Source organism: Phocoena phocoena, chromosome 1, assembly GCF_963924675.1.
Source record: "Phocoena phocoena chromosome 1, mPhoPho1.1, whole genome shotgun sequence".
NCBI classification, from domain to species: Eukaryota; Metazoa; Chordata; class Mammalia; order Artiodactyla; family Phocoenidae; genus Phocoena; species Phocoena phocoena.
Genome location: NC_089219.1, coordinates 45,300,133 through 45,403,552, shown reverse-complemented (window position 1 = coordinate 45,403,552; position 103,420 = coordinate 45,300,133). Strand labels below are relative to the sequence as shown.

Here is a 103,420-nt window from a genome sequence, read left to right as displayed (position 1 = left end):
TCTCATCCCCACTGCCACTACACTGCCATCATTAGCCTCCCCTGCCTCCAGCTATTGCCTGGAGTTCATCTAGACCGTGGGCAGACCATGGAGTCTGGACACAGCATGAGGATGAGTAAAAATGTTAGCTTGGACTTGTTTCCAAGTTCTGGGTCCTGAGAATTCTTGCCATGCCGGCCTGAGGACACTCCTTACCTACCCTGCACTGGAGGGGCTGCGAGGATCCCATTTCTGTCCTTTAGGGCCTCTGTCTGGGCAGGCTGACCCTGGCTGCAGGCCCCTCTACTCCATCCCCACACTGCAGTGGAGATCTTCCTGCTGAGGCCCCACCATGGCTCCCCACTGTCCTCAGGATGAAGGTGGAGCTCCTCAACCTTGCCCACAGGCCCTGATGACCAGCTTGCATCACTCTCAGAGTGATGCTTACATCCATTGCTCTACCTGTACCTACTATGCTGCTGATTTTCTTTTCTTTTTTAAATTTAATTTAACTTATTTTTTTATACAGCAGGTTCTTATTAGTCATCAATTTAATACACATCAGTGTATACATGTAAATCCCAATCGCCCAATTTAGCACACCACCCTCGCCACTTTCCCCCCTTGGTGTCCATACGTTTGTTCTCTACATCTGTGCCTCAATTTCTGCCCTGCAAACTGGTTCATCTGTACTATTTCTCTAGGTTCCACATATATGCATTAATATACGGTATTTGTTTTTCTCTTTCTGACTTACTTCACTCTGTATGACAGTCTCTAGATCCATCCACGTCTCTACAAATGACCCAATTTCATTCCTTTTTATGGCTGAGTAATATTCCATTGTATATGTGTACCACAACTTCTTTATCCATTCATGTGTCGATGGGCATTTAGATAGCTTCCATGACCTGGCTATTGTAAATAGTGCTGCAATGAACATTGGGGTGCATGTGTCTTTTTGAATTATGGTTTTCTCTGGGTATATGCTCAATAGTGAGATTGCTGGGTCATATGGTAGTTCTATTTTTAGTTTTTTAAGGAACCTCCATACTGTTCTCCATAGTGGCTGTATCAATTTACATTCCCACCAACAGTGCAAGAGGGTTCCCTTTCCTCCACACCCTCTCCAGTATTTGTTGTTTGTAGATTTTCTGATGATGCCTATTCTAACTGGTGTGAGGTGATACCTCATTGTAGTTTTGATTTGCATTTCTCTAATAATTACTGATGTTGAGCAGCTTTTCACGTGCCTCTTGGCCATCTGTATGTCTTCTTTGCAGAGATGTCTATTTAGGTCTTGTACCCATTTTTTGATTGGGTTGTTTGTGTTTTTAATATTGAACTGCATGAGCTGTTTATATATTTTGGAGATTAATCCTTTGTCCTTTGATTCATTTGCAAATATTTTCTCCCATTCTGAGGGTTGTCTTTTCATCTTGTTTGTAGTTTCCTTTGCTGTGCAAAAGCTTTTAAGTTTCATTAGGTCCCATTTGTTTATTTTTGTTTTTATTTCCATTACTCTAGGAGGTGGATCAAAAAAGAGTGTTCTTCCTATGTTTTCCTCTAAGAGTTTTATAGTTTCTGGTCTTACGTTTAGGTCTTTAATCCATTTTGAGTTTATTTTTGTGTATGGTGTTAGGGAGTATTGTAATTTCATTCTTTTACATGTAGCTGTCCAGTTTCCCAGCACCACTTATTGAAGAGACTGTCTTTTCTCCATTGTATATCCTCGCCTCCTTTGTCATAGATTAGTTGACCATAGGTGCGTGGGCTTGCTGCTGATTTTCTAACTGTGTTCTGTAGAGAAAGAGGATATGTGTGTAATGGTGTGTGTGTGTGTGAGAATGGTGTGTGTGTTGGTGGTATTTATATATGTGATAGTTGTGATGATGGTGTGGTGGTTGGGACGATGGTGTGTGTAGTGGCTGGGACGATGGTGGGGGGAAAGAATAGGGCTTTCAGACCCCTCAAGTCTACTTCAACCAGAGCAGATCCACTTGCATCTGTTTTAATGCATTGGTTTCTCACATGACTTCATTTGTAAGGAGGCTTTTGCAGCTCTGAAAGGCTTATGAAGAATCGCTGCCCTAAGATGACTTGCTGTTCTCTGCTCCTCCTTGCCAAGCGGGTTCCCATCTCTGTGCTTTACCCACGCTCTTCAAAGACCTCCATCTCTGCCTGTAGAAATGCTGCCCTCTCAAATGCCCCTACCTCCAAAAAGCTTTCGGGGCTCAATGGCAGGGACGGGATTGCTCCCTTCTCTGTACACCCTGCTTGGCTCTACCTCCTGTATTCTTGTCTTACTCACATGCCTAGCCTGAGAGCTTACCGCCTCAGTAATCTCCATGCTAATATTCCTTCTTCTCTGCTGACTCCTGCACAGAGATGAACAAAACTTCATCAGGGTTTTCCTTCAGCACAAAGCCTGGGGACCAGGGGGAGATAGACACATAAATGGATGGTACTGTGACATGAGTATCGTATGATGAAGGGGAGCCCAGAGGCCCTGGACCAGGGATCGGTGGAGCAAAAAACGTCTTCCTAGAGAAAATAATCCCCAAGCATAATTTAAAGGATGGCATGTGAGCCTGAAGAAATGGGGAAAAGTGTCCCAGGCAGAAGGAATAGCATGTGCAGGGCACCCAGAGCGTTAGAGAAAATGGTTGGCTTGTGTGACAAACTATAACTAGAATGTGGACTAAAGAATGTGTGTGGCAAGAAGCAGAACATGAGGCCTGAGAAGTGGGTAGGGAGCCGGGTCATAGAGGGCCTTGGCTGCCAAGCTGTGGAGCTGGAACTTAATCTTCAGAACAATGGGGCCTTTGCAGGGAACTGAAAAGATACTGACAAGGTCAGATTTACTTAAATAATTTTTTAAAAAAAAGAATTTTTTTATTGTGGTAAAATACATATAACATAAAATTTACCATCTTAGCCATTTTTTTTTTTGCGGTACGCGGGCCTCTAACTGTTGTGGCCTCTCCCGTTGTGGAGCACAGGCTCCGGACGTGCAGGCTCAGCGGCCATGGCTCACGGGCCCAGCCACTCCGAGGCACGTGGGGTCTTCCCGGACCGGGGCACGAACCCGCGTCCCCTGCATCGGTAGGCGGACTCTCAACCACTGCGCCACCAGGGAAGCCCCATCTTAGCCATTTTTAAGTGTGCGGTTCACGGCATGAAATACGTTCACATTGCTGTGCAGCCATCACCACCATCCATCCCCATAACTCTTTCCATCTTGGAAATCTGAAACTCTGTACCCATTAAACAAGAACTCTCCATTCTCCCCGCCACCCACCCCCCAGCCCCTGGCAACCACTCTTCTGCTTTCTGTCTCTATGGGTTTGACCACTCTAAGCACCTCATATAGGTGGAATCATACAGTATTTGTCTTTTTGTGACTGGCTTATTTCGCTTAGTATAATGTCCTCAAGGTTCATCCATGTTGTAGCATATTGCAGAATTTCCTTCTTTTTGTAAGGCTGAATACTGTACGTATGGACCACATGTTGCTTATCTGTTCACCCTTCTATCGACACGTGGGTCGCTTCTACCTTTTGGCTATTGTGAATCATGTTGCTATGAATATGGGTGTACACATATCTCTTGGAGACCCTGCTTTCAGTCCTTCTGGATATATGCCCAGAAGAAAAATTCCTGGGTCATACGGTAATTCTATTTTTAATTTTCTGAGGAATCACCATATTGTTTTCCACAGCAGCTGTACCGTTTTACATTCCCACCAACAATGCACCATGTTCCAATTTATCTACATCCTTGCCAACACTTGTTATTTTGCTTTTTTGATATTAGCCATCCTAATGTGTGTGAGGAGGTCTTTTAAAAAATAATTTACTGAGGTGAAATTCACATAACATAAAATTAACCACTTTAAAGTGCACAGTTCAGTGACATTTCGTACATTGACACTATTGTGTAACCAACATCCAATTCCAGAACATTTTCATGGCTCCGAAGAAAGACCCCTTACCCACTAAGCCGCTTCTTCCCATCCTTCCTCCCCTCAGCCTCTGGCAACAATCAACCTGCACTCTGTCTTTATGGACTCTTATCTATTCTGGACATTTCATTTATAGAACCATACGATATGAAACCTTTTGTGTCTGCTTTTTTTCCCTTCGCTTAATGGTTTCGAGGTCCATCAGTGCTATAGCATCTATCAATACTTCATTCCTTTTTATGGATGAATACATTCCATTGTAGGTGCAGTCATCCTTTGGTATCTGTGGGGATTGGTTCCAGGACCCCTGTGGATATCAAAATGCACAGACGCTCAAGTCCCTTATATAAAGTGGCCTAGTATTTGCATATAAACTAGGCACGTCTTCCCGTGTACTTTAAGTCATTTCTAGGTTACTTATATTATCTAATCCAATGGACTTAGTTGTAAACACAATGTAAGTACTGTGGAAATAGTTGCCAGCCCTCAACAAATTCAAGCTTTACTTTTTGGAAACTTCTGGGATGTTTTTCCCCCAAATATTTTCGACCCACAGGTGGCTGAATTCACAGATGAAGAACACGCGGATACAGAGGGCCAACTGTATAAACCACAGATTGTTTATCCATTTATCCGCTGATGGGCCTCTGGGCTGTCTGGGTTTACTTTTGATCCCTCTAGCTGTGTCCATGCAATGGTTTGGAGGGGACAAGACTGGATGAGGAAGATGGGCTGGAGGCTGTGTCTGTGATGCAGACCGAGGTCACTGACTGTGAGAAGACAGAAGGGCTGCATTGGTATAGAGGGCAGATGGTTGTAAGATGCTGGAGGGAGGAGTTCAAAACGACTCCCCCGTTCATTGCTCGTGAGACAAGCTATAGGGGAGGAGAACTTTGAGGAGAAGGTCATGAATTTGGTTTGGACCTTGCAGGTTTGAGTTGCTTATGGACCAGATGGAAGTGTCCTCCAAGCAGTGAGAGGTGTGGGCCTGGAGCTCAAGAAGAAGGTCTGGGCAAAAGATTGGAGTCTGACAGTCATCAACCTGTAGCTGAGATTAACAGGAGGGAGTGGGGAGGTAGCAGATGTGGGGAGGCTCAGAACAGGACCCTGAGGGTCCCGTTATACTGTGTGCTCTTGAAGGCAGGTCCTGACCATCTTGCTCACCACTGACTCACCAGGCTGAAGCACAATGACTAACACATAAAAGTAACCACATACATCCTAGCTGAATGAATGAAGGAATCCAAGAAGCCCAAGAGACCCAGGAGGAGAAACCAGAAAAATATGATATTGGAAAAATCGAGAGGAATGTGTTTCAAGGATGAAGTGGTCAGCAGGGCTGATGTTGCAGCCAGCCATCGTTCTGTTACGATCCAGCAGCTTTGACTTATATTTAGGAAGGAGGAGAGCACTGGTGACACAGGCAAGTGACATGGTGAAGGCGAAGGTCAACGCCCAGTGAGCGTGGAGTCAGATTTGCAGCGGTGCAAAGTTGGGGCAATCCCGAGAGCCCTTGCAGGAGAGGTGCTCGGAGTGGAGAGGGTGAGCTGCAACGTCCCATCTGGTCAGCCTAGGCCCTGGTCAGGAAGCCAGGATCTGACTGAGTGACTTGGCTGAGTCCCCTCCCCTCTCAGGCATTTGAACAGCTGCTCCTGGAGAATCTGCAGTGACTCTACTACATCCTCACTAGCTGCACATCCCCCACCCCCCGACTCTCCCCAGGACCCCCTTACTTGTGAATGTGACCCAGGCCCCTTGGCTCTGCATAGGGAAGAGCTCCCTACCTCAGGGAACACTGATGGGTCCCCTGTCTTTAAGTGGCCGTGGGAAGCAGGTAAGTGGAGAAGGCAGAACTAGAAGCTTCTGGATGTTCTGCCAGAGTTTCTAGGAATCCATAATAGTTTTCCTTCTCTTCTCTGAAGCTGAGATTTTTCATAAGCCGCAGGCACATCAGATGGGAAGAGGAAAGGCATCTGGGAGAGGCCGAGAGACCACAGGAGCACCTAAAGTTAGAGGGAGGGCTGGCCTTAAATCCAGATGGCTCACAGGACCCCCACTCCCATCTGCTGCTAGCCCAGAGGTGATGTCCACATCGGTGGTAGGAGTTGAGGGAAGAATGTGGACACCGGGGCTCTGGGTCTGGCTTCTCACTTCCTCACTGAGTGGCTGCGGGCTAGGACTCCTCTGTTCCAGAGCTGTTTCTTGTCTCTACCATGGATTCACTTGACTGTCTAATGCCCTGACATTCTAGGGCTTCAAACTGCCATACAGAGACCAACACAGACACAGCACAGCAGATCGCAGCCAATGAGTGGCGAATACACATCCCAGCTCCCTTGCTCCTTGACTGGGACAACTTTGAGGCACGTTCTACACTATCATCCAGAATCCCTTGGTGGAATCCTTGGTTATCAGAAACTTATTTGATAACATCCTCCACTTCTTTCCCTTCCTTGTCTCACCTTCCAACATGTCTGCAGGTGCTTCCTCTCGTCTCAAATCCTTGTTTCAGGGACAGTTCCTGGGGAAACCCAGCCTCAGACAGTATAATAATGATAATGGTAACTGCCTTTTATTGAACACCTACTATGTACCAGGCTTCATGTATATTGGCTTCATGTGATCCTCCTGACAAACCTTCCAGGTGGACATTATCACCTCTGTGTCACTGTTGAGATGGCTCATGTTCAGAGGGGAGGTGGCCTGACCAAGGACTCTTGGCTGACAAGCTTTCAATCCACAAAGGGGTGAGGGTCCACTCCCTGCACTTGGTAGGACTGGGTGCCAAGGGGCCCAGCCCCAGTGGTTGGTCGCACCCAGAACAAAGGCAGCGTGGGGCACTTTTAAGGCCTGACACAGTCCTCACGGCAGAGGCACCGTGAACAGTGGCAGCAGTGGGTTCCTTCCAAGGGTGTCACTAGTTGAGGATATTGATGAAGATGTAGCCCTGAGCTGCAGAGGAGGAACAGGCAAGTATCTTATGATGACTGCCATCAACAGGCTGTTTTTTGGCTACTCTTGGGGATTCCCAGGAATAGCCGGGGGACCCTCTGAGAAGGGTAAGTTCCCGCTTATGTAGAAGGAGGCTCAAGATCATTGTCCTTTGGACAAAAATGGGACTCCATTTTGTAATCACAGGTCGGTGAAGCCAGGCAATGTTTAGTTTGTGTCTAATACATTCTTTTTTTAAATTTATTTTTATTTATTTTATCCAAACAGAAAGTCACAAAAATTATAGTCATCCTCATCAGTTCCCTCAGTCCCATGTAACTAATCTTTTTTTCATCTTGATCTTTTGTTAGCACTTTTATGAATTCATCAGTTTTCCATTAGAGTTCTGGAAATGCTTATTCATTCAGTTCAGCAGTACAGTCAGTTACCAGTAAACCTGTACTTGTCAGAGTCTTTTCCATGAATTCCTTGAAGATGAAGCCCTTTAATAGGAACATTTTTGCAAAAGTATCAGAGTACACCCAGAACTGTCTGTAAATGACAAAAGACTTAAAAATGACCACGGTTAAAGATTTGATGAAAGTTTATAATAATGCAATTGATAAGGAAATTTAGTTTTTTCTGAGATATACATTTTAAAGTAATAACTAAAATTATGACTTATAACATTATACCAGAACATATAAGATTTTTCGAAATTTCATGTAATGTCTGAAACATTTATATTAACATATTCCCATACAAATAACCCAAAGAAAGTTTAGTATTAGTTGTTTTTTGTTTTTTGTTTTTATACTGCAGGTTCTTATTAGTCATCAATTTTATACACATCAGTGTATACGTGTCAATCCCAATCGTCCAATTCAGCGTCTAATACATCCTTAATGTGTTTGTGTGGACAGAATATGGTCTTTGTTTATGGCAGTCAATGTCTTGCTTTAGGTTTGAGTTTTAAAGCATGGTTCCATATAAAATATTTTGTCATATAAAAAGAAAGCTATTGAGACTTCCCTGGTAAAGCAGTGGTTAAGAATCCGCCTGCCAATGCAAGGGACATAGGCTCCATCCCTGGTCCGGGAGGATCCCACATGCCGTGGAGCAACTAAGCCCGTGTGCCACAACTACTGAGCCTGCGCTTTAGAGCCCACGTGCCACAACTACTGAAGCCTGCGTGCCTAGAGCCTGTGCTCCGCAACAAGAGAAACCACTGCAATGAGAAGCCCGCACGCCACAGCGAAGAGTGGCCCCAGCTCGCCGCAACTAGCGAAAGCCCATGCACAGCAGCGAAGACCCAACGCAGCCAAAAATAAATAAATTAAAAAAGAAAGCTATTTGGGTAATAATGAAGTCATACACTCACGTACAGTAAAATAAGCTCCCTTGACGGTACTCAGGGGCCCACATTAGACTTCACACTGGGCCCATTTTTCCAAGAGGAGCTTGGAAGCCCCCCCCCCCATTTCTGGCCTCAGTTTCCTGATGTGTAACAAGTGAGGCAGCCAAATGAGCCCCAAGCTCTCTGAGGTCCCAGGTTCGATAGGGCCCGTGGCTTTCCTGTGGGGCTGTTTGGCAAATCTAGGCAGGTTCCTGCCCCCCATCTAGCCTAGAAGCAGATCTGTAATTGAGCCTGCAGGGTCACTGTGACAGGCACAGCCTTCAGATCTCAGCTGGGGAAGCGACCCAAGAAGATAAATTGTACTGCGGCTGGCTCTTTCCTGGCTCTGGGGGCAGCCTGGCTCCGGGGTTAACATGGAGAGAAGGGGAGCTGACAAAGCCATTCCCCATGGATGAGACACCCAACAGAGTGGGCGGCACAAGGACCCAGGCCACCGCCGGCTGGGAAGGAGTGGGTGCAGAATGCTCTTCTCCTCAGGGCCCGTGAACAGGGGCACAGGATGGTTTACGCAAAACAGCGATTGGGTCAGAATGAATGCTTTGTCATGGAGTGTTCACACGCCTCTTTCCTCCCCTGGGCTCTGAAGCCAGACACTGTGTGTGAGTCAGCTTGTGCTCAGCACAAGGACAGGGAGAGGATAGGCGTAGCTGAATACCAATAATAGACAATAACAATGATAACTAATGCTGAGTGTTTATTCTGTGCCAGACCCTGTGCTTCTTGTTCTGCATATATTATTTACTCCTCACAACAGTGCCAGAGGTTACCCTCATGAGAATAGTTGAGAACATATAGCACAGAGATGTTAAATAAATTACCCAGCATCACTTAGCTAGTTGGTGGCTGAGCCAGAATTTAAACCCAGGTAGCTTGGCTCCAAGCCTGGGCGCTGGATCCCTCTGCAAAATGGTCCATACAGTAGTGATGATAACAACAGTGATAACTTACTGTGTGGGGCACCCATCACAGGGACTATAGGAGGAATTGATGAAGGATGGCCGGAGTCCCCTAGGCAGCCTGGCAGAGGGAACACTGGATGCAAAGACAAGGGACTGAGAAAGGTCATTGCATGTTTGAGGAACAATGGTACGCTTAGAAGATAACGGGGTGTGCTGAGAGATGCATGCGCTGGGGGAGGGCAGGGCCCAGGTCCAGATGAGCTTTGGTGCCAGGCTAAGGGGCACAGGCTCTCTCCTGTGGGCAAGGGTGGGGCAGAGACATGGCCGGGTGTGAGGACCTCCTCTCACCAGCTCTGTGACCTCAGGCAAGGCACTACCCCTCTTGGAACCTCGGTTTCCTCACCTGTAAACTGGGGGGGATCATTCCTGTAGCATTCTGCCTCTCGGGGCTTGGGCAAGGACTAATAAGACAATAGACCAAAAGGATTTTATAAGCTGTAGCAGATTTGACAGATGCAGGTTGGTGGGAGGGATGAAAAGAAGTGAACAGACAGCAGTTGTGAAAGTAGCCAGCTGTTTTTATCTAGACTACCAGATTGCCTCCAGCTTTTATTGTTATTAAAAGTAACAGCATTTGCATGAGGCTTTGCTACTTGCCTTTTGGCCTTTATCACCTCACTTGAGGATCCTCAGACCTTTTAAGTTAGATGTAATCATTTCCATCTTACAAGTGAAGACACTGAGGCACAGAGAGGTGACGTCACCCGCCCCAGCCAGTGCAGGTCAGGGGCAGAGCTGAGGCACAAGCTGGGGTTAAAGCTGCACAGTTGCGTTTTTCACTGTCTCACCTGGCCTTGCTTATACTGAGCAGCTTGTCAGAGCCGACACTTCCAAAGGGCAAACCAAGGGCCTGAAGGTACAAGGAGGCAGGAAACAGCAAGGACTGATGACTAGAGCTATTCAGGGTTGGAATAATAGGTCAGTAACCTCAAAGGTCTGTGACAGGTCATAATTTGTCATTTTACTGAGGCCCAAATTTGAATTCTTTGCTGCAAGACCAGTAAGTGGGGAAAAGCCTGTCAGTGGGTCCGTCCAGCTGACTGCCCAGTGGACGCTTCTCAGCTCAACTTTCCGGTTTGTTCCTTCTTGTGGGAGGCAGGGTGGCCTGGGGTTGAACGCACACAGGGTTAGAGACAGTCCCAGCTCTGCCACTTGAAGCTGTGTGACTTTGAGTAAGTAGTTTCCTGTCTCTGAACTTGTTTCCTGATATGTAATACAAGGATAATAATACCTACCTCCAAGGGCTGTTGAGAGGACTAAATGAGATAGTAGTAATTGATGGGACTCTCAGGATAATCAAGGAGCTGGGTGGTGCAGTGTGGCCTCTGGGAGGAGAAGTGGGAGACGGGTGCAGAGGAGGGAGGGAGGCTTTCTTCTCCCCATATACTCTTTTGTAATCTCTTGTTTTGTTTTGTTTTAATCATGTGTAGGGGGTTCCTTTTCAAATAAATTAATAGAATTTCAAAAAGTGAGATAATACATATAAAGTACTTAGCACAGTCTTGACATTTAATACTGCATAAATGTTAGCTTTTATAGTTATTATACATGTTAGTATAAAGCAGTTTTTATGAACTCTGTTTCTCTGTGGAAAATGACTCCCTCCCCACCAAAGGTGAAAACCTTGATGGAGCTGAAGAGGAAGAGGCTAAAACCAGGGATGCTTCTTAGCCAGAAAACAGGAGTTTCACGGGGCAAATGCCTGCCTTTGATTGGGCTTCTTGCTGAAGCAGGCGAGGCTGACACCTGGGTACCTGCAGAATCATGGCAGCTTCTCTGGAGGGGGAGGCTGGCCTTGAATGTGTGTCAAACCATCCGTCCACAGGCCTGGGCTTTGCGCCTGTCTCTGCGGCTGGTGGGCGGAGTGACCTTGGGCAAATCAAGGAACCTCTCTGAGCCATCAGATTTTCATTTGACAAATGAGGGCAATGGGACTGGTCTGCCTTGCAGGGCCGTTGGGAGGGTTTTGAGAGAGTTATGTGGTACCTACCATCATCACCTCTTCATCTTTATCATTGTGAGGCATTTGGCCTTCACCCGGGCACAGTGGGGGCCAGTAAAAGGCTTTCCCCCTGGTGCGGTAAGGTTGGATTTTAAGCATTCTTAGAGAGGTTGCTCTGGAGGTCAGTGTGGAGAGGGAACTGGAGGGGGAGAGCGAGGAGGGGACTGAAAAGGATTCTGCTTGTGACCCTCACACCCACCCCATTTGACCTCTCTGAGCAGCACCCCCAGCCATGAACTGGACTCGCCCCGCAGAAGGAGAGTTCTGGAGCATAACTAAGAGAGCTTTTCCCTTATCCGCTTGCCCGGGACAGTATTTATGCTAATCCTATTCCCAGCAAAAGCATCTCACTAATAAAAGCGGCGCCTTGGCTTTGGCCTCCACTCCATCTGTCAGTCTCTATCAAGAGGAGCTCTTCCTGGGTAGCAAGGGCCCTACCGCTGGGCTGCGTGAGCCCTCGTGGGCCAGCCTGGAGGTGCCATTCATTGAGCACATATGTACGGAACCCTGATGGAGGCCAAGCCCTGGGCCAGGTGCAGGGGACCCGGTGGAGAGAAAACAGACAAGGTCGCTGCTCCCATGAAGCGTGCGCTCTGATGGGAGAGGCGAAAACACAAATGAATAAATAAGTGACTAAGGTATGTTCAGATGGGGTTAAATCCCATGAAGAAAAAACTGTGTCAGAGAGTGACCTAACAAGAGGGTGACCAGGGGAGACCTCACTGAGGAGGTGAGTCACCTGGGCCCGTCAGAGTGCGCCAGGCAGAGGGAACAGCAGATGCAAACGCCCCAAGGAAGGGCCACGGTCGGCAAGTTTGAGGGACAGAGACCAGAGCACTGGAGCCAGGGTAGGAGACAAGATGGAGATCCCTGGTGCCACGTGGGACCCTGTAGGCTGTAGTAGGGACTTTGTGTGACGGGAGCCACTGGAGGGCTTTGAGTGGCATGACCTACAGTTTGTTTTAGACATTCATGCTGGCTGCTGGGTGGAGAATCCATTACAGGAGGGACAAGAGTGCCCCCAGGAGACCAGGTAAGAGGCTCTGGCACTGGAGATGGGGGAAGAGTTAGGATCAGGGTTACCTTTTGGAGGTAACAATGTGAATAAGATACAGAGTGTGGCGTACATAGCACAGTGTCTAACATGCAGCAGGAGCTCAGTCCATGACGACTGGGGTTTTGATTATTTTGATTTTCCTCTGCCACACAGCCTCTCCAAAATAATATGCTTTAAAAATCCTGATGTTTGGTTAGCTCAAGTACTGGCCCCGAGGCCCCCAGGACAATGCTCTGGGCATTTTCCCTGGTGGGCTGGCCTCAAATCATGTCCCTGAAAGCCACATGGGCTGCTTTCCTCTGAAGTGAACCTCCCAGGGGCCATGCGATCATTTTCTGGCTCTGAAGCAATCCAACATTTAGTGCTTCCTCAGGGAGACTAGCTCTCTGCATCAGGCGGGAGGGGATACGACTCTTGAACGTAGAGAGATTTACTGACCCAGCACACACTTCAGAAGCAAGAGAAATCCACAGCTGAGGGAGGGTTTGGCTCCAGGCCAGCAAGGGGAGATCCCAGGCAGGACCCAGGCCAGGATCTCCCCTGGTCTTCCAATCACACTCATCCAGGGCATGTGGACTGAGCTCCTGCTCTGTAGCAGACTATGCTGAGGACCCAGAAAGGAACCAGACACAGTCCCTGCCCTGGAGCTCGCCTTAAGGTGGAGGGGGAAACAAATAGTGCCTGATGGTGGTCAATATTAGTGGTGCTCAGTATTTGTTAATTAACAGTTACCCACGCAGTAAGCCCCTGATACTGTACCTATAATTTTATTAAAATTTTATTTATTTATTTTTGCCTGCGTTGGGTCTTCGTTGCTGTGCGCGGGCTTTCTCTAGTTGCGGCGAGCGGGGGCTACTCTTCATTGAGGCGCATGGGCTTCTCATTGCGGTGGCTTCTCTTGTTGTGGACCATGGGCTCTAGGCACACGGGCTTCAGTAGTTGCGGCATGTGGGCTCAGTAGTTGTGGCTCGCGGGCTCTAGAGCGCAGGCTCAGTAGTTGTGGCACACGGGCTTAGTTGCTCCGTGGCATGTGGGATCTTCCCGGACCAGGGCTCAAACCTGTGTCCCCTGCATTGGCAGGTGGATTCTTAACCACTGTACCACCAGGGAAGTCCCCTGTACCTATAATTTTACTTTGGTATTTCCTCATCTCAAAATCTTTAAAGTTCTCCAAGTAGAAACTCCCAGCCCAGAATCCAGGCCCTTCATAGATTGGCCCCCACCTCATTCTCCAGTCTCACTCCATGCCATTCTTCCTCTTCATGCACTTTGCCTCCTGCCACACGACACTTAATATTGTTCCCTGTTCTCTGATCTTTCTCTGGCTTAAGCTACCTTTCCTCGTACCTGGAATACCACTTCTCCCATTCACTACCTGGTAAACTCCTATACACCTATCAAAGCCCAGCTCCAAAATTAGCATCTTGGCAAAGCCTTTTTGATTGGCTCCAGACCAGGCCCCTCCACAGGCACAGTTAGCTCCCTCCCCACGATGCTCCCACAGTCCTCCACTCATCGCTCTAGTATGTCAGATTGCTACAGGTCAATGACTCAGTCCCCACATTGGACTGTGAGCTGTGATAAAGAGCCTTATCCGGTTCACCTCTGTGGCCTGGGGCCCATCACAGGGCCTGGCGTAGAGGAGGGAGATAGTCAATAAGCATTTTTGTTGGGTGATAAGACCATCAGTGTGGCCATGGTTATAGGTGGATAAGAGGAGCAAGCATGAGGCCAAAGAGGCCAGCAGACACCTGCTAGGGCAGGGCCTTGAATGCCAGGCCTTGGGGTGGATTTCAGCCACTGGAGAAAAAGCTGAGGAAGAACAGGAAAACCAAATCCCACTTAGAGAGATGAAAGAGCAAGGAAGGAGAACTATTTGGGATTATGATAGGGGATATAAATATTAATTATGTTTACACAATGTTGTCAAAGGCTATTAGCTCTGGGTCCATTTTCCAACATAAATAAGAGACGATAACCCTTGCCATTAAGAACTTAAGGTCTATTAATAGACAACAAAACACCTGTACACCTATAAACATAAAAAAATCATCCCTTTCTTGGCCTCTGACTCCATCTCATGAAACATTGCCTCATTCAGAAGCGGAAATCAAGTCATGGAGAGTTGCAATAGCTTTGCTTAATGTTGTTAGTTGAACAGCAACAAGCCAATGACTATTTTACTCAAAGTCAGTCATGAAGTGCTTTGGAGGAAAAAAGTCTCACCAGTCATAGAATTTATTTTTCACACAGCATCATTGTTTATATGTTTTCTGCATTTAAAAAAAATACAATACAGGAGTTGATATCCACTGTGAAAAAAAGTCAGATTGGATTACAAGCCAAACTATAAAGTCCATACTCATATGAAATAAATAATAAATAGGGGAGAATTCCAAATAATATAAGTAGATACTCCACCCTCCCCCAGGAGGTGGAGTTTAATTCCCACCACCTTTGAGTAGAGTCTGGACTCAGTGACTTGCCTCTAGAGTATGGAAAGGGTAAAATAGAAAACTTCACAGGGGAGAGACCTGGCAAACTCCACCTCAACCAAGCAGTCAAGGTTAACATCACCAGTGATAAAGTCTGAGGATATCATGTACCCCCGGAAGTGACGTGACGAGAAGGGCACCTCACCTCTGTGGTATTCTTCCCCCAAATGCATAACCCCAGTTTAGTCATGAGGAAATCATCAGACAAAACCAAATTTAGGAACATTCTACAAAATACCTGGCCGGCCCTGCTCAAAACTGTCAAGGTCATGGGAAACAAGGAGAGACTGAGACACTGTCATGGAGTGGGGGAGACTGGAGCGGCATCATGACTAAACGCAACTCAAGCTTGGACTGACTCCTGGAACAGAGACAGGACATGAGGGGAAAAACTGGCGACGTCCGAATGAAGTCTGGAGTTTAGTTAACAGTAATGTATAAATAGTGGATTTTTAATGTTGACAAATGCACTACATTAATGTATGATGTTAACAATAGGGGAAACTGGGTGACAGCAGATAGGAACTCCCTGTGCTATCTTTGCAACCTTTTGTAAGTCTAAAATTATCCCCGAATAAAATTTTTTTTAAAAAAATCAGTAAGGAGAGAGCAAGTCCCGCCCCCCCCCCACCCAGACCAGCCCCACTCCATTCAAAGCCTCTCCCTAATTAGGGTATATAGCTGTATACATCTTTATCTTTTTTCTCTTTTTTTTCAATATATTCCTATAGAAATAGTTTTTTTCCCTTTATATAGACGCATCATACTGTACATATTATTCTATAACTTCCCTTTGGCACGTAACAATATGTCTCAGTGGTGTCTTCATGTCGGTACTTACAGACTTGTGCTGTCATAATATAGTAGCCACTGGCCACAAGTGGACACTGAGTGCTTGAACATGTACAGATCTTCCTTGACTAACGATGGGGTTGCTTCCTGATAAAAATACACCTAACCTACCGAACATCAGAGCTTAGCCTGGCCTACCTTAAACGTGCTTAGAACACTGACATGAGCCTACAGCTGGGCAAAATCACCTCACACAGAGCCTATTTTATAATGAAGTATTGAAGAGCTCATGTAATTTATTGAATACTACACTGAAAGTGAAAAACAGAACGGTTGTCTGGGTACTGAATGGTTGTAAGTGTATTGGTTGTTCACCCTCGTGGTCGTGTGGCTGACTGGGAGCTGCGGCTGCCGCCCAGCATCGCAAGAGAGGACCCACCGCACATAACCAGCCTGGGAAAAGATCAAAATTCAAGCTTCGGAGTACGTATAGCTTTCATACCATCTTAAAGTCGTAAAATCTTAAGTCAGCCAGTTGTAAGTAGGAGACCATCTGCAGGTAGCCCAAACTGAGATGTGCTCTAAGTGTAAAATGCACATCAGATCTCAAAGACTTGGTACCAAAATAAGAATGTAAACTATCTCATTAATAATTTTTACTTTGATTACATGTTGAAGTGATGATATTTTGGGTGTATAGGGCTCAAAATCTATTATTGATTTCATCTGTTCCTTTTTACATTTTTAAAGTGGCTCCTGGAAAAATTTAAATTACCTATGTGGCTCACATTATATTTCTATTGTACAATGTTGTTACATAGATCTAAACTCATTCTTTTTATGTGCTGTATAGTATTCCAAAATCTGCATGTACCACAATTTATTTAACCATTCTTCTTTTTTTTTGTTGAATTTTTGAATTTCATTTTATTTATTTTTTTATACAGCAGGTTCTTATTAGTCACCTATTTTATACACATCAGTGTATACATGTCAATCCTAATCTCCCAGTTCATCACACCACCAACACCACCCCCGCCGCTTTCCCCCCTTGGTGTCCATACATTTTTTCTCTACTTCTGTGTCTCAATTTCTGCTCTGCAAGCCAGTTCATCTGTACCATTTTCTAGGTTCCACATATGTGCGTTAATATATGATATTTGTTTTTCTCTTTCTGACTTACTTCACTCTGTATGACAGTCTCTAGATCCATCCACGTCTCTACAAATGACCCAATTTCAGTCCTTTTTATGGCTGAGTAATATTCCATTATTATAATATACCACATCTTCTTTATCCATTTGTCTGTCGATGGGCATTTAGGTTGCTTCCATGACCTGGTTATTGTAAATAGTGCTGCAATGAACATTGGGGTGCATGTGTCTTTTTGAATTATGGTTTTCTCTGGGTATATGCCCAGTAGTGGGATTGCTGGGTCATATGGTAATTCTATTTTTAGGTTTTTTTAAAAAATTTATTTATTTAGTTTTGGCTGTGTTGGGTCTTCGTTTCTGTGCAAGGGCTTTCTCTAGTTGCGGCGAGCGGGGGCCACCCTTCATCACGGCGCGCAGGCCTCTCACTGTCATGGCCTCTCATTGCGGAGCACAGGCTCCAGACGCGCAGGCTCAGTAGCTATGGCTCACGGGCCTAGTTGCTCCGCGGCATGTGGGATCCTCCCAGACCAGAGCTCGAACCCATGTCCCCTGCATTGGCAGGCAGATTCTCAACCACTGCGCCACCAGGGAAGCCCCTATTTTTAGTTTTTTAAGGAACCTCCATACTGTTCTCCATAGTGGCTGTATCAATTTACATTCCCACCAACAGTGCAAGAGGGTTCCCTTTCCTCCACACCCTCTCCAGCATTTGTTGTTTGTAGATTTTCTGATGATGCCCATTCTAACTGGTGTGGGGTGATACCTCATTGTAGTTTTGATTTGCTTTTCTCTAATAATTACTGATGTTGAGCAGCTTTTCACATGCCTCTTGGCCATCTGTATGTCTTCTTTGGAGAAATGTCTATTTAGGTCTTGTGCCCATTTTTTGATTGGGTTGTTTGTGTTTTTAATATTGAACTGCATGAGCTGTTTATATATTTTGGAGATTAATCCTTTGTCCTTTGATTCATTTGCAAATATTTTCTCCCATTCTGAGGGTTGTCTTTTCATCTTGTTTGTAGTTTCCTTTGCTGTGCAAAAGCTTTTAAGTTTCATTAGGTCCCATTTGTTTATTTTTGTTTTTATTTCCATTACTCTAGGAGGTGGATCAAAAAAGATCTTGCTGTGATTTATATCAAAGAGTGTTCCTCCTTAGTTTTCCTTTAAGAGTTTTATAGTGTCTGATCTTACATTTAGGTCTCTAATCCATTTTGAGGTTATTTTTGTGTATGGTGTTAGGGAGTGTTCTAATTTCATTCTTTTACATGTAGGTGTCCAGTTTTCCCAGCACCACTTATTGAAGAGACTGTATTTTCCCCATTGTATATCCTTGCCTCCTTTGTCATAGATTAGTTGACCAAAGGTGTGTAGGTTTATCTCTGGGCTTTCTATCTTGCTCCCTTGATCTATATTTCTGTTTTTGTGCCAGTACCATATTGTCTTGATTACTGTAGCTTTGTAGTATAGTCTGAAGTCAGGGAGTCTGATTCTTCCAGCTCCATTTTTTCCCTCAAGACTGCTTTGGCTACTCGGGGTCTTTTGTGTCTCCACACAAATTTTAAGATTTTTTGTGCTAGTTCTGTAAAACATGCCATTGGTAATTTGATAGGGATTGCATTGAATGTGTAGATTGCTTTGGGTAGTATAGTCATTTTCACAATATTGATTCTTCCAATCCAAGAACATGGTATATCTCTCCATCTGTTGGTATCATCTTTAATTTCTTTCATCAGTGTCTTACAGTTTTCTGCATACAAGTCTTTTGTCTCCCTTGGTAGGTTTATTCCTAGGTATTTTAGTCTTTTTGTTGCAATGGTAAATGGGAGTGTTTCCTTAATTTCACTTTCAGATTTTTCATCGTTAGTATATAAGAATGCAAGAGATTTCTGTGCATTAATTTTGTATCGTGCAACTTTACCAAATTCATTGATTAGCTCTAGTAGTTTTCCAGTGGCATCTTTAGGATTCTCTATGTATAGTATCATGTCATCTGCAAACAGTGACAGTTTTACTTCTTGTTTTCCAATTTGATTCCTTTTATTTCTTTTTCTTCTCTGATTGCCATGGCTAGGACTTCCAAAACTATGTTGAATAATACTGGAGAGACTGGACATCCTTGTCTTTTTCCTGATCTTAGAGGAAATGCTTTCAGTTTTTTTTTTTTTTTGCGGTACGCGGGCCTCTCACTGTTGTGGCCTCTCCTGTTGCAGAGCACAGGCTCCAGATGCGCAGGCTCAGCGGCCATGGCTCACCGGCCCAGCCACTCCGCAGCATGTGGGATCTTCCCAGACCAGGGCACGAACTCGTGTCCCCTGCATCAGCAGGCGGACTCCCAACCACTGCGCCACCAGGGAAGCCCTGCTTTCAGTTTTTCACCAATGAGAATGATGTTTGCTGTGGGTTTGTCATATATGGCCTTTATTATATTGCGGTAGGTTCCCTCTATGCCTACTTTCTGGAGAGTTTTTATCATAAATGGGTGTTGAATTTTGTCAAAAGTTTTTCTGCATCTATTGAGATGATCATATGGTTTTTATTCTTCAATTTGTTAATATGGTGTATCACATTGATTGATTTGCATATATTGAAGAATCCTTGCATCCCTGGGATAAATCCCACTTGATCATGGTGTATGATCCTTTTAATGTGTTGTTGGATTCTGTTTGCTAGTGTTTTGTTGAGGATTTTTGCATCTATATTCATCAGTGATATTGGTCTGTAATTTTCTTTTTTTGTAGTATCTTTGTCTGGTTTTGGTATCAGGGTGATGGTGCCCTCGTAGAATGAGTTTGGGAGTGTTCCTTCCTCTGTAATTTTTTGGAAGAGTTTGAGAAGGATGGGTGTTAGCTCTTCTCTAAATGTTTGATAGAATTCACCTGTGAAGCCATCTGGTCCTGGACTTTTGTTTGTTGGAAGATTTTTAATCACAGTCTCAATTTCAGTGCTTGTGATTGGTCTGTTCATATTTTCTCTTTCTTCCTGGTTCAACCTTGGAAGGTTATACTTTTCTAAGAATTTGTCCATTTCTTCCAGGTTGTCCATTTTATTGGCATAGAGTCGCTTGTAGTAGTCTCTTAGGATGTTTTGTATTTCTGCAGTGTCCATTGTAACTTCTTTTTCATTTCTAATTTTATTGATTTGAGTCCTCTCCCTCTTTTTCTTGATGAGTCTGGCTAATGGTTTGTCAATTTTGTTTATCTTCTCAAAGAACCAGCTTTTAGTTTTATTGATCCTTGCTATTGTTTTCTTTGTTTCTATTTCATTTATTTCTGCTCTGATCTTTATGATTTCTTTCCTTCTGCTAACTTTGGGTTTTCTTTGTTCTTCTTTCTCTAGCTCCTTTAGGTGTAAGGTTAGATTGCTTATTTGAGAATTTTCTTGTTTCTTGAGGTAGGCTTGTGTAGCTATAAACTTCCCTCTTAGAACTGCTTTTGCCGCATCCCATAGTTTTGGATCGCCATGTTTTCATTGTCATTTGTCTCAAGGTATTTTTTGATTTCCTCTTTGATTTCTTCAGTGATCTCTTGGTTATTTAGTAACATGTTGTTTAGCCTCCACGTGTTTGTGTTTTTTAAGTTTTTTTCCCTGTAATTGATTTCTAATCTCATACCATTGTGGTCAGAAATGATGCTTGATATGATTTCAATTTTCTTAAATTTACCAAGGCTTGATTTGTGACCCAAGATGTGATCTATCCTGGAGAATGTTCCGTGCACACTTGAGAAGAAAGTGTAATCTGCTGTTTTTGGATGGCATGTCCTATAGATATCTATCAAATCTATCTGGTCTATTGTGTCATTTAAAGCTTCTGTTTCCTTATTAATTTTCTGTTTGGATGATCTGTCCATTGGTGTAAGTGAGGTGTTAAAGTCCCCACTATTATTGTGCTGCTGTCGATTTCCTCTTTTAGAGCTGTTAGCAGTTGTCTTATGTATTGAGGTGCTCCTATGTTGGGTGCATATATATTTATAATTGTTATATCTTGTTCTTGGATTGATCCCTTGATCATTATGTAGTGTCCTTCCTTGTCTCTTGTAACATTCTTTATTTTAAAGTCTATTTTGTCTGATATGAGTATTGCTACTCCAGCTTTCTTTTGATTTCCATTTGCATGGAATATCTTCTTCCATCCCCTCACTTTCAATCTGTATGTGTCCCTAGGTCTGAAGTGGGTTTCTTGTGGACAGCATATATATGAGTCTTGTTTTTGTATCCATTCAGCAAGCCTATGTCTTTTGGTTGGAGCATTTAATCCATTCACATTTAAGGTAATTATCAATATGTATGTTCCTATTACCATTTTCTTAATTGTCTTGGGTTTGTTTTTGTAGGTCCTTTTCTTGTCTTGTGTTTCCCACTTAGAGAGGTTCCTTTAGCATTTGTTGTAGAGCTGGTTTGGTGGTGCTGAATTCTCTTAGCTTTTGCTTGTCCGTAAAACTTTTGATTTCTCCATCGAATCTGAATGAGATCCTTGCTGGGTAGAGTAATCTTGATTGTAGGTTTTCCTCTTTCATCACTTTAAGTATATCCTGCCACTCCCTTCTGGCTTGTAGAGTTTCTTCTGAGAAATCAGCTGTTAACCTTATGGGAGTTCCCTTGTATGTTATTTGTCGTTTTTCCCTTGCTGCTTTCAATAATTTTTCTTTGTCTTTAATTTTTGTCAATTTGATTACTACGTGTCTTGGCATGTTTCTCCTTGGGTTTATCCTGTATGGGACTCTCTGAGCTTCCTGGACTTGGGTGGCTCTTTCCTTTTCCATGTTAGGGATGTTTTCGACTATAATCTCTTCAAATATTTTCTCTGGTCCTTTCTCTCTCTCTTCTCCTTCTGGGACCCCTATAATGTGAATGTTGTTGCATTTAATTTTGTCCCGGAGGTCTCTTAGGCTATCTTCATTTCTTTTCATTCTTTTTTCTTCATTCTGTTCTGCAGCAGTGAATTCCACCATTCTGTCTTCCAGGTCACTTATCCGTTCTTCTGCCTCAGTTATTCTGTTATTGATTCCTTCTAGTGTATTTTTCATTTCAGTTATTGTATTGTTCATCTCTGTTTGTTTGTTCTTTAATTCTTCTAGGTGTTTGTTTTTTAATTCTTCTAGGTCTTTGTTAAACATTTTTTGCATCTTCTTGCTCTTTGCCTCCATTCTTTTTCCGAGGTCCTGGATCGTCTTCACTAACATTATTCTGAATTCTTTTTCTGGAAGGTTGCCTATCTCCACTTCATTTAGTTGTTTTTCTGGGGTTTTGTCGTGTTCCTTCATCTGGTACATAGCCCTCTGCCTTTTCATCTTGTCTGTGTTTCTGTGAATGTGGTTTTTGTTCCACAGGCTGCAGGATTGTAGTTCTTCTTGCTTCTGCTGTCTGCCCTCTGGTGGATGAGGCTGTCTAAGAGGCTTGTGCAAGTTTCCTGATGGGAGGGACTGGTGGTGGGTAGAGCTGGCTGTTGCTCTGGTGGGCAGAGCTCAGTAAAACTTTAATCCGCTTGTCTGCTGATGGGGCAGGCTCGGTCTCCTCCCTGTTTGTTGTTTGGCCTGAGGCGACCCAACACTGGATCCTACCCAGGCTCTTTGGTGGGGCTAATGGCGGACTCTGGGAGGGCTCACGCCGAGCAGTACTTCCCAGAACTTCTGCTGCCAGTGTCCTTGTCGTCACTGTGAGACAGAGCCACCCCCCAACTCTTCAGGAGACCCTCCAACACTAGCAGGTAGGTCTGGTTCGGTCTCTATGGGGTCACTGCTCCTTCCCCTGGGTCCCGATGCACACCTACTTTGTGTGTGCCCTCCAAGAGTGGAATCTCTGTTTCCCCCAGTCCTGTCGAAGTCCTGCAATCAAATCCTGCTAGCCTTCAAAGTCTGATTCTCTCGGAATTCCTCTTCCCGTTGCCAGACCCCCAGGTTGGGAAGCCTGATGTGGGGCTCAGAACCTTCACTCCAGTGGGTGGACTTCTGTGGTATCAGTGTTCTCCAGTTTGTGTCACCCACCCAGCAGTTATGGGATTTGATTTTATTGTGATTGCATCCCTCTTACCATCTCACTGTGGCTTCTCCTTTGTCTTTGGATGTGGGGTATCTTTTCTGGTAAGTTCCCGTGTCTTCCTGTTGATGATTGTTCAGCAGTTAGTTCTAACCTTTCTTTTTCTAATGTATATTTAGCTTGCTCCAAAAATTTTGTTATCACAAACCATGTTGCAATTAAAATCTTTGTACTTGCCTACTCTGTGCACATGTAAGAGCAGGGGCTGGCAAGCTAAGGCCCATGGACCAAATGCAGCCCACTGCCTGCTTTTGCAAATAAAGTTTTATTGGAATACAGCCATTCCCATTCACTTACATACTGTCTATGGCTGCTTTAGCACAACAAGGGCAGAGTTGAGTAGTTGTGACAAGGACCATATGGCCCACAGAGTCTAAGATCTTTATTATCTGTCCTTTTTTAGAAAAGTCTGCTGACGCCTTCTCTAAGAGTTGTTACCAACAACTAGAAGAGACATGTTTCAGGCCCAGTTCCCTAGGGAGGAGTCTCTGAGATGGACATTAGCATACAGGAAGTTATTAGGGGTTGCTCTTGGGTGGTGGAAGGGAAAGGAGCAAGATTAGGCAGAGACCAATAGTAAGACCAGTAGTAGTAAGACCTGGTACAGTAGTTTTGCCACCGCAGTAGTAAGACCTCAGCTGGTGCCACAGAGCTGTGAAGCCCTGGTCCTTCAGAGCTGTGCTGAGTTGGGGCAGTGGAAATAGGCCTTTATAACCCTTAATCAACCTGCCCTGGGGGAGGGGTCTGACCTGGGGTGAGGTAACTCTCTTCAGCTGAGGGAATCCCCCGCTAGCTGCTAGCTGAAGGGGAATGGGTGCATCGGTCGTAGGGTTGGGGGTCTGGGTAGCGTAGAACAGCATCTTCTAGAGCCCACACCTGTGCCATCCAGCCCCACTTCTTCATTTAAGTTCTGGGAGCATCTCTTCCAGGATTCTGGTGGGCCTTTTTTCCTGGGGGAAACTTACAGAGGAAAGTTAGTGGAACAAACTGCAGCCCTCACCACTGTGACTGGTCTTGAGACCACAACTGACACTCATCATCTTCCACTTCTGTTATCCATTCTAGGTTCCCCTCACCCTTCGTTAGCACCTCTTCTGGTCTCAGTGACCTACATGGTGGCATGATACAGACCCTCCGTCCTGAGACGTCTGAGCCTGTGGTCACCTTATCCGTCTCAGGCCATGGACCCTGCACTTGTCTATTTCCTGTAAGTATTGGGCAAGGGAGTACCAAAGGGATTCCAAATGGATCGACTGAGTACCAAAGATATACCTCCCTGCTCTCCAGTGCTTAACAACAGCCTTACCTCCTCTGGATTATCAGGGTTAATTATGCCTGAAAGAATGGTGACTCTACTTTTTGCGTGCTGGTCCCTTGACACCAGGAGCTCAAAATGCCCAGGTGTCAGACACGGCGAAAAGTTCAAGAGTCATCTTGATGTTTCCCCTTGCTGAAGAGTTGCCTCTTTGGGAATCAGGGCCTCTAAACCTGCAGAACCCAGAGCTGCGGGGACAGGAAGCATAGATGCTTCCTGGGAGTGATGGTAAGCAAGAGACCACTCCTGCTTTCATCCCTTAGTTCCTGGACCCATGTATTCTATAATACCTATTGGAGACAAAGCACTGTGTAATGGTCTTTGATTTAGAATATATGCTGCTTCTAGGAGGACGACATCCTGTCCTCACAGAGTATTGTTTCTGAGCTGGTATCTCAGCCGTGCCTTCTACACATAGTTCCAAGCTGGCAGCTTAAGGATAGTGCAGTATGTGAAGGGATGAGTTGCCTCCATGGCCGTGTGCCCACTGCTGTAGAGTCATGCGAGATCCCATGCCAGTAGATTAAACACTCTGTAACCCTTGGAGAGTTACACAGGATGAAGCCCTACAAGCAAAGCAATACCGAGGATATATGTCTATTTCAGTGAAGATGAATCACAGCTCTTTCCAGGGTAGAAGGGGTTTAATATAATCAACTTGTCAAGTGGCTGGTTGTTTTCCTCAAGGGAAGGAAACATATCTGAGATTCAGAGTTGGGTTTTGTAACTGGCAGGTTGAACACTTAGCATCGGCAATAGCTACATGAGTCTTGGTGAGAGGGAACCCATGCTAATGGGCCCATACTTGCCCTTTCTCCATGCCATCATGGTTACTCTGTTTATAGGCACCTCTTTTGCCAGCACTGGGGTGGTCTCAGAGGCTGGCTGATATCGACTGCACATACGTGGTTGTTTAATGCTTCTTCTATGGTATACACTGTCTGGTGGGTGTTAACATGGAATACAATGACCTTCACGCTTGGTGCCCATTTCCATAGGTCCATCCACATGCCTCTACCCCAGGTCTCCTTGTCCCCGGTTTTCCAGTCTTATCCTTCCAGATCCCGAACCAAACAGCCAAACCATTCACTGCTGCCCATGAGATCCAGTAATAGTCTAACCTAGGGTTCCTTTTCTTTCTCCAAAAAGTGGACGACTATTCAAAGCTCTGCCCACTGAAACTATTTTCTCCTTCCCTGTCTTTCAAGGACACCCCTGTGTGGGGCCTGCAGTGCAGCAATGGTCTATTTTTGGCTTGCTCACATGTACTGAGCCGACTCTCTCATGAACAGATTTTGGCTTTTTTTCTCCTCCAGCTGGATATAAGGAGCTCCCCAGACAATCACAGGTGAGCTGAGGAAGACACACTGGTGCAAATGTGGTGGGTGACATAGGTGTCTGGGCCACCTTTTCATGCAGCTACCTTCTGCCCTGTGGCCCTGCTGTGCCCAATCCCACTTGTGCCAGGTCTATCTCATGACAAATTGCTGCTGGCCTTGTCTGACCTTATGACTTGGTGGATCTGAAGGAATCCAGCTCACGCTGAGCAGCTTCGGCTGCGTGGTCAACTTGATGATGCGTGGTCAGATGGTCTGTCTCTACCAAAACCCTGCAGCGAACCAGGCCCCACGGCACGTGGGACCTTAGTTCCCCAACCAGGGATTGAACCCGCGTCCTCTGCATTGGAAGGTGGACTCTTAACCACTGGACCACCAGGGAAGTCCCTGGGAGCTGTGTTGTGAAAAGTGTGTCATTCCTGGCTACAGATGACATGGCCCTGCTCCAGAACCCCAGGGGTCTAGACTATGACTCTCCTACTAGGCCTTGTCATAAACTCCATAGGCATCTTTTCCCACTACAGATACCTCAGACACCATGGGTTCTGCCAGATCATATGGTCCACACAGCAGGGCTACTTGTCTTATAGCCTAGACCTGCTGCTGAGACCTTTCCCACTCTGGGTCCGCATCAAAATGGGCAACCTCTGTGTTATCCAGTATATGGGATGAAGCAGTATTCCCAGGTATGGAAGGAATATGCTGCCTCCAAAACCCAAAGAGGCCTACCAGGCATTGTGCTTCCTTCATAATGGGGGAGTAGATGCAATACTGTCTTTTACTTCGGAAGGAATGTGCCTGGCCTATCCCAGATGACAGGTCCCTAAAAATTTCACTGATATGTCAGGCCCCTGAACCTTCATAGGGTTTTCTCCCACTGTCTGCAATGCATGTGTCTCACTAAGGCTTCTGATACACTCGCTGTTTTTTTCTCATCTGGTCCAATTAGCTGATGTCTTTACACAGTAGATATGTGTGATGTTCTGCAAGATACCTAGGCAGTGCAGGTCTTTCCAGACTAGGTTGTGAGACAGCGGGAGAGTTAACAGTCTTGGAGCAAGACTAAATGTATACTTTTGTCTGTTCCAAGTGAATACGAACTCTGATCTTCCTTTCTGATAGGGAAGGAAAAGAAAAACATTCACTACGTCATTGGCTACATACTATGTACCTGAGAACATGTTAATGTACTCTAGGAAAGATGCCACATCCGCAATTAGAACTACCACTTGGTTGACCTTGCTGTGGTCCACTGTCATCTTTCAGGACCCATCTGATTTTTGTAGGGGCCAGACCAGTGAATTAAATAGAGAGTTAAAGGGAACACTATCCCTGCATCCTTTAGGTCTTTAAAGATGTCATTAATCTTTGCCATTCCCTGATTACCAGTGAGGTTGAGCATCTTCTAATATGTTAATTGGCTTATTTCCTCTTTTTGAATTCATAATTCAGTCTGCCTTTTAAAAAATGGTTTATCTGTCTCCTTCACTAGACTGTGAGCTTCCTGGGGCCAGAGACTGTTTTATTTATCCCTTTGACCCTTGGGCTTGGCACATGAGAACTCAGTAAATATGCCCTGAATCCAAGATTTTTTTCTTATTTTTTTTTGGCCATGCTGTGTGGCTTGTGGAATCTTAGTTTCCCGACCAGAGATTGAACCCGTGCCCTCGGCAATGAAAGCACCGAGTCCTAACCACTGGACCACCAGGGGATTCCCTAAATCAAAGATTTTTAACAAGATGAAAAAGTAGCATTTGATTGGACATCCTGGTCTTCTTGGATCTTGCAACCAACCTCCTTAGCTTATGGGTAAAAGCCTATTCCTGGCAGCAATTGTATCATTTTGGTTGATTTAAAAGAAAATACAAAGTCATCCAATCAAATCATCTCTCTTCTGAAACCAAGGCAGTGTCACTAAACTAATCGAAGCTCCAAAGCCTTGTTTTCTGGATGGACTCCCTTCGATAGCAATAATGGGCAGTAACAAACTAAGCCCTTGGCCCATCTGGCTGTGATAAACGCATCCAAAACACATTACAAATCTCAGGGTGAGGCTCTGAGGCCTAAGGCTGTAGCAAAAGAAAACCAAGGTTGACAAGCACAAGTTTAAAAACCTGATATTCTATAAATGAAAGAAGGCCAGCTGCCTGTTCCTTCACCACTGAACACAGTAAATGCATTATCTCAGCTTTCTGCCATTTTTCAAACTTGGGACTCTCTAATGATATCTGTTTGGTCAACTCTAAACTTCATTTGTCAAAAAAAAAAATCTCTCATTTACTGAATCTCAAGTGTTTCTTTCCTTTGCCTTAAATAGTTGTGTGTTTTTTTCATTACATTTTTTTCTTAAATATCTGTTTATACAGGAACATTTTTATCGTTTTAAAACACACATCTTATTAGGTCCCTCACCTCCTCAGAAACTTCTCATGGCTTCCCATGATCTGAAGGCCAAAGTCCAAACTCTTTCACAAGCCCTCCAGGCTTTTTTTCGTCCCATTTATCTCCATTACTAAGACCCTTATGCTTCGACCACCCATTATATTTGCCTTTACTGAAACAAGCCATGCACTTCACACCTCTGTGCTTTTGCACACATACTGACCCCTCTGCTAAGATCTCATAACTGCCCTTCGAGATGTGGTTCAAACGTTAACTGTGTGAAGACTTTCCTTCCCTTAGAATGGTGTTAATCACTGCTTTCTCCACTTTCTCAACATTTTAAATATCTACAGTAAACACTTAATATGCTATACTGTAATTATTTTCCTACCTGTCTGTCTCCCCACCAAACTAAGAGTTCCTGAAGGGTAGAAATTGTATCTCATTTACTGCAGTTTCCCCAGAGCCAGTCTAGTCCCTGGAACACAGGAGCTGGGCAACAATTTTTTTTTTTTTTGGGCAACATTTTTTTGTTGAGTGAATGAAAATAGACAAGCTCCCTACTCCAAAGACCAGGACCTCCAATTTAACGACCACAAGAAAAGGATCAATAAGCTGCTGGAGCAGATTCTAATGGTATATAGTCTCCCAAATTTCCCCTAGCAACTGAACACATTTAGAAACCTGGCTTCTATGCCTAGGCTTACAGGCAACTCAGAGGTCCCAGGAACTTCTCTCACCTCATTTCACGAGCTGACCCTTTCATTTTTAAGAGGCTGGAACTCAGAGGTGCTTCTTAGTGGGTGGGCAAGCTTGCACGGATGTCTGCAAGCCTCCTTCCCTTCAGCAAGCACTAGAATAGCTCCATTAGTGTTCATGGAAATTCTGCACATGCACCAAGGAGAAAACAGCCACAAATAACATAGTCTGCTTTCCAAATCTCCAAAGCACATCTCTGTAATCATTGTAGTTTCCAACTATCATCACTGAAGCCTTTCAGCCAGAGAGCAATTTGTCTTCAACTTACTCTGGGTTCCTAAGTTAACAGAACCTTTCGGTTGTTTAAAAATGAAGCTTCCCACTTCCGGTCTCTCTCCCTGCTCCAGCTTCTCTTCTACACAGCCCCTTACCCAGAAAACTAAGTGCATAGTTCCTGCATGGAATCAGTCCAAACGCCTTCGCCTAGTGCTCAAAAGGCCCTTCAAATTTGATCCTGGTCATCCAGGGTCTGAAACTTGGGGGACAGGGATGGGCTGAAGATACAAACTGGAGTTGTCATCAGCATGTAAAAGATGCCTGAAACCACGAGAGTGGATGAAATCAACCTGGGAGGCTATATACAGGCAAATAGACCTGTTTTTGTTTTTTTTTTTAACATCTTTATTGGAGTATAATTGCTTTACAATGTTGTGTTAGTTTCTGCTGTATAACAAAGTGTTTGTATAACAAACAATTAATTTTTGGCTGCTATATGTAAATCCCCATATCCCCTCCCTCTTGCGTCTCCCTCCCACCCTCCCTATCCCACCCCTCTAGGGGGTCACAAAGCACTGAGCTGATCTCCCTGTGCCATGCGGCTGCTTCCCACTAGCTATCTGTTTTACATTTGGTAGTGTATATATGTCCATGCCACTTTCTCACTTCATCCCAGCTTACTCTTCCCCCTCCCCATGTCCTCTTTATTCCTGTCCTGCCCCTAGGTTCTTCAGGACCTTTTTTTTTTAGATTCCATATATATGTGTTAGCATACGGTATTTGTTTTTCACTTTCTGACTTACTTCACTCCATATGACAGACTCTAGGTCCATCCACCTCACTACAAATAATTCAATTTCATTTCTTTTTATGGCTAATATTCCATTGTATATATGAGCCACATCTTCTTTATCCATTCATCTGTCGATGGACACTTAGCTTGCTTCCGTGTCCTGGCTGTTGTAAATAGAGCTGCAATGAACATTGTGGTACATGACTCTTTTTGAATTATGGTTTCCTCAGGGTATATGCCCAGTAGTGGGATTGCTGGGTTGTATGGTAGTTCTATCTTTAATTTTTTAAGGAACCTCCATACTGTTTTCCATAGTGGTTGTATCAATGTACATTCCCACCAACAGTGTAGGAGGGTTCCCTTTTCACCACACCCTTTCCAGCATTTATTGTTTCTAGCTTTTTTGATAATGGTTATTCTGACTGGCATGAGGTGATACCTCAATGCAGTTTTTTTTTTTAACATCTTTATTGGAGTATAACTTCTTTACAATGGTGTGTTAGTTTCTGCTTTATAACAAAGTGAATCAGCTATATATATACATATATCTCCATATCTCCTCCCTCTTGTGTCTTCCTCCCTCCCACCCTCCCTATCCCACCCCTCTAGGTGGTCACAAAGCACAGAGCTGATCTCCCTGTGCCATGCAGCTGCTTCCCACTAGCTTTTCTATTTTACGTTTGGTAGTGTGTATATGTCCATGCCACTCTCACTTTGTCACAGCTTACCCTTCCCCCTCCCCGTATCCTCAAGTCCGTTCTCTAGTAGGTCTGCATCTTTATTCCTGTCTTGCCCCTAGGTTCTTCTGACCATTTTTTTTTTTTTTTTAGATTCCATATACATGTGTTAGCATACGGTATTTGTTTTTCTCTTTCTGACTTACTTCACTCTGTATGACAGTCTCTAGGTCCATCCACCTCACTACAAAAAGAAATGGATTAAAGACCTAAATGTAAGGCCAGACACCATCAAACTCTTAGAGGAAAACATAGGCAGAACACTCTATGACATAAATCACAGCAAGATCCTTTTTGACCCACCTCCTAGAGAAATGGTAATAAAAACAAAAATAAACACATGGGCCCTAGTGAAACCGCATTGCAGTTTTGATTTGCATTTCTCTAATGATTAGTGATGTTGAGCATAGACCTGGGTTTTGAATCTTAGATCTTCTATTCACTATCCGTGTGACCTTGAGTAAGTGACTAAACCACTGTTGAGCCTCAATTTTCTCCCCTTTAATTGGGTCTTTTTAAAAATGTCTAGCACAGTGCTGAGCAATCATTATTCCAGCTCCCACAGTCACTAGCAGTGGGAAACTGAACAAGGTACTTCTGCTTGGTGAGCCTCAGGGTCTCATCTGTAGCTCCAGCCAGGTATCCACAAGGCCTCATGGAATGGGTACTCAGCAAATGGTTGCTGAATGAAAGAAGAAATCTAAAGAACTGAAACAATACCTACTAATACAACGAGATGATTCAACAGGATTTTTAAAAATCTATATAAAGATCAATGTAAATGCTAACAAATTATCTTAGAAAAAGTATCTAGCACCTAGAAGGTAGACAATGTTAGTTCCTTTCTTTCTGTCCTTGCTTCTTTTTTTAAAATTTCTCTAAAATAAATCTCTGATAAGCTTAATCCATTAAAAGAACAAAATTATAAACATAAACACACACAAAATCATACAAGTATATTCAACATCATTACATTGGCAGATTTCATCTTGATACACTTTTTTCTTCCCCAGCTCCTATCTCCTCTCATGCCATCTTCTGACTCCCCTCTCCTCCCTAAGGCAGCCAACGGAAATGACCTGATATATATCGTTTCATACATTTCTCCGTGTTCATATAATCCTGTACAAAGACATACATTCATATATAGGATTTTTTTGTTTCCTTTTTATGAAACTGGGTTCTTATTAAAGACATTTCTCTATAAATTTCTTTTTTTTTCACTTAACAATACATCTTGGTCAACCCTTCAGGTCAATGGATACAGCAGTCATTCATTCTTTTTTTTAAATTAATTAATTAATTAATTTTTGGCTGCGTTGGGTCTTCGTTGCTGCGCGCAGTCTTTCTCTAGTTGTGGCGAGCAGGGGCTACTCTTTGTTGCAGTGCGCGGGCTTATTGCAGTGGCTTCTCTTGTTGCAGAGCATGGGCTCTAGGCACGCAGGCTTCAGTAGTTGTGGCACGTGGGCCCAGTTGCTCTGCGGCGTGTGGGATTTTCCTCGGACCAGGGATCGAACCCGTGTCCCCTGCATTGGCAGGTGGATTCTTATCCACTGCGCCACCAGGTAAGTCCCGTTCTTTTTAATGACTACTCATTGTCAGTCTTCCCCACACACAAATAATGCTGCACAAAACATCCTTGTATGTATTACTTTAGGAAAACTTTCTGCTGGGTCAATGTACATATATGTTTAAATATTTGTAAATATCGGCAGATTATTTTCCAAGAAGGGTGTGGTAATTCATATTCCCACCATCAGTGTATAAAAGTGACCATTTCCCCACATCTTCACCAGAAGTTGGCATTTTATTTTTTAACATCTTTATTGGAGTATAATTGCTTTACAATGTTGTGTTAGTTTTTGCTGTATAATAAAGTGAATCAGCTATATGTATACAGATATCTCCATATCCCCTCCCTCTTGCATCTCCCTCCCACCCTCCCTATCCCACCCCTCTAGGTGGCCACTAAGCACCGAGCTGATCTCCCTGTGCTATGCAGCTGCTTCCCACTAGCTATCTATTTTACATTTGGTAGTGTGTATACTATGTCAGTGCTACTCTCTCACTTCGTCCCAGCTTACCCTTCCCCCTCCCTGTGTCCTAACTTAAAATGTTTTCCAGTTTTATCGGTGAAAAATGGCATTGTATTATTGCTTTATTTTGCATTTTCTTGAATATTTTTGAGGTTAAGCATCATTTTTCTTTTATTTAATATTTATTTGGTTGCACCAGGTCTTAGTTGTGGCAGGCAGGCTCCTTAGTTGTGGCTCACTGGCTCCTTAGTTGTGGCATGTGAACTCTTAGTTGCAGCATGCATGTGGGACCTAGTTCTCTGACCAGGGCTTAAACCCAGGCCCCCTGCACTGGGAGAGCAGAGTCTTACCCACTGCGCCACCAGAGAAGTCCCTAAGCATCATTTCTTGTTTATTGGTCATTTGGGGTAAAAATCTGTGATGTATGCAACTTACTGTCAAAAGAGTGTCAGAAAAAAGCTGAGTGTGTGTGTGAGTGTGAGAGAGAGGGTGTCCTTCCTTTTTAATCCATCTCTTCTTTTTCTGAATTTTAAATCTCTCCCCCCCTTTTTTTTTTTTTTTTGGCTGCGCTGCGAGGTTTGCAGGATCTTAGTTCCCCGACCAGGGATCGAACCCAGGCCCCCAGCAGTGGAAGCACAGAGTCCTAACCACTGGACTGCCAGGGAATTCCCTAAATCTCTCCCTTTCTACTGGCTCCTTCTTTTCAGATTACAAACATGCTCCAGTCTCCCCTAACCTAAAAAACTTTCTTTGGGTCTTGCTATTTCCCTCAGATTCCTGTCCAATCATTCTTTATTTTCACCAACTATACTCTTTCTCAACCCAAAACACTTTTCAGTGAACAAGCCATACCTTTGGTTTTAGGGACAAAAAAGCCCCAGTTTATTATTACTTTTTAAAAAAAGCAAATATCACTTACATAATTGTTCAAGCAAGTCTATATACGGGTATTTCATTTGAAAATACATATGTATATAATTTTTCTCCTACAGTAATTCATTTCAAGAGCAATTTCATTATGTATCTTCTACAGAGCCCTAAACCAAGAGAGCCAACATATTCAAATAAACCCCAAGGTGTGGGGATGCTTCAGGACAGTTCCTCATTAGAAGCCTCAGCATGGGGGCTCTGGAGACCAACGCAGGTTTTCCAGGGAGAGCTGAAACGTTCAGATAAGTGAGTTCTGGAAAGAAGGGGTAGTTGGCGGGCTCTGGCAGGCTCACCCCTGGGGTAGAGCAAAGAGTACAGACAGGGGAGTTCTGAGAGGCACTGGAGCTATCTAAACTCAGGGGGATGGAACTGAGTGAGCAGCTGTGGTAATTGAGTTTCAGTTACCTGCAGGGTGGCAAAATAAAGTAGTAACTTCATCTGCCTGACACGGAGGAAGTTTAGAGGTGTCCCTGGCATATTCACAGCGGAATTCGTCACCCTTTCACTGTGTTGGGTGATGGCAACCGTACTGCGCTTCCTAGCGACAGCAAGCGCACATCCTGTTAGGCAGCACCAGCGCACTCCAGCTAATGAAGCACTTCCTGCAGGTCTGTCTCCCAGGGCTCTCTGTATCCTCTGTCTGAAGGAATGGCACCATGGGAAAATTCAGCACCGCCAGCATCAGCCATCGCCCAAACTCAAAAGAGTCTTTGAATGGCAGAGAAAGGCCCATTTTCCTTTCTGCCCAGCCCAGGGTTGGAACCATCCTCAGGTCATTTTTTGTGGGTCTGTACAAACGTGCCGACTGGCAGCGTGCCGTTCTTCACCTGAGCCCGGATTTCAGCTCGATGCTTTAATGTGAAGACCAGGGCTCTCACTGTCCGCCGGTATGGCCCATTAATGAGGCGGGAGCAGAGATGAAACGTTTCCTGTTCAATATTTTCAACCAGTAGGTGATCCATCTGAAAAAACAGCAAAATTATCAAATTAGGGCCTTGCATTGCATAAGGATTAAAAGCAAGAGAGGCTGGAGCACTTTGCTCAGAGGCCTCCATTAATCAACTGAAATTCAAAGACATCTACTTCCTGTCACAAAAGAAACAGGAAGAGCAAATTAATTCCACCCTGGCAATTAAGGAACAAGGCCATGTGCTTTGTGACAGGGACCTCATTCACAACCCCTGCCGGGTGGTAATATTTGCCATTATAACAGGAAACTGGCTTGAACCAAGCAATGGGTTCTGGGCCCTGGGCCCTGTACTTTACCAACCAGGAAACGAAGACCAAGGATAATAAATCAGTATAACAGTTTATACTTTTTTTGTTGTTTGTTTGTTTTTAAAGTGACTTTTAACCCCTTACAGCATTTTAATGAGTTCTGGAAAGAAGAAATGAGTTCTGGATCCTAATATGTGTGTAAAGCAGTTTATAAATCACTTTTCACATTTACTGCTCACAACTCCTATTATCCCATTTTATAGATGAGGAAACAGGTTCAAAGGTAAAGGAATGTTCCAGATCTTACAACTATTAAGAGGCAGAGTTGGGACTCTAACTCGGAGCCCCCAACTCCAACACCCACGTTTCTTCCCTTTCACCATACTCACTGCCCCCTTAACCTTCTGACAGACCAGCTGAGTCTGGAGAGACCTCTGCAGGGTCAGCTAAGCAGAAAGTGGCCTAGAGGATAGGACCTGTGGCAATTCTGGGGTGGTCTGGCTCAGGCCCAAGCCCTCCTGAAGTCACAGGCCTAATGAAAGCAGGACAGGTCTGAGACTTTTGCCCACATGATCTGGATCCAGGCCAGACCGGGTTGCTGGTCAGAGACCCCCTCACTTCATTCCTTTCCAGGTGCATCGCTCACTATTCGCCTCCCTGGTCCTGACCCTGGCCCAGCCTGAACAACCTCAGCTGCTTTTACATACCTCTACGCCCCTGCGCAGGTACACGTTTCCTCAGCAAGGCGCAATTTCCCTAGGAAACTCATTCCTATTTATATGTCAAAGCTTAAGTAAAAAACAAAAAGCAAAAAAGCAAATCCTAGCTTAAAGGACTGAAAGTTCCCCTTGGGGCTGCCACAGTGTCCCGAGCTTCCCTTAGTCATTTTCATAACATATTATAATAATCTATTTTTTTGAGTTTGTCTTCCCTGAGAGTGAGTTCCTTGAAAACAGGAAACAAATTTCTCTCACTTGCTTTTTTCCCTTCAACTCTTTCCCTCCCCACCCTACCACACATTCAAATACTTACTCAGCACTACGTGCCTGGGCTGAGGAAAGAGCAGTGAACAAGGTCAACACAGCTCTTGACTCCACAGAGAGCACGGGTTGGCTGGAGACAGATAGAAGCAGGGACTGCAAGTGTACCGAGGGCTGGGAAAGAGGATATGAGCGAGTTCTGGGGCACAGAGCTAAAGCAAAGGGACCCGACCCAGGAGGGCAGCTCCTGGCCTCAGGAGGGAATGGCATTTGACGTGAGACCTGGAGAATGACAAGGATCAGGCCAGGTGAGGTGGGCACTTGCTTAGTGATGAATTCAGTGAGCTATACATATATCTTTTGTGTGCTTTTCCATATATGTACTATACTTATATTTTATTTTTATTTATTTATTTATTTATTTTTTTTTGCGGTACGCGGGCCTCTCGCTGTTGTGGCCTCTCCCGTTGCGGAGCACAGGCTCCGGACGTGCAGGCTCAGCGGCCATGGCTCACGGGCCCAGCCGCTCCGCGACAGGTGGGATCCTCCTGGACTGGGGCACGAACCCGTGTCCCTGCATCGGCAGGCAGACTCTCAACCACTGTGCCACCAGGGAAGCCCTATACATATATTTTAAAAAGGAAAAGTTTAAGGAAAAAATGCACCAAAATAAAAAAAGGATCACCAGACATTTGATAAGTGTCCTAACAAAAGAGAGAGACCAGCAGACCAAAATGAATATAATAAAGAAAACTGGAAGAAATGAGGACCACGCAGGAAACAGAACAGGACTGAGAGAGAGAGAGAAAGAGAAAGGGAGAGAGAGAATGAATATCCAGGTCCAGACATCTGCCTAGGTGTAACAGACAAAAGGTGTTCAGGGAAGTTTGGGGTCCTGATGACTGACTGATTATCTCCAAGGCTGGTGCTGGAGTGAGTGGACGTGGTGCCATGGCTCTCCAGAACCCAGACTCCTTGAGCTTTTCATGGCCTCCTGGGTGGGCACTGAACTAGCCCCCAGCCTGAGGCAGCCCGGGTACCAGACTACTTTACAAGGCTATAAGGGTGGCTGGCCGTCTGCCCAGCATTTGTCCAGCAACATTTGCAAAAGAGGCTCCTCACCCCAATGAGGGTTCCTCGTCCCAGTGTGAGGATGGTTAGTCACTGACTGTTTAGAGATTCACTTAATACGACAGGCAAGAAAAAAAGCTCTGTTTTTAAATTTTTTCTTTTTTTGAGGGGAGTGGTTGTTAGGGGAAGAAGGGTATGTGTACATTTGCAAAAATAAGTCATGGCCATTCCATCAAACTGTAGTATATATAAAAAAGAACCTTGAGAGTGCCTTGAAATTCACAGAACTGGATACTTATTCATACTTCATTCAGCAAATAGTTACTGAGTCGCTACTCTGAGTATGGTCTGATTAGAGATACCCAAGCAGAAAACACCTGACCCCCTACCCTCTAAGAAGTCACAGCCTAGAAAGGAGAGGCATGTACACAGAAAACCAAGGGGCAGCAGGATAGGTGCTATACCAGCAATGTGATGGGAATAAGAAGCAAGTAGCTAGCAATTCTCATGCATGCTTCTTGTTAAATGAAGGCCAATCGGAATGAAGAAATGAAGAAAAACATTTGTAATATTAAAATGTAAATCATAAGGGAAAATGATTCATCATGCATCCTTGTGTATAACATGTTCATTGAACAAAGTGAAGAATGCCTACCTTATAACTGCCTTTGGATAATCCAAACATACCCAAGTTGAGAGTCCTTCCCAATGGGTCCTAATCTGGTAATTTAGGTAAGCCCTTTTGGGTGAAAGGACCAGAGTCTTACTGAGACTTTGAGAAAAAGGGGTTTTACTATGAGATACATGTGTATGAATGGGAACAAGAATGCTGTAAGAAACCTAGGGATTTATTTACGGACCATATCCTTTCTCTGTGTCTCTCATGATTTGCCTGGTCTCTCTTTCAAATGTTTTTCCTCCTCTCCATTTGCCTTACTATCAATTCTAACTGCCTTATTCTCTCCCCCTATTCTACACATCTCTACCCATAGCTTCTGCTTCCTCATAACTCCTCCAATATATCTTCTGTTTCAAAACTCCCACTGTTGCTTCTTGGTATTTCCCAGTTCAGTTTCCCAGAGACAGAGAATCTGATTTGCCTTCCTTATCTATTTGTACCTGTGAGTTGAGTATGTGTTATTCAGTTGTCCAATCCTGGACAAACTGGCAATTGCTGGGTGAAGATATAAAACACATCCACCCAGAGCGGTCTTTTGTCAAGGATTCTGGACTCAGAAGAAACGCTGCCATAATCAATTAGTGATGTCTGCCACATCTGTTAAGCTCTTTAAAAACAAGGGAAGCAGCTCTTCTTCATGTGTATACCTTAAGTGCAGAACTTCCCACACTGTATTGTGACTATTCGTTTGCCTACTTCCCTCAGAGACTGTGAGCCCCTCCAGGGCTGGTACCATTTTGGATGCACTTCTAAGTTCCCCATGCCTAGTAGCATAGGTACTGGCACATATTAAGTGCTCAGTAAATATCTGTGAAATGAATTTCCTCTTTCCCCATGTATACCTCCCTCCTTTTCTGCTCTTTTAGTAACATCCTATACATAGCATATGAAATATGTTTCTATTTTATATGTATTTTCTAGTTAGCAAAGTCCAACCACTCTTACAAAGGCCAGTTCAAGTGCTGTCTTTTTCATGAAAGCTTCCCAGATTTCCCCATCAGATTTCATTGTTCTGTCCTTTGTGTGTTTATACCACTTGCTAGTAACACTATTTCAGACATATTTCATCCTGCCTCGTATTTAGTCAGTCATTTACAGGCTCTTAGTCAGGAGACAGTAAGCTTTCTTAGGATAAGTACTGCAACTCATTCATGTTTGCATTCTCCTCCGGCACTAGTAGTAGTAGAACTAAACATCTGGTGAACTGAATACCCACTAGAAGCAAACTTTGTATGAGTTTTCCAATAGCATGATTGGATTTGTACATATATACCCACACTCCGTTTTGACCACTTGAATACATTTATTAAAGAGCTGGTCAAAGCCAGAGGTACAGTCTGAGGCCATTAAACAAAGAAAAAACTAACAGTCCCATATGGGGATGTACCCCTGACCTGGATCTCATTAGCACCATCTGACAACCAACTGGGCCAACCAGCCAGTGTTTCATAACTCTTAACGATAACAGGCTCACTTTGAGAATCAGATTCATTTTTTTAAAATGACATAATAGGAAAATGATCACAGGCCGTGAGGTAGGAAGGAGAGTGGATAATGAGGAAGGGGAAGTAAGAGAATGACACCACAGGGGACGTTCATATGAGGAAAGATCTAAAAGACAGGGAAGAACAAAGAAGATCTGGAAGGGAGAAAGTAAAGGGGAATGGAGTGTGGGTCTCAACAATGGAGATTTTATTCATCTATTCCTTTATTCCAAGAACAAGGAAACAATCCATGAATCTGGAAAGCAAGATGTGTAGAGTAATAAAGAGATGCACTTTGGGGCTGTGTGTGTATATTCTTTATCTGTGGCTTTCACTACTAAAGGATAAGACCAAACAAATAACATAGAAACATTATTTTCTATAAAAATGTAATGAGTGGATTTGAAAAAACACATGCTAAGATCAACTTGCAAAAGCTTTTTAGTTATTAGGCCAATAACTTATCCAATGGTTTACTACTGCCTGATATAGTACATTTATGGAGATCTGATGTCTGATTTGAATGCACTCAACATTGGTTACTATCAAAGACCAGATACTGGATTAGATGGTTCACCGATTTGCCCTAATATGAAAATGTTTCAGATGATGATGGGTGCTAAGAGTTAACTTTATGTAAAAAGTGTTTGTATTTATATTTTCTGACATACCAAACTGATAAAAAAATACTATAAAATGTTGTTTATGCAGGGAAAATAGACTGATTTTCTTCGGCCAAGGAAGATGGCTAAGATGCACACTTTTAATTTTTAAAATTTACTCTTTGGGAACAAAACCATTCAACTATGCTTAATCTGATATTTTTTCCAATTACACTGGAAAGCACTAACGAATGTATCACTTTTTAAACTTTGCTTTGTAACACTTGAGTGCTTACCACTTGATGTGCCAGTTAAAGGATAATTAATGGATAAACTAAAAGGATAATTATTATTGAGTTTAATATAGCAGGCAAACTGCTCATTAATCCTTACAAGCAAAGCTTCATTATTATCATTTACTTAAAAAGATACCACAGGGAACTGGTATTTACCACCACATCAACTACATATTATATACCCACACTCTATGTTTCTGCAATAATTTTGGTTTATTTTAAAAATAAACTTCTTTTACAACATCAAATAGCGAGTCTTGTTGGCTAATCGATACTCCAGAAAATTAGACTTACAACCTTCATATTTTTTTTTCTCTCTTCCAAGGGCTTAATATTCATATTAATATTTCCTTGGGAAAAGTTAAGCAAACACAGTATATTAATTCACTGAACCATCAAATAGACATTAAAAATTATAAATATAAGAATAGAAATATATAGAAAAGTATATACAAAATGACACTAGCTGATACTGATCAAGATTAAAAATACAACATAAATGTGAATAATTGTCAATTTTCTGCAACGTTATTTAAATAATCAATAAAAATATCTTACGGAACAGTTGGTACATAATTGGCTCTTAATAAGTCTGGGATAATCATAACTTGCCCAGTATTCATTGAAAGAGCTACAGGGACTTCCCTGGTGGCACAGTGGTTAAGAATCCGCCTGCCGATGCAGGGGACACAGGTTCGAGCCCTGGTCCGGGAAGATCCCACATGCCACGGAGCATGTGGGATCAACTACTGAGCCGGCGCTCTAAAGCCTGCGAGCCACAACTACTGAGCCCACGTGCCACAACTACTGAAGCCTGCGTGCCTAGAGCCCATGCTCCGCAACAAGAGAAGCCACCACAATGAGAAGCCTGTGCACCAAAACGAAGAGTAGCCCCTGCTCACTGCAACTAGAGAAAGCCCGCACACAGCCAAAAATATAAATAAATAAATAAATTTATTAAAAAAAAAAAAAAGAAAGAGCTACAATAATTTACCAAACAGGAAATGCACCAAAATGTTAACAAGACTATGTCTGGATGGTAGGTTCAATGGTGATCTTATTTTTCCTTTCCATATTTTTTCATTTTCTATCATAAGTTTGTATTAAAAAACTCCAAACTTTATTTTTTAAAAGTAAATAATATACCACAAGCCGATTTGCCTTTCTTTTGTGGATACATAACAGAGATAGAAAGGTTAAAATATTTTTTCAGAGAATGCAGTGACAGATCAGGTATTTAAATCAGACTTCTGAATTGCTTCTTTTGTTAATAATATTAAGTTATTCTAAGGATACATTATTAGGGATACCCTGAGAAGAGGAAAAAATATGGATGTTATATGTCTGATTTTTCCAGAATATTAACTAACCTATAAGATTTATTTGATGATGATTAATACTATTGCTAATGAGCAAACATTCTTCTTCCAGCATGTGTACCTCAAACCACTAACACCATTCTAACTGGTGGTCATGAAGATGATAGGGATTGTGCAATTGACTATATACATTAGAACTAAAGGCATGAGTGCTGGCCGAAAATGGAGTACAGTCTTCTCAAAAGACAGCTATGTATTTTGCCATTGATATTCCATAACGGAGTCCAACTCAGAATTTTTGCTTCAGTGGAAAGGGAAAGAATTTTATTTATTTATTTTTATTGAAGTAGAGTTGATTTACAATGCTGTGTTAGTTTCTGGTGTACAGAAAACGGATTCAATTTTATATATTCTTTTTCATATTCTTTTCCATTATGGTTTATTACAGGATATTGAATATAGTTCCCTGTGCTATACGGTAGGACCTTGTTGTTTATTTATTTTGTATATAGTTTTTATCTGCTAATCCCAAACTTCTAATTATCCCTCCCCTAACCCCTTTCCCCTTTGGTAACCATAAGTTTGTTTTCTGTGTCTGTGGGTCTGTTTCTGTTTTGTAAATAAGTTCATTTGTGTCATATTTTGATTCCATATATAAGTGATATCATATGGTATTTGTTAGGGTAAGAATTTTAAATGGGAAGGAACCAACCTTCATTAAGTGACTTCTAACCACCAGGCACTCTCCTATTCTTTTGTATATATGATTCATTTAATCTTTCCAATAATCTTAGGTAGTAGGAATTATAACCTTCATTTCACGGATAAAAAATCAAGTCTATGAAATGTTAAGAGATTTGCCTAAGGTGTCACAACCAGTACATACTAGAGCCAGGGTTTTAATTCATGTCTTGCTAATTCCAAAGCCTGTACTCTTTATACAATACTGTCCCCCAGAACGTTTACAAATCCAGAATCTTTAAAAAAAAAAAAAAGTTAGAATAAAGCCATAGCACTTAAGACTATGAAAATTCATTATGAAAATATGAAGGTCATTTAACCCAGAGTACCTAGTCATCACATTCCAACCAGGACATTACCTCCAATTCCAAGGCTTCTGAGAGTAATTTCTGGGCGTTTTTCCTAAATGTCTCGGTTTTGGAATCACTTCGGACTTCTATAGAAGGTCTATCCTTGTGTTTTTCAATGAAAGTTCTCCACTCAGTGTAAACTTCTCTGGCAAGACAAGCCACTTCTGAATCTGAGTGTTGACGCATCTTGTTCACAGTGTGACCTGGAACAAGAGAACAGAAACCAAAGAAAAGGTTGTTCTGTATTCTTCTGAAAGGTACAGAACTGGAAGGACTAATGTGTGGCACTTAGCAAGTCATTCACATACCTAAGGATGTAAAGGCTCTTGTGCAAATGAAGACCTGTTTCTCAAAGGCTGAGACAACAAGATAATCACTGGGGGAGAATCACTGGGCTAGCCAATGAAATAAGTCATAAAACAGAAGCACGATCAATAGATACTTAAAATGGAACACCTAAGGTACCAACTCCTTAATCCAAAAATTGCAATAAAAGAAATGAATTAAGCATTTATCTTGTCTTTTCAGTACATATTATATTTCAGGACAACCAAACAGTCCTAGTTATTGACAGAATATTCTTTATTCAGCTAATAAGTGTGATAAAATTGACAGAATTTAAAAAATTTTTGTGGCCCATGATGAAATAATTCATTCAGGTGACAATCAACAGTGGATGAAATCAGTCAATGAAAAGTTGACGGGGAAACGTACAATGGAAAAATGAGGTGTCATCATCTCCACCGATCAATCTTAGCATCCCTAAGAGTGGCACTATCAGATAGAGGGAGCACTTCACAGCCCTACCTATGAAGTAGTCTTACACCCTCCTCCCAAGGAAAAGATGAACCATAACCCTAGTAACTAGTCATTCAAAGCTAACCTCCAGTTTATAGAAAATATGAGAGACAGAGGAATAAGTTAAATTACAGCGTAAGAAACAAATCCAGAATGTGGGACATTCTACAGGACAACATTCAATCATCAATGGCACTTTTAAAAAAAGGGAGTAAGGTTATGGATTGCTAAAGATTAAAAGAGTCTTTTGAGTCCAAACTATCAAATGTGATGTGTGATCCAAATCCTGACTGGAATAAACCAATTAAAATATATTTTGATATAAACAAGAAATACGAATATACACTGGTTATTAAATTATATCAAAGAATTATTGTTGATTTTGTTGAGCACGATGATGGCATTGTAGCTATGTAAGAAAAGATCCATATTTTTTAGAGATGCATACTGAAGTATGTAGAGCTGTAATGACAAAAGGTCTGAGATTCTGCTTTAAAATACTTCAGTAACAGCACAAAAACACAAAAAAGGGAAAGATAAAGTGAATGCGACCAAACCTTAATAGTTACTGAATGTAGGTGAAAGGCCTATGGGGGTTTGTACTATTCTCTTTATTTTTGTGAGTATTTGAGATTTTCATAATAAAAATGGAAAAAGAGGAAAGGGTCAAAAAATATCATATGCAAAAGTACTTAGATAAAAATAAACACATAGAAAAGCCAAAGAAATCAAGTAAACATTTAGAATTAAAGTTCAAAAAGTATTAGAATATAAAGTAGGTATACTTTTAAAAACAATCGATAGCTTTTTTATGTCAGCAATAAACAGTCAGTATAATAGGGGGAAAATCATGCTTAAACTAGTAAAAACCATAAACCACTTAGCAACTCATTAACAAGAGGGGGTTGCATGCCCACGTGCTGTTTGTGTATGTGCCTATCTCCTTAATAGCTCTGGAACCACTCTTAAACTCCATCCCCATCACCACTGACCTTGCCTTAGGGCATGTCGCCTCCAGATGACTCCAGCAGCCTGACTGGCCTCTCAGCCAAAGTCTGGAACCCTTAATGCCACCTTCCACACTGCAGCCAGAGTGGCCTTTATTTAACTTTATTCGTTTCTCTTTCAGGGATATTTTTTAAAACGTTAATCTGACCATTACACTCCACCACTTAAATCTTTCAATCCTATATCCAAATTCTTATCTAGTCACACAAGTACCTTCACTATCTGCCACCTTCCCATCTACCTTCTAGCTTCATTTCCAGCTATTACCCCACTGTCATCGATACTCTAGCTACCTGCAGCTCCTAAGACACTTCAATATTTTTCTCACCTCTTTACTTTTGAACATATACTCCAATGAGCATTTTGTCTGCCTGGGATATTCCTTCTTCTCTCTTCATCTGGTTAACTTACATTCTGCCTTTACGACTCAGTTCAGGAGTCCCCTTCTCCAGGAAGTCTTCTTTAATATAATAACCCCCAGTCTTGGCTGGTACCTCTCCTCTGTGCTTCCTTAGCACCCCATGCTCCTGTTCATCACAATAACTATTATAATTAGTTGTAATTATCTGATCAGTTATCTTTCTTGCCCACCAAAGAGAGCTCCTTGAGGGCAAGAGCTGTGACACGTTTATCTTTGGATCTCCAGCAGAAAACAGGGGCAGGAGAGGGGGTCGGGAGAGTGGGTGTTTGGTAAATGTTGGGGAATGAGAAACCCAGATGAGGAAATACATATATTTTTACTAAAATATATAACAGAAAATTTGAATGAAAGGGGAAAATATACCATATTATATGATGGAAAGACCAGTACAGAGATGTCAATATAGAAATTGATTTGTAGATTTAATGTAATTACAATAAAAAATCTTAGTAGGCTGCTTTTATTAGAATACATCCAAATAGCTTTAGACTTATTTTAGAAAAACAAATGGGTAATAGCATAAAATACTCTTATGTATTATGAGGTATAACTAGCCTTATATGCTATTGGAACATATTATAAAGCCACTAAAATTATATGGACTGGCACCAAAACAACAGATGGATAGATCTGTGGAATAAAAAGTGAAGCTCAGGGGACTTCCCTGGTGGTGCAGTGATTAAGAATCCACCTGCCAATGCAGGGGACACGGGTTCAAGCCCTGGTCCAGGAAGATCCCACATGCTGCAGAGCAACTAAGCCCGTGCACCACAACTACTGAGCCGATGTGCCTGCACTGAAGCCTGCACGCCTAGAGCCCGTGCTCTACCAACAAGAGAAGCCACCGCAATGAGAAGCCTGCACACTGCAACAAAGAGCAGTCCCTGATTGCCACAACTAGAGAAAGCCCGTGCGCAGCAACGAAGACCCAACGCGGCCATAATTAATTAATTAAGCTCAGGAACAAACCCTATTATATATAAAAATTAATATATAATAAAAGAGGCATCAATGAACAAAAGGAAATGGAAAAGAATTCAATTTTGGGAAAATGGTCAAAACATTTAGAAAATTTCTCAGATCACACCAACTGCATAGCTCAACACTTGCTTGATTTATTTACTCCTCACATGTCGACTGAAGGCCTACTCTTTGTACTAGATACGCTAGGTACTAGTCATGCAGGGCTGAACAAGAAACTGTCCCTGCTTTAAAGGTTCTGTGAAGAGCATCCTGGAAGTAACTTTGAAGGGAAGACAAGATTCTTTAACTTCTCTCTCTATCCCATTATCTCCCAGGAATTTTTATCTAGTCTTTCTACTGACCAGGGAAAGAAGTACATCAACACTCATCACAAGGAGGAAGGTGAAGGGGAGGCATGCAGAGCCCTCATTAGAAATATCTCAAGGTGCTTCCTAGTTAGCGATGCTTAGTGAGGTGCTTCTGAAACACATGCCACTTAAAGCTGAAGTCACTACTCAACACTTTCCTTTTCTGGCTGGAGTTCTCCATATCCTTGAGATTATTCATTCAGAAAACAATTTTTTGTGCTGTTGGTCACTGTTGTGGATGGTAAAACCACAAAGGTAAATGAGACACTGCAGGACCTCAAAGACCTAAATTCAGGGCATTTTAATACTTTTACAGAGCACCTACTTAATGCCTGGTGCTGAGGATACAGACATGAATGAGACACAGTCCCTGGAATTTAACCTACACTCACCCTGCCAAAGTGTGCAAAGAAGATTTATGTATAAAAATATTCATTACAGTACTGTGTACAGCAGCAAAAAGTTAAATACAAGCTCACCATTAAGGGTGCAATTTGTTAAATGAATTATAGTCCCTTCAAACAATGAATACTTGGCAGCCATTAAAGACTGCAATAAGCGGGCTTCCCTGGTGGCGCAGTGGTTGAGAGTCCGCCTGAAGCTGCAGGGTACATGGGTTCGTGCCCCGGTCCGCGAAGATTCCACATGCCACAGAGCGGCTGGGCCCGTGAACCATGGCTGCTGAGCCTGCGCGTCCGGAGCCTCTGCTCCGCAACGGGAGAGGCCACAGCTGTGAGAGGCCCGCATACCACAAAAAAAAAAAAAACCAGGAAAAAAAGACTGCAATAGCTCTACGTGTAGTAACATGGAAAGATGATTACTTTACTCAGGTTCTCAGAAGAGCATGCACAGTATAAGCCAATATTTATTTTTAAAATTACATTTGTGTGTATATATATATATATATATATATATATATATATATATATATATATAAACAAACACATATATTTGTTTATACACAGAGAAAAAGAGTCTAAAAGAATTTATAATGAAATTATTAACAAGGGTCTCCTCTGAGCAGTGGGACTGTATGTATCTATGCAGTTCAGCTCACAGTCTCATGGGCTGGCTCAACCTGTAAGCAATCCTAACAGCACAGGATATGCTATACCAGAAGTGCATTCAGGTTTCTTTGGAATAGAGATCCTTCCCTTCATGTGTTCCCCACCTTATCCTTTTCTCTCCCCAAGACAGGCATCGTTGATCCACCTTTATATACAAGAAATGAAGATGCACAAGTCCCACAGAGAGTCCTTCTTGTCAAATCCAATGGACCTTTTCCATCGTGACATTACTTGATACCTCTGTGGCATCTGTCACTGCTGCCTTTTTCCTTCTGAAATATTCTCTTCCATTGCTTTTTGAGATATCACCTGTTACTGATTCTCCTCTTCCTTTTCCATCTCTTCTGCTGGCTGTACATGCCTTGCCCAACCTTTAATTACCTGTGAACCCCAGCTGGGACATTGTCCTTGGCCTCTTCTCTTCTTTCATCACCTGTTCTCCCTGAGTAATCTTACCCACTCCTGTGGTCCAACTACCATCTGCAAGAGATGACTCCCAAATACATATCTCTAGCCTAAAGGCTCTCACTGAGCACAATACCCAAATATCCAGTCCCCTACTGGACATCTCTGCCTGCTTATTTTGCAAGCACCTCTAGCTCAACATTTCTAAAATGGAAAATGGAACTCATTATTATCCCCCTCAGTCCCTCCGCCTGTATTTCTTGTCACACATGGCACTAGCATTCACCCATTATTTTAGGCTACTGAACATTTTTTTTAAGATTTTTTTTTTTGATGTGGACCATTTTTAAAGTCTTTATTGACTTTGTTACAATATTGCTTCTGTTTCATGTTTTGGTTTTTTGGCCCCAAGTCATGTGGGATCTTAGCTCCCCCACCAGGGATCAAAGAGGTGGGGGAGCTAATGCACCCCCTGCATTGGAAGACGAAGCCTTAACCACTGGACCGCCAGGGAAGTCCCTAGGTTCCTTAACATTTCTTGCATCTTTTCCTTTTCCTCACGTCCCTCTTTATTCTCCCTGCTGCCCTGATTCAGGTCCTCATCACCTCTCCACAGGTCTACTGCAATGACTTACTAATCAATCTTTGTCCCCAGAGTGGCCTTCTCCAATTCATCCTCTATATTAAAGTCAAATTAACCTTTTAAAAACACAATTTAATCACATCATTCCCTTACCAGAAGCCTTTCAATGGTTCTCTCCTCTGTCCTCAAATTAATTTCTAAGTACAGATTCAAGCCCTCGATGACCTGGAACCTCTTTGGCCATACCTCTCACCATATCTCTCTCTTTCCTTCACCTCCTCAGTCCCAGCCCTCCTACCCCTTTGGCCTCCAGGTGCTAAGTTCTAGCCATAGAAAGCACTTTGCATGTCCTTGATAGGGTCAGGCTGTCTGGCCTTCTTACATTTCTGTACTTAGCTCCCACTGCTCCCTCTGCCTAGAAGGTTTAAATGCCCACTTTTCCCTCTAAACTTGATGTAAACATCTTGGGTGCAGAGCCCCATACCTTACTCCTTACTCCAAGATATATTCCCAGCTCCCAGCATAGTGCCTTACCACAAAACAATCAAGAAATGTTTGCTGAACTGAATCAAACAGTTATATTACAAAGAAAAAAAAGTTTACGTTTGGCTTTCAAATTGGCTTTGTACTAACATTTGAATATGGATGCAGTGGATTGGGAAAATCACACAATTGCAAACAAAATAATGGAACTATACTGTAAAGAATTGAATGAAAAGTTTCTAATTCTTACCCATTGCTAAGAACCCTTCCTGCTTACTACTCCAGATTTTATAGGAATTATATCATTTAATTTTTTATAATTACACAATGAAGTAAATACTATTATATCTCTTTTTACAAAGAAGCTCAGCCAAGCAACTTGCCCAGGGCTTCAGGGCTAGTAAGCATGGAAGCCAGGATCTGAGCACAGCAGCCTGACCCCAGAGCCTGCATACTTAATGGCCCAACACCCTGTCCTTCTCTGTTATTAGGGACTGGCACACAGAGAGTGTCCAATAAAGTTCTGTTAAGATAATGTTGTTCACCTTCTTGATATTCCTAAATCAGAAGAGCCAAAGGGCAGAAGTCTTCGACTCTCGGGCCAGGGCAAAGGAATCACTACTCTTGGCCTGCAGGGGGCAGTACACCTCACAGATACTCCCACAGGAGCCCCACCTGGACTGGTCAGGAGGCTCTCCCAGCACCAGGGAAACCACCCCAAGAAGGGCAGGGGCTATGAGGAGACCTGGGGGATGCAAGCTTTGCAAGCAAGAGGGTGACAGAAGGAAGAGTAACAGCAGGGAAGGTACTGAGTCTGGGGCAGGAAAAGAGGAGAGAGGAGGCCTAGGGAACCCTCTTCTATAAAAAACAAGACAGAATGACAAACTTTAAATGAAAAAGGGAATTTCACGATAACAATAATGACAGTTAGCCACTGCACTGAATGCTTTACATTTAAGTCAATGAATTCTCAGAACAACCCTATGAGGTGCTATAATGATTCCCCGTTTAACAGGTAAAGAACTAAGGAACTAAAAGGTTAAGAAACTTGTGCAGGACATGGCAAGTAAGAAGCAGGGACAAGTTTCAAATGCAGGCAGTTTGGCTGCAGAGCTCAAGTATTAACCCTATACTGTTGCCTCCAGTGATCATACAGTCCTACCTCCTCCTGATCCAGATGGAAAAAATGAGGCTCCATGACCTTTCCCCAAGGTCACAAGTTGGTCAGTAGCTACATCGAGGAAGTTAATGATCTGCAAAAAGTCATTATTTGCTCCATGAAGTTTATGTTAAAGCAAGCAGTGCCACTGGCTGGTCTTATGATCTAGGTCAAGTCCCTTGGGTTTAAGAGTTCGGGGCTTCTGCATCCCAGCACATTAAGACAAATTCCCTGCAGGAAGCGGTCTTTTGCTCATTTAACAAACATTATCAAATACTTAGTAAGTACCAGGCCCTGTGCTAGACTTTGGGATAGAATGTTGAACAAGACACAGCCCTTTACTCAAGGAGCTCCAGGTAGGTCTAAGCACAGGAGAAGACACCTAAACAAAAACAGTGCACCAAAGTGTTACAGGTCCTAAGATAGTATTGAAGGGGGAAACCAAGGGCCAAAAGGACAGAGGAGTCAATTTGGCTGGCAAATGGGCCAGGGAATACCATGAAAGAGGCAATTCTCGTCCAGAGTCTTGACAAGCAGTAGAGTGAATAAGAGCATAGAACCTGAAAGAGCACAGAGTAATTGAAGGGCTGTGGTGGGCAAAATAATAGTCCCCAAAGACATCCATGCCCTAATCCTCAGAACCTCTGAATATGTTACCTTACATGGAAAAAGGGACTTTGCAGATGTGATTCAGGTTAAGGACCCCGAGATGGAGAGATGAGCCTGGATTACCTAGGCGAGCCCAATCTAATCACATGAGTCCTTAAAGGCAGAAGAGACAGAAGAGTGGGTCAGAGAGATGAGGTGTGAAAAGAATTCAACGCACCATTGCCAGCTCTGGAGATGGAGGAAGAGAATCACAAGCCACAGAATGCAGGTGGCTTCTATAAACTGGAAAAGGCAAGGAAACAGATTCTCCCCTAGAGTCTCCAGAAAGGAATGTAGCCCTGCCAACACCCTGATTTTAGCTCACTGAGACCTGTACTGAACTTCTAACCTATAGAAATGTAAGATAATAAATCTGTGCTTTTTAAACCACTAATTTTCTGGCGATTTGTTATGGCACTATTCACAGATAATGAACACAGGAGCTTATCAGCAGTTCAGGATTGCTGAATCTATGGGACAACTTAAGAACAGAAGGCCATTTGAAAGTTCCTTGCCACTAACTTATCCCATGAACTTGGGCAAGTCAAATCACAAACCCATTCATTCACTCACTCACTAACTCATTTATTCATTCAACAAACACTTTTTGCTTCACCAAGATGATCATGTTTCATCTGGGTCTTAAAGGACAAGTAAGAGCTTGCCGTGGACAAAGGTGCATCTTTGGGTTTCAGGAGGTGGCATGACATGGCATAAGTCCACCTTAGCTTTGTCGCTTATTATTTGGTTTCCCGACATGGGGCAAGTTACTTTAAACTCTCTAAGCCTCAGTGTTCTCATTTGTAAAATGAGGAAATCAGTGTTCTCATTTGTAAAATGAAGAAATAATAATATTTACCTTATAGAATTGTTATATGGATCAAATGAAGTCGTAGATGTGAAAGCACTTTGTAAGTACAAGGTTTTTTGCTGTGAATCAATTATAAATGAAAATCAGATCAATATGATGGACTTAAAACTTCTCCCAGAATATTTATACCTACAGTATTGCAGAAGTGGGGCATGCCTGCCTACCAGGTTGAGTGCAAGGTCTAACTCCACTGCCTCATCAGCCATTTACTTAATATCCCCGCCCACTGGTTTCCTTTATAATAAAGGTATTCAGACACAGAGGCCCCATTAGGTGCTAAATCCAAAGGCTTTTGCCCAGCTGGCCCTCAACTTCCCAGACCACTTGAGAACAGTGAGGTTACTCACTTCCCCTGCCTCTCAAAACACTCTCCTTGGGCTTCCCTGGTGGTGCAGTGGTTGAGAGCCAGCCTGCCGATACAGGGGACACGGGTTCGTGCCCCAGTCCGGGAAGATCCCACATGCCACAGAGCGGCTGGGCCCATGAGCCATGGCCGCTGAGCTTGCGCATCCAGAGCCTGTGCTCCGCAACAGGAGAGGCCACGGCAATGAGAGGCCCGCGTACCGCAAAAAAAACAAAACAAAACAAAACAAAAAAACCACTCTCCTCCTTAGCCCGCGTGTCACTGCACAGCCCTGGTTCTCTTCCTCTCTCTAATTACACTCTTGCCTCTTCACCGGCTCCTCTTCCTCTTCCCATTTCCCTGCCACGGATATTCTCCCCAGCTCAATCCTTCAGCCCTTTAATCTTTTCTTTTACTCAGAGAATTCATCCACTTAAGTGATTTTAAGCAAATGCTTCCAGGCGAATGTCTTCCAAATACATATTTTTAGTCTAGTCTCTCATCTGAGCTTCAGTCCTACATCTCCAACTGCCTGCTGGACATTTGCACCTAAAGAGTTTATGTCAGAGCAAACACTGACTAAAATGAAAATACTAGGAGAAAACTCCCATTTGAAGTACACAAGAAAAGGCACTAAATTCTGATTTAAAAGAGGTGAGCTTGAGCAGATGGCAGAACCCATAGAGATGGTCCAGTAAAATTAAGGCACATATGGCTGGGATTCAGGGCACAATGGCAGTCTGCTAACCAAGAAAGAACACTGCCCCAAGAGACCTGGATTCTCATTACATCTCTGGTGCTAACTCACTACATGGCCCTGGATAAGTCACTTCATCTCTCTGAGTCTGAATTTCCTTGTTTATAAACTGAGGTAGCTAAATGGATTTAAACGTTTATGACATTGACATTTATAAAGTTCAGAAACAGAAAACAAAAACTATAAGATCTCAACAGTAAATGGACAAAGAACACAATTCACAAAAAAAGGACAAAGTGCCAATAAGCAAATAGAAAACAATCCATTCTATATAGCAAATGAAAACAAGATGCTATTTTTACCCAGTAAATTAGTAAGATTTTAAGAAAACTGTAGCAATGTAAATTGGAACAGTATTTCTAAGAATCTAAGATTCAGAAATGGATCAGGACAGGAGACGCATACCCAGGAGTTTTCTGAATTAAGGCCTCAGTTAATCTGGAGAAGTGGATGGCCTCTCTGGCTAAGTGCTCTAAAGCAGCAGCCAAAGACTGAGGTCTGAGCTTTCTGGAAAAGTACCTCCTGTGAGAGGACGGGAGACAAAGATGGACGAAACAGAGAAAGGCGAGAAACAGGAATAAAGAAAGCTAGAAAGCGCCATGGAGAAAATCTTGTTTGACCCTGTCATGTTCATTAATTTGATGAACATATCCTGAGCATCTGTTATATGCCACACTAATGCTTGAAATGCATTGGTGAATAAAATATATTGCATGGCCTTGCTGGCATAGAGTTACTGTACAGTAAACAAAAAATAACTCAGTAAATAATTAAATAAGTAATTAAAACTCAGATAAGGGCTTGAAGGAAATAAACATTTAAAAAATAGATAAAGAACTGGCAACAAGTTCAGTATCATTCATATTGACAGAAAAGAGAGTAATCAATGGTCTCAAGTTCACGGTTCTGGGAAGATGAGAACTGAGGTAAGACTACTGGATTTGGATAGAATGAAATCTCTTGTGTCCTTAGAGAGAATAGTGTTTGTGGGAGAAGCCAGCATGGAGATAATTTAATGAAGGAGGGGAAGGGGCAGAAATGGGAGTTGTGATTATTAATCATATTTAAAGGAATTTGGCTATAAAAGGAAGAAGTGAAACGAGGTATCTGGAAAAGATGGCAGACAATTAAAGGAGAAGATTTAAGTGTATCCGAAGGTAGAAAGAAAGAGCCAGTAAAGGGGGTATGGGTGACAACAAAATGAGAGGCATCATGGCATCCTCATCTCCACAGTCAATCCTTACCAAGTCTGGTCCATTCTCCCTGATAAGGTCTCCCTACGAACCTGTCACTCAACAGGTTAGGTTCTTTCGTATTTTAAAAATTATAACTTTCTTCAATTCCACATTCCTTTCTGATATTGCCACCTCTCTCTTTCCTTTCAATACCAAACTTCTTGAAAGAGTTGTCTGTTTTCACAGCTCATTTCCTTACCTCCTCCTCATTCCTCAAGCTTCTGCCCTTAACCTTGCCTTTGAAACTGTCCTTACCAAAATCATTAATGACCTTACTTTGTAAAATCCAACGTGCAATTTTTAGAATTCGCTTCTTTGGCCCTTTGACAACGATGGACACTGCTGACGAATCCCCTCTCAGAAGCCCTCCTTCCCATTCCATGACAGCGTTCTCTCCCATTTCCCTGCTCACACCTTCTCCATTTCCTGTGAGCCTCATATATTGATGTGCTTCAGGATTTGGGACTTGGCTCTTTGCTTTTCCTACATACTCTCCCCAGGCAACTGCCTCAGTTTCTAACTATATGCTGATGATGACTCTCAAGTATATATTTACTGTCCCTCCTTAGCTTTAGCCTTGTACATCCAACATTCTGTTGGACATTTCCTCTTGGATGTCCCACAATAGTGGGACACTAAAGAAACTGCCCAGAATTTTTTGAGAGACAAGGAGACATATGAGCTAAGGGGCATGGAAAATAAAAGATCTAACAAATTTCTAATTGTAGAATGCCAGAACAAATAAATAGAGAGAATAAAGGAGACGTGCTTTTGAAGAGATAATGGTTGTAAAACTTCTACAAATGAACATAAATCTGCAGGTCCAGGAGGTAGAATATATCTAGGTTAAATTAAAAGAAATACATGCTGTGATAGCCTGTCTACAAGATAGCCCCCAATGATCCTCACCTCTTTGTATTCATAACCCCTGTGTAGTTGTCTCCCAACTGTACCCAGGTTGGTCTGTGTGATCAACAGAATATAATAGAAGTGATGGTATGTCACTTCCAAGATTAGATGATAAAAGACACTATGGTTTCCATCTCGGTTATTCTCTCTCGGATCACTTATTTTGGGGAAAGTCAGCCACCATGTCATGAGCAGCCCTATGGGGAGGCCCAGGTGATGAGAAACCGAGGCCTTCTACCAGCAATCCCATAAGTGAGGAGTTAGGAGCAGATCTTCAAGCCCTGGTCAAGCTTTCAGATGACTACAGTCCCAGCCAACAGTTTGACTATAACCTCTTAAGAGATCACGAGCCAGAAGCACCTAGATAAGCAGCTCCTTGATTCCTGACCCTCAGAAAACCTGTGTGAGATAACAGACACTTAAGCTACTAAATTTGGGCATAATTTTTACACAGGGACAGGTAACTAATATGCATGCTAAGACCAAACAGTTTTGAATGGCTTACAAAGAGTCTTCTCCATCTGGTCCAGACTCTGTCTCCAGCTTATTACATTTCAAGTACACAAAACTTCTTTTAGTTTTTGCAGTGTACCATGTTCGCTCCCACCTCCAGCCCTCTGTACAGCTCACGTGATATACCCAGGCCTGACACATTCTTTAACATCTTTTCTACTCCCAACACATATACTCCTTGGGCTAACTCCTCCTCATCATCAGAGCACTCATTGCATTGTATGATAAAGTCTTGTTAAATTGCCTGTCCTTCCATTAGACTGCAGGCTCCAAAAAGGTGGGACAGTATCTGTCTCCTTCATCATTATGCCAGCATAGTTCCTAGCACAAAGAAGGTACTCAGTAAATATTTGTCCCTTACAGCCCACAGGATAGGGACAGGCAGGAGGCTAAAGGTGGAAGAATGTAAACATTCTCAGGCAATGATCCAAATGAATCTTCAGGCTAGCAACTGACCAGGGAACCCGTATATTCCACACAACCTCAGGTTATGGAAAGGCCTGGGATAGGGTCAAGACTCAAAAGTTGGATGGTTTCCAGCTCCTCTTAAGTTATACCCCCTTGTTGTGGTTTCATTAGGATTCTTGAATTGGAATCTCTGAACATCAGACACACCCTTTCTTGAAAGCATATTCACAATGGTACTCAAAGGACAAATAGAAATGATTTTTTTAAAATTGTCATCTGTTCTGTATTTGTAGGACAATTCCAGACTATTATGCTGATATTTAAGATCTGATTGTAAGTGGTATTTGTGGTGTGCCTAAAATGAACATATACATACACATATGTACATGTATACATGTCATAAAATATTAACCACTAGTACCCTCTACTGGTGGAAATACCTTATCTGCTCATATGAATGGTCTTATTGCCCTCTAGTGACCACAACCCATAAAGAGAAAATCTAGCAGCAGATGGGAGACTCTCCTTGGCTATAATGATAGGGTTTTATGTTCTTTAAGCATCTAATTTTCTCAGATTCTGGTTTATATTACAGGGGTGCAACTCTCAAGACTCTTGGGGGAACCTCTGGGGAATTTCACACAGCTCTTGCCAGCTGTTAGCGCCAGTCTGAAGCTGCTTTCTTTCCTGCTTCTCATGAACAAGAGGTCAAGGGGAGGCAGAGAAGGCAATGGCTGCACTGGTGAGGGCAAGAACAGCAGCTGTGAACGACTACCCTGGACTCCCCGGGGACTTGGGAGCAGCTTGAGGAACACATGTTGGCCCTCCCTCGCATATTATTCACAGTTGTGTACTGTACTAAAATGGTAATTCAACGCAGTTCCTGACTTACCTCTTAAAATATCTCCAATGCTGTAATAAATGATGTAGCAACAAATGTTGCTATTATTTTGTTTTTACAAACCATGCTTTGGAAGTTATTTCTACTCAAGATGGAAAAGCCAAGATTTAAGTGAAATGTCGCCTCTTCTATGGAGCCTTTTCTGAATTCCCCAGATGTAAGACTACTCTGTCCTCTGTGCCAGCATATACCTTGTACAGATCAGAATGGTACCATGGACAGTATTTATAGGCTTTTATTTTTAACCTATACTATTTTACTACTCCCATTTGTCTACATGCTTGTTTCTCCACCAAACCCTAAGTTCCTTGAGGTCACAAATCATGTCTTCTTCATTTTTGCACACCCAAGCATCAAGCACACTCAAAACGTTATCCACAGATCATGCTAGTTACAAGTTCATGCAGTAAGTACAGAAACTGAAGCAAGCATTTAAAACTTTGACAAAGTACTTCTACATTTGTTGAGTATAATTTTTTTAAAAAGTAGGGCTTACATTTTGTATATTTTAATTTCATTTTTCTGGTAATTTTTATTATATTTTAAGAGTATTAGTCTGCAACCAATGGAGAATTTTTTAAACAATGATCTCTTACCACAGATAGTTTGAGAAGCACTGATATGATAGATAATGTCTGAGGGAGGGAGGAAAGGAGAAAGAAGGAGATAAAATATAAGCACTTATAAAATTCGGAAGGAACATACCTATCCTTGTTGATTTTAACACTTCCTTGGAGGGTATTTTCTTCTTTAATTCTCGTAAGGCTTCAACTAGATTCTCTTTGGTTTGATCAGGAAGCTCCAACATAGTTTTCCATCTTTTTATGTCTTCTATAACCACAACTCTCTGAGAAAAAGAAAAGTCATTTGGAAAATGGAACATTTTCATTAGAAAGACATCTGCCTTCACCTGAGCTAATGGGGCTCCTATTGACATATGAATTATTGATTATGACCTGAACCAAAGCACAATATATGTGATGGCCCCAAATGATGGGTAATTGCTTAAAAGCAGCTCCTGCTTACTGCAAATCAGGAAGAGGGTTACATCTATTAGGAAAAGTGCAAGTTTTAATCTTACCATGTCAGACACCACTGGGCACTTAGCACTGAGAGGCAGTAAGGAGGGGAAGAAAAGAAAAACGATGCTGAGGTGAATCAACCTTATAGCTCACTTAAGTATCTTAATTCATAGGCAAGGACAGAAAGCAGAGAAGTCATAAAGACATATTTATTTCAACAATAAAAAGCACACTTCAACAGCTCCCTACTTCCTAGATGGTAAAACTCAAACCCTCTCGTTTGAAGAATTTTTTAAAACTTTAAACAAATAAAAAGGTAGAGAATAACTCACTATTTATAATGAAAAAAGTTAACATTTTGCCATTACACATAAAATAATAAAACACTGTAAAGTTCAAGTCTCCTTACACCCTTCACCCTTCATTCCCTTCCTTCCGTTTCTAGAAGAAACCACCATCTTAAAGTTGACACGAATCTTTCCATTAAGTGTAAAATATTAACAATTAAGGAATCTGGGTGAAAGGGATGAGGAAGGTCTTTGTACTGTGTTGCAACTTTTCTGTAGTTTTGAAATTATTTCAACTAAGAATTTTTTTTAAGTAAACTGGGAGACAAAAAAATAAAGTCGCTTTTATAATTGCACAAAAAAATTTTTTTTTCTTGCTTTTATCAACATTACCCTGGGGAGGTAGGCCCGGGTAGGGACTGGGAAGGGGCACAGGGGCCTCTGATAAATGTCCTGTTTCTCGATCTGGATACTGGTGACACAGGTGTGTTCTCTCTGTGAAAATCTGTTAAGACGTACATATTTGTCTACTTTTCTACAAGCATGTGATAGTTCAATAAAAAGCAACCCAAAAAGTCTCAACTCCCTCCCTGGCTGGGGTCTAGCCTAGCTGCCCGTGGTGGGAGAAGGGGATGTCTGGGGACTTCTCTATTTCCCCACCTCTGCTTCTCCTCCTCCCCCATCTGCTTGTTTGCTTTGGTCTTTGGCCCTTCCAGGTTTGAAACTGGGAAAAAAAGAAGCAGTAAGGGAAAGCAAAAGCCTTATTTTTGGTTGTGATGCTACGCTCATCAGGTTTCAGTGCTCTCTAGACTTGGCAGATATTCATGAGATGTTTTTGTGGTTCCGTGGAGAGCTCCCATGGTTGAGATCTCACCTGCAGTTCCCACAACACTAGCAAGGCCTCTTCCAGCCAGCTGCTTAGAGGTCCACCCTAAGTCTCCAGTTTCTGGCAACTGCTTCACCCACTCTCTCTGTAGGGGTCCCACTGCCCTTCCAAGGATCCTTGTGAACTGAGCTCCTTTAATTCAACTCCAGGCCAGTTAGCATTTTCTCCACTACGCCCACATCTTTGCCCTGAAAAACTCTGTGCATAACAGCTTTCCCACAGCAGCCACTTCTCCTTCTTGTGGCATCAGTTGCCACCCTGTTTTTAGACTTTCCCAGGCACAGGTCTGGTCTCTGTGTCCACCAACTCCAGGAACTGAGGTCACGTTCTCCAAGTGAAAATACCATAGCCCTCCCACTTTATCCAAAGGAATTCTATCTCCTCTCTTTCTTTACCTTCAACATTCTTTTTTTTTTTTTTACCTTCAACTTTCTTTATTGCCTAAGGTAGGTGATAGGTTCAGGATTCCAAAACTGGTCTTCATTATCTGCCTTCACAAGTTCTGTATAGATGGTCTAGAATAACATTTGGGAACACCATTTTATAGCTATTCCTTTGTTCTCAGCCTTTAGCTAGCCAAAATTGAGACAGAGCCCTTTTTTATGATCCGTTACAATATAAAATAGTTTCAGTGTTAAATGGTATGACAAATAAATCGATGAAGCCAGGTAAGGGATGTTTTCAGTAGGAAGAAGGTGTAAATATAGTATTCTGCAGCTTGCTTTTTTCACTCAGTATAATTTCTTGATTTATCCATACTGATACGTATAAACCCAGTTGATCTGTTTTAATAGTATTGAATATTATTCCATTATTTTTATATACAATGTCTTAGAATTTTAAAATCTAGTCCCCTAATGGATATTTAGGGACTTTTTCCCCCCTCACATTTTCCCTATTATAAACATTGCTTCAATGAACTCCTGCCTATTATACATTCATATGTCTTCCATCCTTTACTTTCAACTTTTTTCTGGGTCATTATGCTTTAATAGCCTATGGCTGCTTTATTTTGCTCCTCCTCCCCTATCCAATCTGAGAGTTTCTATCTTTTAATAGGCATGTTTAATCCATTTGCATTTATTATGATTACTGATACACTGGACATACTTTCTCTTTGCTTTTTTCTTCTTTTCTTATCTTTTATTTAACAGCCTGAGTTTTCTTTAATCTTGTTTTTTCTTTTATGGTTTGGAAGTTATACATTCTATTTCTATCATTTTAGTGTTTGCCCTTACAATTTTTAAGATACTCAATGAAATCTATACCAGTATCCTCCTCACAAGTCTCTACCTTCTGAAACGCTTATTAGAAATATACATGGTCTCTGCCTGTCCTTCAAGTCTCCTAACTTGTCATATTTCTATTTCTGTGGGATGCATTCTAAGTGATTTCCTCAGATCTAGCTTTCAATTCAGCATTTCTCTCCGTAGCTATGACTTACCTACTTTTAACCTGTTCAATGTGTTTCTTTGTCAACAAATACGCTTTTTCATTGGATAAATTCTGTTTTATCCTCTAAATCTACGTGTTTTCTTTTCATACTATCCTATTCTTATCATTTCTATTACTTTCATTATCCTGTGAACATTTTAAACATATTTAAGGTCTTTTCAGACTGTTATCTCTGCTTCCTGGAGTAGAAATTCTATTATTTACATCTGCCTGCTCATCCTCCCTCCTGGTAATTTATTTTATTGTAGAGTTTTGTAATTTTTGACCATGAATTCATCTTTAATGGAGACTGTTTTCCACAGGAGTCCTGTGTACTCTAGGCTGTGAAGTGTCTTAACAGGGAAATCTCACCTTTGCCTTTGCCAAGGCCTTTGGATTTCCCTGGTTCTGGGCCAGTTTTCATGTTAATTTTTCAGCTTTGCAGATAGCACGAAGTTAAAAATATATATACACACATAGTAATAAGTGTGAGGTTCTAATTTATTATGGTCAACTCTTTTTGAACTCAAACCCTGAGATGATACAATCTTCACGCTGATTCCTTGGACTGGTGGATGGAATTTTTCTAGTTCATTTTTCAAAAGCATAGTAGCCCTGTGTTGACTCCCAGCTTCATGTGGCCTGAAGCCTTATCTGCTGTCCCCATACTGGCCCTAAAACCCCAGCCCCTAAACTCTGTACCTGGTTTGCACGGAACTATATACAAGCATACCCTGTTTTATTGCACTTCACTTTATTGTACTTTGCAGATACTGCATTTTTTTTTTTTTAACAAATTGAAGGTTTGTGGCAACCCTGCAACGAGCAAGTCTACAGATGCTGTTTTTCCAACAGCATTTGCTCACTTTGTGTCTCTGTGTCACATTTTGGTAATTCCTGCAACATTTCAAACTTTTTCCATTATTATTATATTTGTTATGATCTGTGATCAGTGACCTTTGATGTTACTATTGTAATTGTTTTGGGGTGCCACAAACCATGCCCATACAAGACAGCAAACTTAACTGATAAATATTCTGACTGTTACACCAACCAGCCATTTCCCCCTCTCTCTCCCTCTCCTTGGGCCTCCTTGTTCCCTGAGACACAACAATATTGAAATTAAGTCAATTAATAGCCCTACAACGGCCTCTAAATGTTTAAGTGAAAGGAAGAGAAACACGTCTCTCACTTTAAATCAAAAGCTAGAAATGATTAAGCTTAGTGAGGAAGGCATGTTGAAAGCCGAGACAGGCCAAAAGCTAGGCATCTTGCGTCAAATAGTTAGCCAAGTCATAAATGCAAAGGAAAAGTTCCTGAAGGAAATTAAAAGTGCTACTCCAGTGAACACACAAATGATAAGAAAGCAAAACAGCCTTATTGCTTATATGAGAATGTTTTAGTGGTCTGCACAGACCAAACTAACTACATTCCCGGGGAGGGGGGGGTGATGGTGTGATGAATTGGGAGATTGGGATTGACATATATACACTAATATGTATAAAATGGATAACTAATAAGAACCTGCTGTATAAAAAGATAAATAAAATAAAATTCAAAAAAAATAAAGAAGTATAATTGTTATGTTAAGAGAGGAGAGAAATCAGAATCATAAAAAAAACAAAAAAACTAACTACAACATTCCCTTAAGCCAAAGCCTAATCTAGAGCAAGGCCCTAACTCTCTTCAATTCTATGAAGGCTGAGAGAGGTGAGGAAACTGCAGAAGAAAAGTTTAAAGCTAGCAGAGGTTGGTTCATAAGGTTTACGGGAAGAAGCCGTCTCTATAACATACAAGTACAAGGAAGCAGCAAGTGCCTAAGTAAAAGCTGTAGCAAGTAATCCAGAAGATCCATCTAAGATAATCAGTGAAGGTGGCTACACTAAACAACAGATTTTCAATGTAGACAAAACAGCCTCATACTGGAAGACGATGACATCTCGGACTTCAATGCCTGGCTTCAAAGCTTCAAAGGACCGGCTGACGATTTTGTTAGGAGCTAATGCAGCTGGTAACTTGAAGTACAAGCCAATGCTCATTTGCCATTTTGAAAATCCTAGGGCCCTTAATAATTATGCAAAATCTACTCTGCCTGGGCTCTATAAATGTAACAACAAAGCCTAGATGACAGCAAATTTGTTTACAACATGATTTACTGAATATTTTAAGCCCTCTGTCGAGACCTATTACTCCAAAAAAAGATTCCTTTAGAAATATCACTGCTCATTGACAATACACCTGGTCACTCAAGAGCTCTGATGGAGATGTACAACGAGATTAATGTTGTTTTCATGCCTGTTAACACAATATCCATTCTGCTGCAAGGAGTAATTTTGACTCTCAAGTCCTAGAAATACATTTCTAGGATACATGCATCTAGAAATAGATTAGAAATACATTTTGTAAGGCTATAGCTGCCATAGATAGTTGGGTCCTCTGATGGAAAAGTAAATTGAAAATCTTCTGGAAAGAATTCACCGTTCTAGATGCAATTAAGAACATTCATGATTCACAAGAAGTCAAAATATCAACATTAACTGGAGTTTGTAAGAAGCTGATTCCAAACCTCATGGATGACTTTGAGGGGTTCTAGACTTCAGTGGAGGAATTAACAGTAGATGTGGTGGAAAGTGCAAGAGAACTAGAATTAGCAGTGGAGCCTAAGGATATGACTGAATTGCTGCAATCTCATGATTAAACTTTAATAGATAACGAGTTACTTCTTATGGATGAGCAGAGAAAGAGGTTTCTTGAGATGGAATCTACTGCTGGTGAAGATGCTGTGAAGATTGTTGAAATGACAATGAAGGATTACATAAACTTAGTTGATAAAGCAGCAGCAGGGTTTGGTAGGACTGACTTCAATTTTGAAAGAAGTTCTACTGTGAGTAAAATGCTATCAAACAGCACTGCACGCTACAGAGAAATCATTCATGAAAGGAGGGTCAATTGATGCAGCAAACTTCATTGTCGTATTTTAAGAAAATGTCACAGCCACCCCTACCTTCAGCAACCACCACCCTCATTAGTCAGCAGCCATCAACATCGAGGCAAAACCTCCACCAGCAAAAAGATTCCAACTCACTGAAGGCTCAGATGATGGTTAGCATTATTTAGCAATAATTATTCAGCAATTTTTAAATTAAGGTATGTACATTTTTTTAGACATAATGCTATTGTACACTTAACAGATTACAGTATAGTGGAAACGTAGCTTTTATATACATTGGGAACCAAAAAAAAAAAAATCGCATAATTGCAGTGGTCTAGAACGGAACCCGCAATATCTCCAAGGTATGCCTGTTATCTCCAGCTTTGGGTTTGGATTTCCTCTTTCTTCCTGGCACCTGAGTGTTTCTCTTTCTTCTTTTCAAGCTCAGTTCTGTATTGGAGACTTTTTTTTTTTTTTTTTCGTTTTTGGCCGCACCATGCGGCATGCAGGATCTTAGTTCCCCGACCAGGGATGGAACCCACGCCCTCTGTAGTGGAAGAGCAGACTCTTAACTGCTGGACTGCCAGGGAAGTCCCTGTACAGGAGACTTTTTATCGAGCATTTCTACATGGCTGGAATGAGGTTGGGGTTTTCATATCAGATCATTCCAGCATATGGAACTACAGAAGCCTAAGCTCTTTAGTATGGCATAAAAGGTCTTAACAAACATGACTTGGCTCCTGACATCCTTTTCAGCCTCACCGTTGGCTCAACATACATCAAACTATTTGAAGCTGCCTAAACAAACCACAGTATTTCACATCCTCTGCCTCGGATGCTCTTTCTCTGCCTGAACCACATGATAACACCTACTTATTTTGAAAGACTCTTCAAGAATCACCTCCTGTATGAAGCCTTGCTTGCCTCTCTCCAACCGCATCTGACCAAACTCCCTTTTGAGTTTGTAATCTGCACAGGCTTCAATTGCCCCATCTGTACTTTCTGCAAATAGTTATCTACAAGGCTGTCTTCTCCATTAGACTATGAACAACTTGAGGGCCAGAACAATTTCTTACTTGTCTCTCTATCCCCAGTGTGCAGTAGATGTAATTGAACAAAGTTATATCTACCCTCAAGGACTAAGTACAGTACAGTCTTCAGATCTGACATATTAGGGCAAAAATAGAAAAATATAGCAGCCCGTTCCAGAGAATTCCACACACATACAAAGAATGTTTCCCTATTTTTGTCCACATATGGGGCCCCAAACGGATTCTGCAAGTTCTTATCTGAATTATTTAGAGGAAAAAGGGAAGTGGAAATAAAATATGAATGGGGAAGCTATAATGAGTAGTGGAATGGTTACTGCCAGAAAGAAAAGGTGCTCTCCAAAATACCATCTGGTCTTACAGTTGTGGATAGCTGGAATATCAGGTTTGGTAAAACCAATTAAGGAAAATGCTTCGCTCATAAGCAATAAAACGGGCACCATTCCACTGGTGGGGGCAGGGGACAACATATTGGCTAGTCAATCCTACAAAGGGAATATAAAGATTTATAAAGCATTCTTAAGTGCAGAACCTAAAATAATTAGCACCTTTTCAGAATCTTTGCATTTAAAAAAATCTCCTATTGCAACCAACAGAAGAAATCACTTTCCCTTAGGGAGAAAGAAGAGATTAACCAAATTAACCTTTACTATTCAAATGTACACCACATGAGCTTATTGAGTGTCACTTTTATTGAATGTGATAAGGCTATGGCAAAATTACTTGTAATATGCTGATAACAGAAGTACAATGGTCCTAATATTCCAAGATTTTTATACCTCCTCTGCTGGCATTCAGAAACCTCCACTTTTTTTTAGTTCACAGACTGTGGAACCAGATTTTCTAGTTCAAATCCCAGTTCTGCCACTGAAAGCTTCATAACTTTGGACAAGCTACTTAATCTCTCTGTGCCTTAGATTCTTCATCTGTAAAATATAAATGATAAAACCATCCATTTCACAGAACTATTATTAGAATTTAAAGAGTTAATATATGTAAAGCACTTAGCACAATGCCTGGCCCACAGAAATGGGCTCAATAAATGTAAGCAGGAATCATTATTACTATCATCATCATTCTCATCTCTAGTTTTACTACACAGCCTCTTTTTTTCCATACAAGAAAAGAGGGAACTACTTATTAGCTTTTATTGTGTGCCAGGCACAATGCTTAGCCCTTTCAATATGCATTTATTTATTTAGCCCTCATAACAACCCTGCAGGTTAAATATTATTTCTGATGTTACTGATGAGGAAATTGAGGCTTGAATATTCAGCAGATTCTTGTCATTAAAACATGATAGTGGTGTGTGGGAATAGTCACTTGGCAGAACGTGGACCTAGTTAACTCTCTAGAATTCATATTTAACTCAACTTGTTTTTAATTTGCCACTGTATACACGGGAAAGTAAGCATGTGTGCATGCATAAGCGAAAGAGAACAGCAAGTACCACTTACTGAATGGTTGTATGTTGCTACTTCCCTCTACCTAGCCAAATCTTTCCATCTCTTTAAGGTGCTCTGACCACTAAAACAGATGCTGAGCTCTTTTCTCTCTTAACTCTTTTTTTTGTCTGCGTTGGGTGTTTGTTGCTGCATGTGGGCTTTCTCTAGTTGCAGCAAGTGGGGGCTACTCTTTATCGCGGTACGCAGGCTCCTCATTGTGGTGGCTTCTCTTGTTGCGGAGCACGGGCTCTAGGCACGCAGGCTTCAGCGGTTGCAGCACACAGGCTCGGTAGTTGTGGCTCGCGGGCCCTAGAGCGTGCGGGCTTCAGTAGTTGTGGTGCACAGGCTTAGTTGCTCTGTGGCATGTGGGATCTTCCCGGACCAGGGCTCGAACCCATGTCCCCTGTATTGGCAGGTGGGTTCTTTTTCTTTTTAAGGCTCATACTTTTATCTTAAATTTTTCTTATGTTCCCTAAAGTACCTAGCATAGTACTGAGCATAAAGTTGTTTCACAGTAACATTTGTGGAGTAGCTTACTATCCAGACCCAGCAAGGGCATCCCCAAATAATGATTATTGTTTATTCAATAAATTTTTACATACAATGTAGCAGGCACTGTGTTAGGTCTTAAAGCAGAATCAGAACATAAGAGACTGCAGTCCCAGTCCTAACAGTTCATAATAGATTGGGGAAACTACAGGTAATCAGATAATTACAATACAGTAAGGTAAGTGCTACAACAGTTATTTGAACCAAGTGCCAAGAGAGTCTCAAAGAGGGAAAGATTAATACCCCACAAAGGACCCAGGAAGCATTTCATCATTCACTTATTTAACAAATATTTATTGACCACTTAGTATGTGCCAAGCACTGTGACAGGTCCAAGGGTGGAGAGGTAAATGAAATGCCCAAGGTCCCTGTACTCATGAAACAATCTAAGATTCACTTGAGCGGGATGACAAATGGGTAGGAATTCATTCTGTAAAAGATGCAGGAAAGGGGACCAACATCAAGTCAAAACCCTGGAGACATGAAAGAGAATAGCTTAGATAGAGAAGAGCAGGAAATGGGGTGTGGCTGGAATGCATTCCCATGAACGGGGAGCTATGTGAGATGAGGTGAGATGGCACCTCAGACAGAACAGAAGAGAAAGGGTCTCATATGCCATGCCAAGGCTTTTAGAGTTTAATTCACTCGGTCATTCAGCATGCCGCAGGGTGCAGCCAAAAACAAAAACCAAAAAACTAACCATTTCGTCATTCAGAAAAATGCACCATGGTCTTCTATATGCCAAGCCCCATGCCAGCTACTGGGGCCACAAAACCAATAAGACATAGTCTTTCAAGAAGCTGAGAGTGTAGCGGGACACAGTCATGTAAAGAAACACTTATTATGGGCTTCCCTGGTGGTGCAGTGGTTGAGAGTCCGCCTGCCGATGCAGGGGACACGGGTTCGTGCCCCGGTCTGGGAAGATCCCACATGCTGCGGAGCGGCTGGGCCCGTGGGCCATGGCCGCTGAGCCTGCGCGTCCGGAGCCTGTGCTCCACAATGGGAGAGGCCACAGCAGTGAGAGGCCCGCGTACTGCAAAAAAAAAAAAAAAAAGTTCTGATTACAAGAAACACTTATTATACAGCACAAGTAAGTGCGATGGTAGAAGCATGTAAAGATATAGGGATGGCTTAGAGAAGGGAGAGATTAGATTGGCTCTGTATCTGGGGGACAGAGAGTGGTTAGGAAAGACCTTATAGCAGAGGAAACTCTTGACTAGATCATGGGAACAAAGGATTTCATAAAGTAGCTGATAACAGCAAACACTTACATAGTATTTAGTATGTGCCAGGCTCTGTTCCAAGCACTTTAAATACATCGACTCACTCAAACTTCATAACTACCTTATAAAATAGATATTATTATTAATCCCATTTTAAAGATGAGGAAAGACACAGAGAGGTTAACTTGTCCAAGGTCACACAGGTAGTTTAAGTGGCAGAGCCAGGATTTTAACACAGGTAGTTTGGCTTGAGTCTGTTTTCTTAATTACTATACTATATTGCCTCCAAGACAAGAGAAAAAAGCCGTTCAAGGCAAACAGGACAGCATAAGCAAAGGTACAGAGGTATGACAGAACACAACATCTTTGGGAAATTGTGAGTGGTTGACACTGGATGGAATGTAAATAAGAAGAGCAGCAGGGCAAGCAGGTACCAGGTCACAAGAGGGCCTTGGGTACCATGTAAAGAAATGTCTTTATCAAAAGGTAATTTGAAACCACTAAGGGAAGTGGTTTCCTCAGGCAGGGAGGTGACCTGAGTAGATTTTCTTTTTTTTTTTAAAGACTTATTTCTCTGGTGTAAGTGTGGAGGCTGGAATGACAGGGGATGCCAAGGGCACAGAGACAAGTTAACAGACCATGGCACTGATCTAAATTCAAAAATATTTTTTTTTAATAAATTTACTTATTTATTTTTGGCTGAGTTGGGTCTTTGTTGCTGCACAAGGGCTTCCTCTAGTTGAGGCAAGCGGGGGCTACTCTTGGTTGCGGTGCATGGGCTGCTCATTGCTGTGGCTTCTCTTGTTGCGGAACACAGGCTCTAGGTGTGCGGGCTTCAGTAGTTGTGGCTCGCAGGCTCTAGAGCGCAGGCTCAGTAGTTGTGGCGCACAGGCTTAGTTGCTCCGCGACATGCGGGACCTTCCCGGACCAGGGCTCGAACCCATGTCCCCTGCGTTGGCAGGCGCATTCTTAACCACTGCGCCACCAGGGAAGCCCTCAACAAGATTTTGAATTTAAAGTGGGAGACGTTAAGGGCAAAAAAGGATTTTTAGGAGACAGAATTGAAAACTAGATATAAGAGAGAAGAATTAAGGATCATTTCTAAGTTTCTAGTCCCAGTTTCTTGGTATATGGATATAAAATAAATACAGGAGAATAAAAAACAGGTTTGGAAGAAAAACTATTGCATTTAAAGAGAATGTTATTCCATATGCCTATTGTTTATTCTGATTCCATAATCTTCACTTGGCTCATTCTCATCATCACACACAGTGATTCTCAACTGGGGCCCACGTGGCGACACAAAGGGCAGAAGGGTCAGGTGAAGGTATATTAGAATCTGGGTATTTGTATGTGAGTGTACATGTAGTTCAATTACTACCATCCTCTTTTTCTTCCAGACAGTCTGACATCACAATCCTGCCCACCACCATCCCTCACTGAGAATCAATACTGTGTACAGTTATCCACGGATACCCTGACAAACAGTTGAAAACCTTGAATGTGTTCCAGGAAGTCACAAAACTGCAAAACTAGGAGAGATTTTAAAGACCATCTAGAGCTCAGTAGGTCTCAACCAAGGGGTACTTGTAAATATGTAGGGCATTTTTGGTCATCACAATGGGACATTGCTACTGACATTTACTGTCTGAGTGCCAGGGATGTTAAATTTTGTGCAACTCACAGGACAGTTCCAAATGATGAACAATTATCTTGCCCCAAAGGACAACAGTGTTCCTTTGAAGAAACACTGCTATAGGTCAAACACTACCTTTTCTAGATGAGGACAAAGTGAGATCCCAGAGAAGGAAATGACTTACTAAAGATCACACAGCTGCACAGTAGGGCCTAGAACCCAGAGCTTTTGTTTATACTCCCCTTTACTGCTTTCTAATCTGGGTCTGCTAAGCCTGTGGCACATCTAGAAGAGAAATCCAACTGAGTATATCAGTCAAGTACTCAGGAGGCCACCTTGTTATCACAGTCCTTCGTACATTTTCTCTAGCCCCAGATCTCACTCTCACCTTCAGAGAGCTAGTCTAGAGGTGCAAGTTTGGCAGTCAGCAGCATGGGAAGCCTTAAGATGAATAAGATCACCCTGGCCAAACACATAAAATGTGACAAAGCTCTGGGGAGCACAAACATTAGTAGTCTAGTTGAGAAAATAGGAAGCAATAAAGGGAACTGAAAAGAAAAAGTCAGTAATGTAGGAGGAGAGGTTCAAGAAGACAAAGGGAACTAATTACAAACGGTTTTTTGTTTGTTTTTAGTGAAGTAATAATTACCACTAATTGGGTACTTATATCCATTGATTCAGTGTTGGTTGTCTATCCTGTATCTATTCCTTGCTTCTTCCTTGCTAACAGAAATCAGACAGTTTGAGGTTGCAAAGAGTCTATTTTAACAGTCTCTCTTCCAATCTCAGCTGTCGCTGTAAAGGCCATGTGATACGGTTCTGGTCAATAGGATATGAGGGTATGGTATCATCACCCAATCTTACTGAGTTTGTACAGGGAACACAAAACCATATTTGGTACTTTAACATTCCATATAATAGACAAGAAAATTTTGCAAAAGAAGAATAACTTAGGGGGCTTATCCTACCAGCTAGCAAAACATACCACAAAGCCAAAGTAATTAGAAGAGTGTAACGTAGTGCAGGAATTGATAAACAAGGTATGACGGAAACAAACCTGGAGTGGTCAGGAACACTCTGGGGAGGACGCACAGAAATAAGTAATTCATAGGTCTTCTATAGTAGAACTCCTCCAGACCTCTTGGCTATCAAGTCCTTTGCACATTTTCTCCACTCCCAGATCCCCTCTCACCTTCAGAGATTCAATCGTGGCCTGCTTGTAAATCTTTCCTCCAGGAGCTTTCTTCTGAGGACTATTCTGGATTCTGGGTGTTCGAAGGACGAATTTATCCATTGCTAGGGGACTCCAACTACCTTCACGTGTTTGCACCGTGTTCTGCTCAAGAAAGAGGGCAGGTTCTAAAACGTCATCAAAGCTTCTGTGATGTGTGTTCCCTAAAGTGACACAATTGGGTTCTACACACTCTGGAAGCATTCCTGAATTATTAGGACTCTTGGGTGAAATTCACAGAAAGATTTCCTCCTGAAAAAGAAACATCTTCCTAAAAACTGAAAACTGTATACAATGATGGGTCTACTTCCTGAATTAGGAGGTGTCTAGCTTTCAGAAGTGCACACTGTAGAGGGGCTTCCAATACTGGGCCAGGCGTTGAAACTGGTGACTTCTAAAGCCTCTTCCAACTTAGGTTGGGTTGTGGCAGGGTTAGAGTTCCCCCGGGTTCAATGAAGCTGTCTTAATTACCGCACCATAGCCACAACCCCAAGGGTTCCCCTAGTAACCAATAACCAACAACCTCCTCCAGATCTCAGCAGGGTCCTCACAGCAACCAGTCATCTCCAGGAACTACTCCGTGGTCAAAGGACCCTAACCACGACTGTCCTGCTCTGATCCCAGAGCAAAGGGAACCACCACCTTCCTCTGCCCTCAGCACTCAGGAGCCCAGGAAGGGGAAGCCTAACAACGATGTCATGTGAGATGAGACCCACCAGGAATAGCAGCCCTGTCAGCAGCTGGGCCTCTCCAGAACGCACCCTCTGAGGGCCCAAGCCTAGACCTCGGGGGTCAGAACTAAACGACGCTTCCTTCCACTGCTGCAGTTTCTCGTTAGCGGAGGCTCAGCTAGCCGGGAGAACACCAACGGCCGTCAGCGGGGTGGAGGGGGGGGGGTGGGTGTGAACCAAACCATATTCCCCAGAATACACCGCGAAGGGGCGGGCTCGGGCGCACCTAGGGCGGCTGTAGTTCTCCGAGACCAACTTTCCCAACCCACAGTGCGCCTCCCGCCTATGGAGAACCACATGCCCCAGCGTGCCTCGCAAAGCTAAGGAGTCGCTTCGCTCTAGTACTCGCGATGTTTGGACCCACTTCCTCTCGCCAATCTAGAAGTTCGTAGACCTAGAGGTGGGGCGAGAGGCGGCAGTTTCGGGCGGGTCAGGGCGGAGCTGAGAGGACGGCAAAGGCGGAAGCAGCGGCCCGCGGGACTGGGAAGGGGCTGGTCCCGGAAGGAGGAGGAAACCTGAAAAGAAAACAGCAACAAGCTGAGGTGCTGTGACAGAGGCAAACAAGATGGCGGCGGCGAAGGGGAGCCTTTGGGTCAGGGCCCAACTGGGGCTCTCGCCGCTGCTGCTGCTGCTGACTATGGCCCTGACCGGAGGCTTGGGCACCGCTTCGGCTGAAGCTTTTGACTCGGTCTTGGGTGATACGGCGTCTTGTCACCGGGCCTGTCAGTTGACCTACCCCTTGCACACCTACCCCAAGGTAGGGCCCGTCCAAACCGGGCTACAGCCCTTCCGTGGCCTCCCATCTCTCCGCTCTCCCGTACCTCTGTCGGCTCGGGAAGCCTGACTGTTGAATCCACCCTTCAACCGCTGTCTCCCATCTGTGTAACTCCTGTTTTCTTCCCCTAATCTTACCCGCACCGCGCTTCTGCTGTAATTACCGGAAGTTTGTGCCGCACCTATCCTGTAATAGGCTGGGGACACAAAAATAAGCAAGACACGACCCCTTTCCTCTGGGGCCTTGCGGGGCAGCAGGGGAGACGAACACTCGGAGGGGGAGGAGTATCCAGATGATTAATGCGGGGTCCTCACCTTCCAGGGACGGCGGGGGGAGGGGGGCAGTTGCAGATACGCCAGCCCACAAAATGTTAACTCTTAACCCCTGTTCCCTGAGCGCCTCTCTGGGCTGGGACCTTGCAGTCTGTTCCTGGAGTCAAACAAGTAGACAATTCCACCATAGTATGAAATACATCAAGGAGTTGGGAGACGCTTAGGAAGGGCTTTCCGCCTGTGTTGAGTAACTGTACAAGGCGCTCACACTGGGACTGGAATGGCTTAGAGAAAAAGCAGTTAGGTTGCTGCATTCAGAAAACTTACCATTCAGTGCAGCAGAAGACAGAGGGAATAAGTGGAGTGGGAAAGAAATGAGACTGCCCTTAGTAGGGGATCACAACTTATGGACAGAGTAACCCTTCCTCCCCTCCTTGTCCGCCCTCAGGTGCTGCCTTTCCTTTAATTCCATTCCACTAATCGAGTTGTTTTGCAGCTTCTAAAGAACTGTTGACTCAACATCCTAAATTGCGTGGTGACTCCCCCACCCTTCCAAATATATAATTTGAGTATATCATCCTCCCTCCCCCGCCTTTCTTTATGAGAGCTTTTGCTGGTCTTTTTGCCCTTGCTTTTCCTTCATCTTCCCTATGCTGTATGCTTAACTGTGTCGCTAGCCCTCTTTGCTCTCTCAAACTACAAAGTGACAGGTTTAGGATGTTCCTTATTGGCAAGTGCTTTCAAGCTTTTGAAATTCTGAAGTTCTAAATGCTGTCACTGCCTGTATGTTTGTTTACTGCTGGATTTTACATTGCTTGAGGATTATCAGTTTTCAAGAAAAAGTGTGGGAGAGGGGATTATCAAATTTTCAGTCAGAGACAAATATAGCAGTCAAGAGAGAGAAATGAGGAATTCTGACTTCCAGACCTTCAAATCCGTGTGTACTGCTCCTGGATACATTATTTTTTTCTCTTCTTATAAACCTCTCATAAGTAAGAGGATTGTATGAGGAAACTAATATTGATTTGTCCTGGAATTGGGCAGAGACTTATTTTGTATCTTTCTAGTGTTTGGATGTGTTGGTTGTTTTGTTTTGTTTTTTCTGAGATTTTCCTAGCAAATTTGTAGTTATTTGAATACATATGCTGCGAGAATAAACAATTCAAAAGGATAAACATTTCTGGAACCTCTAGGTATTTTTATAATATCCACTACTTTCTAACAATTGATGTGATATCTAAGTGTTTTTTACTTATTCAGTAAAGCTCTTCTCCTCAGGAACTCTAAATCATCTGGCTCCCTGTGTGTCCTGGCCTTAAAATTGATTAACTGTCTACTCTCTGTTAGCCAGTGTGATGGGAGATTTACCTCCATTATCTCCAATTCTCACCCTGCAAAGCTGGGTTTTACAATTGAGGGAATCGAGGCTCTGAAAGATTCAGTGACTTGCCCAAGTTCACATAGCCAGGAAGTAGTGGAGTAATAGGAATTCAGTCCTAAAGCTGGCTGTATTATGCTGCCTTCTATTAATAAAGTTATATTATTACAAATATTTAATTTACTTATTTCACTGATGTCCGTCAGTCCTCCTTCAAATTATTGTGCTTTACAGTTCAGGAAAAAGCAGTGTGTGTTATAAGAAATTAGATGAATTTACAAGGTCCTGTAGCCTCTCTTGGTCTGGTATTTGTGACTGGCAGATAGAACTCTCATTTTAATGACTCTTTTTCAGAATTAATTATTTGTTGCAAGAAAGTAGGATACTTTACTTGTTTGTAAGTAGATACTTAAAATTATTATATTTTACCTTTTAACTTTCTTCAAAAGTATAATTGCTTAACTTGTCTGGGTCCAAATGCAGGAGACATAAGTCATGTTAATAACAAAGATAATTATAGAGCTAGCCTGGTCATTTTTTAACAGTGTGTGGGCTCTGGAACCATACAAACCTGGGTTCCATTCCCAGCTTCACTTTTTTTAAAATAAATTGATTGATTTTTGACTGAGTTGGGTCTTTGTTGCTGCACGTGGGCCTTCTCCAGTTGCGGCTAGTAGGGGCCACACTTCCCTGTGGTGCGCGGGCTTCTCATTGCGGTGGCTTCTCTTGTTGCGGAGCATGGGGTCTAGGCGTGCAGGCTTCCGTAGTTGTGGCACATGGGCTTAGTTGCTCCGTGGCATGTGGGATCTTCCTGGACCAGGGCTCGAACCCGTGTCCCCTGCATTAGCAGGCGGACTCCCAACCACTGCGCACTAGGGAAGACCCCCAGCTTCACTTTTACTATCTGTGCGTCCTTGCTGATTACTTAACTTATCATGACTTCATTTTGTCAACTATAAAAAAACAAAAACAAAAAAAACACCTCACACCTTGCAGAGCAAGTGTGAGGATTAAAGATAGTATACATGGCACTCTTAGCACAGTGCCTAACGCATGGCAATAGATAGTTATTTCCTTTGCCCAATGTCATAAAACCAGTTTGGTACATACAGTATATTAGTAATGCTGAATAAGAGGGAGAATAGTTAGCCTGACTTAGTTCAGGATAAGAATATGCATGTAAAATCTATGAATAGTAGGGTTCCTTCTTTAAGGAGGATTCATTAAGTTTCCTTCTAATTATTTAGCTGGTATTCAGTTTGGTGGGGAGCACCATTTCCTTGTGCTCTAAATTAGGGAAGGTCTATTTTATATAAACTTGCCAGTCACTTTGGATACATAGGGTATGAAATATTATCTAGAACATGAAACACTTACTTGGAATAAGGTTATGATTTTTAATAGCTACCAATTGAGTGCCTGCTCTGTGCCAGGTATCCTATGATACATTAAGTGTTAGCACCATGCCTGGCACATTATGGGTGCTCATGAAATATATTATTAATGTTATGTCTACTTACTAGTATAGCATAATATTAATGACATTGTAGATATAAGATATATAAATAAAATAATAAAGTATAAAATAAAATACTCATCATATTTCAAGATTGGCATATGAGTATTGGTCACTGTTTTACAACTAAGGAGTTGAGGCTGAGAGAGATTAATTCCCTTGCCCAAGGTTGTACAGAATAAGTGGTGAGGCTGAGCTTCTAACCAGGCCTAGTTCCTGAACCTAGGCTCTTTCACCATGCTACAGTCTCTTCTGAAAATGGTACTGGAGGGCTTATTGGATTGGTTTAACACATGAAAACATATCTGAAAATGAAATGGTATGCAGTATAGCTCATACTAATGAGCTCATGCTTCCCCTATGCAATATAAGGAAATATGTGGTGCTCCAAAGACGTAAGAGAATTCTTCCACTGTTTTACAAAGCCTGCAAAAGCTACTCAGGTATGAAATTTATTTTAATTACTAACTCTTTCAATTTCACTGTAACAATAAATGCAGCTAGAACTGAAGTCCAAAAATGCACTACCATCAAAGTTGTATAATAAAACTTGTTTAATATTAGACTGCAGCCATCTCCTCTTAATGGATTGTTGCTGCTACATAAATTTTACTAATCCTGCTGAAAAGAAATGCATACCTTTGTATTCCATTGGTTGCTAACTGGTATATGCACATGCTGTTTCCTTCCTTATTAGGTGCCTGCCAGTTTGTACACAGTGAACTACACAGTAAGTTGAGGGGGCTCCCCCACATGTACTGGTTTGTTTCAAATACTATACATTTAACCAAAGAAAAGCCTGTTGAAGACGTTGTCATTAGTCTTATTAAGCAGTTCACATTTTCCAGAGATGAGTCTTTCCTATCTTGAGCTCTCACACATATACAATGATGCTTATAACTGTTGTTTTCTATTTTTAAAACCAGTTATTATGATTAACACTACTACCATTTATTGAGCACCTTCAATGTCCCAGGCACTGCACTAGGAATAGCTGTCTTCTGGCATTATTGAGGGGTTTGGAGATAATTTATAGATTTTATTTCCTTTTTGAGATTTAGATAGGTAAAGTAACTTGTACACACTGACCTAAAAGGTTTTATTCCAAGTCTGGCTGATTCCAGTGGCCTTTCCCATATGTCACATGTTGGCCTTGTTTGTGTTCTCAGTTCAGGTAAACCCAAGTTTAAAAAAATCCTTTCACTTAAGCATATTTTTAGATGTATACCTCACTTTATGGGGGCCTTTATGGCACTATTTGCCATGTGAAGCTAGTCGTGATACTTTTCCTGATAAGCCTGATGATTCGTATAAATATTTATGTGGCAGAAGTACACCATTGGTCCCTAAAGTACTTGTTTACTCATTTATACCTCTATTAAAGTTCTGATTATGTCACTGTTATTTTCAACTTTTCCCCCCAAAATATGACTGTGGAATATGGGAAAAGGGTGATGTTTTTAACCCACTAGGTTTGTTTCTTGGATATCACTTTTATTATTTATTTGTTAGTTTATTTATTTATTTTGGATGTCACTGTTAAAATAAGGAACTAAGGGCTTCCCTGGTGGCTCAGTGGTTGAGAGTCCGCCTGCCAGTGCAGGGGACGCGGGTTCGTGCCCCGGTCTGGGAAGATCCCACATGCCGCAGAGCAGCTGGGCCTGTGAGCCATGGACGCTGAGCCTGTGCATCCGGAGCCTGTGCTCTGCAATGGGAGAGGCCACAACAGTGAGAGGCCTGCGTACCGCAAAAAATAAAAAAATTAAAAAAATAAGGAACTAAAACTTCTTTGTATGGCAAAGGTCTTGGTATTACCTGGCTCCTATCATTTTTCTTTCAGTCATAAATCTTTTATTGGACAATTACAATAAACCCTATTAACTTTGCTTTCTTTCTGACCTATTTTCCCCCCGAAGGAAAAATGCTAGTTTTTGGTAATCCTCCCTGTTCTTGAACTCCCTAGGAAGAGGAATTGTACGCATGTCAGAGAGGTTGCAGGCTGTTTTCAATTTGTCAATTTGTGGATGATGGAATTGATTTAAATCGGACCAAATTGGAATGTGAATCTGGTAAGATGCTATGCTAATGACATCAGCAGTATATAACATTGGTGTTTTCTTTGAGTTGTGTTATGCTTTTTATGTGTTTTCCTCAGAAAATGACAGGCATACTGTTTATTCATCCAGCATACTTTAATTATTATGAAGTTAAACTTTTAGTAGATACTGCTAGAAATTTCATGGGCTTTAAATTTCATCTGTTTATTGATACAATGTTTATTTTATGCTGTGGATAGGACACCTTTGTTTAAGTAAGCATTTGGTTTAGACAAATGCAATAGTAATTACCCTTCTTATAATTCATCACTACCTTTTCAATGGATGGTATAATTTTCCTAAGCCTTTCATTCATAGGCTAGCTGACTTAGCTCCAAGTTTTTTACTGAATCAGGCCTTTGACTCAGTATTTAATAGTGTATTCTTTGTGGGTCATGCCAATAAAACAAGTAACCAGAGTTTTGTCGTCTCTTAAACCACTATTCTTACCTTTTGCCAAAAGTGATGTGTTTAATAAAGTAAACCTGTAATCAGGACAAAAATGACATTTAGCTTTTTAAAGAACTGTAATGGAATTTTCTCCATTCATTACCTTACACTGTTTATTCAGTGTAGCAGGAGGTACCTTTCTCCCTATCACTATGCCAGTACTCACATTTAGCCTCTGTGATATCATAAACTTTTTTTATGGCTCAGTCTCCTAAATGGCCATCTTTATATGTGCATAATGCGGTTCAGTTTATTATCTAGCACCTTTGGGAAGTATATTACAAATGCATGACTGGGTGGAAAGAAAAATAAAATTGTTATAGTGGTAAAGTGTTATATCACAAGAAAGAAATGGCTCTAGTGAACTAAATGAAGAGTATATATGGTAGAGACTCATTCCAACTTTAGAATCCTGCTGTAGAACATTTTCTAAGTTCAGTTTTCTCAGAATTTAGGATGTTAGACTGATTGTTTTATTTTTCCTTGCCATGTGAATACCCTTGCTTCTCAACTAAGTGATTCAGTTCCTAACAGTAATATCATATATTTGTGTAAATTACTAAAGTATATTATTTTGTTCAACCCCATGAAATAGGTGGTGGTAGTTCAGTTTTAGATCTATAGAAATCAATAGAGAGGTTAAACAGCTCCACCTAAGTCACATACACTGCCAACAAGTGGTGAAGCCAGAATTTCAGGATGTCAGTTCAGTGTTTTTTCCACTATGCAAACCTTAGCTGTGAGGATCACCTCATATGAATGTCATCATGTAGCCAGAGCCTGAGTATGTAATTAATAGATTTATACCTGGAAGATCTGACTTGTGGGAGGCAGAAGATACGGGGTTTTATTAAAAGAATACATTTGCTACTGTTACCAAATGTGGAAATTCATATTGATGAAATACTTTTTAAGTATAATAAATTTCTTTATAAAATTTCTTTATAAGATGCCAATGTTCTCTCCCTTTTCTTTCTCTCCTTCTCTTTTTTTCCTTGTAATTTGACTGTTTTTCTCTTCCAGCATGTACAGAAGCATATTCCCAATCTGATGAGCAATATGCTTGTCACCTTGGTTGCCAGAATCAGCTGCCATTCGCTGAATTGAGACAAGAACAAGTACGAAACAATTCTGCCTTTCAGAAACGCCTGCTTAGATCGCACTTTGTATTGAAATGTATATTGCCCACATGATCATATTTTAGTGTTATATTTTATAATTAGTCTTCAACAAACAAATTATATGTTTGCAAATAGAAAAGTCAATTGATTAATTACTTTTGTATAATGCTTTACTGTTAAGATGTATGTTCACACCTATAATCTCATTTTGGTTTTTTTTTTCTAGGTCCAGTGACAGTATTATCCCCATTTTGCATATGAAAAAACTGAGGCTCAGAAAAATTGAGAGTTCCTTTTTTTCATCCCATCTGCTATTGCCTTAACTCAAATCATCATTATTTCTCATCTGTATTACTAAATTAACTTCCGATCTATTTTCCCACTTCAGCCCCCTCTAGTCCATCCTTTAGTCTGTGTCCAGATATTTATTTTCTGTGTCCAGATATTTATTTTCTAAATGGGAATCTCGTCATGTCATTCTCCTATCTTATATACTTCAGTAGCTCCCCATTACATACAGGTTTAAGTCCAAACCACTTATCACAGCCTGGCTCCTGATTACCTCTTCTATATCATCTCTTATAATTCCCCACCCCTCATACTCTGTCCAAACATACTGGGAAAAGTTTTTTAATTTTATTAACTCTGGCATAAGAAGTACAGCCACATGGTACAAAACTCAAAAGGTTAAAAAAAAAAAGTTGACCCATATTACTACTGCACTACATGATCTGCAGTTGGTTGAATTCTCAGATGCAGAATGGCGGATATGGGGAGCCAACAATAATCTGTGTATATACACAGATTTCGGCACCCCTAACCCCTGCATTGTTCCAGGATCAGCTGTATAGTGAAAAGTCTCCTACTCCTGTATCTCTTAGCCACTCCATTTTGCTCCATTAATGTAGCCAGGGTTACCAGTGCAGAGGTAATTTATATATATACAAGAATACATGTATTCTTTCTTTTCTAAAATATAAGTAATAAATAAAGAATGTCTACTCGCTTTTTTTCACTGCATACATGTTTCATTGTATGGATGTATCATTTAAGTGGTCCCTTATTTGTGGACATGTAGGTTGTTTCTAATTTTTTAAATTTATAAATGATGTTGCATATTTTTCACATTTATATCTATAATAAAATCACAGGAGTAGAATTGCTGAGTTAAGAGGTATATGCATTTTTAATTTTGAGAAATAGAGCAAAATTGCCCTCCATGGAATTTGTATCAGATTTTAAAATTGACATATAATTCATTCTATAAAATTCACCCTTCTAAAGTATTCGGTGCAGTAGTTTTTAGTATATTCACAAACTGTGCAACCATCATTACTACCTAATTCCAGAACATTTTCATCATCAATAAAAGAAATCTCATACCCATTAGCAGTCACTCTCCTTTCCTCCTCCTCCCAGTCCTTGGCAATTACAACTTTTATTACAGTTTTAATTTGTGTTTCTCTTATGAGTAACTTTAAAAATAATTTCTAATTTTTAAGACCCATATTTATTTCCTTTTCTCTTAATTATGTACATACTGAACAGTCCTTAATGTTTGTAATATGACATTATTCCCTGCCTCTGTCCCTTCTACTCCCCATCTGCTCAGTGAATCCTCTTGATTCAGAGCAGGTGTCATGTCCTTTGCGAAGCCTTCTTAACCACCTCTGACCCCAGTTTGGGTTATGTGCCTTTCCCCATACACATGTTTCACCCTGTGTTTCACCTCTGTCCTATACAGATTAAACACAGATATACAGTGATAAATAAACACACATGGTTTAAAAATCTTAAAATTTATAATCTTAACGAATGCTTGTTTAGTGAACTAATCAATGAATGATTTCACAGCTATTAAGTGGGAAAATTGGATCATGAATACAGATCTTCTGATTCTAAAAACTCTTCTCTCTTAATACCCCATACTGCCTCTCTTTTGGAATATAGCAGAACCAAAGCTATCCCTAGAGTTCAGCAAGTTGTATCCCACACTTGTGCTCTAGAGGGGCCCACTGCTCCTAAATAAGTCAAGAAGTCAGAATTGGAGGGGAGGTGATACCAATTAATGTAAAAATCTCATCAGTAGCTTACTGTATGTAGTCAACCCATAAATACTTCCCTCACTCTGCCCTGTTATCAGATACCTTACATTTTATGCATATATTCTTTTTTTTTTCCATTGGTGTTCATTATAGCATGGTTTATTTTACATGAAAGCATTAAAGATGAGAATAGTATGATTTGTCCCTTCCCCTTCTACCTCTTGAGGACTTGCTAATCCTTATTTAATCAAATCTTAAGATTCTCCACATTTTTGGACCTAATTCAAAAGCCTGTTATTTTGATAGAGGTGACAGGTAGCTTAAAGTGTGTTTGGTCGCAAATTAAAGGATCCTGTGATTTTAAGCTTCTCATAGTTAATTTGCATAGGTAATGAAGAGTTTACTCTAATGTTGATGACTGTGGTAGAATCACTTAATGGTTTATATTCTGTCCCAATAAGGATTTGATTATGTTGCTCTCTTGAATATACATATATAAAAAAATAATATATTTCTCATGGTTTAATTTTTTTTTTTAAGCTCATGTCCCTGATGCCAAAAATGCATCTACTCTTCCCTCTAACTCTGGTAAGGTCATTCTGGAGTGATATGATGGACTCTGCACAGAGCTTCATAACCTCTTCGTGGACTTTTTATCTTCAAGCTGATGATGGAAAAATAGTTATATTCCAGGTGATGACTGTGCTTCATAGATTCATTTAAATACCAACAGTAGTAATGTATGTGTCTTAAATGAATGTCTTAGTATAGAGCCATGTACTTAGTCCCTTACAAATATTTATCATCAAATAATAATTACTTCCTAACCTACATTAAAACATTGGGCATCAGGACCCAATGTGACTTACCCCTCCCTCTGCCCATTGGAAACCTATTTAAAGCCTGTTGTTCTTTATCGTATAAGAACTCTGAATCTGCTAAATTTTAGAGTGGTTAAATTGATAAAAATGAAACCTCTAGATATGAAACATAAGAAAAATTAATGTAGTTTGAATATAAATAATGGTGTGTATTTATATCACATATGGATATTAGGGAAAAGCAATAGAACATAATTTTTAGTTGTTAATAGTGCTTTTTCTCATAACTCTTATAAGAGAGCTTGTTGAAGAAGCATATTGCCTTCTAGAGAGGTAACTTTTCTCCTACCTCATTATTTACCATGTGATATGATAATAATAGCTGCTGTCTTTGAAGGTTCATGTGTACTAGGCATTTACATATATTATCTCAAATCTTCAAACAACTTCATGAGGTTGTATTATCACTATTTTATTGATGAGGAAACTGTGAGTCTAACTTATTTAAGGTCACGCTGCCAGTATAACAGAATTAGGCCTCAAACCTGGGTTACTTTAGCTCCAAGGCTCATATACCACCCTACCATGCTGTCTTCCTTTTAATTTGGTTGTTAAATTCCTCAAACTTACCAGCCAACAAATTATGTTGTGATGCTTTCTCTCAGGTAATAATTAAAGTAAACCCTTTAATTATTATTGCCAATTGAGTGGCTTATTATAAGGCTAGTCTGTGATTTTTAGCATTGTCCTGAGTCTTAGGTACCCTGTACTTAATTTGGTAATATGTAAAACACAGAAGGAGTTTTCTCTCTTTAAGTTCATGAATAAGTTCTGTGTCTGAAAGCTACTTAAGTTAAAGCTTAAGTTGACTCTCAGAGTGGAGTCCTCCTTCATTCCTGATTAGATGTGAGATTAGCTCTGTTCCTCTCTTTATGTCAACTTAAGTGTGACTATGATGGAGAAAACGCCACTCCAGAGAATCAGTGCTACATAGGAGATATAAAGTATGGAGCACTGAGCTATAATTTATGAATTACTCATATTTAGAGAAGAATGGAATGTTTCAGATGAGAAAGAATAGAGATAATATGTGTTTAACCAGAAATTTTGGCAGTCTGCTAAATTATTCCTGATCAACCAGAATTAGAACTCAGTTTTGCATGGTATGATACTTAATGTACTATGTTGTAATTTTTTTTTTTTTTATGTTGTCAGGCAATTAAACTGACTAAATTCTTGATGATGCTGTAAGTCTGCTTCTTTGCAAGGCACTGGATCTAATGTTTAGCAAGTGCCATTAAAATATATTGTGGTTAACATGTTTTATTTTTTATACCATACTTCTGTTACTTTTTCTCAATTTGAATCTTTGTATAGATGATATGTTATAGAACTTCCTACTGAGAAAAGCTTAAGAAGAAGTACAAATGACTTAATTGCTTTCATTATCATTTTAGTCTAAGCCAGAGATCCAGTATGCACCTCAGTTGGAGCAGGAGCCTACAAATTTGAAAGAACCGTCACTAAGCAAAATGTCCTGTAAGTCTTATTTTAAGTAGCTTGGGATTAAAAACATTAACAGTGAAATCTGGTGGTGTTAGAATTGGTTGTATGATTGTTTTTACACTAACGGAAGTCAATAAATAATTTTTAAAACTGTGGTTCTCAAACTTTAATATGCATTAAGATCTGTAGAGTTTGTTAAAGCAATTTCTGAGCCCCACCTCCAAAGTTTCCAATTTACTAAATCTGGAATAGGACATGAGAATTTGCGTTTCTCACAAATTCCTGGATTCTGTTGCGGCTGGCCTGGGGACCACACTTTAGAATCACTATTCTAAAAACATTTAGTTTGCTTTGAAGGATGTTTTGAGTATGAACTAATGAGAGATTCTGGTATCTCCCAACAAACTAACCAAATAGTGAAACTACCCTGAAAATATGTTTTTATTCTATTTTTATTTCTATGCTAGAAGTGAATTTAAACTTATAGGAATAGAAAACATCAGGCTAAAACTGCTTACCTTTTAAAATGTGCTAGCTCATACCTTATTTTAGATACTGATTTTATTAACTTTTTAATTATTTTGGTGGGTGGATAATGACAGCACATAACACAAGGCCATCTTTAGATTTGAACAAACCAAATTCTATTATTACATTCAGAAATATAATTAAACAGAAAGCATCAATAATTTGAAAGTAAAATAGGAAATTCATAATGTTGTATAATATCCAGTTGATTTTTAATGTGCCAGAGGAACTTGCATTCATTATAAAATATGTCAGATTACATTTACAAAAGCAGCTGAATATCTGTACAGTGTATATATCTAGAAGCAGTCATTTGAGACTAGCTTTTGGAATATAGGATATCATAAACTTGTACCTTATTATTTCAGCAGATCTTCATATGAGAAGTTCACACGCACATAGGAACTATCTTGAAGATGGAGAACGTGATGGTTTTTTAAGATGTCTCTCTCTGTATGTATTCATCTTCACTTATGCATATAGGAGATAAAATCTGGCTTGTATCAGAGAGATGCAGTCCTTTTTATTATTTTAAAATTATATTAGCTGCTCAAGAGTAGAAAACTTTTTTTTACCTTTTCCCTTTTCCCTACCAAATCCAAAGTTGTACTTTTGGATATTTTATTAGTTTGTTTAAAAGGTAATTCTCATACTACTTTAATCAAACCCGAGCGGGTAGTTTTTTTCACAGCACAAAAGCATCCTTGTTCTTATTGGGAGTCTTTGATTTATGTTACGATACGTGCTTCTTCAGCCATCTCAGTTAAGCTTTAATTTAATATTTATTGAAAAAAATTCACATATGAGTAGACCCACACAGTTCAAATCCATGTTTTTAAAGGGTCAACGGTATTTACTTAGCATTTACATTTTATTAGATATTATAAGCAATCTAGAGATGATTTAAAGTATACAGGAAGATATGCATAGGTTATATGCAAGTACTACACCACTTTATATAAGGGAATTGAGCACCCTCAGATTTTGGTATGGGAAGGGGCAGCAGTCCTGGGACCAGTGCCCTGGGGATACCAAGGGATGACTGTGTGTCTAAATGGTTTGGGGGTTGGATTTTTGTTTTTATCTATATGGCCACACAGGAGGCTAGGGGAGGTAGATAAGGGCTACAGATAAAGGAGGGCTTTGTGTTCTATACTGAGTGTTATCTCCATGCCAAGGATTCTTTTTTTTTAAAAATAATTTATTTGACTGTGTCGGGTCTTAGTTGCGGCGTGGGCTTCTCTCTAGTTGTGGCGCACGGGCTCTAGAGCACGCAGGCTTAGTTGCCCCTCAGCATGTGGGATCTTAGTTCCCTGACCAGGGATGGACCCCACGTCCCCTGCATTGGAACGTGGATTCTTAACCACTTGACCACCAGGGAAGTACCCATGCCAAGGATTCTTAAGGGTGGCAAGGGAAAGTGGGCAGGCGAGGGTAATTGTTACCTTGTGCCCTCCTGGGAAGGAATATCAGGCCTTCTGAGGGTGAGGAGGGTTTTATCAAAGTATGCATGCTTCTACTCCTCCAAGGAGTTGTGATATGAGCTTTCTCCCTGCAACCACCCCCCACCCCTAGCCAAAAAAAAAAAAGAGAGAGAGAAAGAGACAGTAGGCCATAGCACTTGGTGATAATTATCTACTCTGTGTCAGATACCAGACCAAGCACTTGAGTAGAGAGGTGAACAAGTGTGTATATACTCTAGTGGACTATTCTGTCTCAAGTGTAACACTTCAGTAGCCCACGCTACATGCTTCCTGTAATTTCTTAGAGTAGAAATAGTTTCTTGAGAGGTTTTATCAGATATCAGTAGGGTTCTGTTAGAACCTAAAAATTAATACTTTTTACTGAATAAGCTCTTTAAAGACTGCGTAAGAAAATGAGAATTAAAATTTTCCCTTCCTTTCATTGCTAAACTTGCTTTTGACCTTGTACAGAAAAAAAGGCAGTTTTTCTCTCTCTCAGTATTTTGGATTTTTGTTGCAGTTTGATACGTTTTGTGGAACCTAAATAATTATCTAATCTTATGTTACAGTTTATTCTTTTTTTTTTTTGGCCATGACACGTGGCTTGACAGATCTTAGTTTCCCAACCAGGGATTGAACCTGGGTACCTGGCAGTGAGAGCACTGAGTCCTAAACACTGGACTGCCAGGGAATTCCCTACAGTTTATCCTTAATACTGCATTACCTGGCATCTTATTGATGCCTTATTGCCTTTTAACATTTTGTCATGTTTTATGTTATTCTTTTAAATCTAACATTTTAAAAATAGCTTCACTTGTTCTTTAAATCTTAATCTATAGTTTAGTAAACAATAGGGCACTTATGGAAGAAACTCCAGGTGCTGATTCTTGTAACCGGCCTTCTACCCTAAGATATTTTAATCATAAGAAAAATATAACTATCTCTTTTTAAGATATGTGCTAATGGATACAGAATGCTTCATAATAGATATGCTCTTGTAAGTTGAAATTCAAGTAATTGTGCTAAGTTAAATATTTGAAATGTAGTAGAGAAGCTAACTTCTGGAAGCCTGTTGTGAATCCATTTATAAAACAAATGATCATTTCATAATTTATCTATTCTGTACCTTAATTCTTTGGAATATTGGGTTTTCTTAAAGCAAGTATTATTTTAATACCTTGCAAAATAATATATGACATTTGTGTAGCACTGTACAGTTTATAGGACACTTTGATTTGCCTTATCTCATTTAGTAATTTAAAAATACCCTTAACAGTAATTTGCTTTAATTTCATATATTTAGCTGAAAGCCAGTATGTCTGATTTTTTAATTTATAAAAGTAACATAGCCATGTTATAGAAACTTGAGTAATGGAGGAAAGGACATCATATCACCCTAATATAATAGCTATTATAATATTTTCTTCTCTAAGTATGTTTTTTAAAATACTTTTAAAGGTAGTACACATAAAGTTTTAATTATATTATTAAATAAGTACACAAGATTGATTGCCTGTAATTAAGAGCCTCCTATTTTTTATATTATGCAATTTTAGCATAACTAATTGTTGATTTTTTTTTTTCCCCCCAGTAACTCCGGGTGGATTTTAACCATGACTCTTGTCCTCTCCGTGATGGTATTGCTCTGGATTTGTTGTGCAACCGTTGCTACAGCTGTGGAGCAGTATGTTCCCTCTGAGGTAAATTTAATTCTAACTCTCAGGCCTTTTGAAGACTGAGCCATATGATTTACTTTTTTTAATGCCTTATTGGTTTAGCTAGAAATGCAAAGCCTTTCTACTAATAGAATGAGAGAAGATTTGGTGGTTTTAATCACACACCGAGATTGGCACACATGAGAATTACAGGTTCTCAGCACAAGAATCACTTTCCAGTTTTCTGTGGCGCTAACTACCGTAATGACCAGGGTATGCCGCCTGGTTTGAGTACAGTGTCTCTTCTCCCTGGACCTTTGAGACTGAAAAAAACCCAGTGACATCAGTTTCTTTCTTATAAGAAAGAAAGAGAGAAAGAAAACTTGTAGAACTACTTAAAATTTTAAATTTAACATTGCCACAAATGTTAAGGAATAATTGCTGCTTTAGAAGCAGCAAGGCTAGAGCTTTTGATTTTGAGTAATGTGTTCTGGTATACCCTGATAGAGATGGAAAACTGTCTTGACTTTCTTGGTAATTAAACTTTAACTGGCTCAAGAAACATACTGTTAAGGTAAAGGATTTTTGTTTCAGAAAAAAGGTCTAATTTCAGTATGGTATTGGCACAAAAACAGAAATATAGATCAGTGGAACAGGATAGAAAGCCCAGAGATAAACCCACGCACATATGGCCACCTTATTTTTGATAAAGGAGGCAAGAATATACAATGGAGAAAAGACAGCCTCTTCAATAAGTGGTACTGGGAAAACTGGACAGCTACATGTAAAAGAATGAAATTAGAACACTCCCTAACACATACACAAAAATAAATTCAAAATGGATTAAAGACCTAAATGTAAGGCCAGACACTATAAACTCTTAGAGGAAAACATAGAACACTCTATGACATAAATCACAGCAAGATCCTTTTTGACCCACCTCCTAGAGAAATGGAAATAAAAACAAAAATAAACAAATGGAACTTAATGAAACTTAAAAGCTTTTGCACAGCAAAGGAAACCATAAACAAGATGAAAAGGCAACCCTCAGAATGGGAGAAAATATTTGCAAATGAAGCGACTGACAAAGGATTAATCTCCAAAATTTACAAGCAGCTCATACAGCTCAATATCAAAACAACAAACAACCCAATCCAAAAATGGGCGGAAGACCTAAATAGACATTTCTCCAAAGAAGATATCCAGATTGCCAACAAACACATGAAAGAATGCTCAACATCACTAATCATTAGAGAAATGCAGATCAAAACTACCATGAGGTATCACCTCACACCAGTCAGAATGGCCATCATCAAAAAATCTACAAACAGTAAATTCTGGAGAGGGTGTGGAGAAAAGGGAACCCTCTTGCACTGTTGGTGGGAATGTAAATTGATACAGCCACTATGGAGAACAGTATGGAGGTTCCTTAAAAAACTAAAAATAGAACTACCATATGACCCAGCAATCCCACTACTGGGCATATACCCTGAGAAAACCATAATTCAAAAAGAGTCATGTACCACAATGTTCATTGCAGCTCTGTTTACAGTAGCCAGGACATGGAAGCAACCTAAGTGTCCATCAACAGATGAATGGATAAAGAACATGTGACACATATATACAATGGAATATTACTCAACCATAAAAAGAAATGAAATAGAGTTATTTGTAGTGAGGTGGACGTACCTAGAGTCTGTCATACAGAGTGAAGTAAGTCAGAAAGAGAAAAACAAATACCATATGTTAACACATATATGTGGAATCTAAAAAAAAAAATGGTTATGAAGAACCTAGGGACAGGACAGGAATAAAGACGCAGATGTAGAGAATGGACTTGAGGACGCAGGGAGGGGGAAGGGTAAGCTGGGACGAAGTGAGAGAGTGGCATGGACATATATAAACTACCAAATGTAAAATAGATAGCTAGTGGGAAGCAGCTGCATGGCACAGGGGAGATCAGCTCAGTCCGTTTGTGACCACCTAGAGAGGTGGGATAGGGATGGTGGGAGGGAGACGCAAGAGGGAGGCGTTATGGGGATATATGTATCTGTATAGCTGATTCACTTTGTTATAAAGCAGAAACTAACACAACATTGTAAAGCAGTTATACTCCAATAAAGATGTTTAAATAAATAAATAGAAATAAATAAAAACAATGACTTTTGAGCTCTTAAAAAAAAAGTCTAATTTGATGATTCAACTTAGCTTTCAAGGAAGGAAAATTAATTATATAACTAAACATAAGATAATAAATTCTATTGACATCAGATCCAACTGAAATAAACTTTAGTTCTCATATGCCTCCAGAATGCAATAGAAAAAGAGAGAAAAGAAGAAAGGAGGGAAATTTGAAGAATGGTATGGATTGGCAGAGACAGGAGGGTGGACAATATTCCCAGGTACAGACAAGAATAAGCTACTATCAGGGAAGGACTGTAAGCAGCTGACTTGATTAAAAGAACTTAAATTAGGAAATTAAACCAAATGAATAAAGTTAGACAGGATTGGGAAGAACATTGAATTGTGGAAGTGTTAGACAATGGGTAAATTTCTGTAGAACTCATCTGTTTATGATATGATCTGAACATCCTCTTGCTAATTACCTATTTGTGTTCTTGTTTAGTTCTGATATCCATATTTTAATTATTTTATTGTTCCTGATAAAGTTGAAATTACACATCTTACATAGGATTGCCTTTGCCTATTACTTGCTTTTGAACTGCCCCATGCACTCTAAATCCTCATGACAACAAAGCTACAAACGCAGAGTAGTAAATCTTTATTGACACTGTGGTACTTTATTCCTTCCATTAGCACAATTCCTTCTCTTTACTTCTAGGATGCCCCTTGTAAAAGAAAGATACGCGTAGAGATTGGTGTGGTTATTTCCTGGAAAGATTGAATTACTGGCCTCAGGTGGAATTTACCTTGATAAAATCACCACTACCTGGCTTCTGGTTCCCAGGACTACTGACTAATGTTGAGCATTTTCTGCTGGACAGCGTTCTAAGCATTTTATATGAATTAGCTCATTTAGTCCTTTCAGTAACTCTGTGAGATGGCTACTATTATTATCCTCTTTTCCAGATATGAAAACTGAAAGAGAGAATGTATTATTGCCCCAGTGTCACATAACTAGTAAGTGGTAGAACCAGAATTTAAACCTAGGTCATCTGACTCCAAAGCCAGTACCCTTAAGTTTTTTAGTTAACCTGGAGTCATCACTAGGGAAGTTGATTATGTTACTCGTATCAGGAGCTCATCTTCTGTGTAACCTCTTTTGACACTAGGAAGTTGAACACCACTGGGACCACATGTTTCATGTTTTTGAGCCAGGATGCTCAAACTCTCTTACTGAAACAGTTCTTAGATGGACATTTCATAGTTTTTCCTCTCTTATCTCCTTACTTATGGAATTGATCTCCTCTTCTGGTGGTGTTTAGACATAACAGTGCTTCACATTGTGGTTTTGGTTACATCTTACAGACCTGGGGATCTGTCCCTCCCTTTCAGAATACTCTTGGTCTTTTTCTTCCTTGTAGATGTTGTCTCTGCTGTGATAAATTTTGTCTTGATTGTATAGCTTTAATTCTGTGAGAAGTTCTTTCCCCTTATTTCCAAGTTGTTTGTAGAACGCCTTGTTGTTCCCACATATGCCCAGGCCCCTGGATCATAAAGCCTAAAGCATCAGAACCATATGTGGAGTCCTGTTGGCAGCTATTACATTCCCTCCTGATATCTGCATATGGGTGTCACTTTCTTTCCCCTCTCTAGAACTCTTCTTCCTGTCCTTAACAATCAAAAGTATGGTGACATCCTCAAAGAGCCTATGCTTTCCTAAGATACATCTTCTAGAAAAATATATCGAAAACACTTATTTGAATTCACTGCTTTTAGGCTTTACTTTGTATCTGAAACCACACTTTAGCTAAGTAATAATGTTTTTTCAACTGTTTTTTTTGTTTTTTGGGGTTTTTTGCCATATGCGGGCCTCTCACTGTTATGGCCTCTCCCGCTGAGGAGCGCACAGGCTCCGGACACGCAGGCTCAGCGGCCATGGCTCACGGGCCCAGCCACTCTGCGGCACGTGGGATCTTCCCGGACCGGGACACAAACCAGTGTCCCCTTCATCGGCAGGCGGACTCTCAACCACTGCGCCACCAGGGAAGCACTCAACTGTATTTTTAATTATAAAAATTCTATATACTTGGTATAGAATTTATAAAGTTATATATAAAGAAGCAGGAGGGGGGGGACCTTGAAGATGGCGGAAGAGTAAGACGCGGAGATCGCCTTCCTCCCCACGGATACACCAGAAATACATCCACACGTGGAACAACTCCTACAGAACTCCTACTGAAGGCTGGCAGAAGACCTCAGACCTCCCAAAAGGCAAGAAACTCCCCACGTACCTGGGTAGGGCAAAAGAAAAAACAGAGACAAAAGAATAAGGACGGCACCTGCACCAGTGGGAGGGAGCTGTGAAGGAGGAAAAGTTTCCACACACTAGGAAGCCCCTCCGCGGGCGGAGACTGCGGGAGACGGAGGGGGGAGATTCGGGACCGCGGAGTAGTGCACAGCGACGGGTGCGGAGGGCAAAGCGGGGAGATTCCTGCACAGACGATCGGTGCTGACTGGCACTCACCAGCCCGAGAGGCTTGTCTGCTCACCCGCCGGGGCGGGCGGGGCTGCGAGCTGAGGCTCGGGTTTTGGTTTTGGACGGAGCTCAGGGAGAGGACTGGGGTTGGCGGCTTGAACATAGCCTGAAGGGGTTAGTGCACCACGACTAGCCGGGAGGGAGTTCAGGGAAAAGCCTGCACCGGCCGAAGAGGCAAGAGACTTTTTCTTCTCTCTTTGTTTCCTGGTGCGCGAGGAGAGGGGTTTAAGAGCGCTGCTTAAAGGAACTCCAGAGACGGGCGCGAGCCGCGGCTAAAAGCGCGAACCCCAGAGACGGGCGCGAGCCGCGGCTGAGGGCGCGAGCCCCCGAGACGGGCGCGAGCCGCGGCTGAAAGCGCAAACCCCAGAGACGGGCGCGAGCCGCGGCTAAAACCACGGACCCCAGAGACGGGCGGGAGACGCTAAGGCTGCTGCTGCCGCCACCAAGGGGCCTGTGTGCGAGCACAGGTCACTCTCCACACCCCTCTTCCGCGGAGCCTGTGCAGCCCGCCACTGCCAGGTTCCCGGGATCCAGGGACAACTTCCCCGGGACAACGCACGGCGGGCCTCAGGCTGGTGCAACATCACGCCGGCCTCTGCCGCAACGTCACGCTGTCTCTGCCGCCGCAGGCCGGCCCCACACGCAGTGCCCCTCCTTCCCCCATCCCCCAACCCCTGGCCTGAGTGAGCCGGAGGCCCCGAATCAGCGGCTCCTTTAACCCCGTCCTGTCTGAGCGAAAAAACAGACGCCCTCCAGCGACCTACACGCAGAGGCAGGGCCAAATCCAAAGCTGAGCTCCTGTGAGCTGTGAGAACAAAGAAGAGAAAGGGAAATCTCTCCCAGCAGCCACAGAAGCAGCGGATTAAAGCTCCACAATCAACTTGATATACCCTGCGTCTGTGGAATACCTGAATAGACAAGGAATGATCCCAAATTGAAGAGGTGGAATTTAGGAGCGACATCTATGATTTTTTTCCCTTTTCCTCTTTTTGTGAATGTGTACGTGTATGCTTCTGTGTGAGATCTTGTCTGTATACTCTTGCTTCCACCATTTGTCCTAGGGCTCTATCCGTCCATGACTTTTTTTTAAAAATTCTTTTTCTTAATAATTAAGTTTAATTGTAATAACTTTATTATACTTTACCTTCGTTCTTTCTTTCTTTCCTTCCTTCCTTCCCTCCTTTAGACAACGAATCACCCCAAATTGAGGAGGTGGTCTCTGGGAGCAGGATTTATGATTTTTCCCCCTTTACCTCTTTTTGTGAAGGTGTATGTGTATGCTTCTTTGTAAGATTTTCTCTGTATAGCTTTGCTTCCAACATTTGTCCTAAGGTTCTATCCGTCCCTTTTTTTTTTTTTCTAAATATTTTTTAATTCAATAACTATATTATACTTTATTTTATTTTTACTGTATCATCTTTCTTTCTGTCTTTTTTCCTTCTTTCCCTCCTTCCTTCCTTCCTCCCTCCCTCCCTCCTTTCTTTCCTTCTTTGCTTCTTTCTTCCTTCCTTCCTTTCCACCTTTCCTTCTTTCTTTACTCATACTTCTACTAATTCTCCCTACTTTTTCTCCCTTTTATTCTGAGCTGTGTGGATGAAAGGCTCTTGGTGCTCCAGCCAGGAGTCAGGGCTCTGCCTCTGAGGTAGGAGAGCCAACTTCAGGACACTGGTCAACAAGAGACCTCCCAGCTCCACATAATATTAAACGGTGGAAATCTCCCAGAGACCTCCATCTTAACACCAGCACCCAGCTTCACTCAACAACCAGCAAGCCACAGTGCTGGACAACCTATGCCAAACAACTAGCAAAACAGGAACACAACCCCACCCATTAGCAGAGAGGCTGCCTAAAATCATAATAAGGCCACAGACACCCCAAAACACACCACCAGACGTGAACCTGCCCACTAGAGAGACAAGATCCAGCCTCATCCAGCACGACACAGGCACTAGTCCCCTCCACCAGGAAGCCTACACAACCCACTGAAACAACCTTAGCCACTGGAGACAGACATCAAAAACAACGGGAACTACGAAAGTGCAGCCGGCAAAAAGGAGACCCCAAACACAGTAAGATAAGCAAAATGAGAAGACAGAAAAACACACAGCAGATGAAGGAGCAAGATAAAAACCCACCAGACCTAACAAATGAAGAGGAAATAGGCAATCTACCTGAAAAAGAATTCAGAATAATGATAGTAAGGATGATCCGAAATCTTGGAAGTAGAATGGACAAAATGCAAGAAACAGTTAACAAGGACTTACAAGAACTAAAGATGAAACAAGCAACGATGAACAATGCAATAAATGAAATTAAAATCACTCTAGATAGGATCAATAGCAGAATAACTGAGGCAGAAGAACGGATAAGTGACCTGGAAGATAAAGTAGTGGAAATAACTGCTGCAGAGCAGAATAAAGAAAAAAGAATGAAAAGAACTGAGGACAGTCTCAGAGACCTCTGGGACAACATGAAACGCACCAACATTCGAATTATAGGGGTTCCAGAAGAAGAAGAAAGAAAGAAAGGGACTGAGAAAATATTTGAAGAGATTATAGTTGAAAACTTCCCTAATATGGGAAAGGAAATAATTAATCAAGTCCAGGAAGCACAGAGGGTCCCATACAGGATAAATACAAGGAGAAACACGCCAAGACACATATTAATCAAACTGTCAAAAATTAAATACAAAGAAAGCATATTAAAAGCAGCAAGGGAAAAATAACACACAAGGGAATCCCCATAAGGTTAACAGCTGATCTCTCAGCAGAAACCCTACAAGCCAGAAGGGAGTGGCAGGACATACTGAAAGTGATGAAGGAGAATAGCCTGCAACCAAGACTACTCTACCCAGCAAGGATCTCATTCACATTTGATGGAGAAATTAAAACCTTTACAGACAAGCAAAAGCTGAGAGAGTTCAGCACCACCAAACCAGCTTTACAACAAATGCTAAAGGAACTTCTCTAGACACGAAACACAAGAGAAGGAAATGACCTATAGTAGCGAACCCAAAACAATATATAAAATGGAAATAGGAACATACATATCGATAATTACCTTAAATGTAAATGGACTAAATGCTCCCACCAAAAGACACAGATTGGCTGAATGGATACAAAAACAAGACCCTTATATATGCTGTCTACAAGAGACCCACTTCAGAACTAGAGACACATACAGACTGAAAGTAAGGGGATGGAAAAAGATATTCCATGCAAATGGAAACCAAAAGAAAGCTGGAGTAGCAATTCTCATATCAGACAAAATAGACTTTAAAATAAGGACTATTAAAAGGGACAAAGAAGGACACTACATAATGATCAAGGGATCGATCCAAGAAGAAGATATAACAATTGTAAATATTTATGCACCCAACATAGGAGCACCTCAATACATAAGGCAAATACTAACAACCATAAAAGGGGAGATCAACAGTAACACATTCATAGTAGGGGACTTTAACACCCCACTTTCACCCATGGACAGATCATCCAAAATGAAAATAAATAAGGAAACACAAGCTTTAAATGATACATTAAACAAGATGGACTTAATTGATATTTATAGGACACTCCATCCAAAAACAACAGAATACACATTTTTCTCAAGTGCTCATGGAACATTCTCCAGGATAGATCATATCTTGGGTCACAAATCAAGCCTTGGTAAATTTAAGAAAACTGAAATTGTATCAAGTATCTTTTCCGACTACAACGCCATGAGACTAGATGTCAATTACAGGAAAAGATCTTTATAAAATACAAACACATGGAGGCTAAACAATACACTACTTAATAATGAAGTGATCACTGAAGAAATCAAAGAGGAAATAAAAAAATACCTAGAAACAAATGACAATGGAGACACAACGACCCAAAACCTATGGGATGCAGCAAAAGCAGTTCTAAGGGGGAAGTTTATAGCAATACAAGCCCACCTTAAGAAGCAGGAAACATCTCGAATAAACAACCTAACCTTGCACCTCAAGCAATTAGAGAAAGAAGAACAAAAAAACCCCAAAGCTAGCAGAAGGAAAGAAATCATAAAAATCAGATCAGAAATAAATGAAAAAGAAATGAAGGAGACGATAGCAAAGATCAATAAAACTAAAAGCTGGTTCTTTGAGAAGATAAACAAAATAGATAAACCGCTAGCCAGACTCATCAAGAAAAAAAGGGAGAAGACTCAAATCAATAGAATTAGAAATGAAAAAGGAGAAGTAACAACTGACACTGCAGAAATAAAAAAAATCATGAGAGATTACTACAAGCAACTCTATGCCAATAAAATGGACAATCTGGAAGAAATGGACAAATTCTTAGAAATGCACAACCTGCCAAGACTGAATCAGGAAGAAATAGAAAATATGAACAGACCAATCACAAGCACTGAAATTGAAACTGTGATTAAAAACCTTCCAACAAACAAAAGCCCAGGACCAGATGGCTTCACAGGTGAATTCTATCAAACGTTTAGAGAAGAGCTAACACCTATCCTTCTCGAACTCTTCCAAAATATAGCAGAGGGAGGAACACTCCCAAATTCCTTCTACGAAGCCACCATCACCTTGATACCAAAACCAGACAAGGATGTCACAAAGAAAGAAAACTACAGGCCAATATCACTGATGAACATAGATGCAAAAATCCTCAACAAAATACTAGCAAACAGAATCCAACAGCACATTAAAAGGATCATACACCATGATCAAGTGGGGTTTATTCCAGGAATGCAAGGATTCTTCAATATACGCAAATCTATCAATGTGATAAACCATATTAACAAATTGAAGGAGAAAAACCATATGATCATCTCAATAGATGCAGAGAAAGCTTTCGACAAAATTCAACACCCATTTATGATAAAAACCCTCCAGAAAGTAGGTATAGAGGGAACTTTCCTAAACATAATAAAAGCCATATATGACAAGCCCACAGCAAACATCATCCTCAATGGTGAAAAACTGAAAGCATTTCCACTAAGATCAGGAACAAGACAAGGTTGCCCACTCTCACCACTCTTATTCAACATAGTTTTGGAAGTTTTAGCCACAGCAATCAGAGAAGAAAAGGAAATAAAAGGAATCCAAATCGGAAAAGAAGAAGTAAAGCTGTCACTGTTTGCAGATGACATGATACTATACATAGAGAATCCTAAAGATGCTACCAGAAAACTACTAGAGCTAATCAGTGAATTTGGTAAAGTAGCAGGATACAAAATTAATGCACAGAAATCTCTGGCATTCCTATATACTAATGATGAAAAATCTGAAAGTGAAATCAAGAAAACACTCCCATTTACCATTGCAACAAAAAGAATAAAATATCTAGGAATAAACCTACCTAAGGATACGAAAGACCTGTATGCAGAAAATTATAAGACACTGATGAAAGAAATTAAAGATGATACAAATAGATGGAGAGATATACCATGTTCTTGGATGGGAAGAATCAACATTGTGAAAATGACTCTACTACCCAAAGCAATCTACAGATTCAATGCAATCCCTATCAAACTACCACTGGCATTTTTCACAGAACTAGAACAAAAAATTTCGCAATTTGTATGGAAACACAAAAGACCCCGAATAGCCAAAGCAATCTTGAGAACGAAAAAAGGAGCTGGAGGAATAAGGCTCCCTGACTTCAGACTATATTACAAAGCAACAGTAATCAAGACAGTATGGTACTGGCACAAAAACAGAAAGATAGATCAGTGGAACAGGATAGAAAGCCCAGAGATAAACCCACGCACATATGGACACCTCATCTTTGATAAAGGAGGCAGGAATGTACAGTGGAGAAAGGACAGCCTCTTCAATAAATGGTGCTGGGAAAACTGGACAGGTACATGTAAAAGTATGAGATTAGATCACTCTCTAACACCATACACAAAAATAAGCTCAAAATGGATTAAAGACCTAAATGTAAGGCCAGAAACTATCAAACTCTTAGAAGAAAACATAGGAAGAACACTCTATGACATAAATCACAGCAAGATCCTTTCTGACCCACCTCCTAGAGTAATGGAAATAAAAACAAAAATAAACAAATGGGACCTAATGAAACTTCAAAGCTTTTGCACAGCAAAGGAAACCATAACCAAGACCAAAAGACAACCCTCAGAATGGGAGAAAACATTTGCAAATGAAGCAACTGACAAAGGATTAATCTCCAAAATTTACAAGCAGCTCATGCAGCTCAATAACAAAAAAACAAACAACCCCATCCAAAAATGGGCAGAAGACCTAAATAGACATTTCTCCAAAGAAGATATACAGAATGCCAACAAACACATGAAAGAATGCTCAACATCATTAATCATTAGAGAAATGCAAATCAAAACTACAATGAGATATCATCTCACACCAGTCAGAATGGCCATCATCAAAAAATCTAGAAACAATAAATGCTGGAGAGGGTGTGGAGAAAAGGGGACACTCTTGCACTGCTGGTGGGGATGTGAATTGGTTCAGCCACTGTGGAGAACAGTATGGAGGTTCCTTAAAAAACTACAAATAGAATTACCATATGGCCCAGCAATCCCACTACTTGGCATATACCCTGAGAAAACCAAAATTCAAAAAGAGTCATGTACCAAAATATTCATTGCAGCTCTATTTACAATAGCCAGGACATGGAAACAACCTAAGCGCCCATCATCGGATGAATGGATAAAGAAGATGTGGCACATATACACAATGGAATATTACTCAGCCTTAAAAAGAAATGAAATTGAGCTATTTGTAATGAGATGGATAGACCTAGAATCTGTCATACAGAGTGAAGTAAGTCAGAAAGAAAAAGACAAATACCGTATGCTAACACATATATATGGAATTTAAGGGAAAAAAATGTCATGAAGAACCTAGGGGTAAGATAGGAATAAAGACGCAGACCTACTGGAGAACGGACTTGAGGGTATGGGGAGGGGGAAGGGTGAGTTTTGACAGGGCGAGAGAGAGTCATGGACATATACACACTAACAAACGTAGTAAGGTAGATAGCTGGGGGGAAGCAGCCGCAAGGCACAGGGATATTAGCTCGGTGCTTTGTGACAGCCTGGAAGGGTGGGATGGGGAGAGTGGGAGGGAGGGAGACGCAAGAGGGAAGACATATGGGAACATATGTATATGTATAGCTGATTCACTTTGTTATAAAGCAGAAACTAACACACCATTGTAAAGCAATTATACCCCAATAAAGATGTTTAAAATAAATAAATAAATAAATAAATAAATAAATAAATAAATAAAAAGAAGCAGGAAAAAAAAATCACTCATCCAGAACTATTTCATATTGCCATTTTAGTGGATTTCTTTTCACAATTGAAAACTGTATAGGACTTGCCTGGCGGCACAGTGGTTAAGAATCCGCCTGCCAAATCAGGGAACATGGGTTCAAGCCCTGGTCCGGGAAGATCCCAAAAGCCGTGAATCAACTAAGCCCGTGCACCACAACTGCTGAGTCTGCGCTCTAGAGCCCACGAGCCACAACTGCTGAGCCCGTGAGCCACAACTACTAAGCCTGCGTGCCTAGAGCCCACGCTCCGCAACAAGAGAAGCCACCACAGTGAGAAGCCCGTGCACCACAATGAAGAGTAGCCCCCGCTCACCGCAACCAGAGAAAGCCTGTACACAGCAAGAAAGACCCAACACAGCCAAAAATAAGTAAATTAATTAAATATATATTTTTTTTAAAAAGCTGTATTAACTGGGACTTCCCTGGCCATCCAGTGATTAAGAGTCCATGCTTCCATTGCAGGGGTGTGGGGTCAGTCGCTTGTAGAGGAACTAAGATCCTGCATGCCTCACAGCACAGCCAACACAAAAAGGAGAAAAAACAAGCTGTATAAACTATTTCAATATTAATGTTTTGTTTCTTATTGTAAAATATAGCAGTGTAAATACTCCTTCCCTGGTATTTTCTCCTTTATTGTAAAAGTAGCTGAGAGTTTAGCATTAGGAAAGTTATTCAGATTTTCTTAATCAAAAGCTACCTATTTTAAACTTTACTTTCATAAAACCTTTTCATTGATTTTATTATTGGAACATAAGTTACTTCTGACCCCTCTCCATAGTAGCATGAGACTCCGTGTTAAGAAATACAAGCAATAAGCAATGTTATTTATATTTTGTTATATTATTTATATATATAATCCTATGTGTTTATAGGAAATCATAGACCTGCTGAGAGAATGTTTCTCTTCAGTATGGACCTGGTATCTTGAGCTCAAACATAAAATATTAAAAGCTTCCTTTTCATTCACTACAAATAAAGCTTAAAGTGGTGCTAATAAGGGCCAGGAATGTGGTCTTGGAAACTTATGAGCAGCTTTATTTTTTTTATTTAGGAAAGTTCTGAAATAATTTATCCTTAGCCTGTTTTGTATATAGTAGGTACTCATCATATACCATTTGATAGTAATGCCAGAAAGAGTTGGCATTTGTTGATCTTAAAGCAGTATCATTTTGAGTGACTTACAAAGATTTTGATCCTTTTTTCTCCACTGTTTTTCCCTGTTCTTTCACATTTATGATGTTTTTTTGAAACTTCATGAAATAATGCTTTTCTCTTGTTGAGCTGTCTATTTAAGATAATAAAGAGTTATCATTCATAGTGGTCCTTGTCAGGCAGGTCAAACCTGACTTATAAAAACAGGGTTCAGCAATATTGGATATTCCTTTCTAGAGACCAGGCAGCCTCAGAAAATTGCCAAAGCCACAAATAATAATATAACTGCTGCCTCAGTGTTAATCTCATTATCTGTTTGCATCCTTTTTTCTTATTTGTCAAGACCATGATCATCTGATTTCAAATGGTTAGTTAAGAAAGGTTTTAGAAGACTTCAAATAACATTCATGTTAGTAAATCACAGACACTTATGGATAACATATGATGTGCTAGGCCCTGTTCAAGAGATTAGAGGTACAATGAAGAATAACATGAAGGTGGAACAAAGTTGAATGTTAAAGGCTGCAATGACTCAAGAAGTAGGGTGGGGGTTTCCCTCATGGCGCAGCAGTTAGAATCTGCCTGCCAATGCAGGGGACACAGGTTTGATCCCTGGTTAGGGAAGATCCCACATGCTGTGGAGCAGCTAAGCCCAAGCGCTACAACTACTGAGCCTGCGCTTTAAAGCCCATGAGCCACAGCTACTGAAGCCCGTGTGCCTAGAGTCCGTGCTCCACAACAAGAGAAGCCACGACAATGAGAAGCCTGTGCACTGAAACGAAGAGTAGCCCCCGCTCACCGCAACTAGTTAAAGCCCACGTGCAGCAACGAAGACCCAACGCAGCCAAAAATAAATTAGGTTAATTTTTTTAAATAGTAGGTGAAACATGTCTTAAACTATAATAAACATTATTTGTCTAAAAAAAAAAAAAGACCAAGAATCTTGCTGTTTAGAAGCATTAAGTCTCAAGAGAGACAATCAGAAAACGATGTAAATGCCATAGCTTTTTAATCTAAATTCTGTTAAGAAAATGAGTTTTAGAAAAGATTTATGTACATCTAAGATTGCATAACTGGTTAGTGGCAAAGGCAGGCCTAAAGCCCAAATACATACTAATTGAGTTTATTTTTAACTTTTAGAAGTAATACGTGTGACATAAAATTGACTTCCTCTTCCTCACTTCTCAGATAAACCAGTCAATAGTTTTTAAAATTTTTTCCAAGCAGTTGCCATTTAAAAATTTTATCTTTTATTTCTTGTTTTATCAATTTTAGACATTATCTGATGTCCTCCTACTAAAGGATGAGTTTAGTTCCCTTATACTGTCTTTCACTTTCATCTCTTCAGTTGCTGGGTTTTGGGGTTTTTATATATATATATATAAATTTATTTCTTTTATTTATTTATTTTTTGGCTGCGTTGGGTCTTCATTGCTATGCGCGGACTTTCTCTCATTGAGGTGAGCGGGGGCTACTCTTCGTTGCGGTGCGCGGGCTTCTCATTGGGGTGGCTTCTCGTTGCAGAGCACAGGCTCTAGGTGCACGGGCTTCAGTAGTTGTGGCACGTGGGCTCAGTAGTTGTGGCTCGTGGGCTCTAGAGCGCAGGCTCAGTAGTTGTGGTGCATGGGCTTAGTTGCTCTGCAGCATGTGGGATCTTCCTGGACCAGGGCTTGAACCTGTGTCCTCTGCATTGGCAGGCAGATTTTTAACCACTGAGCCACGAGGGAAGCCCCCAGTTGCTGGTTTTTATAATGTATATTATTATTTTGTATACATTTAGTGAGTGCTTTACAAATTTCTGTTGACTCCTCATTACTGCCTTTCCTTCTCCCTTTTTATGCTGTCTCAATTTTCATTAATTATTATGATTGTTGACAATAAAATATACTCATTCTTCTGTATATATACTTTCATAGGTTGATCTGAAAAATTAAAATCCACTAGGCAGCATTTACAGTATTATGATTATATAAATATTCAAAGTAGAACACTGGTTCTATTAAAACACTGGCAAATAGTTTATATTTGAATACTTAAAAAGTGTTCCCAGGAGAATCTTCCATATATCTCTGCTTAATGGAACCCATTTTTGTTTTGTTCTGGCTTTCTTCCCATTTTCTAAGTCATCTCAGTTGCTACTGTTTCTTGTATGTTATTTTCTTTCTTGATTTCCTCTTTACTTTTGCTGGACCTCCTTAAGTAATTTTTTTCATAAAGGATACTTGAGCAATAAACTTCCGAAGGTAACACTTTTGAAAATACCTCTGTTGTACCCTTGTATTTGATTAGTAATTTGAGAATACAGAGTAGCCACAGAATCACTAAACATACTGGTTAGAGGTTATCCATATGCTCCCATCCATTTCCCTGCACGAATTTTACTCTTTCTCCCTGATCTTCTAGATAGCTTCTTCCATATAGATGTTTGAAATAATTTAAACAGTTCCTGGTCACTGTTTCAAGGTTTTTAAATGTTAAATAGAGTTGTGAAAGTTTTTCTTTCATTGTGCCCCATAACAAATTATCACATGTTAATTTGGGTTTTAAGGAGGCCTTAGTGTATCAGATCCATGTCCAATCCATCAACCACTGAATTTGTCTTGAAAATATTCTCTTACTGGAAAAGTGTCAGGTACTGGGCCACCTCCTTGGTGCAGGATAGTTATTGCCTTGAAACAGTAGACAGCAGACCACATCTGAAATGTGTTCAAGTAAGCAGCCATCATGACAATCACTTTTAGAACTTTTTTATCACCCCAAAAAGGAAACTCATGCTAGTAGTTACTCCCCATTTCCTCCCAAGCATCTTCACCAGCCATAGACGACCAATATGTGTGGTCTCTTGTGACTGGCCTCTTTCACTTAGCATAACATTTTCAAGGTTCATCCATGTTGTAGCATGTATTGGTATTGTAGATACTTAAACTTTTGAAGGTGCTCTTTATTCAGCATCTTCTAAAAGCACCTTTCCAACATCAGGTACTTCTGTGTCGGTCTGTCTTTTTAATATAGTCAGTTGCCCTGTCAATAATGTCAGCACTTCAGTTTTTAACTTACAGAATCAGAGATTTATTGCCATATGCATTAACAACAAAATCTATCCCGTTTGTTAGTAAAAACTTTTCCTTTTCTATTTTTTCCTTTAGGAGATAGGCCTATATCTAAATAGACCTACTCTCAAAAGATATTAGACATTTCCATTATACTTCAGTGAATTTTATGACATTTGCACTGATTCTGTGTTATGCTTTCATTCTTTCGTTTTAGTATCTATCTTCTTGGATATGTTAGTAATAATTTGAGCTTTTATATGTTTATGAAGACGTTTCTATCAGTGTTAAAGTATTTCATGTACATTCTTTGTTCTACTCACAGCCTTTTAAAATAGTACATACCATTTTCCATATATGTTAATTTAGAACATTTAGTAGCAGAGAAACTTAACCCCAGATCATTTGACCACTTGGTTGGAGAGCTAAGATCTTAAAGGAATTGATCACTTAAGGCATCAAACATCCAGAATCCATGCTCTTGTATGACCACACTTACTCCATTTAAACCTGAGCAATTTTTCTTGATGCTCAGTTGTTAACTTCTAAGTATTTTAAGTCAGTACATGTGGAAAAGTTTTCTTTGGCCATCCACTGGGAACTGAATCACATATCTGTAACACTTTGAGTAAAAGCATTCTTGAGGACGTTTATAGAAATTTTTTTTTTACCAGATACCCACAGATTAAATTGCTATTTTTGAAGACTTACTTGAAGAGGTTCCTAATTATCCAAATTGCTAATGTTCATTGATTGTTTTTTGCAGAAGCTGAGTATCTATGGTGACTTGGAGTTCGTGAATGAACAAAAGCTAAACAGATATCCAGCTTCTTCTCTTGTGGTTGTTAGATCTAAAGGTGAAGATCATGAAGAAGCAGGGCCTCTACCTGCAAAAGTGAATCTTGCTCATTCAGAAATATAAGCTTTTTTTTTTTTTAAGAAAAGTGTATAGACATCTAAATTTCCATTCCTCATAGTGCTTTTTAAAATGGTTTCATTGGCTATAGGACTTAAAAATCACTATTAAATGCAAATAAAGTTACCGAAATCTGTGACGACTGTATTTGCTGTAATTTTACCTGTAATTTTTCTCTAGTAATTTAAGAGATGGATATTTGGGATTGTATTTTTATTTTACTAATATCTGTGCTGTTTTAATTATTATTTGCATTGTTTTTGTTTGTTTCCTTTCTTAGCCAAATTCTGTGAGCTGATCATTGTTTTTCCCCACCTCCTACCATGTCAGTCACCTTAGTTAATAAGTTGAATACTCAGTAGGATATGACACTCCTACTCAGCAATGGCCCACAATCTGTAATTTGAAATTTAGTAGAA

The 103,420-nt window shown here is 41.2% G+C and overlaps 2 protein-coding genes across 5 annotated transcripts; one reads left to right on the top strand and one right to left on the bottom strand.

Annotated features, from left to right (window-relative positions):
* Window positions 1-33,211: 33,211 nt before the first annotated feature.
* Window positions 33,212-69,663, bottom strand: TCEANC2 (transcription elongation factor A N-terminal and central domain containing 2). The gene is made up of 4 exons (XM_065893915.1): window positions 69,524-69,663; window positions 56,574-56,715; window positions 42,038-42,231; window positions 33,212-34,250 (listed from the first exon to the last, which is right to left on the bottom strand). The coding sequence occupies exons 1-4, from the start codon at window positions 69,623-69,625 to the stop codon at window positions 34,062-34,064; spliced, it is 627 nt and encodes a 208-aa protein (XP_065749987.1). The 5' UTR covers window positions 69,626-69,663; the 3' UTR covers window positions 33,212-34,061.
* A 1,078-nt stretch (window positions 69,664-70,741) lies between these two features.
* On the top strand, window positions 70,742-103,148 carry TMEM59 (transmembrane protein 59). 4 transcript variants are annotated; one of them, XM_065873239.1, is made up of 9 exons: window positions 70,849-71,050; window positions 74,932-74,964; window positions 76,198-76,303; window positions 77,804-77,898; window positions 80,487-80,639; window positions 82,225-82,306; window positions 83,173-83,254; window positions 85,856-85,964; window positions 102,852-103,148. In XM_065873239.1, the coding sequence occupies exons 1-9, from the start codon at window positions 70,859-70,861 to the stop codon at window positions 103,005-103,007; spliced, it is 1,008 nt and encodes a 335-aa protein (XP_065729311.1). In that variant the 5' UTR covers window positions 70,849-70,858; the 3' UTR covers window positions 103,008-103,148. The 4 variants fall into 4 exon arrangements, with proteins under 4 accessions (XP_065729330.1, XP_065729321.1, XP_065729311.1 ...); XM_065873258.1 differs by lacking the exon at window positions 74,932-74,964 and having other exon boundaries at window positions 70,742-71,050; XM_065873249.1 differs by lacking the exon at window positions 74,932-74,964 and having other exon boundaries at window positions 70,810-71,050; window positions 83,170-83,254.
* The last annotated feature ends 272 nt before the right edge of the window (window positions 103,149-103,420 follow it).

What these genes read in the sequence shown, in the direction of transcription:
- TCEANC2 (XM_065893915.1), bottom strand. Translation starts at nt 69,625, where the DNA reads ATGGATAAATTCGTCCTTCGAACACCCAGAATCCAGAATAGTCCTCAG. An exon ending in GTTAAAATCAACAAGGATAG is followed by an intron (nt 42,232 to 56,573) that starts GTATGTTCCTTC and finishes CTCTTGTTCCAG; the next exon opens with GTCACACTGTGAACAAGATG. An exon ending in CAGAAGCCTTGGAATTGGAG is followed by an intron (nt 34,251 to 42,037) that starts GTAATGTCCTGG and finishes CTGTTTTTTCAG; the next exon opens with ATGGATCACCTACTGGTTGA.
- TMEM59 (XM_065873239.1), top strand. Translation starts at nt 70,859, where the DNA reads ATGGCGGCGGCGAAGGGGAGCCTTTGGGTCAGGGCCCAACTGGGGCTC. An exon ending in GTCACTAAGCAAAATGTCCT is followed by an intron (nt 82,307 to 83,172) that starts GTAAGTCTTATT and finishes TTATTTCAGCAG; the next exon opens with ATCTTCATATGAGAAGTTCA. An exon ending in AGCAGTATGTTCCCTCTGAG is followed by an intron (nt 85,965 to 102,851) that starts GTAAATTTAATT and finishes TGTTTTTTGCAG; the next exon opens with AAGCTGAGTATCTATGGTGA.